This window comes from Polyodon spathula, chromosome 16 (genome assembly GCF_017654505.1).
Source record: "Polyodon spathula isolate WHYD16114869_AA chromosome 16, ASM1765450v1, whole genome shotgun sequence".
Lineage (NCBI taxonomy): Eukaryota > Metazoa > Chordata > Actinopteri > Acipenseriformes > Polyodontidae > Polyodon > Polyodon spathula.
In genome coordinates, this window is record NC_054549.1 from 8577506 (window position 1) to 8721684 (window position 144179).

At 40.8% G+C, this 144179-nt stretch overlaps 6 protein-coding genes across 10 annotated transcripts; 4 read left to right on the forward strand and 2 right to left on the reverse strand.

Annotated features, from left to right (window-relative positions):
- Positions 1 to 3085: 3085 nt before the first annotated feature.
- si:ch73-70k4.1 lies at positions 3086 to 11051 on the forward strand. Its single transcript, XM_041273179.1, has 4 exons — positions 3086 to 3419; positions 4308 to 4452; positions 5483 to 6165; positions 10138 to 11051. Exons 1-4 carry the CDS (start codon positions 3262 to 3264, stop codon positions 10208 to 10210), a joined length of 1059 nt encoding a protein of 352 aa, XP_041129113.1. The 5' UTR covers positions 3086 to 3261; the 3' UTR covers positions 10211 to 11051.
- Positions 11052 to 15172: 4121 nt separating this feature from the next.
- Positions 15173 to 92807, reverse strand: prkcz (protein kinase C, zeta). Of its 3 annotated transcripts, none has more exons than XM_041273519.1 (19): positions 92204 to 92807; positions 91727 to 91809; positions 84956 to 85077; positions 83632 to 83721; positions 83175 to 83225; positions 44081 to 44166; positions 41290 to 41421; positions 39390 to 39471; positions 38392 to 38444; positions 37657 to 37845; positions 32152 to 32249; positions 30793 to 30879; positions 30079 to 30214; positions 29554 to 29641; positions 28829 to 28948; positions 28029 to 28108; positions 27000 to 27089; positions 18864 to 18979; positions 15173 to 15673 (listed from the first exon to the last, which is right to left on the reverse strand). In XM_041273519.1, the coding sequence occupies exons 2-19, from the start codon at positions 91795 to 91797 to the stop codon at positions 15586 to 15588; spliced, it is 1779 nt and encodes a 592-aa protein (XP_041129453.1). In that variant the 5' UTR covers positions 91798 to 91809; positions 92204 to 92807; the 3' UTR covers positions 15173 to 15585. The 3 variants fall into 3 exon arrangements, with proteins under 3 accessions (XP_041129453.1, XP_041129452.1, XP_041129454.1); XM_041273518.1 differs by having other exon boundaries at positions 91727 to 91902; XM_041273520.1 differs by lacking the exons at positions 83175 to 83225; positions 83632 to 83721; positions 84956 to 85077; positions 91727 to 91809; positions 92204 to 92807 and adding an exon at positions 51290 to 51344.
- Positions 92808 to 93740: 933 nt separating this feature from the next.
- Positions 93741 to 99237, forward strand: LOC121329131 (protein RER1). The gene is made up of 7 exons (XM_041274509.1): positions 93741 to 93842; positions 95906 to 95987; positions 96425 to 96529; positions 96710 to 96809; positions 97145 to 97223; positions 97565 to 97700; positions 97924 to 99237. Exons 2-7 carry the CDS (start codon positions 95907 to 95909, stop codon positions 98011 to 98013), a joined length of 591 nt encoding a protein of 196 aa, XP_041130443.1. The 5' UTR covers positions 93741 to 93842; position 95906; the 3' UTR covers positions 98014 to 99237.
- A 2027-nt stretch (positions 99238 to 101264) lies between these two features.
- LOC121329130 (taste receptor type 1 member 1-like) lies at positions 101265 to 106772 on the forward strand. Its single transcript, XM_041274508.1, has 5 exons — positions 101265 to 101734; positions 102467 to 103219; positions 103632 to 103853; positions 104956 to 105073; positions 105738 to 106772. Exons 1-5 carry the CDS (start codon positions 101465 to 101467, stop codon positions 106670 to 106672), a joined length of 2298 nt encoding a protein of 765 aa, XP_041130442.1. The 5' UTR covers positions 101265 to 101464; the 3' UTR covers positions 106673 to 106772.
- LOC121328915 (hairy/enhancer-of-split related with YRPW motif protein 2-like) lies at positions 106709 to 122934 on the forward strand. The gene is made up of 5 exons (XM_041274060.1): positions 106709 to 106720; positions 108437 to 108529; positions 108695 to 108776; positions 108977 to 109165; positions 122420 to 122934. Exons 1-5 carry the CDS (start codon positions 106709 to 106711, stop codon positions 122932 to 122934), a joined length of 891 nt encoding a protein of 296 aa, XP_041129994.1.
- Positions 122935 to 128665: 5731 nt separating this feature from the next.
- On the reverse strand, positions 128666 to 143128 carry LOC121328303 (probable G-protein coupled receptor 153). 3 transcript variants are annotated; one of them, XR_005951669.1, is made up of 6 exons: positions 142579 to 143030; positions 138140 to 138569; positions 135381 to 135570; positions 134030 to 134217; positions 131051 to 132642; positions 128666 to 131014 (listed from the first exon to the last, which is right to left on the reverse strand). XR_005951669.1 is itself a non-coding variant. In XM_041272912.1 (5 exons), the coding sequence occupies exons 1-5, from the start codon at positions 142938 to 142940 to the stop codon at positions 131824 to 131826; spliced, it is 1983 nt and encodes a 660-aa protein (XP_041128846.1). In that variant the 5' UTR covers positions 142941 to 143128; the 3' UTR covers positions 128666 to 131823. The 3 variants fall into 3 exon arrangements, 2 of the variants coding, with proteins under 2 accessions (XP_041128846.1, XP_041128845.1); XM_041272912.1 differs by having other exon boundaries at positions 128666 to 132642; positions 142585 to 143128; XM_041272911.1 differs by having other exon boundaries at positions 128666 to 132642; positions 142579 to 143128.
- Positions 143129 to 144179: the final 1051 nt, after the last annotated feature.

Here is a 144179-nt window from a genome sequence, read left to right on the forward strand (position 1 = left end):
TGACGCAACTGAAGACTAGAAATGGAAATATCTAGGATTTTAGTCTGTGTCCATTGATATTGTGAATGCAGCAGCTTCATCATTTTGGCGCAGTGCCATTCTTAGCACTGTCACTGGGGTGGTTCTAGGGTTACGCACTGAAGTCATCCCATCACTTACTATACCCTATCTTACAATAGGTGGTGGTGTAGTGGAGCCATTCCTGTACTATTTTCTATAGGCAGCAGTGGTATAGTCGAGCCGGAACATGCATAAAGCTAAGTCACATGACTCATCTCTCCCTCACAACTCTTTGATTCAGTCACTAGTCCTGCAATGAGAAGAGCATTCTGAACGTCTTCTATAGCCAACTACTTCTTTAAGAAGGATAAAAATGAGTAGACAACGACTGCAGACCCAAACACAAACAAAGCTGGAGAAAGACACTTAGTGGAAATGAGATAGGTGCATTACCTATTATATGTGTTAGTAGAAGTTCAGTGTAAAAATCCAATGTGAATTTGTATAATAATTCTTGTGTTTTAGTGGAGTCCCGGCATCTTCAGATTTAGACCACACCACTGCCAATAAGAAGCCAAATCTGTTTTTGAATTCATAATGCATTCTTGTTGTATTTCTGTAATGGCCTTTAGATCATATATATTTCTTAGGTTTGTATACCATAGTTGCATAAAAAAAAAGGATTGTTGAACTATTCTCTCGAATCTGCTGAATGGGGCAAAAAAAAACCCAAAACAAATAAGAAACTTAAATTATGATTCATCAAACAAACAGTTTTCCCAGAATGGAATCATCTATTTTTCCTGAGCTCAGTGAGAAGTCCTGGATTCTGTGCCCTGCTAGTCCTGCTATTCTACCCTCCCTCTTCCTTCCTGTATCCATGGCAATTCTTCATAACATTGCATCACAATTCATAATGATATAACCTCTCTTTCCTGGACTCCTGTCTCCTGTTGATCCCCCCCCGTGCAGACCCAGACACCCATTGCTTTCTCATCTGTTATACTGATTTTCTGCACATCTGGGGCAATGGAGAATTGATGTCAGCATTCTGATATTCTCATTTATAGTGGTGTAACTTTTTAACTTAGTTTAACTCACACTGCATCTTTGGTTTCATTAGAACTTTAATCTGCCTTGTGGCTGTAGCTCCATTCTCCTTCCATTCTCGACATTGGTCTCTAACGAGCAGTTTTAAAAGAATCACATTTTATAGGAAGTGCAACACGATCTAAAAGCAAGGCTTGTAAACAGAGATTTCTCAAACCTAATGCAGTACCATATATTTAAAAGTAACATACATTAAACCTATGTAGTGAATGGTATGCAAAGGAAGGTAGGATTTATATAACACACGTTAGCTTCTGCTGTATAATGTATATGCCGTGTGGTGTAGTCAGTCGCCACTTTGAAAGGCCGTTCACAACAAAGATATTTGGATTGTGGCAGGTAGAGGATAGAAGACCAGATTAGGAGGCTGTGTGGTCCAGTGGTTAAAGACAGGGGTTTATTACCAGGAGAACATTGTGTGACCCCAAGCAAGTCACCTGACCTTCCTCTCTCAGGTGAGATGTTGTTGTAAGTGACTCTGCAGCTGATAAATACTTCACACACTCTAGGCTTGTATCTTGTATTAGCACTTTGTAATAATGGGTACACTATGAAAGGTGCTATATAAAGATTATTTATTTATCATTGAAAATTATTTCCAAAGCATCCGGAAGAGGCAGCTTTGTAAGTATGGTTTCCGAGTCCTCTTGTTTATGAAAAGACTTGCATGTATTGTTTGTGTTTGTGTCTGAAAATAGGTCTGTTTCCAAGAAGCTGAGCTTGTTTAAGCCTTGACACTAAGAAAAATAAATAAATAAATAAATCGCAAGCACTTACTCACCATGGAGACCATGTTGCCCCAGAAAAATAGCCAGTGTGGAAATATTATTTTGTCATATACTAACTGCTATAGAAAATAAAGAAAAATTATTGCACATCACTTTGGTGATTCAGTTGCTGGCTGCACCTGCGCTGGGGATTGTGGAGTCTCTAAGGCCACCATAGATTTACAATGGAAAGTCGGTTATCGTGAAAAAGTGAAGCAAGCTTGCATTGGCCAGTGTAGAGGGGAAGCAATTAGTGTGTTCTGTCATAGTGGGGTAATTTTTCTGTGCTTTCCTGGAGAATATTGAAAACTATGTAAAACATCATAAGGTCGATTTTCCAAATTTCCTGTAGAGTTCATTTCAGTAAAACACCTTTTTTTTTAATTATTTGTGCAGGCAGTATTTGAAAGAAAACAGAAACTTTGGTTCTTTTTTTTTTAAATCCCTCCCTCACCCCTTTCCAAATGCGTGCACACACAGACACACACATCGCTGACCCCATGAAAATGGGAGTGAAAATGTTATACAGTCTACGTTTTACCGTTAAACCTGTCTGGGAATGTAAGTCTGGGAATGTGTTAGCCGAGTGCCAAATTCCTGTTGAGAATTTCATATCGCACCTGGGCAATTATTCCTGCTCCTGTTTGTATTTAAATCAATTTTCTTGACCAGTAAATGAACCAAATGCAAAGGAACTGTTTTAATCCAAATCTGACAGTAATCTCAGATTTAAATACTCCCCCACTGGATTTTATTTTAGCCTATGCATTATATTATAAAGTAAAAAAAATGATTTTACAGATAATCTAATAATATCAAATTTGATATCCGTTACGTTATCCACCACAAAAACATATCCTTACATTTAAGTCTAGAAATTGGGGACAGGACAAAAAAAACTAAAAACAATTTTTAAATGAAATCATTCTGTTGCATTGAATCGAAATCTGAGAAGCAGCGACGCGCCTTCTCTAGTTAAATCTCAAAGAAACCTGCCAATCAATGAACTAGTTCCGTTTCCTCAGTTGTTTGCAGCGCCAAAAACAAAACACGCATGCACACAGCTGTAGCAGAGGCAGAAACCCTAAATAAATAAAGAAATTAACGAATAAGACACTGTACAGTCAGTGCATCCTCGTTACAATATGTATTTTATGCACAAGTTTATGTGGACGGATTTGCATTTATATTATTTGATGTGGCGGAGCTAGGAGTGATGGTCAGACAGTAACAGGGGGAATAAGAGTACATGGAACAAAAAAAAATAAGCCACAGGAATGTAAATACTTTAGGCAAATGATTGTATAGTAATACGTGAATGTATTTAGCTGCTTATAGAGTCTAAAACTGGAAACTTGAACTGGTTGCGGATCGATTGCGAGTCATGTCTCAAGAAAAGCACCCAAAACTAAAACTGAAAAGGAAGAAGACTGGTGTGCATCAACAGAAATCAGACTTATCAAAACACAGCAAAGAGGGGAGCAAAACCGGCCTCTGTGAAACAACACGGAAAGACACATTCGCAGAAGAGAGGACAGGAAGGTGAGTACTACTGTGTGTGTCTCTATCTAGCTATCTATCTATGACATATATATGTATATGTCAATAATTTCTTTTTAACTACCCTACACGCATCATTTGATCATTCGCACAGCATTACTACTGTCCTGATGTCCTGAAACACCGATTGCTAGTGAGGATCTATCTATCTATCTATCTATCTATCTATCTATCTATCTATATATATATATATATATATATATATATATATATATATATATATATATATATATATATATATTGTCATAAATTGCCCGCCATAGGTTTGCATCGTGTCGATTTGGTATTGGGCCCCAGCGTGGTATATTCTGGTTCGTGTCAGCTACACAACGGGACTGCTGTGTGAAAAGATTAATGCATTTTGACATTTCTTTCTCAGCGTTGATTGCTTTTAAGGAGACAAAACATATTGCAAAACATGGAAGCGTGTAAGCCCTAAAAAAAAATACCCTGTTAAACTAGACCATCAGTTATTTTCAGCCCTCCCTCTTATCTACAATGTAATGAAGCTTTGTGGGTTTTTATGCAAGTAACTATACAGCCCTCTCTCAATATTGCACTACCAAAATATTTCAGGGACGTTGAGAGTCAATTGTAGCCTATGTAATCAGGAGTGTCAACTCTCAGTCCTGGAGGGGAATTCCACTCCAGGTTTAACAGGTAAAATGAGACAATGAACTGAGTCAGGGTCTGGGTGGAGGTTTAATTGGTTCTATTTAAGGGTTTAGAATAGGGGTGGAACAAAGACCAGGACTGGAGAAACTACCTCTGGCCACCCCTGGATTGCTAAGGTAATCATAACAGCTATGAATGAAAAGGGGTTTACAGGACATTTAGAATTCATTGATTCACTTTATAATTTCATTTCAGCCCATTCAGCTGTGATGCTGGTGCGTGGTGGGATAAAAGTGACCTGACTGAGAATCTGTGGGCCTCCACGTTGAAGTCTGTCTATCCAGACCTGATGCCGAGTGCATGGGAACCAGTACCGGATTTACCTGCTTTTACACCCAAGGTGTGGCAACGATGTTTTTTTAAAAATTATTTTTTATTTACAAATGCCAACAACAATAATGTCCACCCACATATTGTGTAGCATGACGTCCTGCTTGTGTGGATTGCCTGCCCGCTGCAAGCATGGATAACCACACAGGTGGCTGTTCTGGGACGTGCACTCTGGATGAACCCATCATTCTGACAGGTGGCTGATGCAAACTGGTATTTGTGCAATTATTTATTTTGGGGCACAGCAAGACACAATCTGATGTAACCCTCCCACAGTGACTGGCGCATGCTGTTGGCTAAAATCCCTCAGTATGATGAAACAGTTACTGTAGCAACTGAAAATGTGTTTTTATTTATTTTTTCTTTTGAAATGCCATAGACCTAGAAGGGCCAGTGGACTTTTAAAGCCACGCTGTGTTTTTGTTAGTAAATAACATGCAATTGTTAGAAATGTATCAGTAAATGTGTCTTCAGGCAGTCAGTAGCACACATTAATAGTCACAATAAATATAAGATCCAATAAAGCTTTGGTTAACAAGGTGTGGAAATTCACTAGTTATTGGTATAACGAACATTCTTTCCCAGTGTCCCATGGCTGGAGCACTTAGTAATAGTCAGGTCGTGTTTGTTAAAATAGTTATACTCTCCTGCCCCTAATAGAAATGCAGACTCTAATAGAAACTCTGCACACGTGGGACAGTTTGAATTTGGATTAAATGGAGCTTTCATCATGGATCTATTCCAAATAAATAAATTACAGATGATAAGTGGTAGATCCATAACTTCCAAGCGCTCAGTCAAAATTCTGTTATACTGATGAAGGCACCAGTTGAAACGATTGACTTAGTTTTTACAATTTTTCTTAATTTTGAACAGTACAAATATATATTTTTTATTTTTTTTTTTTTTTTATAAAACATCTCTGAATGCAATTCAAGTGTGTCAACAAACAGGGGTAAAGGGCGGGGAATGTTGAATCCTGCTACATCACAAAATTGTTTATTTTTTATTTATTTATTTTATGTATTGTTCTGAAATAGGCTTGGTTAAAGCAAGACTATCCCAGGCTGGGTGCTTGCATTGGAGGCTGCAAAGCATGGACTCCATTCCCATCAATGTGTGAGCCAGTGATTTACCCTAGTGACCTAGGCACTGAGCTGAAGACTATGATTGAAGGAAAGGTTCCTGCGGAGCTTGCAAAACATGACATGAGCGAACCCAACCAGCCTGAAGATCCATCGTCTTCCAAAGGTGAAGCCACAGGAAAGACAGCTAAGTTGAGGAGTGATGAGACCTACAGACCTGATCACGGAAAGAAAATGGAGAATCGCCACCATTGTCACGAACCTTCTCGATTATCGGGGCTGACGCGAGGAAGATCAGAAAGTACGTTGACTGACAGAACTCCCAGTTCCAGAGAGGCTGGTCCTCAAAGACCTGCTGAGAACCTCACAGCAGCGTTTCACTCATCAGAAGAAGCCCAAAGTGTAAAGAAATCTGAAGATGCGGTCAAAAAGCAGCTGCCTGTGTTTGGGGAGAGAGATGTCGACAGCTGCATTACAATAGAAGACTCAAGCTCAGATGAATCCCCGATGAGGGCAGATCATTCTGTTTCAACTCCACGTAAGCACGGTAATGCTAATCATGAAAGAGTGGATGGGAATTCAGATGGAAGGTTATCCATTGAGAGCTGCCCCATGTGCCTACAACAGTTTCCTGCAGGGTAAGCAGTACAGTTTATCTGTTTTGCTCTCATGAGATACTTTTCATGTGAAATTTAAATGCTTTAAATACTACACAAAAAAAAAATAACAAAAATACCAAAATATCACAGACTGATCCCCTATGACACACAAAGTGGAACATGGTACTGTGCGCACGACCAGCTGTGCAGTAACTGGACGGTGATACGTTATTTAATGCCTAATTGTTAGGCTGCATGTTAATCCATTGCCTCAAACTCAGGCTCCACGTAGCTTCTGATGCTTGCAGAGGCATATTTTCCTGCGTCGATTAGTATCTGAAGACAGCTAGAAGGAAGGCAGTAATTTGTTTGGAATCACAAACAAACATCCTTGTGCTAAGGGTGTGGATGAGTCTGATTTGACTGCACTTAGCTGGTGGAATTCAGAATGCTGCATTGTGATAACCCCGTGCACAGCCAAGTTAATTCCCTGTCCAGGATATTGCAGATTTTTGGCAGGCTTTGTAAAAATCTGTTTCTTTAAGCCTGCAAATATGATCGAAAGGTTGAGTCATTAAGGAGAGAAGTATGTAGAAACTGACGAGTTTGCATTTTGCATTTTTTTTTTTTTTAAAGGGATCTTATCCTTTAGCTTTGGGGAGTTGAGGCTTGTCCTAAAACAAGCAGCACACACAGCATTTTAAAAAAATGACTGATTCTTGGGGAAGCTTAGGGAAAGTATTGAGGGGCGGGAGTAGGACACACAGCATACTGACTGCCCATACAGAACGCCCGTACAGAACTTTATGCTGCTTTGCACCCCCAAGAACCAGAAAGAGCGGTGCACCGTGTTAATAAAATAGGTCCACTTGTGTGTACAGTCTGTGATCCTTGGGCATGTGGGTGGGGTTGATGTCTAGCTCTGCATTACTGCAGCGTTTCATTCCTGACATGACTGACAATGTTGTGGCTGCCATATTTCTGCCACAGAGACCTTTGCATTAAAGTTGATGCCAGAAGCTGCTTCTGGAAACTGTGCATAATGATATCAGACTGACTGGTAATTATGGGATGCGGCAGTGCTGACGTGCATGTGTGCCAAAATACATCATTATATTTTTTTGTAGTTTTTATTTTTTTGATTTATTTTAAAAGAACTGAATTCACTTTATTTGATCAGAAATCATTCCCCAGGGTTGACTGATGATGGCATTGTAAATGCAAATTAGCATGATTACTTCTGCCTGCTGCTGCTGCAAAAAAGGATGAAACCACATTTGAAACCTTGAATCTCTAAGCCCTATTGCCTTTTCATTCCCAGCATGCTGCCTCCGCACTCCTGTACCTTTACAGTAATGACATGGCAAATCTATGGTTAATTCTGTGAGCAGGTCCTTATACACTGTTGAACGTTTTTCTTTAATTGTTTATTTAAAGTCGGTTTTGTAGACAGGTCATTGAGAGAGCCATTAAAAGTTATTGCATGCAAAGTTGCATATTTAATATGGATCTATAAAAGCGTTTTGTTGGTTGCAGACTGGAAGTGGCCACAGTTGAGACAGTTTAGTGCTTTGTGCTGTAAACTGCAGTGCCACCCAGTGGCCTGAGCTTGTAATTGAGTATTTATTTCTTATTTTTGTTGTAATGCGTTGTATAGTGCTCAATACAGCAAATTTGTATTTGTTTATTTAGCAGATGCCTTCATCCAAGGCGATTTACACACACTAGGGTGTATGAACTATGCATCAGCTGCAGAGTCACAAATCTTATGTCAATTGTAATTTCTGATGCAGGATCGTCATATTTATCGAAAGTTACGGTGCAAAAAAACAAAACAAAAAACACTTCTGTAATTTGCAGGGCAGGAAAATCCTCCCGCAATCCTCTTCTCCTTGATTTGATAAAACCGCAGTACCAGAGGGGACTTTTATTAATTCAGGCTTCCTTTTATAATACGGTTCAGTCATCGGCACAGCTACAGAACCACAGCAGTGTTAGTGAACAGTGTACTGCGCTGACCAGCCCTTTCTTACCGCTGTGTCTGTATTCCGGAACAGGCTGCTATATTTTCAAATGGACTTTATGATTGTTATTTGATAACTATTTGTATGTCTCACTAGAGCGCACGTCACGTTAGGGACTTTTAGATACAGACCACGGAGTAAACCTACGACAATCCATTCATGTGTTGAGTTTATTAAGTGTAGGTGGTGTGATAAATAGGACAGAGTTTGCTAATGATCTCTTCTTGCTGTAATTCTGGGGTCCGTGGCGTTCACCAATGGGCTGGAAAATTGAATATTTCTTTGGTGCCGTAGTGGCAGTACTGTGCTGTAGACCATTGCGTAGGGTTAGCGGCGAGTTACCATCTTTAAAGTGCCGGCAGTCCTGTTGTTTTAGGTTGTTGTAGCCTTTGAGCAATGAGTGAGCATTATTCCGAGGATACGTTGCACTTTGTGTGGAAAGAAATATGCCGTGATGACTATTTTATTGATTGAGGAATATATGAGGGAGGTGGGTGGGGAGTGCAGAGGTTACAAAAAGGCGGGACAAAAAGCAACATTTGTGGCCCGAACAAGAGTGACATTGTAAAACTGGCAGCCCTCCCTCTGGGTTTGAGCAGACCTAAGCAGTAAGTCAGGGTTCCAGTCTATGCTGTGTACTTTGGCTGGTGGAGAAGGAGCCACTCTCCACTTTCTAGCATTAACAGATGTGGACAAAGAGTGCCTTTGTCTGAAAAGGGAGTGAAAGTAAAAAAAAAAAAGTTAAAAAATCATTGAGCAGTCTGCGTGTAAAAGGTTCTTGGAAAGTTTATTATTAAAAATGTGTTCTAGTTCTACAGTAGATTACCTCTTTCAGCTTCTCTCAGTGTGGGCCCCCGGCCCAGATTTTGCCCTCTGGCTGGAAGACTGGGAGAAATCTCAGCAGGGCTTCAGGAAACAATTAGTACAGCCGTCCTCCATAAAACTGGAGAATGCAAGTGAAATTTAAAAAAAAAAAAAAAGATGAATATGAATATATATATATATATGCAAGTAGATGTGGTCATGGAGCCTGTGATCCACTAGACCTGTAGAAAAATGTGTGCAACTATTCAGCAACAATCACAGGAAAGCAGGAGGATCCCTATGACTTCACAAGGGGGCTGCATTGAATAGCCATGTTTGCAGAAACACGCAGGGAAAGTAGAACTCCTGACGCAAAACCGGTCATGACAGATCAAGCCTCAGACATGTACATCGTGTTGTGACAAGCAACAAACAGAACGAGAGTGAACCAGACATAGAAACCTTCAACACCAGTTTCCCCTCCAACAGTGCACTGCTAGCCTTGGTAAGAAGTCAGTGCGATAATCTTTAGAGGTTTGGCTGCAAGGACCAGCTGTGACAGTCGTGGGATTTACTGTAGTTGTCTCTCTCTACTAAGTAGCCAGGTGATTTCTTTGTTATTTTTATCTCATGGTGTAGCTTGCACCCCTGAGATTCTGGGGTGCTGCATTAAAAGGTAACAGTTAAGCATTCAAATGAAATGGTGCTGAATTATGTTACATTAACATATTGAATTGCATTTCAAATCTAGCCCTGTTACAGTTAGCTAATCGGAAATACATAAAAGAGTAGTTTTCTATATACTTAATTGAAAAATGCCGGCTGGTAGTTTTCTATATACTTAATGAAAAACTGACATTTTAAAAATTGTGACATTTCGAAATCGAATATGAAATGCTGTACTACTGCTATAGCTTCTGGCAGACTTGCGCTTTTACCATTTAGTATTTTCATTGATTACATGATATTAAATAAAATACCGATTATGTTCATTCTCTCTCTCTCTCTCTCATAATTGTTTTTAAAATGTCTTAATCCTAAAATTACAGGTGATGCAAAACTTTTGGCCATTGTTGTACATGTAGAATTAGTTTGTTATCCTAGCGCTGTAACAACAGTCCTAAAATGATCTCAACATGTTCTGGCTTTTCCATTTTTTTTTTTAATTTTCTTTTTATTATAGATTCACCCAGCTGGAAACTGACTGCCACCTTGCCAAGTGCCTGTCTGAAATGAATGAAGACATTGAATGGTGAACTCGTAAGAACAACATCTGATCCGTTTTAAATCCCTGTCCTCCTGTGGGATCGGTCTCTGTTTAGGTAGTGTTGTCCGTTTGCATTGCGTGCAGCTTGACGTACACATTCCCAAACTTGAATGCCTTAAATCGTGCTGCGCCATAAGGAGGTGCGAACGGTTTTCTGTAAAGCTCCTGTAAAGTTACATTAGATCATCGTTTAACTTGGACACCTGGAATGTTTTTTTTTTCTGTACTGTACATGCAATAGCATTTCTGTGAGATTCTGCACGTGATCAGATTATAGCAGCCCTTGTGTACTGTACTTGCATTACCAATGCTTGTGTACATAAATCTAAATAAATACATCTACAGAACAGATGTAATGAAGCGTGCTTGTTGTACATAATCAGTTTCAAGTGTCGTGTCAGAATGAATAAATGGGCAAACAAGTCGTTACGCATAAGGCAGCAGTTTGTGATAAAAAAAAACCTTGACGTTGGCTTCATGTGAAATAGTTGTTTTGCAGAATGCAAACCTCAGTTCTGATGCTGATAACATGAATCACTTTATTTAAAATTGCTGTACAAAATTAACAGGTAACACTTCAATTAAATCTTAAACCATTTTTTAAACCCATCCGCTCTAATAAAACCCCTGATCATCCTTTTAAGAGCCATCGTTGGACTATTTTAATCCACAGTTTTTTTCAGTTGTCTAGTAGAAGTGTGAAGCTATAATATAGCTCTGGCCAAAAGCTTAGCATCACCCCATTGAATAAACCCTTTTTGCTTTATAAAGTCGAATGAAATCCTGCTGAATGATGTTACATATTGAATTACACAGCGCTTCTGCAGTTTTCCCATATACTTCAAAACTTATTTATTATTATGGCTTCCGGTAGACTTTCATGATATCATTTGGTAGTTTCTTTGATTACATGATGTTAAATAAAAGATCTAAATTATGTTCATATAGTTTTTTTTTTTTTTTTTGTCTCAATCCTAAAATTGCAGGTGATGCTAAACTGTTGGCCATAGCTGTACATTGCTATAATCTGTTAATCTGACTTCACGTTTTCTTCTAAGAACACAGTCTGACAGGGAGCCAAGCGACTGTGCTCCAGAAAGCCCAAGAAGCTATAGCAGGATGTTTGTCTTATCACGATATGATTAAATGACACTACAGTTACTCAAATGACAGCACGACCTTCATTTTTAAGTATTTGTTCGTTAGTCCTTAATTTCGATGTGCAAGAATGTATCTCGTTATTATGTATTAATTTGACCATTTCTCTGCACAATAGAAAGTGGCCAGAGGCCTCCAGTTTAATTTGCTTAATTTTGAGAATAGGCAAAAAAAAAGTACAACTCATATCCATAAACCAACCAACATAATATACAAAATAACTACGCTGAACATATTTACTGTTTTACGATCGTCAAGGTACCTAGACTGTTTATTAAGACCAAATCCTGTAAGACCACAGTACACCAGAACCCATTCTCAAAGATTTTTCTTTTCATCATGTATTTAATTATATCATATAATTTATAAAATGAATACTTCTAAATATATAAAAATGTCCCACTATAGCACGTAGATAGAACATGATTTGCTTTGGACACAATTAGCAAAATGCAGAGAAAGCTCGCAACTGCAGAAATATTTGGCAATAGTTATTAACTAATAAAAATAAATTTGATGCCTTTTTAGATTTTTTTCATCCATTATCTCAAATTTATTGCAGAATAAAAGAAGGAAGGGCATTCAGTTTGTACCAAAGCACAATGCAACAATGTTCAATTAAACCATTTATTTTGAAAACGACCTCTCAAAAAGGTGTGGTGGATTTTGATTTGGTTTTCAAAAAGTAGAATTTTTTTTTTCCCCCATTCTCTGCTGCCATGCCGTAGAGCTTTCATACTGTAACGTCACAAACTCGTTTTCATTTTTTTTTTTTTTTTTGTCTCTGCACTGTCAAGAGCAGCAGGAAGCCTCAAATAACGTTTGGCAATCCTGGCCCGTGGAACACAAGAACCTGCATACACAGACATCAAGGGCACTAAACTGCTCCTAATTACTGAAGCCTATTCCCTGAGAGGGGTTGAGGGGGTGGACAAAAAACAAAAAAACTAATTTAAAAAAAAGCGGCTTGGCTTGTTTTGTGTTGTGCAGGGGTAAAGGACAAGGGTTTTCAAAATGGGGAATTATTGCCTGTGTCTTGTCTCATTCTCCCCCACGTGCATTGACGGCATCTTTTAATATTTGTCATATCTCATAATTCGTAATGCCTAACAGCACATTAAAGACAAAAGCTGTTTAACAATGTGGCAAGTTCATTTCTGCAAATATTCCCTTCTAAAAAAAATGCTGTAAGAATGCTTTCAAAACTATTGACATTTTAGTAATGTGTTACTTTAAATTATATTTATTCAATTAACTAATTATAAAGTGAGTGAACAGAAGAAAAATCTAAATCAAGAGATCAAAGTATTTGAAAGTGACCTACCCTTTGAACTTCAAAACACCCACATCAATTCTTCTAGGTACACTTGCACAAACAAACAGGGCATTTTGTAGGCAGGTGTAAAAAGGTGTATGATTAAACAATTATACCAAACAGGTGCTAATGATCATCAATTCAATATGTAGGTTGAAACACAATCATTAACTGAAACAGAAACAGCTGTGTAGGAGGAATAAAACTGGGTGAGGAACAGCCAAACTCAGCTAACAAGGTGAGGTTGCTGAAGACAGTTTACTGTCAAAAGTCATACACCATGGCAAGACTGAGCACAGCAACAAGACACAAGGTAGTTATACTGCATCAGCAAGGTCTCTCCCAGGCAGAAATTTCAAGGCAGACAGGGGTTTCCAGATGTGCTGTCCAAGCTCTTTTGAAGAAGCACAAAGAAACGGGCAACGTTGAGGACCATAGACGCAGTGGTCGGCCAAGGAAACTTACTGCAGCAGATGAAAGACACATCATGCTTACTTCCCTTCGCAATCAGAAGATGTCCAGCAATGCCATCAGCTCAGAATTGGCAGAAAACAGTGGGACCCTGGTACACCCATCTACTGTCCAGAGAAGTCTGGTCAGAAGTGGCCTTCATGGAAGACTTGCGGCCAAAAAGCCATACCTCCGATGTGGAAACAAGGCCAAGCGACTCAACTATGCACGAAAACACAGGAACTGGGGTGCAGAAAAATGGCAGCAGGTGCTCTGGACTGATGAGTCAAAATTTGAAATATTTGGCTGTAGCAGAAGGCAGTTTGTTCGCCGAAGGGCTGGAGAGCGGTACACGAATGAGTGTCTGCAGGCAACAGTGAAGCATGGTGGAGGTTCCTTGCAAGTTTGGGGCTGCATTTCTGCAAATGGAGTTGGGGATTTGGTCAGAATTAATGGTCTCCTCAATGCTGAGAAGTACAGGCAGATACTTATCCATCATGCAATACCATCAGGGAGGCATCTGATTGGCCCCAAATTTATTCTGCAGCATGACAACGACCCCAAACATACAGCGAAAGTCATTAAGAACTATCTTCAACGTAAAGAAGAACAAGGAGTCCTGGAAGTGATGGTATGGCCCCCACAGAGCCCTGATCTCAACATCATCGAGTCTGTCTGGGATTACATGAAGAGAGAGAAGCAACTGAGGCTGCCTAAATCCACAGAAGAACTGTGGTTAGTTCTCCAAGATGTTTGGGCCAACATACCTGCCGAGTTCCTTCAAAAACTGTGTGCAAGTGTACCTAGAAGAATTGATGCTGTTTTGAAGGCAAAGGGTGGTCACACCAAATATGGATTTGATGTAGATTTTTCTTCTGTTCACTCACTTTGCATTTAGTTAATTGATAAATATAATCTATTAACATGTCTATTTTTGAAAGCATTCTTACTTTACAGCATTTTTCACACCTGCCTAAAACTTTTGCACAGTATATATATATATATATATATATATATATATATATATATCAAGTTTTTTTCAATCGAAAAAAAACTCCTCAAACCCCAGTCAACTTTAGTTGTACTCGTCATTGTCGTTGTACAAAAATGGGCAGTAATAGCAGGTGTTTTTCCCAAAGGGGAAAATTGATTTAGTTTTATAAGTCACGGTATCAGTGATTATATCACTGTTTAGACGTACTCTAAAGATTTCATGACTGAGCAATGTAAAACCTTTGGAATATATATATATTATATATATATATATTAATTTATTTTTTAGATTTAATTTGTTTCGAATTTATTCAGACAGACTGCTACGTAGTAAATTTGTTCCTCAACACGTTAATGCATTTCAGGATTATTAATAATAATAGTATATTGAAGTATATACAAGTATATATCATTAGATTTGTTCTTTTTTTGCAATATAATTACAAGTTAGTTTTTATTTTTTTTTTTTTTTTAGTACCTTAAGTTTCTGTTTGAAAACAGGTATTTGAAAAAAATAAAATCTTTAGCTGATGTAACTAAAAAGAGTGTCAGTATCCAGTCTTCATTTTAATCTTTCTTCTCTAAGAAGACTGGAAGTTTCCATTCAGGGTGTTTGGAAGGACTAGAGACAGCAGAGTGTAAATGGAAGAGAACTGGGAGGGCTGCGGGTGTGAAAACGGTCCTTCAATTCGTAAGCCAGCCCTATTCTGCTGTACCACACAAGTAAACTCATTTAAGTGCAATCAAGAATATTGTGAGACAATGGGTCATGTTAGGCACTTCTAAAACTTTATCCTAAAACACCGATTGGTAGTTAAATGCAACTCCTTTGTTTGTTGCTAAAGTACAGGAATTGCCAGCAAAGTGGCAATAAATAACATGCCATTCATGTCAACAAAAGACATTATAAAAATTTGGGTTTCGCTACCTACACTTAATACAGTATATTGTGGTTTTCCTTCTTTTTTTATAGTACATTCTTGTATAGTTTGAAGGCCAGTCATCCTCGACGAGATCATCTAGCGTCGCAAAAAAAAAAGTGCACATAAATTCAAGAACAGCATGAACTCTCGTATTTTCCCAGGGACGAAATTAAGAATTTTAGGATCCTTCATGGAAGCAGGCACAGAATGAGCAGGCTTTCTTCATCAGGTAACAAAGCCAGGTAGCGTCGACACCCAAAAACAGAGAAACATAGTGGTTAGAGGAAGACTACCACTGACTGGCCTTGCTTGCTATATATATACATATATATATAAATATTTTATTTTTTTCTCTGCAGCAGTTTTCTATATAGTGTTCTTCTTGAAAGTCTTGCACCAGTTCCTGATCCTTGCATGCAAGTAGTTCCAGAGAATGATCCACCTCCATAAAGTCTGTTTTAACGATTCTGTTCATGGAGGTCTTTCAGTTTTGCGATACGCAGGTGAAACGAAGTGGCTCCTGCTTCATACCGTTTCCTCTGACGACAGCAGCATAGGATTAATATATTCGAATCCTTCAAACTCGGACTGGTCTATTCTTTTAATAACATCTCTGGGGGGAGGAAAAAAAAGATTAAGAAATTTGAATCAAAAAGTTTATGCAATAGAAGCAACGTAACATCCACGACTCCCCCCAAGGAGAACAGCAAAATAGTTTCCTACACCTTGATATTAACAAGCACAGTTGGAAACTAATGAAGTCATGTGTCTGTGACATTAAGAAAGGTCCTCCCTTTTTCCTAGCTATTGGGCTAGGGCACAGGGAATCTGTCTGTCTGTCTGTCCTCCTGACCCTAACAAGCAAGGGTTTGCTTCTCTGTATAAAATAAATGACTATTTTTGCATAAACTGGGCAATTTAGCACATTTTTCCCCCCTGCCACATTTCAGTGTTCAGTGTGCGGATCTAGTGTATGTCTATGATTATCATAAGAAGCAATGTATATTTAGATTAAATTGAGAATAAAAATATTGTACCTACAATTCAAGTGATTGAAGAAGAAAAAGCACTTTACTATGAACGGTATTCAGTAACATTATTATATTGTCTTTCATGTTATGCTCTAGGGGAATCACTGTAACATACTGTTCATACAAAAAACCCTTTGAATCCAACATTTCTTTACTGTAGAGTCTTTATACCTGAATGACAAATAAAATCTTCAGGATGCACGTTTAGTTTAGATACACCTCAATCTTGAAGGAATTTCAATTTATTTATTTTTTAATAGTGAAGATACAAGTTTTAATATCTTTACAAAATGATGCTTTTCTGACCTCATTTTCTATAGTGCATTTTTATAACCTAATATATGTGTATATATATATACTCACTTTGCCTTTGTAAGTCAGGTGTTGTTTTATATATAATTTCCTACTACTTGATGTCCTGCTTACCATAAAGAACAGTAAATCTGAATGAGGTGATGCCAGGTTTGTAGCCAAGCCTTTATTTTTTTAACATATGCTGTGGTATGATGTTAGTGTATTAAATCACAAACTGTCACAATGTCAGAAACGCCCAGCGGTTTGCATTGAGAGTATGTCTGCGTTTAGCAACAATGCCTGCAAGCTGATTTAAAAGCAAAATTATTCCAATATGCAAGGCTTTTCAAAACCTAATCTCAATAAGCAATTCATTTAGATTATTCAAACACAAGTGCAAACGTTACATATTAATAAGAACTGTCTGTGACCACTCTCCCCAGCTTTCTACAAAGGGAATCACAGACCTGCCGATTTCATTCAAATCGTATCAAACTGAAAGAGATTTCATTCAGGTTTGATAACTGAAGTACGCACAGGGTGTAAAGTTCAAGCAGCTGACAAGACATAATAAAGTTTTGAACACCTGAACGGCCAGCCGTACACAGAGACACAAAGCGTCATGATAAGACCGATATTCTGCAGCACTCTTCCAATGACCTGTTATTCAGGCTTCACGGATTGAACTGCAAGCTTACAACCAGTGCACAGGGTTATCAGAAATGGTTTTCATTTTCTTTAAAATAACAGATATCTACAGGGTTGACTACCATGTCATATACGTGACTTAACTAGGTCTGTTACACACGCAACAGAGTGACATGCAAGGCAGCCTTTGTTTTTGTGTTACATTTGAATGAACTCGCACAGTGCTTTGCAGAAAAGCCTCCATCATTCCTTCCAGTGGTCTACTAGCTGCTGTAACTCTTTTATAAACTAAATGCGCCTCGTAACATACTGCATGCACGCTTCTAGAAATCCAGTCTCCGACAGGACGATGTTTCTCAATGATGGATGCAATGCTAGTGCGCCGGGTCTCTTCTTTGTTATGGAACTATACAATGCACGTTGAGTTTATTTGTTGCAGAGAGATTGAGCTGTGTTGCAAAAGGCTGACACGTTAGGAGCTGACCGAGTAGCCTGTAGTGGAACTCTTGAATAAGGAGGAAGACATTACAATGTGAAGAGCCACAGGCAGAAGTGGTTTTTATGAATGTCTTCCTCACTAATGGGCTAACTCTTTGCACACACACACACACACACACACATTACCCTACAATACACAGTAAAGGTCTTGCAAAGTGCCATTGTGTGTGCGCAAAGAGGTACTCCAATCAAGAAATAAAGAATAAAATATAAACCAATGGTTAAGGCAATGACAGATTTTGCAATTACTCTGGATGAAAATTTGAGTGTGTCTGATACCTTTTAAAGCATTCCCTATTGGCTTCTCAGCAATACCAGAGTGGCATATAAAATGCCGCCGTAGGGATCCAGCTGAAATCTACAACTGCCATACATCTTAAACTAATAATGTAGGCTTTCTGCTTTTCTTGTAGGAATTTTATAATTGAGGCCCTGGATTTGCAGTGGAGGGATTTTGAGGGCTCTGGTTTTACAACTGTATTGTTTCATACTGTATATAAAATAAGCGTTCATTGCTTAAACAGCTGTGTTTAAATTTCTTGCAGCTGAGCCCCGTAATCTTGCTGCTTTTTATTGTTTTGTCAGTTTTTGTTTTCTCTGCCATGAGAAAATACAAAACTCGTTGCAGAGAGCGGAGTGTTATTTAGTGGTGTGCGAGCCTGCCAATTCCCAAGTTCCTAAAGGCAGAAAGGGTCTTTTAGGAACTTGCTGAGCTACAGTTATTGTTTTTATTGCTCCTGGAAAAATAAATGTGTCATTTTTAGTGTGGTTAAGGGTACCACATCCAAAATGGCATATGGTTATTTTTTTCTATGTATAACTTTTACAGATTTGAATACAGTCAAGACAAGCATTGTAAAATTATCTGACAGAAATAATAACAATAATAATAATAATATTTTTTTTTTTATATAGCACCTTTCATAGTGGACCACCATCACAAAGCGCTTTACAGAGGCAGGCTGTGAACTGTGCATTATATGCAGAGTCACTTACAATAGGACATTGATCTAACATCTCATCCGCGGGGCGGAGCACAGGGAGGTTAAGTGACTTGCTCAGGGTCACACAGAGAGTCAGCTGGTAGTAATGGTGGGATTTGAACCGTTGACCCTCTGGTTACAAACCCTGGACCAGTGTACCGCACTGCCTGAATCAAAGCAGTTTTATAGTCCTCTGTGGTATGCACTGATTGAAAACAGGTCTGTGAAATTAAACTGGATGTATTAGGATACTGAGTGTTGTGAGCAAGATGCATTGTTAATACCATGGTGATCCCTCCCTGAACGGTCTAAATTCTCCAAAAGACTCATTTTTTAAAAGTACACTTACTCGTCATCTGGGGTTAGCTGCACCGGTTCGTTGGTAAACTGAGTATCGAAATTATCTAAACCATAGTCATCTGTACTCTGCGGTTTGAATGGGGGAGTCACCTGCTTCTTCTCCAGCTGTGAAGAGAAGAGAAAAAGGGTTTTAATATCCATTCATACAATTACACACGCAGTGACTCAAGGGTTGCATAAAAGCTACAAATAACGTCAAGCCCTCATGCATGCAGTTTCAGTATGGACTGGCTTTGGCGAATTTCTATTACACTGGACTGCCTTTAAAAAAAAAATAATAATAAATTATAGAAACCATTAAAACTAAATTTACAACACTTGTTTTGCTAGCAAATACGTAAGCTATGTATACCTGATTTCCTCAGTACCTTCTGAACTATGCATCTTGTCCACTTGGGCTCAACTTGAAAAGATTACACAAGTGTTCCCATCCGCGTCCCCGTTCCCCGTCCCCAAGCGAGTGAACACAACAAATAAAAAAACAGCACAAGAAAACCTTGTGTTCCTAAAAACTGGTAGTAATTTAATAACATTCTCCTGCTTGCGTCACAGAGGGGGGGCGGGGTCGAGATGCATGAAGTGGTATTGCGGGAAATGCTGCTTATAAGTGGATCAAGTGGCGAGCAGCTTTGGAACACACTCACTGAAGCAAAACAACAACCAATTACAGAGAGAGAGAGAGAGAGAGAGAGAAAGAGAAACAACAACCAATTACAGAGAGACAGAGAGAGAGAGGAGAGAAAGAGAGAACCGATTCCTAATTACTAAAGGATTCGGTCGGAACTTCACAAAACAAAATTCACATGGGGTCTATTTATTTTTTTGCGAGGACAAGAAAATCCTTCTGATTTTTACACAACAGCAGCACCACAATAAAAAAAAAAGCAAAACAGCATCATTTCAAATTTAGATGGTTTATTTCAAGTAGTTTATGTACCCGAATGTATTTATTCCAAGCTGATCTGCTTTTTTGCTTGGTGAGACAAACATCCTGTTTGAATATTTCAAGTCAGATGTGGGATTATTGCCCTACGTGAGGCATTGTGAGTTTAATGAAATGATTTCTTGGCCTGCTTTGTGGAGTTATTTTTCCCCACGAGTTTTACATTCAAGTTTCTCCAACTCGTGAAATCTTTAGACAGGTTACTTTCTTCTTTTTCTTCATGACCACCCAGGTTGTTTTCCCAGACTGTGGCAGTGTGAGGCTCTTGATTTTCCAGTGTGGTTTATCCCTTGTACAGTATTTCCCAACACGCTACATTTATTACCATTGTGAGAAAGTTTGAAATATGTTTGTGGTTAACCCATCTACGAGTTTCGGTTCTCCATTGACACTCAAATAAGGGGATAACATTATATGCCAACTTGCAGAGAGGTATTAGTCACAGTCAAGTTTTCACACAATTACTACTTCCTGTAAAACAAACAACGCAAAAAAGCATGATTTACACACGTGACTTCCAAAGAGCACAACCCTACCCAAGCATGTGCTTTCTGCAGAGACCCCCCACCTCTGCTCTTCCAGGTTTTCAAAAGCTAAATCACCCTCTAGTATTGTTTCTAAACCTTCTCCCTAGTGGCGATGGCTGAAGGTCGAGGTTTCTTACAGTTTTTGAACTCCACCTCAATTAAGTATAATACTGTCAAATACATTTTTTTCTTCTCCGCATCTGCAAGAGCAACTCTTAATAGTAAACCAAGAGACTCAGGCAAGACTCACTCCTGCTGCGATCACTCGGATCACTTCTAAGTAGATTTAGCAGAGCACTGACGCTGGATTTCTGACACCAGGTTATTTCAATGAAAAAAAGTCCAAAAAGAAAAGGACAGGGGGGGTGTGGGGGAGGGGGGGATATATTTATATACATTTTAAAAATACGCTTAGCACAGTAAACAAATGTTAAATGACTCTGTGCCTTTGGAGTTCCTGTAATTTGGAGACAGCAGAATCCTGACGCAAATTTCCAACACATGTGCCGCAGATGCCAAAATAACAGGATAGCGCAGGCTGAAGCAAACACGATGCCAATTACAACACAGCAGTAAGATCCGTCCACTAAAACGTTGCAAAAACAGTAGGTTAAAAGATAGCATCACAGCAATCTGCACTGCGGAAGATGCATGACAGAGTCAAGCTCCAATTCATCACGCCCTCTCTGGACATTTGATCGCATTCACGGTAGCTATGTTGGGCATCTGGCATGGAAGCACGGTTTAAGATGGGCAAGATACAACACAATGTATTTCTATACAGCACATTTCAAAGTCTTAAGTCCTTCATTTGTAAAAACCCAGAAAGGCGTGTTTATACCAGATTAAAAGCACATACGACTGAAGAAACACCTCTGTTACTGAATCAATTCCCCACACTGCTTCACAGACACCTCGAAAACACCCCCGTCTCTTATTGATTTCTTTCAATAGATTTCAACAGGCAGGCAAAACTTTGACAAACAACAACATCTTGCATTTATGTAACACTTTTCATAAGGCATGATCTTCAGGCGCTTTATAGAGTCTTGTATCCTGAGGATTAGCACTGAAAAATAAAAATAGGAATACGAATGCTGTCTTGTTATCCGAATAGAATAATTTTACTCCAAGGAAAAGAGGAAATGGGCATTACTGAGAAAACAATTGGAATACTGTTCCAGGCCAGAAAGTGTATGCTAAGCTGAGCAGTCCCCAGCTATGTGTGGATTTACCAACGAGTTCCTGTATGAAATAACCTATATGCTAAATCCATTTGGGGAACTGAAGGCAAACACATAAAAAAAAAAAATAGGACGCAGCAGATGCTTGAGAAAGAGGAAAGTATGAAAGAACAGCCGACAAGAAGCTGGAGCTGGAGAAGTTCACTGGTCTAACTTCACTGTCCTCCAAATAGGACGCAGCAGTTTGTAGCAAAAACTACGGATTGAGATTCTTTGTGATTAAATATTGATTTAGAATGTACCAAAAATGACAGTGTGTTGCTTTGTGTGGGAAGTGTTACCCTGGTGAGTTTCCTTGACCATCATCAGCTTTTTATCAAAAGCACCGTCCACTGCCTCCTCCGGAACAGATGCAAGCGTTCCAAATGTGGGTTTGAAAGGACGACCACGAAAGAACAGTTCTCTTCATCGTGGATCTTACTGTGAAATCCTGCGATAAAAGGGCTGTTGTCAAGACTCTCCTGATCCCCGCTAAGGTGTAGGCTACAAGGAAATGCACTTTATGAACATCAGACTTGAAACGCAGGGAACATTAACCCCTTCTCTACCGATTCAAGCCCAAAACCAAAACAAAATTATGCAGACCGACATATTCACGGCATCACCAGTGGCCAACCGGAATTAATTTTAAAAAGGGTAGTAGAACTGAATTTTCTGCACAACCTTAGTGTCTCAGTACTGAAAACTCAAATGCACTTGAGAACTGTGAAGCAATGGAGCAGAGTGCATTTCCTTTAAAAAAAAAAAAAAAAACACAGTGCGGAGTGCATTTCCTGTTAGCTTCTACAGCTGGAGTGGCACCAAAGGAGCGCCTCATTCCACGCACTCTGACATTTCAGTGCAGGGCTGCAGGCCTCCTATTCTGTTGCAGTAATTGGAGTATGTTTGATAATAGCAAGAGCCCTAACCTCCCCCAGATCGTACCCTGGAGGAAGGAGGGGGCAATTTACAACAACTCTTAAAATGAACAAAAAAAAGAATTTGTTTTTCAAAGTCGACACGTGGGGGTTTGATTTTAAAAGATCGCACACAAGCCCTTTGACACTGCGTGGGTTTGCACTGCAGTTACTGTACGTTACAAATCAAGAAAAGCATTTGGCCTGTAAGACTCAGAGACACTGCTTTATTGTCTGGGTTTTTTTTATTTTTAAATCTTCCTAGTCTTCTATTAAAAGTACATGTTTGTTTGGGTGAGCCACAGTAACGGGTATGCCAACGAAAGCATTTAAAACTTTCATTTGAACACATATACTACGCAATTCTGCACTGTGTGTATGTTTTGGAGTAAACATACCAGCTAAAGACTATCTGTAGAGCACAGTTCCCAAGACTTTGCAGTATTTTTTTTTTTTTAGCTTTCAGCAGGATATGACAAAATGCTTGCCTGCTATATCAATGTATTTACATTCATTGCCTAGCTAAAGGTTTTGTACAGGAGTTTGCTGTCTGCATTTAAAATTAGGGGCTGAAACCCAGGCAGGTTAATTCAAGCTGCAACAGAAAGCTTTACCATCAACCAACGCATCTCTGCATCACCACGAGACACGCTGCAGCCTTGCAAAGTCATGTTATCACATTTCAGATTCAAATCCTCCCTGGCAGAAGGAAAAGTAGTAATCAGAGAAGAGATCGGAATTCAAAGCCGTGCAGTGCCTGTCGTGTGTCTGCTCAGTTGTTCTTGCAGGGATTCTCATTACAAGGAGTTTATGAAAGGCCTGATTACAGGTTAGACTGAATCTGTCAAAGGATCACCCCGCCGCTAGTCCCGGAATGACGGTGCTACTCCAAGTTAATGATCCGGAAGCCCCCTCCTGTGTCATCAGATAGGAGCCTGGTGGAGCGGACATGGCGGGTCAGAGGCTAATTTCCCTGGCTTGTCAGTCTCAGTGGTCTGCAGTCATCCCTAATGAGCAATACCTTTTCAATCCTCTTCCAATCACAGGGTGCATTTGTTCTTTCCTCTAGCCATCAGGTCTCAGAATGGAGAAACTAGGGCTGCACAATTGTTTTGTAATCCAGTTTATTTTATTATATAATCGAAATCTTCCATATTCCCCCCCCCCACCCCCACCCCCCACACAGCTGGACGGATGTCATTTTTCTTTTTGGGTTTAAATTGGGTTTCGCAAGCTACCAAAACCTACAGTAATTGCATCTCATCTTTTTCAAACTGGTCTCCAAGAAGGATACTGCAATCTTGCTGTTTGTTAGGAGCACTCAATTCAAAATAATATCAAAAGAAAATGTGAGAAAGGTCTGCATTTTGTCTTAGTTTTTCGTCAGCCTAGGTGCAACATAATACTGCGTTCTAATTAGTTCCCAGATATTGCATATAACTGCATTTTACATTAAGGCCAAACTGCTATGTATATATTGTACGGGCGAATATTATGTACAGTGTCTATGCATTAGTTTTAAAGTTACACAGTTAAATGGGAGCTGAATGTTATTCACAATTGTAAACTTTAATGTTTCATTACTGCACATTAAACCAAAATAATAGCTTTTAAAAAACTGATCTTGCGTTTATAATACCGCTGTCTTACTTTCTTTGCACGTGTACTACATCAAATATTCTGCCTACGTGACTAAGAAGAAAAAAAAAAAAAAAAACATCACTGCAGTTTTCCTAAAGTGTCCAGATCGGACTAAAGCTATCCGATGACCCAGCCCCCACCAGGCACAAGCAATTGGCATTACGCAGTATGGTCTGCAAGGGAGACCTGCAAGATGCACGGAAACAAATCCATTCACCTCGTCTCACTGCAATGCAAATATTAACATAGAACTAAATAATTATATGTGCCCACCCCGGCGCCTCTTATTTTACACAAAGCTGCTGTCTGCGCGGCGCCACACAGGTGGTGCAATGGGTTGGAACACAATCACAGCCTGGAGTTTTGTCTAAGAAGCAGGGAGGCATGAAGATGATGACATTAGTGCAGGCTCAGCGAGCTGGCTTCCTGTTCACAGCTTCTCATCCCTGCATGTTAACTATCCCCCTGTCTGACACAGGTGCAGGGACTGCGCAATGATGCAGCCAACGCTCCGAGACAGCTTCAATTAGCAATCGTCTTTACACAGGTCTTTAACTCTTTCCAGGATTACTGACTCGGCCTCGCCAAGGAGAGAGAATTCAAAAACAGCAAACTGCTCTATATCCCAGGAGAACCAGGCTCTGTGATACTCAATCTTTAGAAATACTTAATGAAGAATAAAAGTAACTGATTAACTGTAAACACACTATTTTAATAAACATTAATGATAACAAATAAATATATAATTCTTTTAAGGTGATATTATTTACCTTTAATCTTACTGGGATTTCTGCTGCCAGAACATTGCAATTGTGCAATTACTTTAAAAGAGAATTTCTTGTAAGACGCTTGTAAAAGTAGTTCCAGCAGGGGTGCCTTAAAGGGTTAAACGTACAGTAAAACAGTGTGTAGACAGCGCTGACTTCTTCTGAGAGAAAGAGGCCCGAAACCCTGCGTCTCTGCCTTGTGCTAGTCAGACTGGCTTTCATTAAAGACAATTTTCTTTACTATTTATGGCAGGAGTCCTGCAGGCAATGCGCTCAGCCTGCTGACATCTCCCAGCGCGCCGCTGGCCCAGGGGAGAGACTCCGCATTTCCACTGGCAAACACATCCAGGCTCGCCACTAAGTACAGGGAGCAGGGTATCGGCACGTCCAGGCTCCTCACTGAGCACAGCCAGCAGGGTATCAGCACGTCCAGGCTCCCCACTGAGCACAGCCAGCAGGGTATCAGCACGTAAAATATACGCCGATTTCACAGCTGGGCTACCCACACAACTCATTTTGCTTGCTTGAGAAAGCATTGCAATCGTGTCCAGCTGAGATTAACCCTTTCCTTCACACAGCGTTTAAAGGAACCGAATTCTCCGTTATAAGTCCTGCATGTTCAGGACTTGCTAAAATCCTGCTGACATCTCCCAGCGCGGTGCAATTCAAAGCTCTTTTTAATTTTTTTTTTTTTTTTTTTTTTTACATTTTTACATTACAATATCCATTTTTGTGATTTTATAATACATTGTGCAATAACAGCTTTGCTTTGAGATGTACAAAATGCACGAGATGACATGTCTTCTAGAAGAGGCACCCAACTTATCATATATATTTTTAAATCAAATGATAAATTAACCTCCAATTTAAACTGTATTTTTTTTTCCCCCCCAATGCAACAACTCCCTGACCATTGTTTCGCTTTAACATTTTAACTTTTTATATTAACAAAACACTCCATGATCATACATAGGTGTGCTGTGGTTCTAGCCATAAAAATCATATGCAGAACAACTACAGAACTCCGTTAACATTTAACATTGTATCATCTCTATATCCCCAAAGAGTTTTACTGGAACCTTAAAAAAAAATCTTATGAATCTGTTCTGTTTTTGAGTTTTATATACAATGACATGCTCGCGTGATACTTTTTGGTTCAACATTTTATATAAATTAAAACCAAGTAACCACAAACTCTCTTTGCATCATCTTTTAAAACTATTAAAGTAAACATTGACAGTGGACACACACACACACTGTATAGTGGAACTCTATTGTAAATGAAAAACATATCTGCTTCATCAGTGCAGTGATTGTCAGGAATACGTCATTTCCACGCACCACTCTATCCAGGTTGAAAATCCTGCTGCTGTGTTTCCATGTTCATTTAACTGACCCGCACTGGTTGCCAATCTGAGGTGCCCCTGATTTTTTTTCCCACACCCTTTCCCAAAGCGGGCTGGGTGGAAATACGTCACAACACTGACCACTCAAGTGACGAGTGGGCAACAACATTTAATCCACATCCGTTTATTTCTGTGTTTTTAATAATCTTGGTTTTGTAAACTAACGAATGCTACCTTATCCGCAAGGCATGCTGGGAAAGAACGCCCAACATCCGTCAAACTTGTGTTGCATGGAAACTTTTCCCACTGCATAGAAGTCTTTTCACTCAACTCTATCCATGAGGGGTCAGGAGGAACGTGGCAGACCCTGGATCAGCAGTCAATCCGTGCTCATGGAAACTACAGAAGTGTTGCTTCAACAAGGCTTTTGCAATTTTGACCCACAAAAAGGAAGAAAGTGTACAGGGATATCCATAGTGATCCATGTTTAAAACACTGTATCAAGGTCTTTACACCAAAATGCAATTAGACATCATGAAAGGAAAAATTATTAAAATGTCACAAAACAGCTTATAGTCATACCTTTGATTACCTAATTGAATCTTCTTAGTTGCTTGTTAATCTCCCAAAGCTGTTAACAGCATTGTCCCTTCATAAGCAAGAGAGCACATGGCATTGTGCTGTAAAGACCTTGCATCCAAACTCATGTGGCTTGCACCTCAGCGTCAGTTCCTTTCTCTCGGTGAGGCACAGTCTCTTACCTGGTCCCAGTCTATATTGCGGAAGAAGGTGTGCGACTTGATATCTGAAAATCCTGTTTGCACTTGGCACCCAAGTCTTTCTTTAGGGTCCTGTGGAACAAAAACAAGCTGGTTCGGTCCTACAGATCACATGGATTTCACTTTGCAACATCATCTTAATTTCCTCCGGTTTTAATTATGAAACTCTCGTAAACCCAACTGAAGGACGGATAACCCGAAACACTTTTTCATTGTATATACAGCAGTGCACACACAAGAATAAATGCTCCCACAGTGCGTACGAATGAGGAGTAAAATTTGGTCTAAAACATGTTGACACAGATGTGTTCATTATCTAAGCTAGGGAGGCTGATAAATTAAGGCAACGAGCTAAGATGACTGTATATACAAAAGGCAAAGTCTCCTGGTGTAAAATGTATAGATACTATTAAAAATGATCCATCATACATTTTTAAATAAACAATGTTGTGTGTTATATGTAGCCAAGTAGCATATCTGCTTTCACAATAACATAAAAAAAAAAAAAGAATTGTGGCAATGACTCACTCCTCCACTGACTCACAGAACTGAGGACAGTACAGTATATACAAAACAACAATTAAACTAATTGTCTGACTATGGACAGGAGATTTTTTAATTTTAGTTTTAATAAAATGCATGTTTTTGTTTCCATTAGTTTAGCCGCTCATTTCTTGCTACCCCCCAGCACTGGAACTCAAATGGCAGCTGTTTATATTTACATTGGTGCTACAGTAAATGGGAGTTTTCGGAATAAAAATTTTGTACAGAATACGCGACACCCAGTGGTTGACTGTTGGAACTGCAGTTTCTGCAAACCCCTGCTGTTTTCAGCCAACCAATACAGGCACGTGATTTGCGAGAGCGTGTCAGAGAAAGGATCTTCTTGCCAGTAAAATGAGACTATGTTAGGTAGAGCTGATGTGATAATGTCCCCAGCCCCTGCTTTGTGTGTCCTGCTCATGTGTGGGTGTACTCGAAAGGAGACGGCGTGTCAAACTCCTGACTTACCTTATTTAAAAAGCCCTTTAAAACGCTGGCGGCCTTGACAGAGAGAGATCTTGGAATGCGAATGGGCTTTTCAAGAATAACTGAAAAGGAAGAAAAAATAATAAAATAATAAAACACACATATAGGAAATATATCAGTATTGTAAAGCTTGTATTTATAAACAGGGATGGCAGTGTTATCCTTCAAGCATGTCTGCTGTTCACAATCGGCTGTTCTTGCACAAGAAAAAAAAACTTTTAAAACTTTTAAAACTAAAATAAAATTTCTATCAAAACCTCATCTACTGGAAAACCCTGGTCCTGGTTTGTATCGACCAAAATAGTGGGTAAGTAATTGAGAACTTGAGGAATGGAAACCAGAAGAGTCTGCAGCTCTGCAGAACCAGGGCTGGCCGCCCCCTGATCTACTGTCTACTGTGTAAGCAGGAAAGGCTCTGTTAGGAGTACAAGATAAATGTTTTAAAAGTAGGACCAGAGACAACAATGTGCCTCTGTAACTCGCCTCGAACCATAAATCTGCAGCAGCACTGGTCCTGGAACAGCTTCCACCACACTAACGCTTTAAAACGTAGCTGGACACCGCTAGGCAGCAACTGGACCTGCTCTTTAGCAAGATCCAGACAGAACCGTAATCCTTCGAGTTAAACCAACGCAGGCAACAAAAAAACAACACACCACTGCAGAGAATCAGTGCAGTGCATCATGGTGCCTGTATAATGCTGTTTTGTAGGCAATCTGAGTTACTTCTGACTCCCCCTCCCCCTCCATCATCAACCCAGAACGCCTCGGTGCATCACAAACCTTGGAACAGGTACTCCTCTGTGTTCATGTCAGGATTGTCTGTGATGATATCAAACGGGGATCTTCCGGCCGTCATCTCAAACATCAGGACCCCCAGAGCCCACCAGTCCACGCTGAAACCTGGCCACCCCCGGAACAAGCAGGATTACAGCAGCAACAATTAGTGTGCTTACTGCACAATGCAAGGTTATTACAGGGAGGCATGCGCTCATTAACACCAGAAACAGAGCAGCACACAACTGTGAGAAATGACTGTTTAATGCCCATCCTCATGGGAGTGGCATGTTTAGAGAATGCAGCATGCAACCCCTTGGGTGGGTATGAAATTCATGTATTACTCTCTATTTTATGACTCAGCACAAGACCCAGGACTGATTGATTTAGTTATCTTTCTGTACAGTTCCGAACGCATACAGATATTTCAAGCACACAACACAATCTCTTAGGAATACTTGGCGAGACTAATCTTGACGTGACGATGAACACAGTCTCCATTCTGGAGCTATTAAAAGAGATTGCAGTGTTCGTCAAGGTAACAGGGATAACGGATTTGAAGAAGGTTTTTTGGATAAACTGCGATGTAAAAATGCTGGCTTTCAGGACCTCGTGAGTCTCTTCAAGCTTAAGTGGAAATTTAAAGAAATGGGTGTCATTGTCACCTTGGCACATCTGAAGTCTGGTTTTATTTATTCTGCGTGTGTACAGGCAACCCATCAGCAACATACCATAGTCCTCTCCCCGGAGTATTTCAGGTGCTATGTAGTTCGGAGTCCCACAGAAGGTACTTGTAGTGTCACCAGGTCTTATACCCTCCTGTGGAGAGTAACACTGGAATGACAGGCTGTTTAACACATTTCCTTACCAAGATATAAGCAGCTGGACACACTTGAGCAGAGCCCTTGTCACAGCGCATGAAGGAAATTACATCAACAGCATTGACCCATGACAGCGGATTTATTCATATGAAATATTTCACCAGAATAGCTACTTGATGTTCAGTTCTGCTGGAAGGGATTCCAATATTGTGAAGCAGAATATACAAATGGCATTTTTATATTATATATATTTATATATATATATTAATCAAAAGTAGTGTTTTAAAAATCACATACGCAAAATTAAATCCAAAATCTTACACTTCGATAATGGACTGGCAATGTGGACATTTTACTTCTTGACCTGACTAGCCAGTCCTGCGGCTGTGTTTATCAAAAACACGGGGCTAATCCAGTCCCTGGTTTTGCTCTCACCTTGCACATCCCGTAGTCTGTTAATTTGATGTGTCCCTCGTAATCCAACAGAACATTGTCCAGTTTCAAGTCCCTGTAGATGATCCCTTTCTCATGGAGGAAGTTTAGAGCAATACAAATTTCAGCTGCATAAAACCTAGAGACAGAAAGCAGAGCTGCATACTCTAGCAAGATCACGCTCCCTGCTCCCATGCAGTTACACAGGAGCGAACGAATGCAAAGAACTGGGTTTTAACCCAAGTACATTAAACATATTTCACTTTCAACACCTTTTCACTTCTGAATTATGTTTCTACCATCTAATAACCTTGCCATAAACAAGTCAGGCATCATAGAGAATATCATATATTAATGCTGATTCTCTCCGTTAAACTGGGCGACTGCGTCCCACTGACTATCTGCTCTGCACAGACAATTTATATGCATTTGTTGCTCTTTGCTCAAATAGATTTCACTCCTGAAAGAAATAGTCAAGCAATATTTCCAGTTATGCCCAGGATGCCTGACAGCCTCAGATTGATTCGCACACTGCACAACAGATATCAGCATGCCAGGGGAACGGATTAAATTGGCCTTGGCTGAGCGTCCAAAAGGTGTGAAACTCAGCTTAAAAACGCTGAATCAACCGACCGTGAAGTGCAATGTGCTGGACTATGCGTTTGCCTGGAGGGAGAGCTTAAGAAACCATTGGAGATAGGAATGAAAGCACCCTACCGTGCATGCTCCTCCGGAAGCTTTCTCTGCCGTTGCATATGGAACATGAGATCACCGCCGTTCACATACTCGATAACCAGGAACAATCTGAAAGAACAAAGAAACATACTCAGCAAGCATCAGAGACTAGGAAAGGAAGGCTACAAAAAGATTACTAGAGTAAGAGGGCAGCAAATACCATTGTTCTTAATGTATAATGCATTGAAAACTCACTGCAGCGATCTGAATTTATATTATTATTACTCACTGGAACATGGGTACCGGGCCCATTCACTGCTATAAAATAAGTCAGAGAAATCAATTGCTTAGAAAATGAAAAACACAAATCGCGAGGGACATTACCACAACCTGTACTCTGCTTCGTTTTATTGCTAACTATTCCAGGGTCATGTTAAGCCTTCATATTTTACTGTTTACTGCCACGGGGAATTGGGACAAGGCGTTTGTGCGACTATGGAAAATGTAATTAAGTTAAAGCAGAGCATGTTGTGGGGAAATTGGTCTGGCAGCAGTAAACACTACGTCTTAACGGGAATCTCACTGTAATTTTCACTTACGCTTGGTTTAACCTTGCTGTATTGCTCTTAAATCAGGTGGCATGTCTTGGTTACTTTAAGACTGCAAACCCCCCCCCCCCCCCCCCCCCCCCCCCCCCAAAAAAATAGCATGCAATGCACTGAGCCAAATCGATCAATGTTTGTGCATTTAGACTTGTATACTGGTACAAGATGTAGCAACCTAAAAATATCCCTTCCAGTTCCTCAGTTATCCCGGAAGCCCATTCACTCCTCAATGTAATAAACACGGTGCATTGTTATTTCCACTTTGTTTCACCTCCCTGAACATGAATAAACTTGCTTGCCACTGACTATTAGGTGCCTAGTCCCAATCTCACCCCCTTGATGGAAGTCACACAACAAATGAAAGCAGAAATTGTTGCTATGAACAACACAATAGTGGGTTCTAAAAAAAAAAAAAAAAAAAAGCAGCAGAACCTGGGAGAGTTCTGACCCACACTGTAGCGATGCTGTTTATCATACAGTTTGACAAGTCAAAAACTTTAAAATGTCAATTTGATCAAGTTTCAGTGTTGTGAAAGCCTGCATTCAGCCCATTCCCCGCGCAAGCTGACCAGTCTCCCCATTAGTTCAGCATGCGTCACGCCCCGGCTCTGTGTAGCCCTAAGGCGCCCTCGTCTCGCCTCCCTGTCTCTTCAGCTCTCGCTAAAACAGAGCAGAGATTCAGCACAAAAATACTACATCTCTCTCACTCTCCTAGGGCTGGTTCCTAAACAGTCGTATGAGCGCCGCAGCTTTACATTCAGGACTCGGCGTGGGCTGTAAAGAAAGGACGTCTTACCGGCTCTCTGTCTGGAAACAGGAATGAAGGCCGACGAGGAAGGGGTTACTGGAGGCCTGCTCAAACACGTGCTTCTCTGTCTGGACCCAGTCGATGTCCTAGGAGAGAAATACGGAGACGATGAGCTTCCCAAAGTGTTTCCACGAGCACCACTGTGGCAGAGGCCACAGTTACACAGCACAATATAGCCGACTCAAAACCACACGCCCAGTTACAAAACAACCAAGACAGTGCAGCCAGGCTTCAACCAAGGGTTGTTATTCACTTCCAGGACAGTTAATTGGCTGGCTAGGACACACAAAATAAAAAAAAATGCATACAGCTCAACTATGCTTTCCCAACACACATTTAAAAGAAAATCAGAGACTGATATTTTGTCATTATGCAGATAGATAGACAGACACACACACTCTAGTCAAATTTTTTACACTCAATTTTAGTTGTTCTCCGTGGGTAAGAGAAGTTGCCCCTGCCAATGTACAGACAAATACAATAAAATATAATACATCCCAGAGCGATCTGTAAAGTTAAAAACAACACAAGAGCATTCATATGTACAACACTCCAGCTACAACCAATCACATGAAAGCACATTAAAAAAGTAAGTTTTCAATTTAGTTTTAATAGAATCCAATGTCTGAACCTGCCTAACGTCAGCCGGAATAGAGTTCCACAAACGAGGAGCCAGACAGCACAAAGCTCCGGCTCCAGCTGATTTAAGATCTTTTTTTTAACAAAGTGTTCTGTACTTTCTGATCTCAAAGAGAGAACAGGACTGGGCGGAGTTAGTAGTTCTTGGAGATAGGATGGACCTAATCCACGAAGGACCTTGTATTACGGCAACTTTCAAATCAATTGGGTAACACACTGTAACCAGTGCAAGATCCCCTGCAGTAATATGCCGACAGATGGAAACGTTACACACACAGCGAACCAAAGAAAATAAAAAAATGATAAAGCAGACACAGGGATGCGAAACGCATTAAAAACAGCGCGCATTCGAATTGCGTTCGTGCCCTCGGTCCGGCAGCACACACATTCCTCTTCATTGCTATCCTCTCACACACAAGCAGAAACCTCTCAGAGCTGTGCGCAATCATTGTTCGGGTGCAACTGCTTTCATTTTTTTCCCCCAGCTCCCTTCTGCAAACCTCTTCCATTCAGCCCCTTGTAGACTGCAGGACACGCTAGAGTGGCAAAGCCCTGAGTTCCAGGGATCGGGACCTTCCGACTCGCGGGAGCGGAGGAGACATTATCAACTTAACTGGCAAGAGCTTGAATAAGCCGTGGTTATGCTTTGTGTTCGTGCAGTAAAAATGTTTCCATATACATACACACACTCTAGAAGTCTAAGGCTGGCCTTGAGAGCTCACATGTTAGAAAATCAATTAGCTACTACAGAGCCGTAGTGATTTATATTACCAAAGGAGGTGTTTATATTACACATTCTATGATTTTCCGTTCATGGCCCATTTGGTAAAGAGCCGACATGGTCTGTGTATCCAACTGTACATCAGCACTATAACAAACCATCAGCTAGTTCTGCAGCTGATAGAGATATTTCTTTCTTACTTCACATGCACACAGATAAGGAGCACCAGCTGAAAATACCTAACCATGGTATTGCGGACCAATCAAACAGCACATCTGTATGAGCTGAAAAGCCACTTGAAAAATCAGTAGGTCGTGGGGCTGACAACCTGCTGGGGTTGTCTCGTCTAGACGCCAGCGTCTAATGAGAGCTCTGGGGTAAGAGGCTGTCTGTCTGCAGTGAACTGCACTGTAACTCTGTGGCTGGATCCTAAAAGCTTTCCCACTTTCTCAATTCAAACTTCAACCAGTGGTGTCGCCCCCCAAATCTGGGCCGTGGCGGGTGTGGGGGAGCTTAGGACGGCCAGGCTGTCCTCTGCTCACCGCGCACCAGCGAACCCTGTAGTCTGGCCGGGTGCCTGCGGGCTTGCCTGTAAGCTGCCCAGAGCTGCGCTGTCCTCCGACCCTGTAGCTCCGAGATGGCTGCATAGTGTGTCTGCGCGGGGGTGGTAGTGCTGAGCTGAGCTAAAAATAATTGGACATATCAAATTGGGAGAAAATAATAAAAATAAAATTGGCAACGACTACATTTTTTAGAAAAAAACAAAACTAATTTTTTCTTTTTTTTTTTTTTTTTTTAAAAAGGCACCGAGTTATAGGCTTTGAGAAATTGCTTACAATAGTACATCTATTTTTACCAGCGAAATGAGCCCTTTCCGCCTGCTGACATATAACAGAGGAGGAAACAGAGCTCTCCCTCCCTCTTTAATAACCCTGCTCAGGAACTCGTTTTAATGTGAACAAACAAACAAACAAAAGAACATGAAGTACAACAGCTTTTATTGAACACATTTAGTTTTGCCCGATACAGATTTGGTACTTAATTCGTCAGGCAATGCTCCCATACACAGCCTGGCTGATCCGCTGACCCCCCTTTGAGTGAGAAAGGCTAATTCTGTCCCTATTTTATGGGTTTATTGCATTTGCAGAAAAGGCTGTCATTGTGCTGAATCTGGAGCTGCAAGTGCAACCGGAAAACCAGTTTCCCTTCTGAAACGAGCTGAATATTATTAACCCTTCACTTCAACTCATCCACCTCCCATCCCAGCCTTGCAAACATTCAGAGAGCAGGACGGAGCCTGAACCCGCATTCTTCTACGGAACGCCTCATCTGAACGTTCTAGAACTCTGCATTTCGATTAGTTTGACCTCACTTCAGTAGCATTTATGTTGTATGTCGAAGCGTAAATCAGCCGCTATACCATCAGCCCTTCTGTCATACTAGAATTCAGAGCTACCCCTTATTGACACAACATTATTATAGGCAGAGTGTGAATTAATGCAAGGGACCTGTTTCAGGTAGCCCAAAATGTCATTTTTAAATAATGTGTTCACTCTGACCTCCGAGAAAGGGCACAGCTTCATTAGAGACAGACGTTTTTACCATGCACTGAGCTCCCTGGATCAACCACCCCCTTTTAACTGTGAATTAAACCCTGCGAGTTTGCAAAGGCTTGCAAAGGATTTCAGACTTACCTAGCTATATTTATCACTGTACAATAAAGATTATGAGCACTCCAGACATCTACCCTTCGTTAACACATGCACTCAGACAGTCTGAGGCATTATCAAATACATTACCATAAATTACAAGGGATTTTTGTGATAACGGTAAACCACCCTCAGCTTTATAGAAATTGATTAAGTACTGTTCTTACCAATCTTAAATAATTGCATTGGTGCTACAGCACACAGTTTTAATTACACGTACGGGAAAGCACTGAAACAGTTTAACACAGATAGACAAGACAAGGAATCTCATTTAGATTCTCCTGCAGTAAATCGCATCCTTACACACGCTCTGTTACAAAGTAGAAACACTGACGAAAAACAGCTGAATTAAATCTTTACAGCTTTAGCTCTCACTTGGTAAATGCAATTCGTCATTCTGACAGTTTGAAAACACACAGTGAGCGAACAATAGGAGATATCTTTGTGCTTCCTCAGCACCGAGTGTTCGTAGCTGCCAGAGTTTCACTGGAGCTGGTCTGGAAGTCATTACTTATTAAAAACACAAAAGGAAACGGAAGCTGGGTTTACAAAGATTTCTTTTTTTGGCTTTTCCAATTCCTTCAAAAGTCCCAGGACTGGAAAACAAGTTGACAAACAAAGTGTAAGTGAACATGAGAATCGCTTGCACTGAAGCACAGTTTATGCAGCTGCCATGTTAGGTGCTGTACAGAGAAGGAGGTGGTATTCCTACACCAGGCCGTGCGCTTGGCAAAGGGGTTTACAATCCGAGAGATATCCGGATGCTTGTGGTAGAGATGATCAATACATTTAGCAGGATTGGAGGTCTCTTTTCTCAGGTGGAATTGGAAATACAAAAAAAACAGGTAAGTGTTAGCAAAGCAGACCTGGCCTGCTTAAAGTCACAAATACCACTGCAGGGAAACAGGGTCGGGATTTCAAATACAGTACGTTACAGCATGCACACATGTATACACATCTATATGCACCATGTGTTTAGAAGGTACCTTTCAGATTAGCTGCAGTAACCCAACAGATTGATTTACTGCATTACAGAATTCCAAACTAAAGGGCAGTGTCGCACATGGCACCTGTCAATGCCCCCACCTGCCAGTCTTAAATCAGAGCAATTCACACTAGGAGCTTCCTTTTGTTCTCATGGTATCTGCAATGTTCACGTGCATGAATGAAGTGAGCTGAGGTGTATCAACTTGCTGCCTTGTCACAGCAGTGCTTGGAATTGACAAACAAAGGAAAAACAAACCCAAAGAGACCTGCAAGTAGAATAACTATTTCAAATAAATAGCTTCGAGTATCTAGCCAACTGCATTTAGCAAACAGATTTCATAATTATATATATATTTGCTTAAATACGTTCTTTGCATCCCGTTCAAACATATTAAGTGTTTCCGAAGCTTCATGGTACTTTTTATTGCATGCTGTGCTTAATTCAAAAGGTTTAACCCTTTCTGTTCTATATATTAACACATACACACATTCCCAAGCCCCTTTGTCAGTATTAGATGCTCCCCAATTCAGCACAAGGAAAGCACAAACACAGGAACGGCTTGCTCAATAAGAATGAACGAGCGCAAATAAAAGGGGGACCGCTTATGAGACATCACTAATGTAATGCTACCACCTAGTGGTCAAAAAAATCTGAACTACTGTATTTTAGGTCTTCATGGGACCAGACAGACCCGAGGACCAGAGACCCAACCCATACTCCAACGGGTTTCAGGTAAAAAAAAAAAAACGTGTTATGCAAATCAGGTTCAGGTCAGGTCTAGTCAATTAATGTTAACATCTTGCAGTGTATCCCACCCTGCACTGCAAAAAAACCTCTGCATTCCTATTAAACAAAGCCGAGTTTCAATAGGCTGAGACTCCAAGCCCTGTCTGTGTCTGTGCGCTCACCTCATCATCGTGCACCAGTTCCATGCCCTGTGTGTGTGTGCGCGCTCACCTCATCATCGTGCACCAGTTCCATGCCCTGTGTGTGTGTGCGCGCTCACCTCATCATCGTGCACCAGTTCCAAGCCCTGTGTGTGTGTGTCTGTGCTCACCTCATCATCGTGCACCAGTTCCATGCCCTGTGTGTGTGTGTCTGTGCTCACCTCATCATCGTGCACCAGTTCCATGCCCTGTGTGTGTGTGTCTGTGCTCACCTCATCATCGTGCACCAGTTCCATGCCCTGTGTGTGTGCGTCAGTGCTCACCTCATCATCGTGCACCAGTTCCATGCCCTGTGTGTGTGTGTATGTGCTCACCTCATCATCGTGCACCAGTTCCATGCCCTGTGTGTGTGTGTGTGTGTGTGTGTGTGTGTGTGCTCACCTCATCATCGTGCACCAGTTCCATGCCCTGTGTGTGTGTGTGTGTATGTGCTCACCTCATCATCGTGCACCAGTTCCAAGCCCTGTGTGTGTGTGTGTATGTGCTCACCTCATCATCGTGCACCAGTTCCTTCTTCACCACCTTCATGGCGTAGACCTGCTCGTTCTTCTTTAACCTCACCAGGAGGACCTTGGCGTAGCTGCCGCGGCCAATCACTCTGATCAGGTCGAAGTCCGACAGCCCCAGCCCCTGGGAGATCTGAATCCCATCGATCCCGTCCAGCACCGGCTTGAGATCCTGCACAGAGTGAGGAGACACACTGGCACAGGGTCTCCTTGATTTCACGAGAAAGCACCGCTTCGGTAGCAAGCAAGGCATGACAGATCAAGACTGAACGTACTGTGAAATGCAACAGATGTGCTACAGCGACTCAGTTGACAGAGCTATGACTTATTGGTAGCAGGTCAATGGAATTTTGGCTAGTCAGTCATGTGTGTGTATATAAATATATATATAAAATGATAACAAATTTAATTCTGAACGGCTTCTACCGATTGTTTCATAACCAGCGTGACAGATGATAACAGAAATGTTCCACCAAAAATATCAGCAGTCAATGTTTGAATGACTGTAAGGCATGAGCATGAAGCCAAGCAGTGAACACAGTGAGTAGACAGTAACCACAGCACGCCCGCAGCACAGCAAGGAAGTCATGCTTGACCCCTACTTCAGTGGATACAATTAAAGCTGCGTGGGTTTTTTTTTTTTTTTTTTTTGATGGCTTGACTGATGTTACTTTCATTTGCGTGGATGCGAGGACCTGGTTTTACTCCTCTCTCTCACCTCTGAATCATCTTCCCCTTTTTCCAGTGTCCGATTGTGTGGTATGAATTGAACTAAGAGAAGAAAAAAATACACAGCAGCGAGCGAGAAAGAGAGACACAGAATCAGCAAATTGCTATAAAGTACTATAACATAGTGCTACAATAGTACTTTTTTGATGGGTGATATTCTTTTACGATTTGCATTCACATATAATAATGTGCTAGCAGATACTGGTGTGTGATCACAACTTGAGTTTAATAATTAAACTCACTACTGCAGAAGTGCCCTGTGATATAAGCTAGCAGCCACTAGAGGGCACCACAGCACACTCACATTTACAAACTGCAGAGGTCAACCGTTGACTTTTTGGATTAAAGTTGACCATGCAAAAGGATTCTGGTCAGGTCTGCAGTGGAATTAACACTAAACAGCTAGATTAACAGTCCCTGTTCTTTTGAAGTACAAGGATTACAGTTTCTTGTCTCAGCCAAAGGACAGCCCTTTCATTTAACAACTACATCTTGTGAATCTACAATGGGTCACGTACCTACATACAGTCATGTGCACATTTATTAAAACACCTCAATATGTGTCATTGATATCCTTTATATACCTACCTGCATGAAAACTTCGGGGGGTGAGGATTTCAATTTTCAGTCAATAATCAGTGATACAGAAATATAGGCACTTCTGTGTGAAAATGTCAGACCGCTTTGTGCTTTTATTAGGCATCTTAAAACAACAACTAAAGTCTCATGCATTTTAGCATTTGCAGCTATGTATTCCTTTTCTCTTACTATTTTAAATGTGTGGCCTATTAAAGCCATCAATTAAAATTAGACAGTCACTAATTTGCCTGTTTTTTCAATTTTGCAAAATTTTCGTTTCCAGTGGTTTGACTTCACACACACACAACAAATCACCAAACTACAGCAGCACCCGCTCCGATACATCTCCACACGGCTGTACCTGCATACATACACTTGACATTACAAAACCTCTCTTAGAAAACCTACTTCCGTCTGTTTCTTCAGAAGGGAGTTCGACTTCATCGTGTTCCTCATTCACTGGCGGCTCTTGGGATGGCATGACCGGATCCTAGGGAAATACAGAAGGACAATTAACTCCTTTCCATACAAATTTTACCTATACCTGCACCATTAAATAGGATACCGTTAACCCACTGAGGATCAAATTCATGGTTCTTTTGGGGAAAAAAAAAACAAAAACAAAAAAAGTACAAGCAGTATTTATGTAATTTGATATGTTCCAAATCAATATTTCTTTACAGAATAAAATGTAAATCCTTGTTCTGGCTACAAACTGCTGCATCCTATTTTGAGGTCAGTATCACCCAGCTAGTCAGACCAGGGAAATGTCACACCAGCTATGATGCTCAACACAGAAAATGAAGGCTAGGTGGAGGAAAACACCAAGAAATTGATCATTTTTAAGCTTTTTTATTATATATTAAGGTGTCACAAAAGCATCTGAAGGGCTGCATTTGCAGAATTAAGAGTTACATTTAGACTTCACTTGTGCAGTTAACAAAATTTGAGTAAGTTACCATAACATAGTTAATGAAAAGAACAGGTCGATACCAGTTAAAAATGCTCCAAAAACAATACAAAATTAGCCCGTCCTCAAACGAGAACAACGAGTTAGACAAAAAACAAGCTCTAGCCTCGTCTAACCCGGTTTCGCTTTTGAGATCAGAGGAGAGCGATAACATGAATGGGGGGGGGGGGTGATAAACGTACACGGATGCATTTGGAAAAATAAACTGAAGAGTGAAGAATGAAAAAAGAATGCAGCCGAATCCACCACAGTGTATAAAACAGAATCATGTGCTTTCCACAGTGTCTCCTCCTTTGGTTAGTATCACGCGTTACTGTGTTCATTTTTTTGCCAGAAGCTGCATCGTTTGATACGGGGAGGTCTCAGTGGCACCAGCCCTGTTCTTTAGTTTAATATCTCAGACAGTGTTGATACTCTAACAAGCCAGAGGGGGCAGGTAATGCATATTGGAAAGAAAATACAGCAATAAGTGAGTCAAGACATGCACAAGGAGCCTGGGATTTCCATGCAGTGAAACCGGATCTCCAGAAACTCTTCTGTGCAAGATACACAGGTGCAGTAAGCCAGGGCACTCTCAAAACATAAAATAAAAGGTGCTGGGCGTTTGTAGGTCTTGCAGTGGACACCCAGACTAACATGGCCCTGACCTCTCCCAAAATGCTACGTTCCAATTCAGACATTAGGAAAAGCTATTTTGAATGCTTTTCAACATCCAAACCAAGGGCACACAGAGTTCTTGCCACCAAGCCCTAGATTCTAAATCTGGTATTCTACATTTGTACAGTTTACTAATTGGCCCTAATCTGAAGCCTCAGCTACTGTGACTATCTACTTTGAGCGTTTTTTTTTTTTTTTTTAGTGCCTGCCAGACAGCAATATATATCTAAGATCCTGCAGGTACAAACACCCAAGTGCTGTTGTGTCAAAATACATCATAAAAATGCCGGCGCTTTGTTGACATGATGCAGTCAGGTGCTTCTATAACAGGAGTCGTTCAAGGTGGTCGTGCTAGATATGACTTTAAAACTCACTGATTTCCATGAGTTCCAGGCACACACAGTGAATGTTCCAAGTTTTGTAAGGTACTGGGGGTCAAAACTGTCACTACTGTTTTTTTCATTAGGGCAGTATGTAGTGTATATATATATATATATATATATATATATATATATATATATATATATATATATATATATATATAGTTTATGACTAGTCAGAAAGCCTGGGGCCATGTATGCATCTGGATCTTGTTGTGATCATGTACCGAGCACGCAGTGTGTCAGAGTGGGAGGTGATTAATGATCATTTGGTAGACAAACAGAAGCTATCTGAACTCACCATATGCCTTTGGCAGGTCAGAGGAACGAGTTTGTGACAGCGCTTATGGACCAGCAGTTTGCAGTTGATACACTTGTAGCCCTGCCTTCCGAGACCCCATATCCTTTCACTGCAGTGGCCACAGTAAGCTTTCTGTGGGAGGCAAGACAGACAGACAGAGAAGAAATCAGAGCAAGCACATTGTATCAGACTGGACAGTGACATCACCAGCTGTGCAGAACAGAATCACACATTCCAGAACGTGTGAATGCTTTGATGCAGCAGCAGTTTGAGCCAGCTACAGCAATCCTGTCTATACTGTAGATGACACAGAGAATCCCTTGAATAAATAAATAGCATTCAGCACTAAAGTGGGCGCATTAATAGCAGACCAGTCAGAGTTCACATTTATAAGAACAGCTAACAGGGTGCATTAACTTTATTACTTCCAACTTGTACAACAGCAGTTTTCAAAACAGCCACAGTGGATTTAACTGGAATACACCCTCTGAAATGATTACTGGAGCAACAGAACTCCTAACGACTCCGATCACTGTAAAAGGTTAACCCTGGTGTGAAGGACCAACACAGTTTCATGCATGACCAACATCTGTGACAGGCTTAGTAACACAGACAGGCATTTCTGCTGCTCTTAACGCATCCATGTTCTCTCACAGTTCATTCAAAGAGAGCTGCACAGTCAGCTATGCACACGCACCAGCACGTACGGTAAGGCGAATACAGGTCTACTGTATGGGATAGATCAATCTATTACTGGCAATGCCCTGCCATCCTGTGGATGTTTAATCTTCTAGGGCGGCTGGCAAAAAACGCCCACTGCTGCTTTTCACATTGCAATGGGGAAGTTCTACCAACTGTGCACTGAGACTCTGTCCTTGAAAGCTGCATAGGACATGTGTAAAAAGGAACGGCTGCATACACATTAGCAGCAGACAAACATGATCATCAATTAAAGAGACAGCCAAAGACATTTGCTTTACAATAAGTACAGTTTAAGATTCTTTATTCCTCCAGATTGGTTCGCACCATTAGCTTGCTTGTCGCGTGCAACAAAACAAATGGCTCTCGCATCCTTGTCGGAAAAAATGATATCGAATAAAGCTAGAAGAGTTTTTGCAAGGTTAATGGATGTCCTCCTTATCTGCAATCTGGAAAGCAGTAACAGTTTTCTGTGAGATTGAGTGTTGCGGCTATATTTCAACGCACTGCATTTTAACAAAATGCTAAACCAAAGTGTAACAGCCTGATCTCAGCCGGCTATGAAGCTCAACACATTGGAAATGCAGCTTTATCATCACTGCAGGTAGGCAAACACCAAGAAAATGTATAATTTTTAGGCGTCAGTTTCTTATTTTATACCGAGCCATCATAAAAGCACCTGAAGGGCTTTATTTGCAGAGTTACATTTTGACTTAACTTTCGCGGTTAACAAAATTAAAGTTACCATAACAATATTGTTTAAAAAAAAAAAAAAAAGGCAGACGCCAGTTAGATGCTCCAAAAAATGACAAAGCGGCCTGTCCTCAAGTGAGGACAATTGCACTTAATGAGCTAAGGGAATAAACTGTCCCACCAGCTTGACCATTCGCACACCTCTCGGAAGGCTAACACTGTGTTTCCTCTCCTCGGCTCTCTGTACTGTAATCCTGTAAATACAGCCCTTGAGATGCTTTCGTGACACCTCTGTGTAAAATAACAAACTGAAGCCTGTGTCTGTGGGTATGGGAGGGGAGGGGCTGTCTTTGTGTAGGACACTCCAATTATAGCACAAAAGAGAGCAGCTAGCACAAAATGAATGACCTATTTTCCACGGGCAGTGTGAAATACCTGGCTACTAGCCATCTAGTCACGCCAAGACAAAAAAGCAAAAGAGGTCCCAAGCTGAGCTGTGTGACACTGTTCCTGTTTGACTGGGGCAGGCTATTGTTAGATGATGGTACTATCTCAAGCATGGGTCTGCTTGCCTTACTCGAAGTTGAATTTTTTGACTTTCTAATTCCACTTAATTGAGTTCAAAGGTCATGGTCCAGAATTAAGTGTATAATTGTCGGTCAGGTTCTTACAGTATGGTTTTTAATGACGTTTTCCTGAGCACTTGGCTGCAGATGCAGGCTATATAAAAAGCAAAAATCGAGAAATCAAACCTTACCCTTTCTGTAGAAGCATGGCTTCTGTCGACAATCCAGCATGTATAAAGAAAAGCAGAACCTTCAGAAAGTGCTTACAGCACAACCCCTACAGCCCAGCAGGTTAAAGAAATATCACAGGTTTCTTTTAATGGATTTGCTTACACTGGAGGCAAATAATAGCAGCTTGTGCTCCTTTGACTCAAAAAAAAAAGTGCATTTCGAAGGAGATCAACAACAAGGAAGCACAATAAAGCAGGAGTCAGGTGCATCAAACAGTGGGGGCAGCACGACCATTACACTCAGGGGGGAAACATGAAAAGGCAAGCGATTACTATCCCAGTTTAAAAAATAAATAAATCAGCAGCAATACAGAAACCGGTCCCCTGGAGTATTGCAGAAGCTAATAAAACAGGCTAAAGCGAAAGCGCTGAGAAATAAAATAGGCCAACCAGTTTTAAATAATGCATCAAATGCCTCTGCTGCTGCTGCTACAGTGTGCAGAATTATTTTGTATTCATTACTGAACCAGTCAGGCAGCATGCATACCAAAACACCAGAAGACAACAGCAGCAGCTGCAGATAAAAGGCAATGAGAACGGACAGATCAATACCTGCTAGCCAGCGAGGACCTTCCCTTAATCCCTTCACAGAGCCGCACTCACCCTGTTAAAGCGCTTGGCCTGAAAGAGATGCCCGTTCACGCGGTACAGCTTCCTCCATCTTCTGGCTCCGCGACGGTAAATTGATTCTAAAACAGAAATGAAAAAGGTGTAAAGGAGCAGCATAGTGAGACCGGGGAGGTGAAGAAGAGAGGGGTGGCTCTCATTTACAGCAGGCAGGGAGCGTGTGGTCCAGCCTAGCCTAGCTGCTAAACCCTTCGCTAAGCAGTCAGTCTGATCAGAGAGGAGGAGACAGGAATTTAAGATGTCAGGCTCCTGAGATACAAACACACTCTCTCTCTCTCTCTCACACACACACACACACACACTCACTCACTCACTCCACTGCCTCTCCCTACTCTCTCCTACTCTTCGCTTGTCCCACGTGATTCTAATCTCTCTACTATATCACTACCCAGGTAAGGGAATTATTGTACAGTGCAGTTATAAGCCTCTGTAGTATCTGTTATGGTAAATAAGGGGATGAAGAACGCTCTAGGAATAAGGTGTGAAACAAAGGCCACCTTAAGAGTCCCCATATCAAAGCCATTCTTTAAGTCAAATAAAGCTAGTACAACTTACAAACCAATCAACCCACACAACTCAAAATGGGAATGTGTGTTGTTAACACAATGGCAGCTAAGCAATTAGATTGCAGTTGAGAAATGCATACTCAGATTAAAAGAATTGTCTAGAACTTAAATTATAAATCACACTTCACACTGCATCCAGCATCACCAGACGCACAAGTAGCACAGCATGCCAAGGGAGGGGACGAGGGTTAAAACAGTCTGCTTTCTTCATGCACCATTTCAGGCATCATTATAGTTGCAAGCAGACCTGCGATTTTCTGCCAAAGCACAAATTCAACAACCCACAGCATCTCTTGCTAACTGAATCCACACTCAGGGCTCTGATTTGCAATAGGCAGCACGCTGGGGTTCTTGACTGGCACCTCAGCTGTACTATAGTTAGTGTGACCCTTCATTGCACTTTTTATTATTTATCATTAAAGTGCTTGGGAAGGGTCTGTGCAGCGTAACCAAGCATGGAGCACTGAGGGGGGCTAAGAATTCACCAAACGCATCCATCAAAGGGTTTGAGCTCAGAAATGATTCCCCTCGTTCTGCGTTCTCTCTTTCGAGCACAGCACTGCCCTGGAGACACGGACCTCTCTCAATGCAGACCATCTATAAGAACTGATTGGCTAGCCAGTGACGGAACTGCAAAGCTTCAAGCCACAGAAGACACACACAGCTCGCTCTGAAAACAAAAGGGAAAAGCAAGCACCATAGCAAGTACTGTTTGGGGAGCGTGCCAAGCAGTGTGAAAAAAAAAAAAAAAAAAAAAATACACAGGGAGCGCCACTACATTATCAGCAGGTTCTTCTCCTGAGACAGCAGTGACATTAACTCCTAACATAGCTCTCTACACACTACTCGTATCCCAGTCACTGCACGCTCTCTAGATTTATTTTTTCTTCTGCTGCTTTCAACAGAGTTGGCTTTTCAGCGCTTGTGAAGCAGCGTATTGGATTGATGGAGCTGCAGACTGAAATCTTCAGGGTATCCAGAGAGCAGGTAGCGTTGCATTACAGCGCAGTCGTTCTCCTCTCTCATACCCGCTGCAACATCGCTGTGTCTCAACCCTGCCCCTGCGATCTAAAGCTTTGTTTTGCTAATAGTATTAAGGCACAATACCAGTGTGAAAAGTATTGTAAGAGACTGTATCTCCCATTTACCTGCAATTTCACTTCACTGCAGGTCCACAGGGAATGACAGGGCCCCACCTCATTAGCACTGTTTCTATGGTAACCCACAGCAGCCCCATACCCCATGGAAACAGCGGAATTCTGTGCCAACACTGCTAAACAGCTTTACAAATACAAATACATTCTAGCCTTTGACAGCAACTACGTTGACCTATGATTTGGTCAAATAATGTTTTAAAAAAAGGTTAAGACATGCATCTGCATCCCTAGTGGGGCTGCTTTACAATTGTCTGGCTTATCTACTTATGGAAGTTTCTTTTGTATTATTTAAATTTACAGTTGTAAGGCGTAGATCTAAATATTCAACGATTGCTTGCGCACAAAAGCAGGGATAGAAGGATTACAGGTCAAAGCACACAACGAATCGGCCTTCACAAAACCTCAAATTTGGAAGCAAGGTAATTTACTTGGAATAAAACGAAGTAATGCCAGTTTCCTATGTATGGGTCTCTCTTCATTACCGCTCGCTTCTTCACTGTGGTTTAGGTGCTGCAGTTTCTGTCAGTAAACACTTGTTCGGAAGCCAACAGTCGCCTCCCTACAAACCATTAAACCAGTGAGATTGCTCCACTTTAGCATGCTGTGCATTAGCAATGAGACAGATGGTTTACAGGCAGATATTTCACTTGAATATTGCTCAGACCTCCTCACTCCACACAGAATTGAGACGACCCAGTTAAAACAGCCATGTCTTTTACAGCAGCCAGCACCACTTCACAGACTAATCCTGTACACTTCCAGTGCCCGAAGGGAATAGCAGCTCCGTTTCCATAGCTACCCAAATTTCTCAATGTTTCACTATCATTTTATAATGCTACTGCGACTTAGGGATTAGCCTTTCCTGTACCTGCATGATCAATAAAACTGTCTGGATTTAAAGTGCAAACGGAGGGCTGCAGTATGCATTACTCTTCATATGTGAAGCATTAGAATCGCTCATTGGATGTCTAATGAAGCACTGTTCAGACAGAGACACAGCTCGCTACATTACATAACATGGTTACGTTTGGCTTCATTCATTGCAGGCATACATTGGTACAGCGCTGAACTACTGCAGTGCTTAATAAAAGCATTGTGATTCGCGTGTACACACTGGGACCAGCTTTTATGAATGTCAATGCCCCTTCCCCCTACACCCAAAACTATAAAAAAAATTCACGCAAGAATGTGTGGACTTCAGCTGACTCCGAGCTTCCTTCAGCGCAGCTAATCTTGTGTTTTGAGACGGTACATGCATTCTGAAAGCAAGTGACTTGCGTCATCAGAGGCAGATGATGGATATCAGCAAGAGAAACGACTTCACTTTATTTCTGTCCCAGTCCGGTGAGAGGCTGCCTACTCACGTGGGGATGCACTGGAATACAGCACTGTCTGCAGCCAGCCCTTTCAAACGAACCGCACCTGTTCTTGCAGTACAAGACAGAAAGCGGTTTGAAACCCCCTTGGTTTCATCATCATCATCATCACACACAGTATACAGCAGTGTGCACATTTATTAGAACACCTCAAGGTTTGTCATTTGTATTCGTTATATACCTGCCTGTATGGTAGGGTGTGAAGATTTCAATTTTTGCTCAGTAATCAGGAGATATAGAAACAACAAGCAGACCACTTTGTGTTTAAATTAGGCATCTTAAAAAAAATAAATAAAACAGCTTCTAAAAAGCCTCATGCATTTGACCATTTGTGGCTAGGTGTTCTTTTTCTCTTCCTATTTTAAATGAAGTGCATGTGTGGCCTATCTAAGTCATCGATTACAACGGACAATCGTTTCCCTTTAACAATTTTCCAAGATTTTCAGTTCCAGTGGGTTTGATTTCATAAGCACAACAAAATCAAAACCACCGAAGCAATAGGGTGTTCTAATACATCTGCACACTGCTTATTACTGTAAAAGATAAATGACTACCAAATATACAGCCTTAAAATTTTAACACTTCTAGTAGGATTTTGGCATAGCATGTAGTGCCACCGGTGGTAAGAAAGTGTAACTGCGAATTCTTATAGCGCATTCATGGTAGCTCAGTGTGGGGCAGAGATATTAAAGGGAAGGTTGTGTCAGACTTGTTTGCAATCTGTTTTCATAAAGCCATTTTAGATATTCTCCCCCCCCCCCCCCCCCCCACACTGTTTTCCAATGAAAGAAAACTAAAGCAACCAGGCAAGCCATAATAAACAATATGCAGCAGAGTAATCCACAGACTACCAGCCAAGAAATGCTTTATAAAACGCTCTATAAATTAAATGAACTAACTGAAGAACTTCAAGCAGAACCACACAGTAAGCATTTCAGCACATCCATTAGTAACACAACACAACGGATTTTAACCATTATGTGTGTGAATTTTAACAACCAACAAGACAATAAATGACATTATTTCACTCTAACTACGGATCAATCCGATTTTCACCCTTCAGGGCTTGGTGGACTGAATTACCTTTGCCTTGAGTTAAAGCAGAACATTTGAAAAAGAGCGACCTCTGGTGGCAGTCAGTGATACGGGGCTTCTTGTCGGTATCATGAACTACGAAGCAATTTGGAAGTGTCAATATTTATATCTGATTTATATAACCATCACAGTCAGGGTAGATAGTGTACAGTAAATGCAGCACTGCTTATTTATATCACCAATGCTTCTGAAAACACTGACTTGAAAGTGTACATAAATAAGAAAGCTGTTGTAAATGTATCTGCAGAGTTGTATTTATCCTTCATGTTCACAATTCTGCCTTTATTACAATATTCCCCTTTGAGAAATGGCTGCGTTTTAAAAGACAGTTAAGAGCAAAGAAACTGTCACAAGAAATTGTCTTTGCACACTGCTTTCCGAAGCTATCGTTAATAACAGGTAAGCACACGATTATCTGTTGCTATCGTTTGGAAATCATTGGGGATATCGTTTTGCTAAATTCAGTTTCAAGTTTTCACAGAGGAACATTAAACACAGTGCTCAGCACTAAGATTTTTGAACCATAAAATCAAAAGAAATAACTGAATAAACAAAACTACACAGCAATAAATATTTGTACCAGCTTGTCGCTGTTCTCATACTACTAACAGAATTACAAATTACACAGAGGATTAGCGCCAGAGAACAAAAATGCATGAATTACTAAACCGCTTGGAACACTACATTTGAAATCATAATTACTGTTAATTATTTCCCAATTAAAATGCATGGCTAGCCACCTTCCTTTACAATTCAACTGCAAACATTCAGAAAGGACTACGAAAGTGCAAAAGGGGGCGCAAAACAGTTCTAAAACATGGACACATGCCACACAACGGCAACCTATTTACAGCAACAACATACCACCATGCTGCTGGCTTCTCAAAGCATTCCCTCCGATCCACTGGCAAAGCCATCGGCCCATATCAATAGAAAACAAACACTCATAATCCTTTTGGCAAGACAGGAGAACACTTTGAAAACAGATGCAGAAACAGAGCACCGCTTGGGAACCCAGGATGTGAATCCAAAATTTAAAAAATATAGCAGTGTTTTATTCAACAGAGGGCTGTGAAAGTTTGCAGTTTGACGAGACGAGTTTTTACTGAAAAGCTCAGGGAGGGCAGAGTGGAGAAGAGAGTTGCCCTTGTTACTTCTGACTGTCGGCTATTCTACAAACCTCTGTTTCTATTTCCAGTCGTGTGCGCCCTGCTGCGCTCGCTCACTGCTGTCAGGTGAACGACACTTACCCCAAGGTTTTGAGCTGTGGGAACATGGGATTGCGATGTATGGGAAACTACAGGAAGACACGGAAACTGGGAAAATGTCAAAGTGACTGTACCAAGTTACAGTACATTTACCATAAGCTTTTAAAAGGCTGGACGTGGTTAGAACGGGGGGGTTGATTTATTTGAGTAGTTAAAAAAAAAAAGCATTAGCATTAGTTTTATGAAGACTCCTTCGTGTATTATGAATTCTTGCCCTACCTAGAATCTACAGCAGCTCTTAGTGTAATAGAATGCATTCCTGCGATTGCAGTGTAATATGGCTACTCACCACCATGTGGCATATAGAAATACAGAACCAAAGCTTTTATTTTCTAAATGTGTCAAGGAGTATTAGAATATGAGGCAATGCGCTGTTAAAATGAGTGTAACTACCCTTCTGTATTGAACACGGTCACGGAACACACAGTGCTACCTTACTGTTTCTTACAAAATCTAGCAAACTCATTCCCTCCTTAAAAGAACGGCATCTAACACTGCGAGATCAAACGCCACAAAGTGCTGGAGCAGTTTGCGCAGATTTAGCTAAGCTGCTGTTCTGGAGTAGAGCGATTCTTATTATCCCAGGGGTATGTTCAGCCCTGCTTTCTCCTTTCTCTCGGCACTGACTCCCATCTTTTATTCTGTAGCGCTTGATGTTACATAACGAATAATGGACAATAAGGATTTTTTCTGGATCAAATTGCATAACTAGTTTTGAGTTCTGAAAGGATAATTTGCTGCTATATGTCAAATAGGCTAAAAGAAACACAAGGTTACAGTGCCATCAAGTGAAGGTCCCTTGCTGTTGATTGGCAGAACTTCCCCTAGCAGGCGACATTTGAAAGATGCTGAATAAAAAGATTTATTTTATTTACAAAAAATAAAAGTAACAAAATGTTTGTTGCCAAAACCGAATGTTCCAAGTGCATGCGTGAATGCAGAACACACTTTGAAATGTAAAGGTTAGCAGGACTGAGAGCACTTCAAATCAACAACAAAACCAATGCTTGGAAATCAGACAAGTCTTTACAGCTACCAGAATTCAGACATACTTACCTGTTCAAATGAACTGCAAAACAACACTGACAGAGGCTGAGAAGTTAAGATGGCAGGAGAAGCAATGACTGCTTACTGAATTTAAATGAGAAAACACACACTGGACTTCCCTTTAAAAGAGACACATCAAACAAAACCATTTAAATAAAAAATATCCACTGTCGCCTTAAAGGGTAAGTGGTTTTGGCCGTAACTGTTACCACACTGGCTCATCCAGAGTCGGGTATTTAGTTCATGGTCTGCACTCAAGTATAAAATAAATTTCCAACGCATCGCCTTGATGCTAAATGCTCACTGAATAATACCAGTTCTGAATCGATAGAAAACAGCTGTAACCATAACACACACACACAATCTCCCTGTTAAAAAAACAAAAAGATTGTCTATACCAGTTACAAGACAACTGATGCAATATAAAGCCATGAGGCTTTCTGAACATTCTGATTCCTAGGCGTCTAAAGCAATCAATGTGGACTGATGCTGTGCCTGGGTGCAGTGTTACAACAGGCGGCTACTGGAACCAAATGCTGCTGAAACAAGGCATTGTTAAAAGCACATTAACATTAGGTATCTGGATCAGTTGCTAACTGGCATCAATTAGCCTCGCGTGCACGGTGCACGAGCCTCGTTTCCCACCCTGCACAGAAAATAAAAATGAAAAGAGTACCTTTTATACGCAGATATAACAACAGCGTCAGAAGCATCGCTGCCAGATTTGGAAGCCAGATCCTTGAATTAGAGCCCTCCTGTCATTTTAAATGTCTCCCCCTCAGGTACTTCTTATTTTCTCACCCTGCAGAGCGCAAAGGCTCTCGAGCAAATCAGACGTTCTTCTCACTTACATCCGACACAATTCGTTGCATGCACAGTCAGCTCCTGAAATCTGGTGGAATATCATCTCTGGGTATGCAGCGTACTAAGAGGAAGGAAACAGCTCCCTCTGTTTAACTGATTTATTTAACCATGGTTACATACATCACTGGGTTTGCTAATAATGCACAACGCATGTCCCAGCCAGCTCGGTACGGTGTGGGTCAGAATTGAGCTGATGTAATAACACAAGGCCTCCAGGAGATGGTGCTCTTTGTTAAAGTTTTGTTAAAGTATTAGTTCTAACTCTGCATGTCTGCTTCTAAAACACAAACACTGCTCCTAGGAGATCTTCCATCCTCACCCTGACCCTGTTGTCAGTGTTAGGGCTGACCCAAGACAAACCTCTTCTAAATGGAACTGCATAACTATAAAATCGTACAGTTTACCTAGCACATTTATCCTTGAACTGATCCCTCACGGTCCTATAGAGTAACAGGACCGGCCACTCTGTTTTAAACAGAACAAGCAATATTACATTTGGGATTGAGCTCAGCTCAGACACAGAGGGAACCATTTCCTTCCTGCATTGGAAGATAGCAAGCTATTTCAAAAGGGAGCAGGAGGGGTCTGTGTAATGTTCTTGTTATTTGTTGACAGCACATTTTTTAGCAGGGAGGGAAAACAAAACTGCTGTGTCACAATCATTCTGAATCAAATGAAAGGCGGAGAGCATAAATCTCAAAGAAACAGACAGAGGGTTTCAAAACGAACAGTAGGGCCATTCCACCAGTCCAGCATTACAGCTGAATACGAAGAAAATCTCAGCTGTAGGTGCTGTTGGGAAGATGGGATACACCGTGCATTTACATTCATGCAAGAGCACGATTTAATGAGCCAAACTCACAAACACAAGTCTCCTTCAAGATGAGAACCCCACAGATGTCAAGTCACAATTCATGGCTCTGGTGACATCAGTCTGCAGGTCATAACTTTGTCACGTGACAGCCCATTAGTTCCAGGAGATGCCCCACTAAGACCCTGCCCCCAACGGCACCTGTATTAGATTTCAAGGAGTTTGTACTTTTACAGAATACACGTTAGTCCTCTAGGTTTTAATGGCGTCTGGACTTCCTCACATTTTGCATCTGTCTGGTATTAAAATACACATTGGTCGGGGTTTTAGAAAGATGGAAGGAAGTTGTACCAAGAAGGAAGCAAATACCTTAAATCCAACAAAGCATTCTCTCTATAGCAAAGTAACTCAATCCAGAGATGAATGGAAGTTATATAATGGGGTGAATCATGCTTGTTTAACAGCTGTGAGCCCACCAGGCTAGGGAGAGGGGTACCGCCTTGGTAATTTACAGATTCATCTCCAGGAGAGAACGCATAACAAAACATGAATTCATTCCTGAACTGTGTAGACAGCTTGCTGGAAAACGAAGGCTGCCTTTTATTTATGGGTTCCATGGAGGAGTGCAGGGTGTTTACACTGGCTGGTACAGATAAGTCTACAACACGGGGGACGGGACGGGTGGGCAAGCAGCTGCACTTTCCATTCTTCATCCAGCCAAAGAAAGACTGAGGCAACATTAGAAGCTCTTCATACCGCTGACACAGTAAGGAGGGCATTGGGTCAGGGTTCATTCAGTAAGGCTGTAGTTAGTTCAGTGGGAGACAGGATGCTTGTAATAGGGACATTTACTCTTAAAACTACAAATTTTACTTGACTAATGGAACAGCTTCTGCAGAAGGAATAATAACTCCACTACTCCCAGTTTACACCACAACCGCCGTTCTATCTAGCATGGGATACACTTGTTATGCCACTTGAGGGATAACATACGAGGGAAAACTGCAGCTCATGTGACACCACCAGCAATGTCAGCGCACAGAGTGCATACATGGAAATGTGCGTAAACAAAAATCAAACGCCGTACAAAAAGCGAGAAAATAAAAAAGGTGCCGTGAAAACAGCGTGCGCTACTCCTAACGGAGGACCTGCTTGCACAGCTCTGCCATCCCCGGACTGATCTTTACTCTTCTAAACAAACCCGACTCCAGCTACTGGCCCACCCGTCGCGGTTCCGGTTTCTTTTGTTGGCTCCCATCCCGGGTTACCCTCACAGCGATCGGAGGCTTTCAGCAAGATGTGTCGTTCTCCGTGTCCGGGTGGCGGGGACCACGTTCATCCCATTGGCTTTGCAGCAACCCTGAATAAGCTTATATACCCAATGTCCCTTTGGAACACACCAACCTGCTGATTAGATTCCACAGCTGTCAATCACAGGAGCGTCAGGTACTTCATTAATTACAACAACTCCAATAAACACAAACTATTTACAATATACGTTTACACAAAAAAAAAAAACACACCCCCTCTTCTCCTGCCCTGCCCCAATCTGAAATACATTTAAGATTACAGATTGAGTTGGACACAGGATTTCCTTGGGAAGTTCACACTGCATCTGCATGAAAACGCAGTTTCTGCATATTTGCCATTGGAGTGTTTCACATGTAGCCGAATCTCAGCTAGAATGTTGCATCAAGTGTCTTTTCATTGCAATAGGAACCCTACCCGTAAGATCACAATTAGAATTACCGAGGCGTTCTAAAAGCATACCTTGCTGTTCTGTACCTGTGAAGAGCCAGTAAAGATCCCAACCCTCTACAATGTATGTCTGTTTCCAACAATTACTGCTAATTTCCCAAAGATTTAATAAGATCGTACTTCATTTAGTGCAGTGAAGCGCTGTGCCTTCTAGTGTCTAAAACCATCAGCAGCACAAAATGGCAGGTGCTGTGCTGTGGTACCTGCAGTCTGAGTGAAGTGTACAGTTTTTTTTGTCCTCAGGCTGGTTTTTCAAACACTTCAAAAAAACAAACACAAATTGCTTTTCTATTATTAAACTGGGTTATGGCCACTGGCACAAGGGGAGAGAGAGAGAGAGAGAGAGAGAGACAACTATAAAAATAATGCGTGAAATTAAAATCATCCGGACGCAAATCAATTCAGCACACCTTCTGCATCGCAGTCACACAACACCTCATCAAGAACCGTTCACGCAGATCTAAAAATAAGCAGTGCTGAAAATCAAACCAAGAGAGCTAGATCCACAAATACTAAGAATTAAAAAACAAACAGACTTAACGTTTCTAAATGATGTTAACCCATTAAGTGCCAAATTCACGCACAAGCTGTATTTATGTAATTTGATACTATATTTAGATTTAACATTGTGCGGTTATCATAACACTATGGATAGAGAAGATTAAAATAACAGCTTAAAAATACAAAGTAACCCTTCCTCAAATGAGGACAATGGCACTTAATGGGTTAAACCCTTTAGAAACTTACTTTGATGCCTTTAGAGCTCGATGTCAGAACTAGAATTTTCTATGCAGGATTTCATTAATTAAATACAAGAGCCAGGCTTGGGTGGCATGAAGAGGGAACTTGTTCCCTTATTCCAGAGCAGGACTGCGGACACAAACATGCTACACACTGCATCACACCAGGACTCCCAAGAGGCAGGTTTGCAATCAAAGGTCTTTGCTTTTACTCCATCAGGGAGTATCAGTGCAGCTGGCAAGGAGAGTCAGAGACCAATAACCCAAAAGCAAGCTTCTTTCATGCCAGCACTCCTAGCGTTGGAGTAGACAAGCCGGGGGCAGGGCCTGGTGAAGATGTCTCACGACGAATAGCAGTACTCTCGTTTCTAGAGAGAAAAAACAGTATGCGCCCAACCAAGCTGTGACCTGCCCTGCTGGAAAAACATGTGCTCGGCTTACCAGGTATAGAGACTAGTCTACCAGGAAGCTTTACAGGTACTGCGCAGCATTAAATTGCTTCCCCCCACATCTGTGTTAAGCTGCACTTGTTGGTTCCACACAGTTGTTCATGCAGCTCATAAAATATTCCTTGTTGCTGCTTTGTAGCAGCATGAAAGCAATTTATAGTGGCCCCCATTACCTGTGAGTCTTCACGACTGTGTTTAGACCATTTGAATGATGGTAAACACACCCACAGACACAACGCAAACTTTATGAAACGAATGCCAATAAATCAGAACACTGGCAACATATAAAAAGAACTAAGCCGCAGCACGGAATAATAAAATATCAAAAGGAATAAACAAGGAGAAATAAATCAACAGGAAGCAATCCTTTAAAGCGGTACAAACACCGAGATCATTTCAACTTCAATTTGACAAGAGCGGAGAGCAAGAGGAAAAGGCAAAACTGTAGGAGGTCCTTTCCCTAGGCATCGGTCTAGGCCACGTTGTGAGTCTGCAACAAGGGTGAATCAAAAGACATGGGGTGTACACTGCTTCAGGACATACAAGGCTGTCTGGGAATGTGTATGTTTGTTTTGAAAGCTAAACAGCTTGCTAGAGTCGAACAGCAAGCGAAATTACTCCACAGGCAGTTCTGGATTGACAGTGTGTGGCCCTGACTGACAGCTACATCTCTCTCACTACATCCAGAGCCAATTCATCTTCAATAGAAAAAAAAAAAAGCTTTACCAAGGCTTATATTGCTAAGAATTACCAGCAATTTCTAAAATAATGGCAAGTGAAAAGCTGGGCCAACCTGTCGAAGGGAATACAATTGAGAGATTTACATTTTTAAAATCTTTTTTTCCCCCCACCCCCTGATCAACACTAGAGCAGCTCTCTCCTCCATAGTGGCCCGCATGCATTAGAGTCCCATCCACCCCAGTGTGTGCTTCATCGGAGGGAATATTCAATTCCATTGCCACCCACCTGTCCGCAGCTTCAGTATAGCATGAGGTCCAGCAAAACTAAAAAAAAACGCAGGAGGGACCATAAATGTATGTGGCCCAACATGGATCTTTACAGTGCCGTACCTTCCTTCAAAAGAACTTCAACCCTGTTCATCTTCGGATTGGGATGTTGACGCGGTAAATGGGTACAGGATAGAACAGAAGTTATTTATTCCCAATGGGAAATACTGCAGGCTACTGAAAAAATCAAAACGAAATCACCAGTTGCAGACTCAAGACTTGGATTTCGTTCTTGTTTAATGACAGGATGACGTTGTTTTGGATTGCTCAAGCTACCAGTGTCCGTGACTATATATATACACAAGACCGTCAGAGTCAGAAACACGCCACGGATAACACATTGACTCACAGAACAGAATTCACAGAGGTGCCAGAATACTGACAGCAAGTATACATGAGTTATGGCAGACATCAGATCACTGACTGGAATTAACCTATTGGGAAGCAATGCTCTAATTGGAAACGCTCAAGGAGATGACCCATCTCTGGATGGATCGGACATAAAACACTGTTTAGCAGTCATCATTTTCAGAACCGCAAGTGCAGTCTATTCTGTGTAAATAACCTTAAAAAAGGGTAATTATCTTCAAGTCCCATCTCCAACCCCTTCGGGGATGCCTGTAGGATCCTAGCTGCCAGCTCCTTTTGAGTACTTCCTGATTCCAAGGAAATCACATGGGGGTAGCCGGTCAGCAGAGTTCAACGGTCATCATAAAAGGGTACAAAAGAAAATAAATCAACTAAATGACATTAAGAGTTACTTAGCCTTAAAAACACACACAGTTGCACCAGATCAGATCCAGAATATCTTCAAAATACAACTGAAAAACCAAACCTTCCACTTATCACGCCAGTCTCATCTACTCGTACGCAGTCTTTCAAATAAAAGGAGAAAATGACTGGTTTGTATCAAGTACAGTAACGCTAATAACTAGCAGAATGACTCGGACGGATTTAATCAAACCAATTCATACTATTGGTCCTGTCCAGCCAGAATACACTGAGGACGAAGACACGTTGCCTGTCTATCTGACTGCTTATGTCCCCATTGCATTCTAAGAACACGCAGAGATTCCATGGACGTCTGGATACCCCCTGCGGAGTGTAGCCATGCACAGGCATGAAGCCGTCCATCACGCCAAGTAGATGAGACAGTTTTCAGCAATGGCTCAGCAGGCTTTCAATTTGAAACCACTGCTCCCCCCCCCCCCCGGTTTGTTTTGTTTCATACTTAAGAACTGGCAACTGAATCAAATTAAAAGGATTAACAGGCATGCTGCCAATAGATACACTGGTTATCAGATTTATCAAAAGAGCAGATTAGCTTGCAGGTGTATAAGTAGAGCACGTACTGTACAAGTGATCAATATAGACGGCATGCCTAAGGAACCCAAAACTCAACACTATGTAATACACCCCACACTTCCCAGCAGGGCTGGGGTCAATTCCAATTCCAGTTTCTTTGAAGCCAATTGAATTGACTAGCAGGCGACTTCAATTGAAGTAATTTATTGCCTCTGTGAGAAGATCATGCTAAGAGAATACCGCTAATGGCAATTGTCATCAATGATGTGTCAGAATTGACTGAAAGGGAAAGGGAATAGCTTGCTCAGTAGACAACCCTTGGAAGTATTGATCGTGATCCGTCACGTGAAATCCAATGCATAGACACAGAAACACTTTCTGGACCAAATTGTTTTTTAAAAAAATTAGAAGTAAAAAGAAAAAGTAAAAGGATAACCCTGATGCAGTTTTGCGCTGCAAGTTGAAACTGTTTACCTGCAACACAAGACTGCTCTTGGTCTCTGATCACCACAGAGTTCGAGTACAGCAGCAACTGGATTTATAAACTGCACAAATATTAAAACTTATATATAAAGTACACACGTACATGCAACATTCACATGCAACTCAAATACACATGCAACATTCCTGAAGCAGGCTAGCAAATCAATTCACAGGAAATCAACTAGATTACTTCAAGTAAACACAACACATGGAATCATCTTACCAGCCATTTTGTATACAGATATAGAAACTAGTAGGATGTGAAGGCAATAGGACTATGAAGAGCAGCACAGCTGGACTCCACTGTGAACCTTAAATGAAAAGTGACGCACCCAACATGAGCCACTGGGTGAAGTGTGAAACACACAAGCTGTGCCAATCTGCAAGACACCTTGGCATAACGAAGGAACATGTGTGAACTGGTCCAGCACCAATCACAAGACATCCAAAATGATTACATGCCACTTGTCTGGGGAGAGGGCAGTGTACAGCAAGTTCAATCTTAAAACCACATTTACAGCTGCCATGAATGTTTACTTTTATTGACAGACTCTCAAAAAGATCAAACGCGCAGGGTGAATACGTGCCTGTTTGATCCTTTGCAGAGTTCTCTCCAGGCCAGGATTGAGGCTTGTTATTGAACCAGATATTAGACAGGCCAGCGGCAGGAGTCACCTGTGCTCCGTCTACAAAGCTTCAATCTCCAATGCTCAAAACGATGGAATCCATGAGTAAAAAACGTTCCCACATAAAGCAAATACATTTTACAGGGCCCTGTTTAAATGTACACAGCTCTTGAATTATTCAAGACCACTAAGGCACTATTTATATCAAACTGATTTCAAAATATCCTGAAAGATATTTTAGATCTCTCCCAAGTGACAATTTGGGTTTATGAGAATTTCTTTTTTTAATATTCCGACGCAGTGGGTGAGATTGCCAGGGTGCAGATTTAATAATAGTAAAAGCGTGTGTTGAGTTCAGGAGCCTGGGAGGGGGGTTGGGAAATGAAGACAGATGAAGCAACATCACCACAAGAGTTCCTCTCATCGATTTGCAGTCCGATATTGCAGTTTGTGTTAAGAAGTGACTTCACATACACGGTGGGCATTAACCGCTATGAACATTGCTGGATGCTGTCCACTTACTCAGCCCTTCACATTATCAGCATAAAGATACACGCCTTCAACATGCTGGCAGACGACATATGAAAGAATGTATTGACAATGTTAAACCAGTTTGCTGGAGGTGACTTTGGCATAAGTTGAGTTGCTTCGGTTTAGAATGACTGTAGTGATAGAGAATGTGCAAGAGAAGTATGAGGAAGGAGTAAATGTGGTAAACAATGAATCCAGTGAAAGAGTAGTGGTTGGTTGCACCTGAGTGGAGTAACTGCTGAGTAACTCATTTCTATTACAATTAGAAACAAGCTGCAATCACGTAGTCTCTGAGCTACCAGAGTAGAAATAGCAGGCATAGAGGAGACACAGACAGAGAAGCTCCCAATACCTCCAGATCATCAGTATAAACAGCAGGCATAGAGGAGACACAGACAGAGAAGCTCCCAATACCTCCAGATCATCAGTATAAACAGCAGGCATAGAGGAGACACAGACAGAGAAGCTCCCAATACCTCCAGATCATCAGGATCATCGGGGTAGTGCCTGAGGCTCTCTCTCCAGGGGCGGTAATCTAATCAACTGTCTTTCTCTGCTCATCCTACTGCCACGTACTGAATGAGACTGCAACAAACCCCAATGCATACCTGTACAAGCTACCCGGCTACCCAAACAAGTCCCAACACAGCTGCGATACGTACAGAAATCTAATCACATCAGCAAACAGCAGTGAAGCTTTGAGTGTGCCCCAGTTCTATTACCCTGTGCCTCGGCAACATGTGCACACATACCCCCTGAGCCTTTCTACACAGGGATTTACATTAACCATTTGAGAAAGAATAAAACCTGCCAGCTACTTTCTAAATAAGCTTTTAAATCAGGTTTTATCAGTTTGCAGTTGTCAAAGTGTTTCAGGGGAGGTTATATATGTTTTATTAAAGATGATAAAGGTTTCCGATGGAATAAACTCTATGCTACTCACGCTGTCACAGTGCATGCTGGAAACAACAGCGAAAATGTCAAACACTTCTAAAGTGCTTCTGCATCTGCAGTGAAAATCCTGACCTGAATTAATCTGAAATATCGCGCAAAAAGAAGCGAAGTCACTAGCCGAAGTCTACTTGACTTTGTTTTAACTTCGATTTTAATTATGAAGTGATGGGTGGTTAACTTGAAATATCAAAATAACTAATGTAGTCCTAATTGATCCCAGACGATATGCAAATCGAGGGACGGCTAGCTACAAGAACACTCATCTATGTGATCCGATGGCATTTGTTTCAGTACTTCCCTGTGGCAAGTAGGAGAAAAGCAATCCAGAATCCGCTTTGTACGTTAAAAGGAACTGGACTTGGGTCACGGATTGTGACAGTCAGGATTTGCGGTTGTTAGTTCTGCAAATTCAATTCTCTGGAGGTGTGCCAACATGTCAAGAAAGGACACATGCAAATCTCGTGCTATTACTAGAAGCTGCTTGTAAACAAGAAAAGACTCGCTAGGTCGCATGCAACCTAAAAGAGCATTTAAAAATGAATAAATAATAAAATGTCTAGCTGGTATTTCAATCGAATGTTACTGGGAAAATTAAGTCCATTTGGGCTAGGGTTAGAAACTTCCAGTACGTTTATACCTTACATCTATATCCACATCGAGGGACTCAAACAGTACTTGATGCCTGTTTTGTCCAAATCAGACTGCTTCCTTCCCAATTATCTTTGTATCCCTGAATGTATAAAGTACGGTTATCTTCACGCATGTGTGAATTAGTTTTAGAAACATGCCTCAGTGTATGGAACCCCTGAACGCTATCCATATTACAGGGATGACAATGCCTGTAACAAAACCCCTTTAAAAAGATGCTACAGTAATCCTTTTTTTACAAGTAAAGGGTTAAATAAAGATTCAGTTTTCAGTTCTCTTTTTTTTGTAGGTAATGTATCATATGATGGCTGAAGGTGTCATTTTGTTTAACAAGATTAATGCACAAGTACAAACTGGGAGACAAATTTAGAACGTCCTACATACAGTGGAACAGAGAGGATAGGGCTTGTCACTTCTGTTAACATGTTTAGAGGCCACTTTTACATGAGAAAATAAATCTCTGTATGAGATTAATGCAAATTAGTGTTTAATAGAAGCTAGGGTCAGAAAATACACTGAAGATAATAATGCATGCAGCAGACTGAAAAAAAAAAGTTTGCAAATATTACACTAACTTCTACAACCAGCAAACAATTCTCTAAAGATATAAACAGACAACAATCAATGCATTGCGAAACGCTCTACTATTCAAAAACAAAAAAGCAACATTTCATTCAAAATCGGGTGACAAAATGGCCTTGTCAACTTGGCTGGTCCCACCAGCAGGCTGGGCCAGAAGAGCTGAAAGGCTGAAATTGTCATCACATGATCTGCACAAGCAGCAAGGCAGTCTGCTCAGTGCCAGCCACCTACAGGTCTGCCTCGTAATGACAGCTTTCGGCCTCGTCAAGAAGGAAACCTTCAAAACATGCCTGCAATTCCAGCCAGTCCTACAACGCGAGCCGTGTGCAAAGATAGCGTCCGACGGCTCTTTTGTGTTGAACAACTTAAAACATCTGCCGCTGAGGGTGACCTTTTAGTTTCAGCACTTCCCCAAGGATAGAAACAGGTATCCTGCAATCACGTTCAGAGTGGGGCCATTTTATTAGGAACAAAGCAGTAAAGAAAGCCTTTCAAAAAGGCTATTTTGTGCCGTTTGTGTATGTATATAGCTGTCAGCAGAGCTTAAACACAAACTGGACCATGTATTACATACAGACAGAAAAAACAAATGTTTAGTGCACAAGTAGCACCTACAACTGACCATTTTAGAATCAGCTTTGCTGCACATTATTTGACTGGAGCACAGAGGAAGCGCACTGTAACTAGAGATGCAACCCGAGATAGAATTAAAAGGCTTAAAACATGGCAGGTTTTGCAGGAAACTAGCAGTAAAATGTTTGCCGCTGTGAAGGCTGTGTCTGCGTTCGCTCTAATATAGCGCAGAGCACCTGCGGGGGAAAACGGCAGGCACTGAATCTCTCTGCTAATGAAGCAGCTCCTTTAATAGCCAAGGCTCTGCAAAGGCTACTGAAGCCGTGTGGGTTTGAGGATGTTAAAAACAATAAATAAAACACACAGCCACAACAAAAATTAGACTTTGATGAAGAAAGCAAATCGAGGCTGGAACCTCCAAGCTATGATCAAGATGACATGCTACACCCTGAGTGAGTCAGCAGTGTTTAAGCAATCCATTGGCCACACAGTGAATTAAGTTAATTTTGCAAGTAATGATCCCTTTCCTTGAGCTCTTTGGCAGGTTGAGTCATCGTTCCCTCTCCCCCAAAGATGTCACCTTTGCAATCATTCCCAGTGCTTCAGGGTTCTGTTGCTTGAAAAGAGTGCTTACCATTGCCTCTAAATCTGACTTTGCCTGTTAGTTTCCTGGCATCTAGGATTCTCCAAACAAGCTCAAACCAACCCTAAAACAGGTACAGTAAAGGCAGATTTAGATACTTCGGTATCTTCTTTACTCGCACATAGTCTTCACGAGGATTAAGAACTGCTGTGTTGAGACCCTGAAGAAGTGCTAAAGGTACACACAAGAGCGAATCCATCAACGAATAGCTGCTGCAGATAAAGCAAGACATGCAGTGCCTTCATGCCAGGGAATATTTCAGGCATTGGTTTGCACAACTTTATCCTTCACCAGCATTTCCCATCATGCAAAACCTCCTGCCGGGAAGACGGCTTAAACCTCAGTGGCTCTACAGGGCCGCAGCATTCACAATTCAGTTTTTAAAGGTTTTCGATGTCCCTGTATCTGTGGCTATCTGAACGGAACAGGGTTTAAACGAACATTAGGTAGCCAACTGAAAACATACCCATGCAAATCCACTAAGGAAACTTGCACTGACTTTAATTCTTTTTTTGTTGTTGTTCTGCTCGTAATTTCACGTTTGTTCTTACAAGTGGATACACGACTCATTTAATCTAAACCTTTTGAAAGCTGTACACTCAGTAACCAACATTTTAGAAATCTCTTTGCAACCTAGTTCTTCTTTCGCACCTTTTGAAAATCATGCTGAACACGTTTTCACCTGCACAGTCAAACTGGCACTGGCATGCGAAAATGACACAAAGACACGACAGTATGGGTCTGCGAAGACTACAAGACTGGAAGGTGTCCCATTACCGATTCATCACTTCGCAGCTTCCTTCCAGTATTCTCAGTGTGAGAGAAAGCCTGTCATTCAGAGAGATGTGGCTTCTTCAGAGCTTGACCCTGTTAGGCACACGGGACATGTGTGTCCCACAGATAAAATCATGAAGATGTTCATATTTTTGCGCTGAGGTGCACGAAACAGGGTTTAAAATGCACTGCCAGGTTGGATCTAGTCAATTTCCTCCTCGCGATACTTGAGTCGCTCTCAAGTGTACTGTAAGAGGAAACTGTTTGAACAACAATCGCCCAATTCCTTGCATACCTTAAAAGGTTAATAACTCCAAGAAAGTTGTGTGCTGTGCATTCGTAGTTAATTGCACAAGCTGATAACTGAGCTCCACTGCAAGTTCTTCCTGACATTTCTTGCTTCTCATTTAGAAGTAACTGATAAGAAGAAACTTATTTTTTTCATCCTGCAATAAAAACTTTTTTTTAAAACCCCCAAGCCACTTCAAGATCTATCTGCTGTACACCTCTCTCATCAGACAAGAGCTTCATTATCTGACCAAGTCAGCAACACAGAAACTGTTCAAGCCTACAGGGGCTGGAAGCAATTTGTAGATGTATTAGTGCCTCAGGCTTCATTTACATGCAAAGGCAAATTAAGAAGTGTCTTGAGCCCTAGCAGATAATTATAATATAATTCTGATGCAGCCGGCAAACTGAGCTTAGCGACAAAGCCTATCGATTTACACCTGATAAGGAGGTGATGGCGCCGCTGCTATTCCGGTGAATAAATCTGTCAGCTTCTTCAGCAAGTGTCAGGGAGTCTTTCAGGGTTAAGGGAATCTTTCTTTGAGTCCAAACGTTGGTCAATGAATTTAACTGTATAGGTAAACTATCTATTTACAGCAATTTTGTTAAAATGCATCTGAGCTACCTTTGCACAGCAAGCTGCATGCTTTGTTTCCAGGCATCTTACATAAAGCGCTTCCCACCAGACCAGACCTTGGCTTTGCCTCTGCTTTTCAATTTCCTATTAAACAGCAGCTATATAACATTTCTATACAAAGCACAACTCCCACTCCCAAACCTTGTCGGTATTCGTTGCCTAAGATCCCCCTCTCATGTAAAATAGCAGGGAGATGTATTCAGTGCCTGTGGCTTCACAACAAAAACGATAAAGTAGAAGTTCTCTTCAGGAGGTACGAGACTAATTTGTTTTCTTTCCAAAACACGCTCAGTGACTAGTGCTTAAAATCAAAAACAGAAATGGCAGGATACATTTTTCACCCTTGTGTATGATGTACTGTGCCTGTTTAAAACTAGATATGCCACGTAAAGAACTTCAATAAGAAATGACTTTCTTCTTTATTGGGGTGATGTCAACAATCCTGCAATATAAGTCCCTATGGACCTCCAGCATTTTGTTGTAAAAAAATGCCTGCACCAAGTTTCAACACAAGTTGAACGATCAGGTCTGGAATTGCGCATTCCTTCGTGGTACCTGTCATTGCAAAATGACATCCCAGAAAAAAAAAAATAAAATTTAAACAGTTGCATTTTATTTAAAAATGTACAGCAAGAGGCCAAAAGTCTGAACTTCTTAATTTTGTAATTAAACTAACGTGTCCAATTCTGGAAGACCTCAGGGAGTACCAAAGACATGCAGGGCTGCTGAGCAGAAACGAGAAGGGACACCCAACGATGAATCGGAAGAGAAACTAAACCACACCACGACACAGAACCCTGCTACAGTTCTAATGTTCCAGCGTTCAGACGAGCCAAACTAGCTGAGGTGGAGACATCCAGGACATTTCCCCCCCCCCCAAAAAAAACACCCCACCACACACCTTTTAGGGTGGTCATCACTTTATTAAAACGTGTGGATGAGACTTTCTCTAATCTTCACAGTGCGTTTTAAACAGCTGCTGAAAGTCTGTGCATTACAGCTATTTAACAACTCGGTGATTTTACATCTCCATCGATTTACATTTAGATTGATCAGAAACAAATAGCAAACCGACTAGACTGAGCACTTTACAGGCTGACCAACGAATGCTTGGCACTGCCACTGTTAAAAATAAAGTCGGCAATGTAACTACGGCAGCCATTTCAGCCATCGGGTTAATGTTTTCCAATGTAAAAACACACACACTGCTCCATGGTAACCGGATAACACTCTCAATGCAATACAAACGCATTCAGCACATGGGGTTTTCAATGAGACTATGATAGATCAGTTTGGCTATCTAGCATTTAATTACAGCTTTGTAATGTAATCTGTCCCAAATGGAAAATGGATTTCATACCGAGAGCCCCTATCTGTTGTATGACAGTAAATCAGATCGATGAACTATGAACAGACTTATTCAGGAGGACAAATGGGACACAACCAGAGTTCTGTTTAAAAAGAGGCACACACACAAGAGAGAAACACATTATTATTCAGCCAGGATTGGAAAGCAATCATTGCATTTGTTAAAGCGAAGCATCTCATTACAACACAGTCCCAGTCTCCACTTTGCACCAAGTCATTCTCTTGCGGCCCTTGAAGAAGTCACATGATCACGGTGTGCCTCAGTCCCAGTTGCAAAACCGCACAGCAACAGACAGCACACAGGAAAAGAGGGTGCTGCACTCGAGAGCTTTGCAAAGAGAATCCTTTTCTATACATCGTTCCAATGCGGTTGGGAAGGCCTGCTGTCTTAATCAAACACAACAAGACTGCATTGTGCAGTCCAACAATGATCCAACACTGAACCAGACTTTCATTACGCTCCATCTGCAACCCCCCCCCCCCCCAGAGAGGCCTCTTCTCCAAATGTCATCCGTTTGCCTTTCTCACTGTGGTCACGGTCAACACCCTGAGGCAGCCCGACTCCATTAGCTGCACTGTTGAGCCACTCTGCCAATCTTCAACCATTAACGGAAAAAGAAACAGGCTAGTCATGGAATCAGCTCTTGCTAATGAAACAATCAGATGGGGAAAATGCATGCATTATTCAGGTCAATTGCTGCATAATGAGTTTCTAAATATATCTATTGTTTAATGTAGATTAATGTTGACAAAACCCAACCCTTTTACACAGAACAGCATTTGCACATGTACATCCTGAATATTTGTGTTGGGTGAGGGTACACACAATAGGTATGAAAGATCTATGCTATAGATTAACACTGCAAACACTACATTTAAATTCGTATACAATGCTTTTTAAAAAGGTGGGTTTTTTTCCCCCTCTTTCAGTGCAAATTAATAGGACCGCAGCTCAAATAAATAAGTGGCGGATGCTGAGAAATCAATTTAGAAAAAACTGCTTTTGTTTAGTTTTACTGTGTGGAGTAATTTTGCTGCAGAACAGCAGTCTGCAGTTTCAATCATCTTCCTCTGTCAAAAGAATTATCAGTGGTTTCAGTCTGATTCACAATAAGCCTTTTAAATTTTACAAATTCTTTGGTATTGATAAACCCCTCACCAGTGTGTTGGCACAACGCAATGCAGCTTTTACAGCCCTGGCACTGTACTACTCTGCCAGTCAAACACCACATCCTCTAGAAGCACATTGCCAGCTATCTCAGAGCAGTTTAACATTAAGCACGGGTCCTGACACATTCCAAGATCCTACCAAAGCTGCTGCATGAAGATGATCAGAGTTAAACACAAGCCATTCTCACCCAGGGATCTCTCTCCTCTCTGTTCTGCATTAGAACTGAACCCGAATAACTTGATGTGATTTCCGCTTGGATCACTCTGCTTACTTGACTCCTCACTAAACTACTCCTTAAAATGACAGCTGATCCACCCAATACAAATCTAAACCAAAACTAGGCGCTAAAAACATGGAAATCAAGAGCCCCTCTATTAAACAGAGCTCACAATAAGAGAAATGCAATTGTCACAGGGAAGATTTAATACGCAAGATACTTTTAGCACAGCAGTTTCATTTTTGCATTAAAACCCGCACAGCAGCACAGTGCTTACGAAGAAGTCACCTTAAGCAGGGAAGCGAGAGTTATGATCAGAAGCTCTGTCAGGAACATGCGGATCAGCTGGCAAGTACCACCAGGGCGAGGGAGGCTTTTCAAAGCTGGTCGTTGTCAGTGTGTCAGTAAAACCTTGCAAGTCCTTTAATGTGAGGGAACAAGGGCATCAATGTCTAGCACTGGACAGAAGACCACATGGGCAATCTAGGTGACATGCATCCATCATGCTGCAGACTCTGGAGAAAAGAACTATTAAAGATCATTCCTACAAAAATCTAAAGCAGTATTTGGGCTTCTGGGGATTCTAAAATTAAGAGTCTGCTGAGCATCAAAACATCTGTTTAAAATCGTATCTGCTAGCGAACTCTCAATGGAACAGCAAAACAGAGCATGTCATTGCGAAACAAAATCTTGCTTGATCTCAGGACCAAACGTTTTTAATTAATGCTGCAAGTTAAAAGAATACAAACCTGGAAAACTGCGTTACTTCTCACAAACGATGGATGTAAGCTGCTCTGTATGTAGCAGTACCTCTAGAACAGAAGAACGTTGATATAACGGACAGCTTTAGTCAACAGAAAAAGGTTTCAACTTTTCATCAGCTGCAAACATATGGCTTGTGAAGAAGTGTGTGACTAAAGAAAGAGAGCATCTTGAATTGGCATTTCATGTAGCTTTTTTTTTTTAAATCAGTTTCCTTGAAATTCCTCTCTCTTCTTGAACACTACCTGTATAAACTATTAGTTACAGGCTGCGTTATCTGGATGCTGTGAAGGTGAGAGCGAGAGAGCGCAGAAAAAGGAAATCCCTCTCCTTTTCCGGCACAGGTCTTCCTGTTTTCATGCAGATTAGCTTTCGCGACACAAAAGCATCGCTACAGCCCCGGGGTTCGTTACAAAGTCAAAAAGACTTGCCAAAGTAAAGCTAGCTAGCGTTGCATCATTACACCTAATATCTCAAGGTCTGGACGACATTCAGCAAAAGTCCAATTTAAAACCTCACGTATTTGATGCTTTCATTGCTTTACAAGTGTTGCATGTCTGTCTAAAATGCTATTAATAAACGCAGCTGCCTTGCTGAGATGTAAGGCTGTATTTGTTTCAAGTCCTGGTTAAATACATACATCTGATATTTGATTCGAGTAATAAAAGGGTTCTCAAACTTATCTGTCTGTTGATTATTATTGCCAGTCCGATATCCGAATCTGGTTGCTCTAGTATATTTCAGCATTGCCTTTTCATATGGGGTGTTAGCCTACCTTCAGTACACTTACCTTTTAAAAATCGAGCTCTGCAACGCTTAAATAAACGTGCATGAAATTATGCCATTATAAGCTAGGACAAGAATAGAACACAGTGTAGATTTCACATGTGAAAAGGCCATTGATCTTTGATTGACGTATCTACACAGCGTTATTAAACCCCAATGTCAAGATTACTTCTTGATTTAAAAAAATAAATAAAACACGCGTGTTCAAAACTGGCTGCGGATTCTTACATTAGTAGAGAGCCAGAGAGATTCACCCCCACCCCTCTCCCATTACAGAGTGATTGATTTGAGTAGACGCTAATTCAAAACTCCCCTAGAGCCCTTCTCACCTCTCCCAATCCCCCAGATTAACAATCTGATTATAGCTAGTCCTAAAAAAAAAAAAAAGCAAAACGCATACAAATAAAAAATAAAAAAACACAAGAGAAAATATTCTTGCATCTGCATTCTGTTAGCTAAGGAAACATATAGAAGGACAAATGGAAGACCACGGACTTTGCTAGGCAGTGCAAATGAAACACGTTCAGATATATCTTTATGCCTTAAACTAAACGCAATAGGACAGACACAGTGCAGTTTAACAGCCATTCATTCTTCAGATAACAGGAGGGCTTCAGGATCTCCGAGCTGCTTATTTACTCTTTTCTGTCTCACTGGCTAGGTACGGTTAATTTAATAACCCCTCTTTCTCCCTTCTTTCTCCTCTCTCCCTCCCCCGCACCTCAGCTTTAGGGACTCAGTGGGTAGTTGTTAATGTAGTAAGGAACACCTGCTCCCACAATCTCCTGCACCACTGGCAAGAAACACACAGCGTTCCCTATTCTCCATTCTGAATTCATTACGAGAGCCATAGAGCAAGGTCTGAAAATGGGCATCAACAAACAGCAAAACGCTTCTGAAAAAAAACGAGCCCCCGACAAAATCTTTATTAAAAACAAGCAGGAGGTGTAAGAGGCACACCGGTTTAACATATAAAAACTCTCAAACAGACTCCACAAACACCGAATAAACAAACGATGCATGCAGACTGGCCTGTGCACAGACATGCTGTGCGCTGAACACTCACAATACACTATAACCCTCTCTAAAATTACTACCATACCTAGAGTGAAGTATTGCGAATTTTACTGCTCCTGAATCATGAGAATGTGCAAAATTAATAGCTGCCTAGGCATTTGGTCACATTTGAGCAGTTACAAAATGAATCCTGCGTATAATCGTAAAATATATTTGCAGCAGGTAAATGAGCGTTTTATGCTAATGGGATCGTTTGCTGGATGCTGGGAATTTCCCTTAAGTTCTGCACACTCCATACACAGGCAGCCTTCAGTGCAGTACATCATCACCAGAACCCGACCTGCAGGCATTCCGATAGGCTGCAGTGCTTGACACGCCTCCAGAACAATCAACTGCATTCTGTATTGGACTTAGAAGCTTATTAATTCTGTTTTTGCTGCTTCTGGACTCAAGGAGTATTGCCCCTCCCACACCCAGCTTTCTAGACCTCACGTCTTTGGCAGACAGCATCGTGACTTCAGCTGAGAAGCCAGCTCAAACCCAGCGTGCGACAGAGCCATCTCCAAGCGCCGCTCCTTGGAGCGAGAGCAGAGGCCTGTCAATGTGAAACGAGGTCAGAGGCTGATCTGCTGCCACAGTGGAGAGGTTGAGACAGCGTTCATAACGGGGTACTGATGACAGGACCCTAGTAAGGCTCAATGCTCCAAGCAACCCCACTTCATTAAACAATTACAGACACTGGTGCTATCAGCAACTACGAAACACTCAATAGTGCCAAATAAACCCCCCCAAAAGATACAAGATTAATGATGTCATGAAGTGCACTAATAACAGTAATCCAATACCTGATCATTTTTCTTGGAACAAAAAAAATCTGAACACAAGCTGTACTTTAACACATTCTAAATTAAGACTTCTTCCCAGAATAAAAATGTAAACCTTCGTTTTGGCTACAAACTGCTGCAATCTATTTTGAGGACAGTCAAGTTAGACGCGTGCCAGCAATCAGACCAGTGACATTTCACGCCGACTATGAAGCTCAACATAGAAAACGGAGCTTTTTCATCACTGTGGGGAGGAAAACACCATTTTAAGGCTTTGGTTTCTTATTTTATATTGAGGTGTCACAAAAGGATCTGAAGGGCTGCATTTGCAGAATTGCCAGTTCCATCAATACTTTTTTTTTTTTTTTTTTTTTTTTTTTTTTTATGGTTAACAAAATTCAAGTAAGTTATCATAACAATATAGTTAGAGAAAAATTAAAACAGGTAGATGCCAGTTAAGAATACTGCATCAAATTACAAAGTAGCCTCGCCTCAATTGAGGAGAACAGCACTTACTAGGTACTACACATTTCTGAATCTCTACTCTCCTACTGTAGATATAGGACTTGTGTGCTAATACTTTTTTTTTTTTTTTTTTTTTTTTACACTGGAGAAGGTACAACCACGACGGGTAGAACAAATCTATCCTTTTGCAAGCCAATTTCAGTGTGTGCAATATCTAAAACATTCTGATCGCAGCTTTAGGGGCCGCTAAGGAGAACCAGCTGGTGGTAGAGATTTGCAGATTTGGCAGCAAAGGGCAGGTACAGTCACTTCCACGCCCCACCTGCGTTTCCATTCCACAAGGCCGACTTAAACAAAACCCTTTAAATGATCAGGCATAATAAGGGAAACCTGTAGAGAGCCCACAAAGGTCAATTACAATAAACTGAGTCAGCCTTTTATGTTCCCTGTAGTACATCTACCAGCCTGACTGCATTCTTGAGCATCCCTCTCCGTATGGTTTAAATTGGGGTTGAGCCCGTCTAGACCTGGTTATGCTAGGCAGGCTGACTCTGTGCCTGTACGGCCACCAATTCCCGCTTGAGCAGGAGACACTGCCATGGGGCTCTGACTGTGCCGCTGTGTCCTCAAAAATCCCATTGGAGGAGAGGGTGGTGCAGAACAAGGAACCTTTAACATGTAAGTAAATGGAATCCTTCTCGTGTGTCCAGTGCGATTCTGAGCCTGATAAGGGAGCGTGCGGTGTAGATAATACAGAGACATATACAATTTGCATTGTTATCCTTCTCTTATTGGTGTTTTCACAGTTTACTGAAAGCAATAAAATGCACCCGCTGCGGCAAAGAAAATCTGATGGAAAGCAATCTTCTTCTCACACTGCCTGCTTCACTAGCAAAAGCGACGGCAGAATCAATGTATTACAGCAGCTGCTGCAGGACAGTTCCAGATTTGAAAAAAAAAAAAAATTAAAAAAAAAGGAAAAGAAGAAGCCTCTACTCAAGCAGGCTAATCGTCTATCAGCAATCCGAACACTTTTCTAAATTGGGACTGGTAGGAACTGCCTGTTATCTGTCAACCTCCTCCTTGCAATGCACGAGTCTCAGCCTGCTGCTAGACTTCCAGTCCTCAGTGTTGCTACACTGCAGACATCGTCACGAAAGCATGCTAAAAAACGAATGCATGACGTTTCTATCGGCGCTGGCTGCTTCCGCCTTCTTTATTTCACAAAACCTTAAGGAACCAAAACCGACCTCCTCATTAAGAATTACCGGTTCGTGTTGCCAACTCAAAAACACAACCATATTTTTCTTTGAAGAGCCATATTATGAGAGTATCGATTTTCTGAATTCCCCTAATTTCTCTGCTGATTGTACTCAAAACGGCCAAAAGCTCATACAAGAGCAAGTCTATTTGATGCAAAAAAAAAAAAAAATCAATACAGCTGTTATTTTGATGCTGCTAAATGAACCTTAAACAAATGGTAGTTTGCATCAATAAAAGGTTTTCGTTTTTCAGTTTTAGAACCTGCTCCTGATTGGCTGACAAAAGAACACGCTCTTGTTGTGTTCTCTGTTGGGCAAACTCCCTGTGCAAAGAACAGCCATCTCTAATTGCAGCTGGCAGAAGAATAAAAAGAAAACAATACAGAACACATTTGGTAATCCGGAAACTGGTAAAAGGACTATTTGCATCTAATTTCAAACCGGGCGTCAATAATGTAAAAGCACATCAGGGCAGTTAACAGCCAGCATTCGCAGTAACAGGGTTTACAAAGCCTCTAAAATCAAAAAGGCATTTCAAGGTTATCTGAGCAGGTGTCTGAAACGTAGCTCGTCTGAAATCCTCTCATTTCACGCGGTTGTACTCCTGCACCTACACGCCTTCTACCTCCATTGCAGTGCGAAGAATTCCACAGCGATACCTACAGTACAGGTGCTATCTTCTTCATTCACACCTGTCCACGTGAACAACTCCTCTCTCCTGTTCAAGCTCAGTAAACGTAAAGGCAAAACACGGGAGAGCACTTCCTTTCCAGTTTAACATTAACACACAGGCAGCTGAGGCCCAGGATTAGGGTTTAGCTGAAGATAGTTTGGTAAGAAGATCGAAAAGAAAATCGGATAGTTAGCTTCATTGTGCCAAGCAACTTTCGTGCAAAACGCAGTGGTTTACGGTCACAAGTTGCACACTGTAGGAAACAGGATTCGCTAGCTCTTTGTTGTTCCATGTGTGCCTCACCCAGGGTGTCCTTGAAAGCCTGTCAATCATTTTACTTCAATCCTTTCAAAAACCACCATTATGCAAGAGAGATGAGGTCTACAACCACACTCTGACTGGACAGCCATGCACAGCCATCGAGGTCTGTGGTTAAAACGGTAAGGGAGCCAGTTAGCTTCGCTCGTACTTAGATCCATCTTAATCTGTCACAGGCACGGCACACGTGCAAAAAAAATAAATAAATAAGGAGATGGATTACAGAACTGGCAGCAACTGCACAAACAAGTTACTTTTTCATTTAATGCAAACCTTAAAATACATCACTGTTTAGATGCTGTATGCAAAATAACCACTGTAAAATTATCAAGAAAGCAAAGGACGGCACATAAAATTGCTATGGAAGAAGTCATCTAATGTACTCATCGTTGTAAGACATGGTAAGCCCTGCAGGTCAGACAGTGTTAGTTTTAATGTACTGCTAGAGGCTCGTAAACATTAGCTGATAACATCACTGACTTAACGGTAAGCCCATGCCTAAAATGTTTGTTTATCCCCTTAAAAAATACGATACACTGCCTATATAAGCATGTTCTCTGACCACACAATCCGTCACAAATCCTAGAATATCGGTTTGCTTTAAATCTGGACAGATGACTGCCACGAGCCACACTGTGTATGCTCGCAGCGAGCGACACTCTGAAGGTTACATGCAAGCTTGGTGTGACTGTAGAGTAGAATGTATGCATCAATTAGTGGAAAGGCATTCTCCTGCCTGCTGGATATTTAACCAAATGACATTAGGATAAACTGGGATCAGGAAATCTAATACAACAGCTGTGCACTTTTCACAACAAAACCAAAAGGAGTCCTTTCTCGTTACTTGTAAGCCTTCAAAATTAAAAGAAGAAGAATATATTCCTCAGACAGATAAGCCTTAAAATTAACAAAACAGCTTTATTAACTGCACCCTCCTCAAAAAAAACTATAATTATTGTTATTATTTTTAATTATTTTGTTCCAGACTAATAAATCAAAATTATAGTCTGGAAATTGATCTATTAATTATTTCTTAGAATATGCATGCAGATGCTATTTCAACATTTTTACCATAATAAAGTGATTAATTCTACATCATTTAATAAACAAACATTCACCATTGGCTACAATGTCAAAATGAAATAGTTAAAAACAACCCTTTTGTTTTTACCGCTGTATGTAAAATTATCCCATAATAATGGATGCAGCGACTCATGTAAAAACAAACAAACATCCACACCTGTCAATTCACCCGTAATACTAAAACACTGCTTATATTTCCAACCTGGGAAAGACCACAAAGCATAAGAAATACCCATATCGTCATTCTTTTTAGGATGCATTTTTCCCCTTGATGAAGCAGCCACGCAACACACCAGTGCAACAAAAATTGTCCTTTGTCCCTTCGATTCAAAGCCTAGCCTTTTTTTTTTTTTTTTTTTTCTAAAGAACAGGCAACTGAGGCAATATATTTTGCTACTTTGTAAAATGTCTCCTTACAGAGACCTCACTGTACTCACAAAAGGTTTAGCCCTCGGAAGATAACAAAAGCATGCCGAGCAGTGGATTCAGAGCAGCTTGCACACAGACAGCAAAAACCAGACTGTATCCTTGTACCAAAAAACTGCATTCTACTGTTTTCAATGGCCACACACACAGTATACATACAAGCAAGCACTGATGCACACATTACATTTCACCTAGATCCTGCTAACGACACGTGCACAGAATCTACAGCGGTAGGGAGATATATTGCTTACCAGTTTTGGTCCCCCTTTTTATTTATTTATTTTTTGCTCTTTCAGCACATTATTCTGGCTGCCTCGCGCTGCACCCCGCTGGCATGCCCAATCCCACCTTCCTTGCTTCCTTTTCTTATTTCACTGCTGCTGCTGCTTTTCGAATACTGATAGGCAGCAAGGACAAAGGCAGAAACCGGCCTGAACATTAAGAGCAAATATTTAATGGTAGAGCGGATCCCCTCTCTTGTTCTGTCACATCCCTGCCTCATGCGTCCAGGCACGGCTAGTGCGTTATCCCTCGAGAGCCAGTGGTGAACAGCTGAGGCACCATCAAAAACATGGCACGGATGAGGCAAAGGGATCGAAAAAAATCACAGCTAGACAGATTCAGCTAGAAAGCAGCACAGCAGAGAGGGAGCGTGGGAGAGAGGGAGGGAGGGTGGACAACCACTATCCCAGTCACCCAGGGATGCCATGGCAGCAAGATTTTAGAAACCATCTCTCGTTCACTGTAACGAATGCGAAAGAAAGTCGACTGTTAAAAGCGATCTGCTGATATTCTGCAGGACGTACCACACTGGCAGAAAAGCTACCTGAGATGGGCGATCGTGTTTGATTCTAGCTGAAATACATGTGCTGGATTTTTAATTCCCTCATTTGAATTTGCTCTTACTGCTGATTTTACCGTATTGTATAACTGCTCTCATCTGTAATGTTATATTTTGTAATGAGATACTTTGTAACAACGACGTCACCCTGGACAAGGACATCTGCAAATAAATAAATAATAACAACAAGTTTCAGCTCCGTTTCTGTACAGTGCACTGTTAGATTAGTAGATTTGTATTAGGGTGGAAGGTTAATATTTCTGTTCATTCTGGTGGCTGTGATGGATAATTATAAATGCTAATGTAACCCGATCAATTATTTTTGTGTACAATGAAAACCAAAACACACAGCTCTGCGGTGAATGATAAATGTCATTTTTGCAGGCGGTCACACTTGGTGACTGTATTTCTGATACTGTGCTGTAGAGCTAACAACACTAGGCTATGCAGATGGTGAGATACAGACCCTACCCATGCTGAATGCTTCGTTTGTAAATGTACACAAACACTGTAGATGGACACGGTTCTAAATGCCTGCAGAACATTCATCAGCTGCAGGCCTGGTTTTGAATGCAAGGTTGGGCCTCTCAATCTACCATAGAACCCACAACACAACCCCCCCACCCTCTCTAAATTCATCCCAGGTGTCAATGTCCCTTTGAGAGAGGCGCAGAATGGTCAGCAGGGGGTGTCCAGGTCAGGACTGCAGTCTTCTTGCAAATCTCCATGTTGCTTCTGATTGATGACAATGGTTAGAAAGCCATGGCTGGCTCTAGGTTTGAGATTTCTACATTGTATCGGTTTTGTGCAATGCTGACATTGCACGAGCTGTAATTCATCTGCATTGTACGAAGAACAGCGTCAAACCACGTCCAGATTGGTTTGAAACGTTTACAGGTTTAGACTCTTTTCGGCAAATTGTTAAGTACAAGAGAAAACTTACAGGAAATCCACAATTCAGAATGGCACAGCTCGAGGTTCATTTGCAGAGATTCCTAATAAACCACAACCTGAAAAATAGCACAGGTAGAGTGCATCAGTTCATAATCTGCTTTGAAAATGCCATCAACAATCAGAGTTGCTTGTCCAAACCCTTTCCCCATAAACTACAACATGTCATTTTTAAAGGTTGTTTAAAAGGGTGCTGTGGGGTAATAAAACGAAACGAATCAATCGAAACACTTCGACAAACCCCTCGAGATCATAACTCCAGCCTGCACCCAGGAGATGCACCAGCAGGGCATTCAAATTGATAGAAACTAACAGATACAGCAACAACAACAACTAGCGGACATTAAAACGACATTCATTTTGGAGTCAATCAAAACTTGAAATCGCTCCAAAAAGGACACCTACACAAAACTATTGTGATGGGTATGAATCCATCGTGAACAGGAGAGAAGGGAGTGTTGTTAAAAAGGGTGTCAGTCTAAGACGCGGCTACAGCCTTAGAGTGCAGCCGGGCCATGCTGGGCTGCAGGCCAGAGGAATATCCATATTTTGATAAAACAAGTCCCACAGCCCAGAACTTGTAACAACCTTCATTTTCCTTCCCCTAAACTGCGACCAACAAAGACCCCAACACCTGTTCAATACAAATCCAAGAAAGGATGTCAAATCTAGTATTACAAACAGCTGTTTTGTTACTAGTCTGCATCTGTATACCAAAAGGATTAGAATCAAAATGCAAACACTGACCACTGAAAATCAGTGTACATAGACAAATATGCATTCAGGACAGTCTGCAAAGCCAAGTCGATCTTGGAAAAAACAAACCACCAATTAACATTTTACAAACGGTGCAGTCTGTCTGCCACAGCACTGCAGCATTCCAGCCATGATAAACAGGGCATCTGCTCTCCACACAGTGAGGCACATTCAAAACCTACCTACTGTATGACAGGCCGAGCTCTGCAATTTAAAATTTCTGATGTAACACAGCGGCACCCCTTCAGCACACAACACTGACATCATTCACCTACAGTGTAGCAATCACGGGAGAAGAGGAGGAGAGGAGTGGAGGCAGAAAGACAATACTGCATAGCGCAGGTTCAATGAAATGAATCCTCCGGGCTCACTCCCACTATCCCCCACCCCCAGCAAACTACCTTCCAAGTTGAAAACACAACACACTTCATTAGCACCTCACACAGAATACAATCAGCGGCTGCAGCAACAGCTTACTGTACCAGGTTTCCACGCAGGTCCCATAGCCAGCAGAGCGCAAATAGAAAATGCATTATACCTAGAGGAGAAAGCACTGCCTGAGAGAGAGTCGCTTACAAAGCACATCCTGCCAGCCAGGCCTTTTAAACGATCAGAGCACGATTTACCAGACTGACATTTAACTCTGAGCACAAGCAAGGCAAAACAAACAGAGCTTGTACTTGTTCCAACATATAAAACCAATTGGAGAATAAAAAACTAAAAAAGAAAAAAGTTAGAATGAGGGTACCTTCACATTTGACTACTTAGACAAGCAAGTGCTGTGTGTGTGGACCCTAACTTGGTTTACAGAGCAAATTATTTGCAGAGGAATTGTACCAAAAACATTCTAGTTTATTTGCAGCAATAAGAAAAGTGAGAATTAGCTCGAACAGAATGACACGCAAACACACCTTACACCAAACCCAGCAAGCGTCACAAAACTAATACAGGTTTTCTAAGGAACTGCTGTATGAGGAAATGTTCTGCATAGTTACTTGACCAATGCAACATTTAATGTGCAGTATATAAGGCCTAGAGGGGTTAGCTGTAAGCCAGATGCCCTGATAATGGGTACAACTAAGATGTATTTCTTTGAAAGGGGTAGGGTGGAAGATTGACAAGAGTCACGGCACCTGTACCCAACAGATGAGATTGTGTTCCCCCCGCCAATTAGCATTTACTTAAGTGTCTTTTCCTTGCAGCCCATTACAACAAAAAAGATCTTTGCGCAATGCTTTGTACAGCTGTCCGGGATTTTAAATACAGTCGACACTAGGTGTGAAATGATGAGGGAGGGAAATACCTTCATTCTTTTTGTATTGTTTGAATCAGTGCGAAGGGTGTCTTTTGAACGGACGCCTTCAGCTTCATCAACATGCTAATGATACATTATAATTTACAATAATCTGCATTTCAAAGAAGCAGACACTTGTTTCAAGAGAGGAAGCAGCCGCCGTAAACCAGGCAGAATCAACGTTTAACTGGGATCGCGTGCTTTATAGAAGAGGGCTGGGAAGGGTGGCCACCAAGCCACCACTGCTTAACTGTGTGCCATCGTTCCTGTAAAAAAAAAGCCTCGACAGAGCTTTAAAAGAAATGTTTTGTAGCATTAATGCACCCTCTGTAAACAGACATTCAACTCCTTTTAAAAGAAATGTACTGTGGAAATCCAATCTGATTACATCATGCAGGCCAGGTGCTGGTAGCTTGTGTCCTTTAAATAAAACCCTAATTCTGGAATATTCCTAATTTTCCTGACAGATCAGATGCAGGCAACCCTTAAGAACACTGCAATATGAATGGAAATCCTCTCATAATAATCTTCTATCCCGGACACTGAACTGGGACACACACTTACCTAGCTGGCATTGGGGTGGCGTCAAACTGGGGCTAACAAGAGCACCGCTGAGATTGCACCAGTTGGCCACCTGATGGCACTGTGTGCTATGATGAAATCCCATTCAAAAGAAACTACAGCTACAAATCCCACTCAAATGGCATGGCAAAAATGTGGCTATAATAATAATAGGATTTTTTAATCTTATTCAGACAGTAGAGTGGAGAGCACAAGTTATTTCTTCCATACATAAAATAAAATACAATAGAAATTCTGCTATAACAAAGGTAGCCTGCAGCGATGAACGCTAATGGGAAAAGTGCTGCTCTAATGGTAAAAGATCTCGTTCTTGATGAACACCGATTCAGCGTTCATCCTTTAACCGAGTAGCAAGGTAGCTTAACTGCAAAAGCACAGCACAGCATGGAGAGTTCATGTTTTAGGTATGTGGTTTGCAAAGATTATGAAACAGGTCTAAACCAATTAAAAGGTATCAGAAGTACTTCTCAATTAGGTTCGGGTTATCTTAAGCTCCACTGTACATTACAGCAAATGAATAATATTAATATGCATGCAAATTTTTTTTTTTTGAAGAAAATGCTCAAATAAGCCTTTTAAAATGGATAGGATTCACAAGATTATGCCCCATTGTAAAAGATGTCCTGTCTGTAATCTCTAGTAACCGAGGGTATTACTGCAGCAATCACACTGGATAGGCAGACAGCTTGTCCTATTTCCTGTCATTCCTTTCTCTAGCAGAGTTATTAGACTTGCTTTTTAAGAAGGTGTGACCAATTCCATTCGTCCCCTTCCGACACAGACTCAACAGCTCCATTACTCACTCATAAGGTTGCTTAGCAACACATCCATGGGTGGCAAAATGCTTTTTTTTCCCAGTATTTAATCTCACGTCTATAAACGGAAACCTGCAAAGGAAAAAAATGACCGCTGTACTGTTTAATTTATTTCTGCGAAATATTCCGGCTTGCACTTTGACCGCTCATCTCTGACATTTCATTTTAACAGAGTTATGAGCGAGATTAATGCAACCAACGCACAATCAAGAATGCCTGCCTGGATGTCACGGCGTCACTGTCACAAAAGAGATGCCGTTCATACATTCAGTCAAAATGCATTTGTACTGGTTTAAATGTTCCGATGACAACCCTTGCATTGCTTGTTCTGATGCTTCAAAGGCAATCCAGCTAAAATGCCTGCACTAATATTAAATACTTGATACCACCTATCACGTCGTACACTATATTCCCCGAATATAGAAATCACACACCTCGGCTATAGGGGGTTTTAACATTCGGTCGAATTTAAATCCCATACATGCAGTTGTGTTGCCCTAAGCATATACACAGGAATTGCAGTAAGCGACAGGAATACAACTAAACTGTGCTGCAGCACAAGTAACTGAAAATCACACTACCACCAAATTGCTGTCAGGAGTTAGCAGACCGTTGTATGTATTTCTGTAGGACACAAATCCTGCTACATAAAAACACGCCGTGCTAATCGAAAGGTACAAATTGCCTGATCATTGCTTCAAAACTGGATGATTCATATTCGCACTGAGGTGCTTCAAACCTAGAAGAACACAACAGCAAGCACGCAGTGAATGGATACTTTTTGCTGTACAAAGACAGACGTCAAAAGGCAATTTTCGACCCGTGCTCTTTGAATAAAACAGAGAGCTTGACCAATTAACTTCAATAGTACTTCAAGATGTTCAGCTGCAAAATTAAAAAAAAAGAGAGAGAAACTGGGGGGGGGGGGAGCACCGCAGGGGTGAAACCAGAATCTCTAGGTTAAATGAGGTTCCTTTCGACTGCAAAACCAGTACAGCAGTGTAAAAGAGAACAGATTAACACGAAAAAGAGAATCAAAGACGACGGACACCTCTGATCTGAAAGTGCTTTGTGGCACCGTGGTGCAGCCCTGTCACAATCCTCATTAAACTGACACACCCAATGTATCCAATCAGGTTCGGATCGGAGCGTTTAAGAAAGCTTGCAGACGCTGCTGTGATTCGGATTGTAAACACTGCCATTAGCAATGAGCCAGCCCTGCGCAGAGGAATCAGGATACTTGCTGTTGAAACTACTGCAGCTGCATCGCGCTTGCATGATGCTACTCAGCCTTCCTGACCTACACGGTAACTGAAGCATCCCGTCACTGGCAATAAAGAAATCTGGGGCGAGTTTAAACAAGTATATTCTTACAAATGAGGATTCCATCAAGAGGCGGCCCTAGAGTCAACACACAGGCAGACAGCAACGCTCCATAAACAGAGACCAGGCCTGCCGACACTGGAAAAACAACTCCACTCCTCTTAAAAAAATACTTTGACTTATAGAACGTAGGGTTTACTGTTGTGCGACATACCTCAGGATGGTCAGATTGACAGGCAGAGGGGTACCTTGGCTAGTTTAATCAAAACTAGGTAGGCCGCTCTCTTATTAAATGTAAAGCATACTTGGAGGAGCCGACACTACAGTATACCCTCATCATTACTCATCAAAACTGCCCGCATTTATCAAGTTATGAAGCGCTTGTCAATTACTTCAAAATGCCTAACAGCCCTGCCATCTGAATAGGGTACGTGCTTTCGAATTTTACACCTACTGAACTGCAGACAATGAACCTGAACCAGCATGGCAAGGCTAATACACCATTCCCAATGTGTTTGTAAAACAAATATTGCCACCTGCTAGTGAAAGAATACTGATGAAGGTTCAAAACGTACCACAAAATGAATAGGATTTAACCTTTCAATAAAGACAATGGAGTAAACAACACACCGCATTACAAATACACTATAGAGACATATGCAACTTCTGTACACGCTTGCAAGCTTACTTTAAAACCTTTACCGATGACCAATCACGCAGCAGGCGTCAAACTTTGATACAATCCAGCACAACAGGAAACTCACTGAAGAGCGGTTTTTAAACTCTAGCACATTCCATCTGGAGAGGCTGCAGGGTGCAAAGCAGGTTGAGAATGGGACTCTAGTCCCTCGACGGCCCTGTAAATGAATCTGTTGTTCGGTGTTCTGCTGCCTGATGAAGACACTACAATAAAGCAGCCTTTTTATATATGCTGACAGACTCGCCTCAAAAGCTTTTTCATTTCCTTATTTGCAATTGCAACTAAAAAGGCGTAGCAGTGCGATCCTGGAGAAGCGGCTCTCCAAAGTGACGGTTGACAGCTAATCAATATGCTAACCCTCCACCTACTGAAGATACAAACTGGACCCAAAGCAGACAGACCGATGCCTAATCTATGCCTCTTTAATCAGTTGTATGGGGGTCTTTCCACCAAAGAGATTATGCAGACAAGTAAAACAGCTGAAACAGTTGCTATCAAAAATGTATCTGTTAATATGCATCAGAATTATTATTAATCACAAGAAGCTAAACCTCAGATCTTCCTTAGAGGAGACTGAAAGCGGTGCAGTTATGATTAATCTGTCAGACACACATCAGATAATACAGGACAAGCTCTGTGTCAAACCTGTCACATTGTAAGTATAATTAAATGAAAAGTGAATCGGTGTTTGAAAAAACGAAACTGCTGATTAAAAAAGAAAAGTTCATTTGAAAGCAGAGGACGCTGCTTTTCTGTACACGTCCTGGCAGAAGGCTGCGACACCGGCACGAGAGCGATCGTGTAACACGAGGTATTGAATGGGGTGCAGTTACAATAGCACAGCTTTGATTTCTTTGCACACGAAATACGATTTCTCAGACAGAGCTGCTTCCACAGCAGGTGTTAAAATACAGTAACAGCTCTGCAGGAGCTTCGACTCATTCCAAGACTTCACATTCAGGTCATTATTGACTTTAAAAAGGCACAGTTGGGGAACATTTCTTCTCCTTTACACCGACACAGAGCGAGACACACAAATGTGCAATCACCAGGCCCCTCTCAGCCCAAGGTGCGACTCCTATACGCGGAACTACTGCTGCAAAACTTGAATGAAATCTTCCCCTGAAAACCTGTTCTGTGCCTTAGAGCAAAGCACTCTCCCCTCTGAAACACCCTATAATTTAAAACGGCACTTTCGAGGAGAGCGGCCCACAGCGCTTCACAATGATTGGTGATTGGAAACAAAGTACTCACTGTCTTCCCCGGGACACGGCATGCCTGGCTTCTCTGGAATGCTGGGGAACACTGAAGAGAGGGCAAGTCAAATTATTAAACCATTACATTGCGTACAACTCAAAACTAAGCTCCAATGCAGAATTTCCCACCATGGGCAAATTGCCCAAGTCTTATGGATAATTATGTAGAGTAAAATGCATTGGTAATCAATCACATGAAAAAAGAATGTGTTGGTAATGCTAAAGCAGTTTGCTGGAGGTGACTTTGGCGTAAGTAGAGATGCTAATATGAGCTCCAATGGGAGTCCAATGATAGACACACACATGCATGGGCTTTATTAACACGGAACTAAACTTCAGTGAGTGGTTAACTGCCTATTCATTAAACACTTATTCAGGACACTCAAAATAAAGCATCTTCAAGAAAAGATATGGATCCCACAGAGGGGTCAGTCTCAGAACTGGAAAAAGAGTACCGTGCATGTGGAGGCCCTCGTTTCTGTTCCGGCTGTACAGACGGAAGGCTTCTTCCAGCTCGATCTGGGAGGAGATGGTGCAAGGATCTCCTGCAAAAACACAGAGAAGAAAGAGGAAAAAAGATATTCAGTCTTCAGAGAATGTAGAAGCTGCAGCAGGTACCGCACCATGCAGGGTTACTGTCAGCCCAGGATGCGGAGCGGAAACACACACATTAAACCATACTGCAGTGCATTTACTAAGAGAGTCATTGGGGAGCCTGGAACAGACCATTTACAATAAATACATTACACCTGGGAAATGCAATAAACTAATATGAATGACAGACAGCTCATAGCACATGCCCACATCTGATTTTAGGTTTCACTGAACATACAGAATACATTTCCATGCAAGCTGTCGTGCAACGTAACTAAGTGAATTAACAATCTTATTTTCTGTAAATATTTTACTGAAAAGCAAACATTTTATTTGCTCAACATACTGCAGGGAGGAAAATATAAGTTGCTAGCAATTTTTAAGAATGTGTATTATCTTCTGTTTCCCCACCAAGAGCAGTGTGTGTTTTTTCAGGACACTTATTCTTAGTAGGACAGGAATTAATCTCAACTGAACTTCCACACATCCATCATCCTTGAAACCAAAAACATAACCTGCTCTCATGCAAGAATGAAATAAAACACAAAACCAACTGAAAAGACACTGCCAGGTCAAGAATGAAGTACCTTTTTGTTCTTAGTTCAGTCAGGAAACTCATGGGATAGATTATTTATTAAAGCTTGGACCAGACAGCACTAATACATTATACACACTTACACTACATTCTTTGGCCTCTCCTTTCAAGGTACCCCTGTCTATACATTAGCTTGCAGATAGGCAGAGAGGCAGATCTTAGGGAAGCCTATTTTTTTTTCATTGATTTTTATGTCAAACTGCGTTTAACAGGTAAAAGGAAATCAAGTTGTTATGAAAACGCCAGCTCAAGTTGGAAACGGACATGGGAGGAAAGTTAATACTCAGGACCTAGTTTCCTAGCCTCCTCTTTTTTATAAACTGATACGGGAAAGCAGATGAATCTAGCGAGCAAAAAAAAAAAAAAAAAATTTCCTTGACACTCAGAGCTGTCCTCACTCAAAGAGCCCCTTCCACCTCTGTGGCTTCAGAGAAAAACTGCTTTCTTTCACAGAGGGAGCCCAAAGGCACAGAACAAACGTTCAGATTTCCGAGCCCTCCAAACAGCAGTGCTGCGTGCATAGCTAAGAAGAAGTGAAAGACCAGCATGCACAAACCGAGCATGTTAAAAAAAAAGGCTGAAGTCTGCACCTTCATTGTCAATCCATTTGAGTGTGATGGGCTGGGTCTGTAGTAGACTGCACATGTCCCGAACCTCATCACACAGCGCACTGTACGTCATGGAGGAATCCAGAGCGGTGATCAGCATGTCCCTTCAGAGAGAGCACAAACAAGAACAGCATGAGAAGTTTGGGAGACAGAAGTGGACACTTGGCCCATTGAGGCTCGTGCCTTAGTGGCACATCATTTGCACCTAGTCCTTCTTTAGTAGAACAGAAATCGTGAATTTTTTTGGAAGCCACTACTATACCTGGTACTTTTCCATGCATTTATAACTCTGTGGAGAAAGGTGCTTCCAACCTGTTCTATACTTTTTCTGAGCTTAGATTGATGGCATCTCTTCTAGTTGTAAGCTAAATACCAAGTGGTGACATGAACGGTAACATTTAGGATTTCACAGTACATGCATTTCAGAATAAGCACAAATGGTCGGAAACGCCAGAGTTTGGTCCACTTGTACTGGAATAGCCCAACTGTAAGCTTACGTTTACCAGGAAAGGTTTGGTTAACTGTTGATAAGGCAGTAAGGTGCCGTAGAAATTAAAAAATGTTATATCTCGCTCTAAAAATAGGAGTCTGGAGCCACCAATCTCTATGTGAAGATTGATTTAGTTGGGGAACGGTTGACAAATTAGGATGCATTAAACATCCAAAGACTTGGTGCATGAAAAAGGATTAGCAAGAGGTAATGAGACTGCTTCTCTCGTAGTATTCAGACACATCAATCCAGGTCTCTCTGATTTAAACAGGGAGAGAACTGCCCTTCCTTACATCATCAGAAAATTGAATAGAGAAAACCACGGTGGCATCTACACTACAGACGTAGAGCGGCTTGTGTACACTTTTTATATAGCAAGGTTAAACTAGATGAAAAGAACACAATGATCATCAGATGGTGGACCTAAAGAACAAGGAAACAGTAACGGTTTCAGAGAGGGCTAGGTGGCCTACTTCTCCATACTGACTAGTACAGTATTAGATGAACTGCCACTACAAAGTCAAGGGACTGGTTTTTCAGCGGTCTGCTTTTCCAACCAAAGCAGACGTACCAGCAACGTGCATTTGGGCACAGTAGAGAGACGGTTCGGCTAGTGCGAGGGGCAAAGTCAGGGTGCAGTTCCCTTATCATTATTACTGATCGACTCAGAACAGCACAGTACATTTCAATCAATAGGTGGGGCTGTTGTCCTACAGGTCAGCAAACACAAAGCCTACGAGAAATAAGATCAGTTTAAGATTGATGAGACTAAAACACTGTAGCAACAGACTGCACTTACAGTAAGGTACAGTAATAGAATTAGCGTCCTGAATTGCTTTGTTAAATAATCAGACATCAAGTCATATTAAAATTAGAGTTATTGAAACAGACTTCAAGCTGCATGAACGCTCTGAGTTAATAAATAAAACAACAGGAGCAGGCTGTTGATTTAATCAGAACAGGCAGTTCATTGAATTAGCTAAAGCTGCTACTGTACATCACCAGTATTTTACTTTTCTATTTCCTAGACCAAGTTAATTCTTATATTTAGGATACATTTTTTTCTGCTAAACCGACATATCAGGCTAAATGAATTGCTTCCGGTTACAAATCACGTTTCTTGAAAAGAGCGCAACAAAAGGCGATTTCTCCTCTCAAGCAAAAGGATTTTTGCAGGAAGAGGGGCAGCTTTCCTGTGTGGAAACCAGGCTACCTATTCAACCTAAAAACCCCATCAGATAGATGTCAAGCACAGGCAAAATCTCCTTCTGGCGAGTCACTGTCTAATTTGAAAACACAGCACCTAGCCAAGTCCTCTTTCCGAGTCAGCGAGCAATGAAAACAAGAACCATCTTTCACAGCCAAAGCAATATCACAACCAAAGTGAGACTCCACCTGTATATTTTGCTAATGTATTTTGGAGGAGAACACGTCATTTTTAGAAGGAGGAACAAGACTGACAGCACCTGCTGGAGATAGAGCTCAGAAACATCACACACCATACATACATGTGTAAAATATATAATTTTCCTACTCAACAGGTATTTCTGTCGAGATCTTTACAAATCTAACAGGTAAGCAATGTCTGTCTGGCCAGGTACCTGCAAATAAAGAGCACCTGAAGAGATTGCACTGAGGGAAGGGAATAAGGGAACGTGCACACATGCCTATTTTTGTAGCTAGATTTTATTGAGGTTTGTGTGTGTGTGCATGTTGTACATTCATGCCCTCTAGTGGGCTAATTGGTAAGTGCAACACAGAAAGGTTATTTTACAAATGCAGTGTTGTTGAAGCACCAGTTGCACTGTATCACTGCCCAGCTTTTAAATTCCATTGTGGTTTCTTTCATTACGCTCAATAAAAAAGACCTTGCACTAAAAGGTCAGATTTTACCTGAGTTTATTTTCCATTTAATCACCTGTCCTCTCAGCAGTACGCTGGTAGCCATGGAAACCTCAATAACCGTGTTGTTATCCCACTGCAATCTGCAGTAAACGGCAGTGCGTGTGTGGTATCTTTTTCCAAAATATACACCTAATTGGGGAAGAACATTCATCACTGTACAGGGACTTCAAATCTGAACCTCCTGTTGCATTGTAGATTAGCTCCCTGCCTTTGACAAGCCACTGCGTTGGCAACTGTTCCTAAGGTGTTTTTTTTTTTTTTAAACAGAGTTCTTGTTAGGACTATTGGCAAATGCTTTAAACACCTAACATGTTTGCATAACTTACCTTAAACAATACAAGTGCACTTGGTGTCCATGACAACATTCACCTTGCATCGCACTCAAGATTATCTTGCAGGTCTGTTTGGTTAATATCCCATAAGAAAGCATTAGGCTGCACTATCAACAGGTGATCCAAGGTGGCACAGTAATGCTACTGTATAAGATTCAAACAGCACAGTAATTACACCAACTGCACACACCCCTATATAAAACAACTAGCTGACAACTACCATTTTATTAGTGGAGGTGACAATCAGACAGGAGGACACATATCTAGTGACACAACCTCAAACAAACTCGAGATTTTGTTTTAATAAGGAAAGACTCCTAGTTAAACATTAAAACCACTGCCGCACATCAGTGCCTGGAAACTGAAGACTGTGCAGGTGAAAAAGCACCTCCTCCCAAAACAAACTGTCTTCCAGCTTCCTTGCTACCATCAGTTAAACATCCTTAAATAATAATAATAATAATAATAATAAAATAATAATAAATAAATAATAATGCCTTCAGTCGTTTAGTAATAATTAGTCTCAGACTGAACAAACCCCCCCCCAGAGGCAATTATTGTTATTATTATTTTACAGGAAAAAAAAAACACTTTTTAAAAGACCCTTTAGTGCTGAGATTCCCAGCTGCTTGTCTGTAAATAGACCTGCTCTTGATGTCTAAGCGCCTGTCTTTCCAATCAAAGCAGCCAGCCACCCGTGAAACAAAGGCTGGCTCGCTGTCAGGCTTTGTGCTAATTAAAACTAAAGCCATTCCTTGGCAGCTTCCTCTCTCTTGTGTTTATTTATTCAGATCACCACCTTAAAAGCCCTTCAATGTATCAACCAAAAGTTAACCTTTAAGGTACAAGGAACATATGTCTCCCACAAATACAAATGCTCACTTTCTTATATTTTTGCAATGAGTTTTTTTAAAAATGTACTGCCTGGTTAGATCTAGTTATCCACATTAACTGTTTCCTCCTTGTCATACTGGAGTCGCTCTCAAATGTCTTAAGAAGAAAGCATTTGAACAAGCGCTCAATTTCTGGTCTACCTTCAGGGGTTAAAGAAAAAAAGCTTTTTCCAAAGAAACACTTGAGACATTACTCAGAAAGGCAGCTTAAGTAAAACCAAGCTGATGGAACGCATTCATTTTCCAGGGATATTAAAAACCCTAATCAGACAGGCCAATGACGAGGCAGACTAATGGTTGCTCAATGGGAAAAACCCTTCTCTAATTAGGATGCAACCTCTCCTTTTGAACTCTGCTTCTCCAGAATAAAGAATGCCTGGAACTGTGCCTTCTACACCATAAACATGAAGAGCATTCCGAGATTAGAAGGAGGCGTGGTCTGCTTTGGACTGAAACCCCCGGCAACTGGTAATTAAACAGAAAAGCAATTCCGCTTTCCAATAACCCCGCGGTACTGGAGACGAGTAAACAAAGAACTACAGTATCATCACCACAAACAATTTTACACTCAAATACGATCAAGGGGTGTCTGCTGAAGACATTTTACTGTGGTTTGTAGCCTTTTACTTTAGAAGTACTTTTTAAGCTTTCTCTGCGTCCTTAGGGAAGCACACTTGGAAGAGTAACACTTGCAGCAGAAGGAGGTTAATAAATGTTAAGCTTTCACAGTAGGTCAGGTAAACCTACTGGGATGTCCAATCGCAGTCCTTGAGGACCACTCCAGGTTTAACAGGTAAAATCAGATCATGAATTACTTCAGGGTCTGGATGGAGGTTTAACTTGATTTAGCGCAGGGTTTAAACAAAGACCAGGACTGGAATAGCTAACTGGCCACCTCTGTTATAGACTTTGATATCGTCACTAATGAACCTGCATAGAAGGTCATTTTTATAGTGTCAGATATATTTACAAGTGTGTGTTGCACTACACTGCCTTGCTATCTTATCTTTCAACCCGGCCTTTTCCTCATTCAAATCCACCCTTGAACCCTCCGTGCCACTCTCTCAGCCCTGCTATTCCACACTCTGACTCGTCAGCTGGTTAGATTAATTGCAGGGTTGATACCAAACAAACAACGCCCCCCATGTGAACCTCAGTATGAAATCAACTGCTGTCCAAGATCAGCAATACCTGCTTTGAATTTGATGCACGGGGAGATATATGTAGTATGTGCTGCTAAGGTTTTAATGCTTGATCATTCCCATTCCTTAACAAAATTCAAAATGGGCCAATTGTTCCAGGGATCCGAAGGAGTGTGTGTGTGTGTGTGTTGTGTTTTAGACCAAGTTTGTTACCTACACAATCGTGATGTTATTATTACCGTTAGAACAACATGTGAAGACTAAGCTGGTTTTATATTCAACTGTGGTATTTTTTTTTTCTTCATACTGTCAAGCACCATTTGCAGGAACAGTGAGTGCACGTTTGCTTTGATAAACAAAGTTATCTCAATGCAAAACAAAAGGGGAAAGTCAAACTTCTGTGTGTCTTCTCGTAACTAAGGCAAAACTTGACATACAGGTTTCTGTACGTGGAGAGATAGTCAATGGAATTCATGCTATGTGTGGTACAGTATTTAGAGGCTACCTCACAGTACAGGTGTCTTCCTGGAGAGAGAATTGGCAATAGCAGACAGGGCGTTGATTCTGGCTCTCGCTGTCTGCTGACTTTCTTGTTGTGATGTGGATCAATGGGGGTTGAGAGCTGGGGTCACACAGGGGTGCTATTTTAATCTGAGGTAGTGCAGACGCATGTCAATCAGCACTGATGTTTCTGCAGCTGCATCACAATTAAGCCAGCGAGTCACTCTTAAAATGTACTTTAAGAAGAACCTGTTTGATCAGAAGCTCAGTGCCTTGTGTAGCTCCAGAGGTTAAGGGCAGTTTAACACCATGCAATTCTGGCTTAGCCTTTAGTTTCACTTTGTTCTCATGGGGAATTGCAATGCCCTACACAGTATGCAAAACAAACCACCTGTTGTTCTGGAAAACAATGTTTAAGTTGGCTCAACCGATTGCCCCACGGGTCCCCTGCTCTTCAGAACACACATTTCACAGACTGCACAGTGCAGTCTGAGAGACTTAATAGCGGGTACTTAAAAAGCAGCTTCCTGCAAAGCGCCACACCCTGAGGAGTAACAGAGGAGATAAAGTGCAACTCATTCTAACATTGTGAAGCCTCTACACTCACAATAGGACACATTCACAAGGCTTCAAGTTTCACCACTAACACTGGTTTCCTGAAAGGTTATTTTTAAATTGGTTGATCCTTGTTTAAGAGCATTGTTCTCTTAAACACACATTCCTTATTCCACAGGAGTAAAAGTCTTCATCCAGATAGACTTAGATAAATTGAGCTATTAAAAAAAAAAAAAAAACTCAGTGGTGCCTTGGTTTATCTGCTTCCCTCAAATATGGAAAATACACATAATCATGAAAATAAGGTAATGTTTTGTATACACACTGTAGATATTAGGTTGCTCCACAGTGAACGATGTCCCTTTAAAAGCCATATCTTGTTTTCTCGTCATCAAAAGAAGATTGCAATGAGAGTGCAGTAAAAGATTGAGGATTATATATATGACACTAGCATTTGGTTTTACTAAAAAAGGTAACCTTGAACAACTATAACCCGGTGAATACATACACAATGCAGAAGCAGGCTGGCTAACTCGAATCAGTTATTGCTTTAAAAATAAATCACAGCTCCAGTGCTGAGTTTGCCTGCAACATATATGAATGGAGAAACGCTATTAGAATCTGTAACGTGTAACTGGCTGGCCAGAGCTACAGTCCACAGAAGCGTCCCCCCTTGGGTGGCAAACGATTAACAATCAGCACGATGCACAAGCGGCGCTGTGAGTGTGTGTGTTTTTAACGGAGTATGCATTTCGGAGTATGTATATTAAATTTGAACTTGCTTAATCACAGTTTCAACAAAAAAAAAAAACGTCATTCGTGTTGACAAGGCAACGACAAAATAAACAGCTGTAGAAGTTGTTATGTAATACCATTCTGGTTGTTATTTAAAAATAACAGCAATTAAAAAAAAAAAAAAAAAAAAAACCACTTACCCTTTGTAATGTGTTTTAATTTTCACATAATCCTGATTCAGATCCATCGTGGGTGCTTGTCTGGTGGGCATGATTCTCCTAAACTATCAGCAGGAAACGAAGAAATCAGCTGGCGATTACAAACACATGCTGCAATCCAGCTGGGAGGGTGTTAATGATCTTTAGGAATTCAAATCCTGTTGAGAGATATATATATATATATACACACACAGGTATATCAAATAAGTTTTGTTCACGAGTTCAAAGTCTGGATTTTATTTTCGGTCCTCTCTCGATAGTCATCGAGGGTGCCACAGGTTGCACATTCCAAAGAAAAAGGCTGAACTATTATTATTATTAATTTCAGATCATAAAATCTGTCCTGCAACCTGGCGGTAAACAAACACGATCATTCAGCGATTTACCAGATATACTAAATGTACATCACTTTCCTGCTGTACGTAAATATATTGCAAAACGACGATGTATAATCGTTACCTTTGACTATTATGGGAACAAGCAAGAAAGTTTTCGAGGTTCACCTCTCCTTGCGACACCCTCGCCGTCACAATATTTAGGAAAATGTAGTTTTAAAAGTTCCAGCATTATTTCGCTAGCTTTGTTTTGAAATCAGCAATGTTTAAAATATGTATTTCATTAAATAAAATCATATTTTTAAAAAAAAATAAAAAGGCACAACGTATCAATGTGTACTAGTCAGAAAAGTCCAACTAACTCAAATGTGCAGTCAAAGACTTTCTTTTTTTTTTTTTTTTTTTGTTATTAAAAACAGCTAACTTGCAAATATTTTGAAAACTAATTTAAGGCTCCAGAAACAACCGTTCCTTTTTCCAAATGATGCAAAAAAAAAAAAAAAAAAAAAAGTGGGATTCTCTTCAAATATTTTGTAAAGATGTTATTTCTAATCATGCAAAACTGGAAATACGGTAGAGACAGGAAACTTTAAAAAAAAAGTTAACTATATAAACAATTGTTAAGATGTCCTGCCAAACATGGAAGTACAATCTATCTTAATAACTGCTTTGTTTATTGTCTGTATTAAATTATAAATGAAATAAATCCTCAACTCCAGACGTTTCCGCTGTTTCAAGAGAGCCTTTGCTTAACATGGCGGAGACAAGCCAGCGCAAAAGCCAATCAGACTGCAGCATGAATACCTGTCTACCAATTAGAGCGGAGCGAGACACACCTGCAGCCAATCCAGTGAAACGTGGGATTACCTTCAACCAATAAACGGTCGCGAAGTGATTTATCTGAAATCAAGATAAGCGGATCGATTCCCATCCAATCAAAAGAGAGTTCGTGTTACCTGCGCCCAATCAGAAGCCATTGCGAAGGAGCAAAAACACCTTGTTAACAGATATGAATGATAAACATTCAGTCTTAAATAACCTGTCATGCAAAACTAGCTATATATAATATATACAGCAACGTGTTATGGATTCGCAACCACAGAGCACACTTTACTTCCAGTCACAGGAATTAGAAATAAATAACGATAAGGCACAGATATATGTAATTTCTGAGCCCTGTGATTTGCAGTGTAAACGCCATTCTAGTTTTTTTGTTCCTTTTAAGAAAACTTACACGTTACCAACTGAGAAAATATACATGTTCAATAGTTTGTTTCAATTTACAATACTAATGTGAACTGGATACAGGTATTTCTATGCGGTTTGTGTATTTCAACGTTTAAAATATTTCGCGAAATAGACTCGTAATTAAAACAACGTGTATGGCTGTTTTAACCCCTGAATGGCCGCGCTGTCCTGCGGTGACGTTACATGAACCCCCCAAATAGCAAAGAAGGCATTTATTTCATTACATATGTTCATGAGTGCTAATTCGAAACGGATATACGGGCTTCCACTATTAAAATTGATATATGCCAAAGTCAATAAATGTAATTTTCTAAACTATATATATATATATATAATGAATTGTCGTGCAGCAGCTCAGCTGCAGGGTAGGCAGCCGATGGCAGAGCCGCAGATGTGCGAATGGCTGCGTTCTGAGCGCGGCTGCTCTCCCCTGGCAGCTCTCGCGGAGGCGGTGACGTGTTCGCATTCCGGGGTCTCGAGCGGAGAGCGACGCCGCAGCCAGGGCCGTTTCTCAGGTACGAAATGCCGACATGGTGTCGCTGCTTGAGGATTACGAGGAATGTATGTCGTGTTTTCGCGTGTGGTGTGTTTGGATATTGAGCCGTTTCTTGCTGTGGGTTCTGTTTTTACTCCCAAGTTGTACCACGGCAGTGAGAATCCGTTTCACAGTCGGCTTCGGGCATCGGGTTGGCCGGATGTGAGTTGGTCAGTTTTACGAAGTCACTGCCGGTGTTTGTAGTTCTAATTCGACTCGGTTGCATTTGTATTCGTGTCAGGGTTCGGGAAATGAACTACAACATCCAGTACGCAATGCTTTGCGGTTGACAACAAAATTGCAACGCATTGCATTTCGGGCATAGTAGTCAAAATGCAAGTGATTTAATGTTTAGGTGAATAAGGAATTGTACAAATGAAAACTACAACCTCCAGAATGCGCTAGGTTTGTGTCCGAAACCGAAAGACGGAATCGACCTTAGGAATAGCTTTTTAAGCAGTCCACTGTTTTATTCATTTTTATTTTTGTAGATTATGTTAATAACTATAACATTACAATTCAGAATTAGAGTTGATATCAAATGCTTCTAGTATGAGGGTGATGTCATTCATCTTTGAAGGTGTGTGTTTGTAAACTCACCAGGTAGAACAGTAACACAGATGTTCATTATAATATATTGTTAAAATACCTGTATAATGATTTACAGAATTTACAGTCGAGTATCGGTGGTGTAAGTCCACGCTTGGTTAAATGACTGTGGATCACCTTAAAGTGCGCTCCAGTACACATTGTTAGAAAATAAAATCGCCCAGATTCACGGAGGTGTGTATTGCTGTACTGCAACAACACAGCGTTCAATTCAGTCACTCCGTTTAATGCTGAGAGGCCTGAAATGGAGACACGTTTTTGGGGGGCAAAAATTGCCAACCGAAATTAAGCCGTTTTTGCCTACTTCCAATTTATTTATCTGTTTTACTAGTGTCATGTACAGTTGCACACACACTATATATATATATAAAACATCTTAACCTTGAGGATAAGCATGGCTACAATTGGGAATATCAAGTAGACTACAATATTCAGTGAGAAAATGACCTAACTCACTAAACCTGATGGGTGTATCTGAAAGGAAAGGAAAGGTCGAAGGAAGATATACTGAGTCAACCCTATACAGAACAGACCCAACCCACTGCGTCGTACAGTCATGCTTACCTTACCAATAAAACTGTCAGTGCAGAGTCAAGTATTGACACTGTTAAATGTTTTACCTATCCTTTCTTTTTTCCTCAAGTGTAATTTTTTAGTTTTTGTTGTTTTTCTTTCTGACGTTCAGAGAATATTCTTCTATCTGACATGACTTTTATTTGGTACTTGTATCTATCATTGTTTGCTGTGTGTGGTGCTGTGCTATAATTGGCCCAAGGTTCTTTGTAAATGATCTAAAATCTTGCTTTAGATTAAATTGTTCCAGCCTTGGACACCTTGAAACACTGTCCTTTGCTTCATGTAAATGATAGAACAGTAAGGACAGTGTTAGGAGATTATATTGTCCATGAGATGCACGGTTTGGTCTTTGCCTTGCATGTCAGGGAAACAGTCAGCTGCCCTTGCATTATATGTGCAGTGGGCAAATACCTTGGGACTACTGCCTCACTGTATAATTACCAGTAGGCTACCTAGCAACACTAGCACAGTGGCATGTTCAGTTCAGTTACTGAAGTAATTTTGAATTACTTTAATTCAAAACCTTTTGCATTTGAATGTACCATCAGCTGTTATTTCTTTATATGCCCTTCAGTCACTATGTGCACAATTGTACCATGTTATGTTTCCTATCTGTGTGTCTTATTTTATAATGCATATATGTTTTTTGTTTTTTTTACTCCCAAAGTTAGGGCAGGGCAATTTCGCAAACTCTGTAAAGTTCACACAAAAACCTTTTTAAAATGTCTAAAAATGTAATTGCAGATTTGTGACAGATGGTGACGGGATATATTTTATCACAAGTTGCTAACAATAATGAAATACAATTAAATACTTGAGTATATTAGTTATATATAATAATGTTTGTTCTGTCTACAGAATGTCTGAAGGGGACAGTGCAGGTGACTCCATTCATGGCAAACCATCATCAATCGCTAGCTTTTTCACAAGGCTTGGGCAGGTGGGTTATTGTGTTGGTTTTTTTTGTTTTGTTTTTTTTAAAGCAAACTCTGTGATCTGGTATTGTCTTTCCTTGATCAGTAACGCTTTAAAAGGCTAAGGCGTGTTCCATGCAATTTATGACATACTTATTTTGATAAGCTTTTTTTTTTTTTTTTTTTTAGTATGATGATACAGTGGTCTATAATTAGTCCACTTCCATTTCTTTAAATACATATTTCTTACAGTATTTATTTTTTTTGGAAGTCTGTGTTATTGCTTGCAGTTTCTTTTTTTTTTTTTTTTTTTTTTTTTAACATGCGTTGTAAAGTCATTCAAAACCACCTTTTACTTCTGTATTTAAAAAAATGTAAAGTCCAGATCACTGGGAAACGGAATTAACTGTCTGCTTGACATTAGAGGAATTGCCGCTGACAAATTGATTCATTTCTTTTTCAGATTTACCAGTCGTGGTTAGACAAGTCCACACCATTTGCAGTGGTCCGGTGGGTTGTCGCTCTAATTCTAACTGTCATCTATTTGATAAGAGTATATATACTGCAGGTAAGTCTTCTTTCAGAATATGTGAATTACATTTGAAACACTGGCAACTTTATGTGACTTCTGTCCCTTGCAATAAGTTAACTTACTCATGCTTTCTATGCATTCCCCACTCTTGTGTAGAGTTTTTTCCCCGCTAGCTGCTTAGTATAATTTTGTTCTCTTGTTGTTGTGTTGTTTTAGGGATGGTATATTGTTACGTACGCTCTTGGAATCTACCATCTCAATCTCTTCATTGCTTTTCTGTCTCCAAAAGTGGATCCGTCACTACTGGACGACGCAGGTAAACCCTTCCGCTGACGAGCGTTGATTCTTGAGAAATTATTTTTTTGTGTCCGTGTAATCGGTTTGGATTTTACCGCGAGTGAAAAATGTAAACCACATAACTTTTACAGAGGGATTGTGTATCCACTGAACATGCGTCCAGATGTTCTGGAAAACAAGTTGAATTTGGGTTTGTTTTTATTTTTAAAGTGGGTTTAAACATGCTTTCTAGGAGTGGTTTAGAAAAGCTTCTCGCTTGGTGCTCGGTCTAAAAACAGTATGACCGGCTTCACGATCATTTGTGGTTTCAGTGAATCCTTTTTTTTTTTTTTACCTTTTTTCTTTTATTTTCAGATGAAGGTCCTGCATTACCTACAAAGCAGAATGAAGAATTCCGACCCTTTATAAGAAGGCTACCAGAGTTTAAATTCTGGTGAGTATTAATATGTATGAGAGGATGCTGCACCAGTGGTTTTCATTATATTGTGAGTGCCTGTATACTGACAACATTACTGCTATAACCTGAGTACATTTCCAGTAAGAGGAAAAAAAAAGTTAGAAAGGTCTTGAACCCTGAAGACCCTGGAAGTAACTCAGAATTAGATGCCATTTAAGTTGCTGAGTGGCAGTGTAACATTCAAGCAACTTGTGACCATGCCTAGCAAATAGGGTTTTTTTTTTTTGTCTCCGCAGGTCAAATACAGTTAAAGGTTTTGTTTTGTATTGGTTTTCCCATTACAAAGTACTTTAATGTGAATGTGTTGCTATTTTCAGGCACTCTGCAACGAAAGGCATTGTGGTTGCAATGATTTGCACGTTCTTTGATGCCTTCAACGTGCCAGTGTTCTGGCCTATTCTCGTCATGTATTTCATCATGCTTTTCTGTATCACAATGAAGAGGCAGATTAAGGTATGAACACTTTTTTTCTTTCCCTGATGCTCCTGACGATTACTTGCAAACAGTAGTCAAGGAGATCAGACTTTATTTTGTACTAGTGGCACCAAATGATTTACAAAAGGAGTATTATTAACGTAATAAGGTTATAACCTTGCCGTGCAATCTTTAAAAACTGAAAGCGAATCCTAAACCACCAGCACTAAAGTGATTTCTCTTTATTTATTTTTCTTTACAGCACATGATCAAGTACAGATATCTACCATTTACACACGGGAAGGCGAAATACAAAGGCAAGGAAGACACAGGGAAGTCCTTTTCCAGTTAGAATAAATGTTACCACCTGAAAAAAAAAAAGAAAATCCTTAACTTGGGGTGGGAAGGGACAAAAAAAAAAAAAAAAAAAAAAGTGGAAAAGAGTTTTGATCTGTTGTGACGGTGTTGGACAGCAGACCGGTAAAAGATTTACATAAACAGATTACGCTCCCCTTGATACGAAAAGGTTCTCGCTTGTAGACAGTATTTCAGTGGACATTTCGGAACAGGTTTTTATTGGAATTATGCAGTGTTTGCCTTCTGCCCTCCCCGTGGGGGATGGTTCAAGCTGCTGTTGAGTGAGGTACAGAAATGTATTACCGGAATTCTGCTCCTGCGTCTCTTGTCACTGTCTCATTGGGGTCATTCATCTTCCAGCTACTTTCAGGGGAAAAAACCCAATAAAACAAAAATCAGCATTGTATCCACCCTTCTGGTCAGGTCATGTGCATCGTACCTGCCCAGTTGTTCATTCTGTTAAATTCTAGCACAGTGCACATAGATCTGTTTTGCCAATTATCTTGTTCTGACTTTTAAAAGCCTCACTTTTTATTAGGAAGTAGTTCAATTATGGAATCCTATCATTCCTAAGGAGATTTATTTTTTAGTGTTTGTTGCTCTTGTTCCAGGGGTCTGAGGGATGGAAGGGGCATTTCTCTTTTTGTTTTTATCCTCTCCATATATATAATATGATGTGATTTTGCTGGCGTGCCAGAGGTGCAGTCGTGCTGTGAACGATAGAGAGGGTTTGGGACGCTGCTCTTGTTGTGGAAGGGAAGAGAAACATGGAACAAGAAAAGCATGTGTCCGAATCACCATTTCACTAAAGGATCAGAACTTTTTTTCCTGGTGAAAGTGCATCATGTTTTCTTAGGGGTTTTGTTCAGGGTTTATATATATTAAAAAAGGGTAAATAGTTTTGAGATTATTTTGAATGCATCATATTTTGCTTTACAAACATTACAGTTTTCAGGTGTGTTTTTTTTTTTTAATTTAATGTATCGATTTTATTTCTTGTAAACAATCTCATAAATGAAAAAGTAGCCCTTGAGCAGTAGCTTTATAATCCAGTTTCTTAAAAAAAAAAACAAAGAAAAGAAATATGTAAAAATGCATGTGTGATGATTTTTCATGTCGTGCTCCAGGTAAAAAAAAAAAAAAAACCCAAACATGATTTTATTAACTTTATTAAGTGTAATTTTTCACTTCAGATGTTATTAAAGAGACGGTGTCCCTTTTTTTTTGCCTTGTGTGGTTAATCACTCTTTGTATGTTTTTGTGTTTCCTTTTATGCTTTAACCAAAAACACCCTGAAGGTGAAAATAAGCTAAAGTAATAGTGTTTCTGTAAGTATTACGTGTTTTTAGACGGTGTGTTTGTATAATTCATGCTTCTCACTGCACAAATTTAGCCACAGCCTTCATATAAGTAATTGGGATCCTTTAAGACCCGACTTGTAAAGTTTTGGTATTCAGTTTCTTCCGAAATGCTAAAGGGCATAAACAACTTGTATATACCTGACTAACTAACTTCAAAGTGTTGAATTGTTTGCTGAAAAAAAACACGTTTCCCGTACTTAACAGCACCCCCAACAGTGGAGCTTTGCACTGACTGGCATCGCTGTGTCTGTCTGGCATTGCTCCTGTTTTTGTGTCCACAGCAACCAAATAAGTTCAACAGTGTATTTGCTGACACCGCTGTACTCTGTATTCCTAATATCAATTATTTATCATACAAAACGATATCATTAAATACATCTGCTGAGCATTTTTTATGTCGTTTTCTAAACGGGCAACTATGGAATTTCTTGTCAGGTTCATTGGCAATTATTTAAGGAGGTATTACAGAGAAACAGCAGTGTGCTTGCAGGAAATGCATTGCCTGGTGTATGCTTTGTTGAATATATCTGAAATCCTTTACCTAAACACATTTCTTTCTTTTCACTGGATGCAAGAGCTCAAGCAAGCCAAAATTAAGCAGTGGGAGTTCAGAAACACCACATGAACGAATGAATGAAGGAATAAATAAATAAAGTTTTTCTGCTTTTCATTACACAAATCATGCCTGCCCTGAAACTTTGTCTAAATGCTTTGAGACACAAACTAAGCCGTTTACTTGCTTCCTATTTGCAGGAGCAGATGCATGCATCCCCTGTGTCCTGCAAAAACACTTACAAGTGTCGTCAGTTTACTACTCTACTACTATAAAAATTATTCCATGGAGAATATTATGTGATACTAATAGAATAATAATTGTAAAAAAGCTTGTTCGTTTTGAGTTTTCCCTTTTTAAAACAAAGCAAACATGCCCCAAACTGCATGCAAATTCACGCTAAGTTATGTAAACCCATGGATATTAGCATTATAACTTTAGGATTTAAGACTTCAACACAGAAGCGCTGGACTCAAGCAGGGTGATTTCGGAAGAGAGATTCTGTGCAGCGCCAGCCAGCCAGAAAGAAAGGAGCATCAAGCAGAAGGCTGTCATGCAGCGGCCCGTGTTATTAGCAGTTAAACTTTGTGTGTACTTTTGGTACACAGGGATAAATGCAGTAAATGTCAAATCTAATTCAGAGTTTAGTTTACCAGGGGATTATCTTTTAGGAGGACTGTTCCCGGTCCATAAAACCGTACAAACTGACCTGCAAAGGAAGCCAGAAGTATTGCAGTGCTCAAAGTAAGTACCATTTGGTTGTTGTACATCATTTTCTCAAATAATGTTGCTGAAGTTATGTTTTGCCTTCTAAAACACAGTTTAAACAATGTAGCTTGTTTATTTATGTGTAAAATGTTTTGATGGTTGTGAAAAAATATTCTGGGAACAGTAGTCTTATATAAATGATTTATTATCATTATTAGTATTTAATGGAGGAACATTGCAGTAGTGTGAATAGTATACATTTTTTAATGTACTAATGTACGACACACCAATATACAGGTGTAGGATTGTTTAGTGGTACGTGTTAAAAAGTGGTACACCGTGTACTGTGCTTGTCCAAGCATGCGCAAATGATTTTAGCTCAGAAAACAAAGAAATGCCCGTCTGAACGGGGTAAGATGTACTGAGTTTGACAGTTAAACATTCTTTTTAATATTTATTTATTTTTTCACAATTTAGAAAACGTATGTGACTTTAACCGATAAGCAGCAAATTGTGTTATCTAAAATTGTAAACATATACAATTTTGTGGGTGAACTACAGTTTGTCTTGTTCGTATTGATTTGTGCACTAGTCAATCACAGCATTGACCATTTTCTGACGTTACATGGTAAGTCGGGTTTTGGTACGTGTGTCACATTGTGACGACGTACCACATTCTGCCCTACACCGGTACACTATATATACTGCACATATCTGGCACTCTGTGGTCACAGATCTGATGCATACACAACTCATGGAATATACTGTTTCTGTTTTTTCATAGATACGATTTTTTCCCGAAGGGCTATAATCAATTACAAGTCATGAGGTTTGCTGTGGAGGAGATCAACAACTCGACCTACCTCCTGCCCGGCGTCACCTTGGGCTATGAGATCTATGATCACTGTTTGAATTCTGTGAACATTGGGGCAGTTCTAGACTTCCTCTCTGACAGTTCAACTCGGTCCGTCCCATTTGGAGAGGGATACAGACAGGACCGGCACCTACCCAAGGTCTTGGCAGTGATTGGTCCTTCCTCCAGTACAGATGCATTTTTAACTGCACCTGTGTTGATGTCCTATCTCGTACCACTGGTAACTTTTTGTATTTGTTCATGTTCTGTATATTTCACTCTGTGGGTGTGTGTATAAAATTATCATGAAAGTTACAGGATAATGGCACTGCATCACCTTAATGTTAAAAAAAAAAAAAAAAAATACACAAAACAAATTGAACATATAATTGCAATTATATGTTCACTGACATTTTATGTTTGGATGAGGCAAAGATAACCATTAGAATTGGCATGGTTTGAATTTAGAGGGAAATAAAATGTAGGTATGCTTGAAATTCTTCCTCATCCTTGCATAGTGTTTGCTTTAAACTTGCATTTTATGGGCTGTCAAAGATCCTTGTGTTGAGTAGTGCAATGGAGCACCTCGTCATAAAGTAGATAGCATTAATAGTACAGTATTCATGATTGAGCAGTGGCTTGAAAACTGCTTCCAGGACGGGAGACCTAGGCTGTGTCAAACTCCAAGTCTCTGGTGTGCCAGGCAGTGGCCTGAAACCTAGTCTCCTGAAACCAAGTTCCAAGCCATAAAATGGCTCCGTGTTCCCTCGACTTTACCTGTGAGAATGGAGAGAGTGATAGAAGTAAAAGCCTGATGTGGAAGAGAAGTAGAAGAGAGGACGCTGGGACTGTAGCACAGCCAGCATGTAATAATCTCCACAGCATCTAGAGCTAACACAGCAATGCAGTTTCCAAACCTCCTCTGTTCACTTTGGTTACTGTTGGTTAATTACCATACTTTGTTTTCAAACAGATCAGTCACTCAGCATCAAGCATGCAGTTAAGTGACAAAGGCAGATTTCCCTTGTTTGTCCGTACGTTCCCAAGCGACAAAAAACAAGTGGATGGCATTGTTCTCCTCTTGCTCAAATTCAACTGGCGCTGGATCGCGCTCCTTGGGACAGACGACGATTACAGCCAGGACGGCATAAAGGCATTGAATGAGCAGACAAGGGAGCACAACATCTGTGTGGCCTATGAGAGCACAATCCCACAGAGCAGCAGCGACGTGGGACACATGTTGAGAAACATTGTCTATCTCAACGTCAAGGTCGTGGTGGTGTTTGCAACGGGGCAACCCGTCACCGACCTCATGAGACAGGCCATTGCCAGCAATGTGGGGGGCATTGTGTGGGTCGCCAGCGAAGCCTGGTCACTGAGTCAGAGCATAGCCACGATGCCCGGAATCGGCAGCGTCGGCACTATTTTAGGAATGGCAGTGAAAGGAATGGCTCTGTCCGGCTTTGACCAGTTTCTCCAGAGTACGAGGAATTCCTGGAACGGGAGCTTTCAAAAGAAGTCTTCAGCGTTCTTGGGAGCAGCCCGCAATCAGGAGTCCTGCAACCAGCAGTGCAGCGGGATCTCTGCGTCTGCTATCCAGGACTTTGACTCAACATCAAGTTTTAGCGTTTACTCCGCAGTTTATGCTGTCGCCCATGCATTGCATCGGGTACTGAAGTGCAACAAGAAAATCTGCAAAAGACCTGAGCCAGTTTTCCCTTATCAGGTGAGAATAACACATCAGTGTCTGCAAAGCTGGTTATGCAACTTAAATACAATGGAAGGCATTCCACCAAGACGTTGGGACAAATGCATACATGCAGAATGCTTTGATGGTGGGATCATTTGTTTGACTGCTAAGCCTGGCACTCCATTATAATTTTGTACTAGTCGCCACTGGCAATTGCTAACAAATTAGAAAGTTTCTAAACAAGTTTGGGTCTATTCAATTAATATATGCTCTGTAGTTTAAACCAATAAAATATTGCCCTCCCTGGTTCTTAACATTTACAGACAGAAATGCATGAAAGTGTATTAAAAACCGCTGCTGTTTTGTTTTGTTTTTTTAAACTAGTTTTTAAAACATTGTTGTTTTACTCTGCGTATTGCAAAACGTTGCACCTTGGATCTGATTTCAGATCCTGCAGAAAATGAAAGAGGAGAGCTTCACACTTAACGGACGAACCATCAGCTTTGACAAAAACGGAGACCCGCCCCCCCAGTACGAGATCGTGTTCTGGGATACGACCTCGCAGCCAGTCAGCTTCAAGAGAGTTGGATCGTATGCCTCAGATTCGGCAGGTTCAGGGATCCGGTTTGTTGTTCAAGAAGAGGCTATCAAGTGGCACGTTAGTGGCCAGGTAACTCTTGTGATATTTATACCTGATTATCACACAGTGAAGTGACCATATAGGGGGGAGGCTTGTAAATGCCTTCTACAGCCAGAACTAATCAGAAGCTTGTCAGCCACAGTGTTACTCTGTTTGCTTCTGTAACCAAATTCAAGCACAGCGAACCCAGGTGATGTTTTTTGAGGTGACGATTTGTATAAAGACTTCTGAATAATGAGTGATCCTACTGACATGTTTAAAATGCTAGTAACATTTTAAAAGAGGACAACATTCAATATGGTGTTGTTTCTACAGACTAACAGCACGTAGGGACTGACATGACCAGCCGAGCGAGGTTAAAGGAACAGCTAAAGCAATGCATCTAAAGCAACATGCATTCGTTGTTCAGGGATACCTTTGTGGCCTCTAATGTACTATGCACTCATTTGCATCCATGTTCTTCTTGTATTTGTCTATTTAAACGAGGCACCCTGAAATGTGAGACCAGGTTTGCATTATGATGTTCAGTTTTCAGATCTCAGAAGCAAGGTAGCTTCTGAAAAATATTTTCTATGGTAGACCTTTTCAGTAATGCTGCAGTTCACCACGCTGAAGCAATGCTTGCCTGTGCTTGATCTTTCACCGTGATGAAGCGCAGTCAGGTTAAGACAGGTATTGCATAGTTTCAGAGGCTCTTAAACACTCGCCAGTCACCCAGTGTGGTGTTAGGGTGGACTGTGTGGGGTTTCATTTTCCTTTTTACTGAAAAGAAGTTTGACCCAAGTTCTACACCCTTGCAAAAGAAATAGCCTCACTGATTTCCCTCAGCCATACAAAACTCAATTCCTAGATTTGCCCAACTGCATTTGCAATATTGGGTCACCAGGTGGCACTGTTTAAATTAGCACCACATTTGTAAAATGTTAAGTAGACCCAAAAGGTATGAAGATTCTTTATTCTGATTTGCTTGACAGGACAATCCTACCGTAACTACTTGAATTAAATTATTTCAGCCCATAATATTTCAGTCAGCCATACAAATATTATACAGGGGCATAGCGGAGACCAGCTTTGCAATACCATGTCAGTAAATGAATAAGAATGATTTTTTTTTCTTCTGTTTCCCTTGTAGATTCCTGTAGCGCTGGGTTCCCAGGATTGTATCCCAGGTTTTAAAAAGACGCTATTTGGAATTCACACCTGTTGCTTTAACTGTGAGCCTTGCGCTGCTGGAACTTTTGTTAATCAAAGTACGTCTAGCTTCTCATGATTGTCATCCCTGATCCTGGGTTTCCTTTTCTCCTCCTCCTTCTGTTACAGGTTTTGTGTGTCTTGATCAGTCTGTCCCTTCTCCGTTTCACTTCCCTAGGTCTGAAGCATCGTAGCTTTTGTATATTCAGGAACCTATTCAAAACTGAAAACTATCCCTATTCTAAGAACATAATGAATGCATGCTAACATGGATGAGTATAGTTAGCCTGGAAGCAGTGCCCTAACCCTATCTTGATGCACAAACAACAGAATTTGCTAAAGCTGTCTGTATCTAATGCCATTTGCAAATGCTAATGAACAACAACAAAAAGTTTTGAAACACAAACACTACCAGCCCATCCGGGCAGTCCAGCTGGTTGTTAACACCATACTAAGCACTAAATTAAAACCACACCAGACTCTCAATGATATGATATGGCATAAGCATTTCCATACAATTTCCATAGGAGTAACACCTGAATAACTTGTGCTCTGTTGTGATTTTTTTTTTCTAGTCCAAAAGATATTCTAAAATAGCCACAAATTCTTAGTGAACTCAAGTGGAATGGCACAGGAACAGCAGCCAATGCAGGAGAATTTGAAGGAATCTTTCTGTGCAACCTTCTTAACCTTGCCTCCCCCCACCCCACCCCTCTTAAACAGGTGACCCCTATAACTGCCAGCCGTGTCCAGAGGACGAGTGGTCAGATGATGAAAGTGCATTTTGCCAAAAACGCACCATAGAATACCTCGACTACAATGATCGTTTCTCCATCGGGCTGCTGGTGTCCGCGGGTCTGATATGTACTCTCTCGGTGGCTACAGCCGTCGTCTTCGCAGTGCACCACGACACCCCAGTAGTGAAGTCTGCCGGGGGCAAGATGTGCTTCTTCATGCTGGGCTGCTTGGGCATCTGTTGCCTGAGCATCTGTTGTTTTTTCGGGGTGCCCACCACCTGGAAATGCATACTGAGAAACCCAGTCTTTGCTGTTTTTTTCACCGCTTGTCTCTGCTGTCTCTTAGTCCGCACCTTCCAGGTAATCTGCGTTTTCAAAATAGCTGCCAAGATGCCCAAAGTTTATGAGTTCTGGGTCAAGAAAAACGGTCAATGGATGTTTGTGACAGTAGCCGTGGGCCTCCAGATCTTCCTGTGTGGTCTCTGGGTGGGCATAGAGGGACCTCACCCCTTCAACAACACCCAAGCTGTCAGAGGACAGATTATCTATGACTGCGGCATGGGGAACATGTTTGCTTTCACAGCGGTGATCGCTTTCGTCGGCTTGCTCAGCGTGCTCTGTTTCGCTTGCTCCTACTTCGGGAAGGACCTCCCTAAAGACTACAACGATGCAAAGTACGTGACCTACAGCTTGCTGGTCTTCTTTTTCACCTGGGTTGCGTACTTGACTGCTTACATTGTCTACAGCGGGAAATACATTCCCGTGATAAACGCCATCTCAGTGCTGGCTAGCCTGGCCAGCATCCTGGTGGGTTACTTCATCCCCAAATGTTACATCATCCTTTTTAAACCACAGTACAACACCACTGCACACTTTCAGACATGCATTCAGGACTACACTAAGACCATTAGTAGTAAATGATGACCACTACTGCATTAGATAACGAGAGATATAGAGATGATTAAGCAGGTATGTAGCAGTTTCAATTGTATTCTTGTTTTTAAAATTCTAATTAAAGTATATTTTAAACCGAAACGTGTTTTATTTGATTTATACCTGTGTGTTTACTTTTGCCCTTGTGTGAATAACATGTTAAACCCTGGTGTGATCCAAATCCCTAGCAAGGTATTAAAAAAAAATCATCCAAAGAGTCTCAACGCTTTTCTCACTATCCACAATGCCACGGTCCACGCATGCAAGATGCAGGGTTGGTTAGAGTGCCACTTCCCACGTTTCACCAATAGATGGTGATGTCGCGCACAGAGTTCAACGTTGAAACACGATTCTCCATTGTAAAACGTCTTGCTTTAGGTTACATGCTTATTACACGAGTTTCCAATGAGACTTGTGTGAAGGTACTTCTCAACAGAGACTTATCAGCAGAACCCGGCAGTGACAATATATTTGGATGGAGAAAGGGGGCGGCTACTGTATTTTGATACGTATCCAGTTATCAAAACTGCATATGATAAACTAATTATAAGAAATTGCTTTGCTCGCTCGTCGGATACATTATTCCATAATGAAAAACGTTTTTCGTTTCCATTACGCACGACAGCAATGGGCCGTGAATCTATTCAGCCCAGAGTGGACTTTATTGAAAGAACTAATTGTGTCTAAAAGTAAACTTCTACGGGCTTAAACAACTTTGACCAGAGTCTATCAAAAGTATTTTCTACCGGGACAACATTCGGTCTGTGGCCACGCCAGGCTGTGTATTGGCATTATTAGTGTTATCAGTACTAATCGTAGCAGTGCAGCATGTACAGAACACCATTTACAGAAATCCACACTGAAGTACTGAAACACGTCACTTAAAAAGTCACTTTATGACAGAAACCCACTTGACTTACACGCGTCTGTTTCCAAAAGAGTTGACCATTGGAGAAAAAACAAGCCCTCGATAGCAGAACATTGACAATTTGTAATGGCATGGGGGCCGCTTGCACGGTGCTGTTATTCTGCCCGAGGCGTGAAAGCCTTGCCTATTGAGGCGACTCGCCACACCTAGTAATGCATTAGCCACCGTTGCGACACCCCACACACCAATTTCATAGCAATTTTGCGGTGAATTTGTCAAGAGAAAAGTACCACTTCTCCCACACAAGTCGAGCACTGTTGTATTCGGAAAACGTACAGACGCAGGATTTTACATAGACCGCAAGAATGATATGCAGTATTGCTTAGCTAATGGGACATGTTGCATTACAACAACATGTAGTATATACCATTGGATTAGGGAGAAATGCATCAAGCTGCTGTCTCACACACTTACCAACTTCAACTAACGATCTGGGATAAATAAATAACGCGTAAATACAGCCTGCACCCCTGTCTGCAGCTCTGATAAGCGTCAGGAAGAACACCTTCTCTCATTTAAACTGGTCAAGACGTAGTATTGTTGTCACAATAAGACAAGCGCCCGCATTCATATGCAAAGCGCGCCCCGCATATAAACCCTGGAGGCTGGTCCTTCATTCTGCACTGATCAAGAACTCGTGAACAATGCACACAGACTCGAGATCCAGCGCTAGACAGCAAGCCAGCATGGAAAGAAAGGTACCTATAGAATCCATACAGTGTATTGAGAGCTGGGGTTTATTTGAGACATATAAACCAAAGCAAATCTGTTCATGTAAAATTAAACGGACTGTTAATTAATTCGTTTATTATTTTCATCCCCAGATTTCCAAACCACTGATGGAAAAGAAAAGGAGAGCAAGAATCAACAACAGCCTGGAGCAGCTGCAAAGTCTTCTTGAAAGCCAATATCCCAGAGTAAGTGTATTTGACTTGCTCGAATATACAGTATCATTGAATTGAATGTGGAAGAATTGTGTGATTCAGGCTAATGAAAAGATTCCGCTCCTAATACTTTTCCATCGGACCTGAAGTGACCTGCGGATTATATTCAATGCTAATCATCGTGTTTCTCTGTTTTAGATTTCCAAACGAAAACTCGAGAAAGCAGACATTCTGGAATTAACAGTCAAATGCCTCGAGCGTCTGCAAAACTCGCACCAAGGTAAAGAATCAGCATATTTCTCATATTTCTCATATAACCGATCATTTAAACATGTTTACCGATTCAGTGAACACAAGTCCCTAGAAGACCATACGTGAAAGACATTTGAGCTAAGGCATCTGAAATAACCTTTGAGCGACCAGGCTTTGAGTTTACTGGGATATTCCATTGATCGGATTTGTTTTGTTGTTTCCTTCCAGATGCCGCAGTCACAAAGCATCAGAACGTTCACTTGTTCCACGCTGGATTCCAGTGCTGCGCAGACAGAATGGACCAGTTTCTGCTGAGAAGCAGACCTGCAAGCCAGGAGCTGCGTTTAGAATTACGCAGCCAGCTCGCCAGACCCCTCCAGCCCAAGGAACCTCGCCGCTGTACGCTGGACAGCGCCAGTAACACAACAGGACGAGAAGCCAGCTTTTCTCCGTCCCCTTATCCTCAGCCACAAAACCACCGCCCAGCAGTGAAACGCAATATCATTTCTTCGGACTTTTTAGAAAGCAAACAGACAAGCCGCGTTTCAGCTCCAGCCAAGCACCAGATCACTCCTGCAAACATAAATGGAAACGCTGACAACATCGTGCGACCATCTGTGAATCAGATGAGCGATGCGTCAAAGTGGAGAGAGGGTGCCGATCTGCTAGTGGCTAGAGACGCTATATATGCTGAATCGGAATGCTGGCGCCCCTGGTGAACCCAGCTCCGAGGACGATGTTGTGCTACAGTATAGTACTTAAGGCAGCAGGGTCCATTATTTAATGGGGGATTGCTGCCACTTGTGTTTTTTTGCAAGTAAATAACGTGCATTTTAGAGGACTGCTTGGCACCTCAATCATTATAGATTCTTTGTAAGAAGGCACGCTGTACATCATTTTGATGATATTATTGAACTGTAAAACTGAAACGAAATAAAATACATTTTCCAAACATGTTTTTTTTTTTTTTTTTTTGTATTGTTGTTGTTAATTATTTAGTAATAGGAGGTCGGAGCATATTATATATATATATATATATATATATATATATATATATATATATATATATATATATATATATGTGTGTGTGTGTGTGTGTGTCCTAATGTGTCATGTGTAACTCCAGTATAAATGACTCCTAATCTTTTTTACTCCTTTTAAAATGCATCATGTTTACCAAAGACCTCGTTTAAAAGTTATCAATGAAAAAATGAAATACCGAAATTAGATACGTTGTAATACACTATAAATAAATACATTAAAAAAAAACAACAACAATGTGTGCTCCGTTACTGACACGCTATAGTAGAATACAATATTTTATGTAATATACATTTCACCATTTCAAACAGTTATAAAAATGAATATGAAAGAGAGTTTAGTTTAAGAGCTTTAAATAATGCATTAGTTAACTATAACTGATATTATTTAAAAAGATGCATCTTATGCGTCAGATTCTAAGCATGTTTTAGCATCTATATACTTTTACACTGTAATGTTTAATTTGGAGACATTTGTTTTTTGTGCTTCTCATACAGGCCTGTAGTCTTAAAATGTATATAATGTGTCCTATAACACTTATAATGTTCTTTTTTTAAGAGAGTATGGGACAGATTTATTAGGGGTTAGTTCTAGTGCAAAGTGTGCTCCGCAATTGAAATAAAACAAGTCATAATAAATAAGCATTTCCCATTGTGACACAGTTTGCACCATTTCATTGTAAAACGAAATAGGAACGGCTAAAGTTACAGAAAAGGAAAAACTAAGGTGTGTTAAATTAGCCTCAAGAGTTATTTATTTAAAGCAATTAAAGTGGCAAATGATTCGGGAATACCGCCCCTAATGTTTCAACCTGTGTTGGTGCCAATTTAATAACATTCTGCATAGTTTGTCTTGATAAAAGGATAGGGTTTTATTTTTTATTTCTTTTTTAATTTGCACTAGAGCAAAAGCATGGGAAATGCATCACTATTTATGTTAGTGAAAATCAATTAATTTAAAACAATCAATGAATTAATTTTAATTTTAACACAAGTTGCGTTAATCTTCCCCATACCATTATCTAATGAAACACTGTGTTGTCCTCAATTAAATATATGGGAAGAATGGCCTTTTCTGCTTCCCAAACTTACCTTATGTTCTGGAGTTGAGTTTTTTGTAGATTTTGGATTGTATTTCTCCTTGAGAAATAAGAGTGTATAGACGTTGAGTGGAATAAATGTTATTAGTTTTATCGAGTTCTTGCTGGGATAATAATTCTGGTTTCTTTGGGTGTGGTTCTAAATTCAATATAATAAGCTTCATATGATATTGCAGGTGTTCCAGAAAGAACTATAGCCTTACATTGCGTCTAAGCTGGCGGTGCAGGTTACACGGATTGTCCTCCAGTGGAAATGAAGGTGCGTGGGACTGTTGGAAGGGTCTCTCTTTAATGTCATCTTGACAAGGTGCGTTTCTTATTGTAGCGTACCGAACAGCTGTCACTTTAATACACTTTATGAGCCGAGACAAATACTTTACAAATACCTTGGCAATTTTAAATCATTTGCCCCCCATTCTGAGCATCCTGACGCGAGGAGAATCGACAGGACGCCTCCATTCTTTCAACCATACTCTGCGATTCTCCACACTCGAAGAGACAAAGGAGCTGTCCTTGGGAAAGGGTCAGGTCTAGCAAACAATTTCACTGGAATTGGCTTGATTTAAAGAACATGCACAAATGCTAACGACAAATTGCATCGATTTTGAAAAATACATATACATAAATACATAATATCAGCATGCTATGCCATTGGTTTACTGGCCTGTAGTTTTACAATGGATAGAGCGCAGCGGGAAACAGACAGCTTGTTCCTTGAGGGTATGCGAAAATGTGAAACAGTAAATTGCCATTTTGTTAGGACACTGAGGCAACTGGCATGGTGCTTCCCGTAGAGGCTGTACCGTGAAACAAGGAAATAATCCATTTGAATGATGCGGTCTAGTCTGACATATGGATTCCTCCCAGTACCACACACTGGTTGCAACAAATAGCGATTTCATACCAATTTTGCGGTAAATTTCTATGCGTAAAATTCTAGAAGCCACACACTTTGTGTATTCCAGCGTATTCGAAAGCTCCAAGGTGGCTCTCGTTATTGACTAGTAACTCACTAGCACAGCAAAAATAATTACATTGTATTATGTAAAGCGACGTTATGGAAGTACGCGTTTAAGTATAATCTTAACTGTTGGCTATGTATTTACAATACAGCCGATAGTGCTGTTTCTGATATACTTTGAGACCCTAGGAGTTGACTGGGTGTGTTTCTGTGCATCACTCTCACATACTCAGAAGATGGTTGAAAATCTAAACCACGCTCTTATCTCGCCAAGGAAGTAATCGCCGTGTTTTTGTATAATTATTTAGCTGTGTGGATCACACCTGTTAATCTTAACAAACAAGAACCAAACGACGAAGCAATATAACCAAAGGGGCAATTATCCACTATGGGCAAATTATTCAATCCACTTTGTTCACTTTGTTTATGTTGAAAGGTCCCTCGACTCCAATCAAGGTGTCAAGTCACTTGTAACGTCACCAGTATGGAGCGACCATGCAGATTAATAATACCTGTCCATAACAATCACTTTTAAACATGGCGGCCTTAAATTATCCGACTGTCCTGGAATTGATGATAACGGGTAAAAACTGTTTCTCTGTTCATGAACAGATGCCAGGAGGATTCAAGACCAAGATAACAAATTGTTCCTTGGAGCGTTGAGAAAGGAACGGAAAAAACCTTTGGAAATTGTTGAGCTGTTGATGGGTGTGTTTGTGTCTTTGTGCTCCTACAGGCACCAGCAGCCGCATTCACGCCGACACATCCAGCATATTTTCTTTTGCTGCAAAATATGAAGCGAGGAAAATCGGAGGAACGCCTCCCGGCTTTTGAATCCTACACTCCGATTTTCCACTTTAGGAAAATAAAGGAAAACACCCTGGGAAGCCTGCTTCCCACGTCGGAACATATTAAAAAGTCTATCCCGTAAACGACGCGGAATAAAATACGGATACAGCAACTTTTTATAAAGACATATTTTTTAAATAGCTTGTAGTTGGGTGGAGGGCTATATCAGAAATTAAATCTGATATAACAGCCGTGTAGACAATAGCTGACAATGTACTTTGACTAGCTGGAGCACTTTTATGAACCCCAAAAAGACTTTGCAGATGTTAGTACTGAAGCTGCTATTAAGGTTACGAGTTAATACAACAGATCTGCAGACCTGATCATAGCCTTATAGACTCCAGCAGTTATAATGGAGAGGGATTATTACCTTTTATGGTTATGCAAGAAACCACGCAGTTGTCTAGCGAAGTATATGTCTTTTGGATCTGATACATATATTCAGATAGATTGCAATAATCTCATCAGCATGGGTACAAATCATAAACACATTAAATAGAAGGTGACTAAGTGGCGTCTTTGGTATCAGATTGGAATCTACAGGGTCACTTTTCACGATCTTGTATAAAGATGTTTGTATTGCCAACTTGAAGTCGAGTGAATTGCACGGCCGTTTCCTTTTGCTATCAGGAAATAGGAATTGGCGCTCTTTGCCTGTTTCAAAGCAGAACATTGAAATGTTGTTAAAGCATGGGGGTCCTTGGCTCCGGGCTGCATCCGCTTCAGCAGCGTGACGCCGGGATAGAAAGAACTGAATAGCCCTGCCCTGTCGACCAGCCCCTGGGCATAGCTCTCAACCACACACTGTGAGAATCTGATGCCAATTTCATACTAATTTACCGCCGCATTTTCCACTGCATATGGTCTTTAACTGCGCGCGTTAGGGACCAGCGCGCACAAACAGCCAATGCAATTGCCCAATAAAGAAGAAATCATCGACGTGTTAATGCAGACACCATAAAACATAATATATACACGTAATTCTGACGTGTGTGTGTGTGTGTGTGTGTGTGTGTGTGTGTGTGTGTGTGTGTGTGTGTGTCGTTTTCAAAACAGACCAACACAAAAATGAATGTTCTTGCATTTTAAAGGACATTCCTGGTTTTCATATCTTACAGCATAAAGAAAACTAACCAGAGCATTATTAGACCAAATAAATGTAGTTTTTCAAGAAAATATCTGAACTCAAATGCAGACATTTTGTAAGGAATGCTGCAAATGAAGTGTAATAGCGTTTTAAATGTACCTGTGGTCTTAATACAAACATTAAAACTTCTCATGAAATGCAAAACAAACTACAAAACTCAATGTTGATATTAAACGCCTTTATGTTGTTTGTATTTATCGTTGAGATTAATGCATTGGATAAATATTTGTGACGTTAATAGACCATTAAAACAAAGCTTAAAGATCAATAGGTCGTCCCCCCCCCCCCCCCCCCCCCCCCCCCCCCCCCCCCCCCCATTTATTTTCATTCCCGGCTTTCTTATGCTAAGGCTTTGACGAGCCTGGTAGCTTCGTGTACAGATGTTTTCTCGCCAAATGTAAAGGTCTCATGTTTAAGAAAGAAGCATAGGTCACTTTGTTAGGCAAGCTTACTGCATTTAGCAGAACAAATCACAATCCGGGCCCTGTTACTCAAATGGCATTTTACACTTATAGATAACACGAGCGGTTTTATTTTTTATCCATTGATGTAACACAATGGGACTTGGGTGCCATTCAGTCCTAAATGCAGTCCCCTTTGTGCCTTTCGCTAAACTGCCCTGTACAGCTTTACAGAGGCATAGTCCATGCAGCAGCTAACTCCAGTATCATTAGTCTACACATTTGTTGTTGATGCTGTTGTTTTAATTACAAAGTTTAAAAAAAAAAAACATGCATATTGCAATTCTCAAGTATAAAGGTCTAAAGAAGATTTTAAAAAAGCAATGCTTTAGATACAATGAATCTTGGAGCTGAAATGATTTGATGGTGCCCTTCATGAATAGGCATTATATCAATAAAGAGCACAGTCCCATTGGATTTTACAATTTGCTCGGTGGTGTGTGGGTATCGCGCTGGTGCAATAGTCGCTCCTGTTACACGCTGTCACAATAAGCATCCCTTGATTTGAACCCTCCACAGTGGAGGTGAGACACGGGGCGGCGGAAATGGCTTCATCAACAACTCAAGTGATCCCCTTGGGAGAGCAAGGACTAGAAATTAATAGCACTCGATGCCAATTTAAAAGCCACGTTTCGGTTTTGGGCTTTAAAGACATAGGAATGGCAACAGGTCTTTCTTGGAGTGTTATAAAGCTGCGTTATATTATTCAGCATGGAATCTAACCGCAAAGTAATTTCATTAACTTCTACAGCACGGTTGCTACTATCGCCAGTGTGAGTGCGATTCATTGGGTGCAGTTGTGCATAATTTGGCAACAATTCTCCTGCAATAGAATACAAAAAAATAAAGATGTATATTGTAAATACAGGGTGGTGTAGGCAAATATTTCCACAAGAAACACTCTTTTCCAAGTGTGCTAGTTTTGTCTTTTTATTTCACAGCCTCGACAGTCATTGCATGTTCCAACCAGGGTAATATATTTAACCCTTTTAGCGGGTCCCAGTTTATTGCGCGCAGCCTGTGACACAGTATATATCCTCTGTACCATGCAGTGGCCGACTTGATTGCAAATAGTTTGCAAGAAGAGATAAAGTAAAGCAACTATATAGCAGGCCAACGGCTACAGTATTACACACACCGGTATAGAAATGCGTGTTACATTTACAATCACACAGTTTGTGGTAAATGTCTGATTAAGGACAAATTATGTTTTAGATGTATTCAATTGCTCGGATTACTCTCTGGCGTCATATTTCTAAAACAGAAATACAACCAAGTGTCATGCAGTCAAAATGTTCGATTTACATTTATTTTTTTATTTTTTGCCTGATCAGAATAACCTAAAAAGCAATCGATTACCTATTTTGTGTTACATTTAGCCCACGCTCTGCTGTTTTTAATCACAGCTTGTGTTAATCAAACGAATACGTTAATTTAATATTGCGGGTTCTTTTTTAGCGGGGTGTTTCTTATGCTGTGCCAGTGCGTCGACAAAAGAACATACTTTACAATGGGCGAGTTTATTAGAAAAGTCGAAAATCCACTCCTATAGGCCCTACTACAAAATAACGTGGGGAGACTTCCCTTTGATCCACCTCTCCGTGTATAAGGCCCTCTGAAATGTTAATTACACTCCTGTCGAAAGGGTAACCGAGCCCGTTTAAAAACGTTGATGGCTGGGAAATGAATCATTAACGTAACAAATTACCCTTAAGAGGACAACAGATGTGCTAATTAAGACAATCAAGATGCCCCTGGAACCTTTGTTTGGCACGTTTTATTTTTTTATTACAATTGTCATTCGAGAAGAAGACAACCATCCGAAGGAAAAGAAGGCAGAGACGTTTAGCCTATTAAGCGGTTTTGAATAAACTGATGTCGTATATACTGTGTTAACAGATGAGCATACCTTTATAAGCAATCTTCTCTGATGACATATTGGTAACATACCTAATATTACACTTCCCAAAGCATGGCTTTAGAAGTGATCTATTTTTTTTAAATACAGATTTTGTTCTCATTCTGTTTAATGTCATATGTTCATATTTAAGGTTTTCATTTGAATCCCTTTTCTATGCGCGCCGCTGTAAAGGCATGCGAGGACAGAAGGGTCCACTCATCTTTCTAATGCAAATCTTTCTCAAGTGGTTTGCGGTGTTTATGGCAGATGTTTAGCGATTCGAGGCGCAGGAATCAACCCTCTCCTCCCCCAGCACCGTGTTTAACAATGAAAGCAGAGCTGCTTTTGTTTGTCCCCGGCTTGGCTCATAGTGGATGAGGGAAGCCACAACAAAGGGACTCAGCCTCCGCAAAGTTAGAAAGTTACTTTTCCTCTAGTTCATTTCGGCTCTTCACAAAACACAATGCGATGTTAATGCGCAGCGCTCCCCTTTGAGGCATTCAGATCGACGGCAGTCTCTAAAAACACCCCTTTGTGTTCCATACCCAAGCTAAGCGCTCTTATACAACCGCAAGCGCAGTCTATAGAAATTCATGGGATTGAATGTTTGAGCAGAGGTGCGTCAACAAAGCCGTCGCGTGGCAATCGCCTTTTATCCTTTATATATATATATATATATATATATATATATATATATATATATATATATATATATATATATATATATATATATATATATATATATACTAGTATAGGACAGGACATGGCCCGACTCTGGGCGCAGACCCGCGTTCAATCCATCCCGTGGCACACACAGATTTTGTCTAAAATCTGAATAGTACCGATGGCTACACTCGACAAGCGTCGCAATCAGTTAGTAATAATTCAAAGATGAATGATTTATTAATAATATATATTATTATTATTATTATTAAATAATAATAATAAATAATAATAATAATAATCAACCCCCACACCGCAATGGGTTTTTTTTCTGATAATATAGTATTACACTTTGATAACCCTTCACTTTCACTGTTTCTTTTCAACACATTTACATTGTAATTGTCCACAGCAAAACGGCATCACTTCAAACGTGTCAAGAGCCCCAATAAAACCAGCGCGGTCCCATCGCTTGCACCTTGTAGCCCGTTGTCTATAACCCGCTGCCCCTTGAAAAGCCTTTCAATTGCTAATTACAGCAACAGCGAGAGCCGTGGGAGCGGTTTACTGCAGGTAATTGTGTAATTGGTTAATTAATGTTAACACGATCGATAATACTCCAATTATTACAATACTTGACTTGGGTGTCCCGCTGATTTTGCGCGCTTAACAAAAATACAGCAGTAGATCATTCATGAAACAAGCTACAAAGCCGGCGTTACTGTTTCGCGCTTTAAAACAAATGCTTGAGAATGAAAACAAGTCAATGTTGGGAAGCAGATTATAGAGCATTTTAGCAATGCGGTGTTTATTCTGTTAACGCTGGTGTTGGTGCGTCTGGAGTATAGCAATTCAAGTCAGCTCAAGTAACGCATTCGACAATCTGTTCCATATGTTTATTCTTCAACATTGAAACCATAATCAGTAGAGTTAGCCAAATAAAACATATTTACGAAATATGTGCTCGCTATTTCTGAACAGCAAACAACAACAAAAAAAAAAAAACTCACTGTCAAAATGTTCTTAAAAAAAAAACCCTGCGGATTGTTTGGCGCAGTCTGAGTGTTCTGAGTTATATTCAGAAGCGAAGCGAGGAGAATCGCCGGAACGCCTCAGTCCTCTCTAACTGCGCTCTATGGTCGTATTGTTCCACAGTATCAGCACAAAGCGAGAAGAAGCTTAACAAAAATTGTATTCATATTATCTTTTAAGAATGATAGTTCAAAAATCAGTAACATACGCCGTGAACGAACAGACTAACGCGTTTTGGGTCAAACATTAATAGCGGTTATACTTGAGCACGTTTAGCATTGATACACGCATATAACCAGCCTGTCTGAAAAGCATGGATAATTCCTCCACTAACAAAACATGAAAATTATCACGGTTCTGCCTGTTCAACTTGAGTGAGAATAAGGGAGCCAAGCCACATAAAAGAACGGGCACCACCCAACCGCCCCGAACAACCACATGCCAATTTCATAGTGATTTTGCGGTGCTTTTTAAAACTAAGCCCAACTGTGCTGTTCCAATTTCCCGTTACATTTTACGGACATTAACGAAGCCACACAAGCTGAAGGAATCGAACCCATGATATACCTACAATGCAAGGTCATTTTAATCCAGCGCAAAGTCCCAACCAAGGTATCTCAAATGAAGTCACAAAGCGTTTAATGCTGCACAACAAATACAGAATACAGAACGTTCACAAAACTATTCCAGTCAATCTACAGGATCCTATTCATGCCTGGAGTTTGAACTTCGCAGCTCAATATAACCCGCTGGGGACTGTACAAGGAAACTCTTTCAGTCTGGTGCAGAGATACAGCCAGAGATTTTATTGCTGGATGAAATTAGGATACAAATTGCTCTGAAATCGACGTGCTGTGCATGCTGAAAGCTTCCAAACGAAGCGTTTGAAATTGATTCCATTGGAATGGGGAGACTACGTTACAAATGATGGTATAGCTGGGGGGCAGTGGGAGGGAAACGAGACTCAAACTCAAGTCAGGTTTGGCAACATTAATAGACTTTTCAAATATTGAATCAAGGATTTCAATTTCTTAGATACCTTTACATATCTTTACATTAGCCCAAGCTTATGTTTAGTAAGACTGTAAGATCGTTATTAATATATTAATATATTTTATTGCAACTTTATATATTCATTTGTTTTTTGTGTAGACTGGTACAAAAAATAAGACAGGCTGTCATCAATCTAAACCGATATTAAGATTAACAAAAACATACATCTGTAGCATATGTATTTATTTATTTTAGACAGATCAGGTGTCGTGTTTGTACCCGCTCAAGATCTATTCATGCTCTGCCTTTCTTAAGATAAACTTTTCCAGTGGAGCCCGCGATACTTCAACGATCCCGTCTGTAACGAAGTATTCTGTCTTGTGTCTGAGGTGCAAAGAATGCTTTCATTCTCTTTTAGCTCTTTTTGTGTACGGAACAGAGAATAACACAAAGCCACAGAGACGCGATAAAAGGATCCGTGCCCATTCAAGTCATAAATTTACTGCAGCCTTTTCACCGGCGCTTTCAGCTCGGGGTTGAACACAGTGAAATGTTAATGCGCACTGCCTTCCCTTTCTAGGCTATTCAGCTCCAATGCACATTTCCAAGCAAGCCTTTGTTTGTTAAACCAAACTTAGGAGTCTTAAGCAACTCTCCAAATAGTCTATAGAAATTCTTCCAAACCTCTCTTTGCCTTGAGGTGCGCCTATATGTGGGGGTCGCGTGTCCTTCCACGTATACCTCTACACCTGGAGCTCGTTTCTCCCATATCATTTTAGATTTTGCAGATTAACTGGTACACTATTAAAGCTTTTGGTACCTGCTGCTGGCATCACACAAGTGGTAGGCGAGTTGAATGGCAGAGGGGCGTGTCCTCGATTCTCCTCGCCGCGAGGTGCCGCTTCTCATAAGGCTGTTGCAGAAATCTCAACGTTCTCTTTATTGTCGTGACCCGATTTCCAACGCAAATAAAGCGAAAGCTTGACACCAAAGTCGGCGGAAAGGCGATTGCATATAAACAGTCTTCTTCTTCTTCTTCTTCTTCTTCTTCTTCTTCTTCTTCTTCTTCTTCTTCTTCTTCTTCTTCTTCTTCTTCTTCTTCTTCTTCTTCTTCTTCTAGTAATAGTTACTACTAGTAACTTTCCTCCATATGAGCATCTAAAAACACGAACCCTCGGAAAATGCAAGACTTTCAATGCAGTTGTAACTAAGCAACGTGTCTTTGCTTAGTTTATTGTTCTTATCTTTTTTTGCAGTTTAGACACGTAAGAAAAACATCTTTATTGCATACATATTTTTTTTTTTTTTTTTTTTGAAATCGAGGAGAATCGGCTGAACGCCTCCTGCCTCTTCATGCTCCGGGATTCTTACAAAGCCAGTGAGAAATGATCATATACAAAGTTAACTACTTGATCGCTCATGTTTTATATCAACCCCTTATCCCTATAACAACATAAATAGGGTAATAACAAGAATATGTGCAAAGTATGCATTTCAATTCGCTGGAAGCAATACCGTAAAATATATATTTATTTATTTGTATTAATTTTTATTGCCAAACTCTACACCTGCTGCATACAACACAGGGAGCTTAGTTCATGGTAACTGTGTTGTCAACCTATACCCATCATGTCCACGCCAATAAGAAGCAGGTGTCACCTCTATCCTGTTTCTAACAGTGGCGGAACATTTTAGTTTTGTGAGAACATGGTTACACGGTGCTGCCTCCGAGGACGGAGCGTGAAACTCAGTGAGAAAGAGCTGAATAGAGCTGCCTAGTACGGCACTGGCCTCCAGCCCCAAACCCCACACCGAGAATGCTTCATTATTTCAGACAGATTCTGCGGTACATTTTACGCTTTTTAAAATGTATCCAACCTCACAGGTTGGTGGTTAAAATCAGAACACGCATGCTAAATGTTAGATGTATTCTATTTACAAGTTATTAAAATGAACACATTCAAATAAATGATACGCCACACGCATACATATCAATAAAACCCCAATTAGATGAATATGATGCATATAAAGCGTTTTCATTTTTCAAATATTTTTTTTGTGCGCTAAGATTTGTTGTATCCTGTAATCATTCATATCAATTCGCACACATCGATTTATAAAAGGGGTTCTACTATATGCAGTGTTATTAAATTGATTTTAGTGTCACTTTTTTTTTTCTCTTTATTAAAAAAAAAAAAAAAAAAAAAGGTTTTTATTTTTAACTTTACAGTATTTTAAAGCCGCTCAAAACAAGCATTGTGTTTAGCTGTCAGCCTGCAGTGGAATCGCTCGCTGCTCGTGTTGTTAATTTGTGCGCTCCCGCGCGTGCGCAGCGTGCTATTCTTTGTGTGCAGACTCGAAATAGGGCAGCGGTATAAATAACGCGCGGGGCTGAATTCCAATACTCTCAGTCTGAAAATATCAGAGACACGACACTCGCTTCTCAAACTCACACTGCAGCATGGCAGCAGTAGCCCAATCTCCAGAAAAGACCCAAGTGTTAAACGATAAAAAGGTTTGTATTTTAGTTATTATATCATTGTTAAAATGGTGCTTTCACATGTGTATATACAACGAAACTGTTTTGTATGTTTAATAATAATAATAATAATAATAATAATAATAATAATAATAATAATAATATAATATATAATATAATATATATATAATAATATATATATATATAGATATAATAATATATATATAATAGATAAATGTTTATTTTTTTGTAGGGCAAAAGGTTTATATATATATATATATATATATATATATATATATATATATATATATATATATATATATATATATATATATATATATCAAACTAATATTGAAATTGTTTGCTTTCCTTTTCAGGTTTCCAAACCGATAATGGAAAAGAAGAGACGAGCCCGAATTAACGAATGTCTGGAACAACTGAAACACCTCCTGGAAAACTATTATACTAATAATGTAAGCTGATATTGCTTGAAGCTCTTGCATAAACGTGCTCGTCTTCTTTGGTCGATGAATAAAAGACCCGGTATTAACACCCCAGCCTCATGCAATACAACCCCGTTTGTTTATGACAAGCCCATGCAGTTGATGGTACACGAGCATTCATGTTTATCCAGGTTCAGAATCCAATCAAGATAAATACTGTATGCAATATGCAAACTAACATGCAAGTTATCAAGATTCTATACTTTACATAATGCTCATGATAACTCATTCTCTTTTCTTTATAAATATTACTTTACAGATCCGTAAACGTAAACTCGAGAAAGCGGATATTCTGGAATTAGCAGTGAAACATCTAAGTGATCTCCAGAACTCCCAACAAGGTACATTTACAAGTGCAAAAGGAATGGCGTGTTTACCCCCAAATAATGAAATCATCTAACAGCACAATTCCACAAGAACAGCCTCATTGCATTACAAAGGTGAAGCTGTTAAATAAAATGTATTTTACTATTCTAATGTTCTAGAATAACTGGGATATCAGAAAAGAACGAGACCTTTATATCGCCTTGTTTATTTGTGCAGGTTCCACGGGGAACAATGGGAAATTTACCGAGTACCAGGCCGGGTTCAGAAATTGCTTGAATGGCGTAAATCAGTACCTTTTGACGTCAGACAATTCCAGCAGGAGCGTCCGATTACTGAAGCACCTGACAAACGTCGTCCCGGGCGCTTGCGGAATCCCTCGCAGCTTCAGCACCCTGGACAGCAGCGCCGCGCCGCATGTCCGCGCACTACCCTCAGCATCGAACTTCCTGCAGCAACAGCACTCCGAGCCAGCTGCAATGCCGTTCGCTACGCTTTGCAAACCTCACGCTGTCGAAGTGCCCTCTACCTCCGACAAAGCTCTCTCCAGCACAAGTGTATCAAACGAAACCATATTCCTAGCACAGAATACCAAGCAAAGGGGTACCGGGAATTTCACCGTGAACGCCCGGGAACAAGCCGGGAACTTGCCTTGCGTTTCAGGACAGTCTAAGCAAAACAATGCCCAGTATAATGTTTGCTCTGCCCCTCTGAATTTCTGGCGACCCTGGTGAAAATATACACTTACTATATTTCTTGTATGTTCATTATCTGTAGCGTGCCTCGTGTAATGTTTAAAGGTGGTGATTTTTGCATTGAATATTTTTTGTATATTTTGTATGATAGCTTATTGTTTTGCATATAACAAAAAATGAATTGAATAATAAAAATGCAGTAATTGTGGTTCCATCAGTCTTTCTTTCTATCAGTTTTTGTTTCTTAAACATATATAGATAGATAGATAGATAGAGAGAGAGATAGATAGATAGATAGAGCGATAGATAGATGCACTCCTCTTATTAGGCAGTGAAGTTAATACACTAAATGACAAGGTGCTTAAATAAATGGGATAATTGACAAAAAATTGTGTATAAAACAAGACATCAATTATCGTGTAAGATGTGAATCTCACATGTAATATAAACGATGGTGTGTTAGATTTATAAAACTCTCAGAAGAAGGTCCGTTTTTTATTCTAGTCAGCATCATGGGACGACCACCCCACGGAGGGCTTAACTATATTGACACTTTTTTAAAATAATGAGCTTTCTTTGAGTCAACTCGTTCCCGCCAGATTAGTCAGCTCCCTTTAATTAAATGTGCGTGTGTGTGTGTGTGTGTGTGTGTGTGTGTGTGTGTGTGTGTGTGTGTGTGTGTGTGTCTTTACGCATTTAAAATCGTTTAAAAAGTGGGGTACTCAAGGAAAGCAAAAGGACCCCCGGCCTGTTAATATATTAATCCGGTCTTTGTCGCATTGAACAAAAACAAATTAGAAAGCCCGTAGAGATCTGTTTACAGACTACAGCATCGGGACCTTTCGCTTTCACTTTCTCACTGCCTGGGCAATTAAAGAAGGCCTGATGTGTCTAATAGCAATTACATGTGGCACGATGAACACCTTGCACCAAGCATGCCTATCTTTGCGCAAATGCGAAGGCATTTAGTAAAACAACTTTGAGCAGCATTCTATTAACTCCCTCCCCCAAAAAACCCACGTAAAACATGAAAAGAAAAATAGTAATACAAAACAAAACTGCACACAAAAACAAATACATAATAATAATAATAATAATAATAATAATAATAATAATAATAATAATAATAATAATAATAATAATAATAATAATCTAAAGGTATACTTTTCATTGATCTTGTTGGATAGTCCGGTGGCATGTACATAATAAAAAATTGCACCCATCTATTGATACGGAATATAGACAGTAAACATATGTACACATACTCAGTGCGGAAATGAAAAGCACACGATCATGTAGAATACATTCATGTCTAAGTTAGCAATGCTCCTTTGTTACACACGTGTGATTATTTCCAGTCGTATAAAGATGTTCTGGACACCATTGCTGAACCGTGCACACGCTGCTCAGTGTTTAGTCTGTTGAAAATCCTAATATTGTGTCCACCTTTTGGAGAGTGTTCTGCTGGTGGGCGAGCGTGTAAATAATTAGTAGCAGAAAATTGCTGCTCTGTTTGACACGGAGTTCATTGGCGCGGTGCTGTTTGGGGCTAATGCGTTAAAACCATGGAAGAATGGGCTGAATGCTATCACCTAGCATGAACAGTAGCGGCCAGCTACCACACACTGGGCTCCTCAGATACCAATGTCATAGTAATTTTATGGTACATTTTTAGACCATAGCCAGAGGCTACATCCTGGCAGGGTGAGTATAGCAGACTGAAGCCTTCAATTCAAAGACAGCTGAGAACGCCTGTTCACTGGGGAAACGTTTGCATACCGGCAAAGTAGGGGCCAGCCACAATGCTATTATAGTTACTAAAATACTCCCAGTTTGATTATAAACTACGCTACCATAATATTACGGTAAATTTACCTTATATATATATATATATATATATATATATATATATATATATATATATATATATATATATATATATATATATATATATAAATATATATCAATATTATAGCGCAAAATACATTTAAAAAATGATGAACCTTTAATAATAAGGAACATACACTTGAGTGGATCTACAAATACAGTTTTATTAAGTCAATATTTTTACAGTGTACCGTATATACCCACCCTAAATAATATGAATTCAGCTCCTTTCTCATTTTAAGAATGACTGTTTTCTCCAAGTGAATATAATAAACATGTAATATCCAGGGATAATGAGTGCTTGTATCAAGTTAATATTCCAATGCTCTTAAATTCGTGCAAGAGTTTATACTAATAGACATTAACTTGTGATTTAATTGCGTAGCCAACATATGTAGTCTTCTTCAGTAATCTGACAGATAAACAGGAGCGCCACGCCGTGCAGTCTATATCTGGTTATTCTTTGAATCTAGTCAGACGCTCACGTTTATTTTTGTATTGTAAACTAGGTCGCGGGGGTTGGGAGTCTGTAGCGTTTCCTGGCCCCTGCGATAAATAGAATCTTCTCATGCAATGGGGTTCTTAGAAAGGGTGGCACCTCGCAGCGAGGCAAATTGCAGAAACGCCTTCCAGCCAATGCATTCAATTCGCTTTCACACAGTTTAGTGCCAACAACAGAAAACACAGTACAACAGACGCAAGCGACGCACAATGCAACCATACCCGGGTACTGAAGGGGATCGATACATGAAAAATAAAAACATAAATAAAATAAAATAATAATAATCACATTTGCTTTGCCATATTAGGCCATTGCACTGGAAAGCGCGTGGGCACGCGACAGACTCACTGAACTTAACTTAAAAGAATTTCTATGAACTCTTCCCAGTGTTGTTTAAGGAACCTCGTTTAGTTTAGAACACAAAGGGCCTGCACCGGAGCCCTATAAGCTTGAGAAAGGGAAGAGAAGATATAATTTGCATAATACTGTGTCCAGCAGAGCGCTCTTAAAACCCAGAAGTGTATTTATGCTATCGCAAAGAGTCCGCTGCCCATTGTACCCTGTTTGAAAGCGGTCAGGACAATAGACCCTGCCTCAGTTTAACAATGCCCGCACTGAGGCCGTTTTGTCTAGTGAACATCATTCATACAACAAAGGGGGGGGGGGGGGTTAATGCAACAGCACAACTATCAAGACGACAGCCATGGAAATCGTTTGGTTATTCGCAAAGGTGTCTCAACACTTGGCGGAGTGCAGGAAATACTGAATATAGGCTACAGGTAACCTGGAAACAAGTGCTAGGTAGCCTCTACAATAGATTCACTAGCCGTCTTTTTTTTCCCGTATTCCTGTTGGATATGTTTCCACGTTTTTTATTACTGTACATTACAGAAGATATGATGTACCGCCTCTGCACTGTTAGGATGCGTTTCACTTTAATTAAACGCCTGCGTGCACCGACTTCGCTAACAAAATGTTACTTGTTATGTTGTCCTCTTGCATGGCCGTGGCGTTTCAAGTGTCATTACCATTCTAGCGCCTCGTCAGTCCATGTTATTAGCAAGAAAGCAAAGAGGGGCAGACGAAATGCATCGATCATTCTCTCGGTGAAGCGTTTTATTAAAGCCAATGTCTGATTAATGATTAACGAGTTTAGCAGGCTAATGTATTCATTCCTGTATACAGTGTGGATTTACAGAATAATGCGCATGGCAACAACAAAAAAAGGCGCCAAATGAAAAGAATTATCAGTATCCTTCTACGAGAATGTGGTAGATATACTAAGTTTAATTCCTTCTCCAGATTCTTGATGCTTTCATAGTACACGAATTCCGTATAACTGTTGTATTAGATTCCATCTAAATTAGCCGTGACACATTCATTATGCATCCATCAAGGCTTCCCTGACGGATTATTATTATTATTATTATTATTATTATTATTATTATTATTATTATTATTATTATTATTATTATTAGCAGTAGCAGTAGTGGTATTGGAGGCAGTGTTAAACTCCGGCATGCCACTGTTTTTAATCTCCCTTATTATTGAATCCGTATAGTTGCACGATTGCTATGCAATTGACAGTTCTGTTACTTTTAGAATTTTAAGGGGTGAAAATAATATTTGTCACGGGCCAGTTGCACGGAGATCTTTGTTTTCCCGACGTTCTGAAGGCTGGTCTTGCAAAACAACCGCATGCAGAGCTTTCGACGCGAATCAAGGCAGACCTTTAAAGCTTAATGCAAAGGGTCAAAGGGATGAACCTCGGCAAAAAGATTTACTGACAAGCAGCTTCTTTTCCTCAGGTTTGCGCGTCATTGTACTCCGAGGCAAGCCGCTTTGTGAATAGCACAAAACAAAGCGAACTTCTTTATTGTCGGGGGGAGGAAACAATAGCCCAAAGCTTGACTCTTCAAGAGCTTCTTGGAATTGTTTCCAGATAATCACGCACGAAGCAGGGTGTGAAATGGATTTTATTATATATTATTAAAACAACGAATTTTGCAAACACGAATGTAAAGCCCGGTATTTAATATATCTGGTGTGGGTTTCTTTTTGTAATTATCCAGCCATGAGCTCGAAAATGAGATTGTAATGATATTGTTCGAGTGCGTTCTTCCGTGACGGTTTTACAGTATCCTTCACCTTTGCCCCTGTGGGATTTGTAATTCAAACAACATTACACATCAGACAATGGATCACATTAATTGGCGCATTATGCGAGCCGAACGGAGCAATCTGTTGTCCAATTACACAGTGCGCGCCTTCCACGTTTAATTGCCTCGCTTGGATCGCCTTAATTAGATGCAATTTAGTAAATTGAACTCATCAAGCGAAAATTAGTCTGTGGAACAATACAGCCGACCTTTAAACCCTTGTATTTTGCAAATCTTTTGTGAACAAAACACCACTTCAAGAAAAAAATCTGATTTGCTTGGGTGGCGGCTTGTTTTCAATGTTTTGCAAGAATGGCTGTTCTTGTATTCATGAGATTGTATTTATTTATTTATTTATTTGTATATTCATTTTAGAAATCATACACCGATTGTACAATTGTAATAGCTATTAAATTAACGTTTAGTAATCTGGGTTATGATGGGCATCAACATTCAAACCGCATAATCCTATGATAAGATTTCTGAAATGTGTATACTGTACTGTATATACCCATACAGAGTCTAATGCTGGGATTTTAAAATGGATGAAACCAGCTGTGACGCTGCTTCTTTAACCCTTTCAGTTCTGAATTAGGGTTTGTCGATCTGAAGAATGCGAAATTAAGTTGCATAATAATAATAATAATAATAATAATAATAATAATAATAATAATAATAATAATAATAATAATAATAATAATAATATTTGCACTCACTTATATAACAATACAGCTGATATAAAATTTTTCTTACTGGTCTTTTATCACTACAGCCTTTAGTCACCGTTTCTTTCCTGCTCACCGGGCATGGTAGTCTTTGAAACCGGTAAGATAAAGCAAGACCTTGAGGTGCCTCCTGCACTGAAAGGGTTAATCCTAAGAGGGATTTCAAACGCATTCTGTAATATATCAAACCTGCAGATCGGACAGGCTTTGATAGAAGGCAGCTGGGCTGTGCTCAGTTGGCAGCTGCTTCTGTATTCAAGACTCTGCACATTTCCACCCTCAACTTCGCTGAAGGAAACAGACGCGGCAAACAACATTGACCAGCATCTTCGTATCAGATAACGAGTGTTGTACTGACTGTAGGCGCACACCTTATTGACAGTGGTGCTGCAGGATTGTGACCTGAATGAAAAAAAAAAAGAATCTGACCAAAAAAAAAAAAAAGCCTGGCATTTATATTTAAACATTTTCTTTATTTTTTTGTTCCTACAGAAGAGAATCTTAAAGGTTCTTAAAAAAATGTAAACCACCAATAAAGTTGTGAGTAAAACCCTTTAAATATTATCAATTTAAGACAAACGCAAATGGACCAAGAGATGCCCATCACCGCTAGGAATAGAAACATCACCAAGAAGAGATTGACATCAAGATGCTACGAACGTAAAATACACACAGAACAATTGAAACAGGGGCTCTTTTGCTTTTCTTCAAAACATTTTTTTTTTCTTTTGCAACAAAATTATCATTGAAACAAAACTGTGACCAACAAAAACAGCAAACATTATTGTGCATTAAACAGACAGTCGACTATGTACCGTTCAAGAATGGGCTATTTTACAGTTTTGTTGGCGTAATACTGTAAAAAAATTAATAAATAAACGTTCTTTTGGCACCAAACACACTCACTCTAAAAGTACTGCCATTTCATCATTTTGATGTAAAACACAACAGGGCCTATACAATTAAACAAAAAAAAAAATCATTGCACTTTTGCTAGTCTTCAATTTAAAATAATAATAGAAAAAACAGTCTGTATGTTACTCAAAATAGTCTTTTTTTTTTTGCGTGTGTTTAATTTCAAACCTTCATATAGTTTCTATCACGTTTACAAACAGAAAATTCCCACGGGAAATATTAAGTAACCGAAGCACAACCAGAACATCACAGAAACACTTCAGTGTTTCCTTTACAACTAAAAAAAAAAGAAAGAAAATTAAAAAATTAAAAAAATAACTTTGCAGCTAAAGTTAACTTTGCAAGTTAAAAAAAAAAATGTCTTCAAAATATTGAGCTTATGAGTCGCAACAATTAAAAGCAGTTTCTCTGTAACCCAATTCTCAATTGAAAACATGCCCAGAAACACAGTGAGTTGGGTTAAGGAACAGCAAACGCAATATGCAGTATAAAGATGGTTTGCCATGGGCAATAGACTGAGGAGCAGCAGCATTCCAATGCTGGCTCTAGACGTGGGGGTCAACTTTGGAAACAAATTTCTTTTAGGGTTGGTGTTACATAAGAGCAGGAAGATTCCAATGATCCAATGATTAATTCCAGGAATTCCCTGGGTAATCACCTTGCAGAAATTCCCCCCTGGATCAGCTTCCAGGTCGTAAAACATGCAGATTTTCTAAATAGACGAGCTGTCCTGTCTGTCGGCCCTGAAACAGAATGACCCACAGAAGCAGATCTATCAGAAAATCAGCATTTTATAACAAGACAGATATTGTGGGTATGGCTGTCCTAACAGTGGCCATGTGGAGTAAGGTGTCAGGACACTACTGAGGGACAAAAAAGAGTTAATGGCTCAAGTGAAATGTAGAGCCATACTGGAATCAACCAATGACATTTTAATCCAAACCAATACTGCTCCACTATTCATCATCTATTACATGAAATCATTTTTAAAAACGTTTTATCCCAGCTAATGCGGCCTCCCTCTTTTACTACCTAGTTTAATTCACTTGCTGCAGCAAAAGTCAGAGCCTTATAATCACAGCAGAGCTACTTACTGTTTCCACCTGTGACCCTTGCAAAGACTGGTAATCAGTTCTTTATATGAAGCCGTATGTGAGAGATGGTTCATTTACATGATGCAGTGTAACCCCATGAGTGCTAATTACTTGAGCCTAAATGCCAACCTGAATCAACTAATTAGCTTGACCTGGATTCGCTGGGGTGATGCCACCTCCATTATTGTAGTAAGGTGAATGCAAACTGTGGAATGGAATCAGTGCCGCACAACAAGGAGATTTGCATGTAGAAATGGTTTGAAATATCTCAAAGTCTCTAGCTGGTTTATTAAGTTCAATTAGCTTCTCATATAATAGCAACTCTGTTTCTGCATGATTAGGGACCTGCTTTGGTACTGTGTTCACTCTTCTATCAGGAGGTTTGAAGTCACACTCCCCATGTCCTGTGCTGGTACTCTGTGGAGATAGAACTAGTCCATACAAGACAGGACCTTGTGCTAACAGGGTGGAGGCTCCTTAACCGCCATGCAAAAGAGACATGAAGCTTTGAACCTCATCCCACAGACTGAATCCCTAACTGTGGTGCATCACCCCACACTGCACCGCTACACCAGGAAGCAAACTACAGAAAGTAACCTCAACCAGACACCCGGAAACACAATGACAACTTCAAACCCATCATGATCAGAAGAGGAGTGAAAACCGTCCCAAAGCCAGCTGCAAGTAATACACCAAGGAGTCCCTTTTCAGGGCAGCCAGCAGTAGGTAAAGCTGCAAGCTATTTCAGAACACCTTTCATTTGAACCACCAAAGACTGTGGCTTTTCAATCTGGAACTGTGCATTGAGCAGGGATCTTTATTATGAAACGAGCACAGCTCCAAGCTCTGCTATACAGATAGCTGTTAGAACACCTTTTGCATCTCTGTTCCCGTCCAAATGTAACGTCCCTTCATCAGTGGCAAGCCAAGTCATCAAACACAATGTGACATGGGTTGCTACTCTCTCTCACCGGGGGTAACCGATGCAATGCTTAGCTGTATTAAAACTAAAGGGATTTAGCTGTGGTGCTGTGCTTCACTTAGGCAATGGGATTCTTCTCAAGATCTCTCATAGCAGTGAACCAATAGGTTAATCTGACAAATACTGCGACATTATTGTGAACAAAACGCTCTTGGGTAGAATCTTCTAAAAAAAAAAAAGAGAGATATTTACATGGGTATTATTTTAAGACTCTAAGAAAGGGATAAAAATCTAGAGGAATGTGGCTTTGACCTTTTCGAATCGATTTCTGTTTGGCTGCACTGAATTTGCTTTCTATGTACAGCAAGTAGCTTTGCTCAGATCACATAGACCACTGTACTATTGCTTGCTGTCTTCTGACAGATTTCAAAAGCAGGAACGTAGAAGAATATGCGCTGGATGATGCCATAGGGCTAGAGGCCTCAGCTATCTGAGCTGGAGGGGATAAACACATAAATAGCTGAGCACAAACATTACACCCTGTTTCCAAAAACTGCCTCTTGTGTTATTCGGTATCATTCACAAAATCACATGTGTTTCTTCTTTGGTGCTTTTCTAAGAAGCTCCATTTTGATAAACTGATCCCATGACGCAAAACAGAAAAGGCTACAATCCACAGGCTGAGGAACAAGCCAACACAATCCAATAAAAAATCCTTTGTTCCTTAAGATGCTGACCCAATGGAATCGGAGTGAAACGTTACATATCCTGAGGAAGCAGAGGGAGAGCTTAAAAAACTGTTTGTGCTTCCTTTTCTCTCCATTTTAGTCAGTTTTTCCTGGCTGTTACTGCCCTCCAGGCCTGTCCTAAACCTTCTGGAGGAACGGTCGCCCGTCCGGTGGGCGTGGCTGAGCAGTGGCAGCTCCGAATGGAGGCCACTCCCTGGTTCCCGAGAGCCACGGATGTCCTTGGCACTCCCAAAAGCCCCGAAGCGTTGCCGCCCGCCTTTGCCATCGCAGGTAACAGCGTTCCCAGAGTGCTGGTGGGGTTCCGCTGCCCCCCTGGCCAGCGGACAGCCCTTCCCGTGCTCCGAGAGTCTCCGTAAGACTTGGGGCTCCCTCTCGAAGTCAGTGATGGGGAAGTGGGGGTACAGGATGATCTGCTGCTCATAGATGTCGGGGATCAGGGAGATGGCGGAGGCACGGCGGGGTGTGTGCTTGGGGCTGGGCAGGGGAGTCTCATCGATGAAGTTGATCACTTCATCCCGGCTGAAGCAGTTAGCACCCTCCTCCTCCTCCTCCTCCCGGGGCAGCTGCTTCAGAGACGAGATGCTCTCCTCGGATTTCCTCCGCTTGTGGTACAGCAGGCTTTCCTCGTGGTAGGAGACCAGGCTGCCTCTCCGCCTCTCGTGCCGCGGAGAGCTGTAGTGCGGGACCCCGATCATGTCCTCCGTGGAGCCCCAACGATGGAGGTAGGATGGGACCTGCACTGCCGTCCACATGCTGTCGGTCTCGTCGTGGGAGAATCTTCTTGTAGGGGGGACCTGGTACAACAGAAGGGGGAGGTATGAGATGCAGGCATTGCAGGGTCTAGAAGCCTGATAAACATGTGCAGTGGGGGTGTACCCTAGAAGTGCCACTGAATAATCCAAACACCATAGACTAATTCTTTTTATTTTTTATTAGAATTGATGTTTGCCCAGTAAAAACCTCCTAATTGTTGAATGATGTATCTAGACACTGCTAGGGCTTCCCAAATAATAATAATAATAAATAATAATAATAATAATAATAATAATAAAGCAATTGCCCAGAGATTGATTGATGCTAATTTATTACTGGAACATGTACTCACATCTCATACCGTACATACTGCTCTGATAACTATACAAGAAAAGAATTAAGTGACACTTTGATTTAAACTTCGTACTTGTAAAACAATCTATACGGTATGATAGCGCTATACTGTGCAATCTAATTTAAGAATAGGCTGTGGGAGAGATACAGTAGCTGCAGTATCAAATGAGAGCAGCAGGGGGCAGTAGATTGTGGGCTTGAGATGACAGCAGGTGATGGTGAAGTAAATTATTATTATTATTATTTTTTTTTACCATGAAGAAAAATCTACAGAGCTGTGAACAGCAGGGCTACGTGCATTTTCCAATACATGCTATGCCTGTGCATGACTGTAATAGGGAAAGGGGGGAGAAGAAGTCAGCAGTGATCAATATAAAGGCGCTTGAGCAATCTCAGGAGCTGCAGTGGAAATAAACGCTGGGCTCGAACCCTGACGGGTGGCGAGGCCAGGTGGCTCACCGCTCTGTGCGTTATTGCATTAAGTGGGGTTAAGAAGAAGGGTTTGTAAAAATGCAGCTTTGTCACAGACCAGTCTATACCTCTTAAAGGCCACCTTCGATCCAGGCTTTCTCCCTCAGCAGCAGTGCAATGCGACAAAGGGACTGCCTACCCGTACTGTGCATCCTGTATGTAGAGCGGATGATCTACAGTGCCGCCTGGTTATTCCGCTCTCTGACGTGAGATACTGAGGTCAGTGAGTCGATTAGCTGCCTGTGCACAGCAAAGTACCTCACGGTCATAACCGTGAATTTAAAATGTGGCAATTATCGAGAACTTGAAAACGACGAGGCAGCACTGTAGCCCATAAACTAGCTCCCCCACCCCCAGCCAAAAATAAAAAGGCACAGCAAAACCCCAAAACTGCACACAATATTCACAAAGCATTAGCAAACACAGTACCGTAATGCTTTCAAAATATGAGCCCTATTCGAAGCAATATGTGTGGGCGCTACCTCACGCAAGACGCGGGCTTTGATTTCCACAGGGAACGGTCATTTTCCACACTGTCTCGTTACACCTTTGCAATTCTACAGTGGTTTAAATTGATCACAGAAAAGATAAATGGGAATATACCTGCAGATACTGCATTTTATCTTCCTGCAGTTCCCTCATTGGGAAAGCCTGGGAGACGACCCCCCTTTCTATTGTTGAGAATTCATACTTGGCCATGCGGTCTACCGTCATGATTTCAGCGGTGCAGCTATAGTCATACGGTCTGTCATATATTAAGTCCGGATGAATTCCTCCATCCTGGCTGTTTTCTGCAAAATGCAGAAAGCATGTAGAATTAAAGAATTGCGCAAAATACACAGACAGACAACAAACAGACATACAGAGAGAAAAACAATTCATGTTTTTTTCTTTTTTTTTCTTTTTTTGTCCTCAAACCTTTTTTGAGTAACACCATGATGCAAACTCAGACACTTACAGGGTATCATTTTGTAAATACGTAATGTACTGTATTGTTCTGGTATTGTTGGCGGGACTGTTTGATTTTTGTCTGTCTTGTCTTGTCTTTTGAAAATCATGAGTTTGCAGGCCTACCAAGCTAATATAATTAAAAAAATGAATCTAGATATTTAAACTGGAGAAACTTCTGAAACCACACTGAAGTAAAAATTGACAAAGCATGCATGCACATATGATGTTAAAGATATTAAAGAAGAAAAGAAACCCTTACTCCTGGAGCAGAACTAAAAGCTGATGCAGGACCAATTGAAAGATGGAAGAATGGTATTTGTCATCACACAAGCAAGCATCAAGCCGTGCATGCAAGAAAAACGGACCTGTGCAAAAAGCGATTAACCCTTCATCTACCAAACCATTTCTTTGGTTAACCCATATCTAAAACTCCTAAACAAAACTGCAATTTTTCTTAGTTACATTAGCATATTCCTACTAAAATGAAGACATTTGGAATAGTTTAGTTTAGCGGGTGCCGCTCAGGCTTAACAAATGCGTCATTAAGAACCATTATTTAATGATGCTGAATAATACATGAACATGGTCTATAGTGTCTACTGTAAACTGCAAAGTGCTTTGTAATCTTGTAATTATGCGTGCACAAAGAGGCACACTGCAATATTCTCCCTCATAATAGACTTCATCCACTAAGCTTTAACTAACTGTTTGATATTCATCAAAGGGTTCTGTTGTTGGTTTATTTAGCCTTGCACAGTCCGAGACAGTTTCGCAGATATCAAACTTGATTTTATTCATTAAAACAGACTTTACATGATCCTGGTGAATAGGACTGAACAATGCTTTGTTGCCTAACAAACGACACACACGACTTCAGCTCTCCTTTTAGTGTTAATTGAATCAATACGCAGCCCCTAACTGAAGCCTAATACTGTATCCAACTTGGGTCCCTTCAGATGCTTTGGTAGCTTGAGGGTTAATCGCCATTCAGCCGTCGATTCACCTTCCTCGACTTCGTCGTTGGACATAATGGCCACGCACTTCTCCCAGACCATCTTCACGTCCGCTCTGTAGCGATCGCAGGCCCACAGGAACATGGGCAGCAGGATAGACTGGGCAATGGAACACCAGAGAACACACAGCACCATCCAGCTGTACGAACGGTCATACTTGAGACTGGCGAAGCTCACCACCTGTGGAAGAGAGACAGAGACGGGGCGGGGGAGAGTTAGGGAAAGAAGTGCGGACGTGCAAGTCTGGTTCAAGAGTCATCAAGGGGTTGTTAGTGTAACCGGGCAGAGGCTGGGGGTGGACCGGTGACCCCACACACCGCAAATGAGCGTCTTAACCGCTATGCAAAAGAGCCAGGGTCGTCTACATTTGTGGTGTTAGAACTTTCAACCTCATTTCACCGACAGGGGACAAGATGCGTATGGGCAGTGGATCACATTTAGTACATTGTAACTATGCATAATAACAATTTAAATACACATGTATTTATGAACTACTATGTAAACACACAGTAATTAGCAACACTTCATGTAAAGTGTTAGCACTTGTATTTTTTGTTACCTCAGCGTGTTGTAATTGAGTGTTGTATTTATTTAAAATGCAACTAAAAACTGATTATTTAAACTGATCAAGTCCAGTAAGGATGATTAACACACGCATCACCGATCCTTCCTAGGAATCTATCCTGCCTCCTGTGCATGCTACGGGCTGGGTCTGCAGAGGGTCGTGTCCGTGTCAAGTCAGTGCACCTCAGCCACCACTCTCTACACGGTTCTGAATGGGGAATGTGACTGGCTTGGCAGGCGACACATATTCACTCAGCAACTCCACAAGGGCACAAACACAAAACCCATTAAAATGTAAGAGTGTGCTGCTCAAGCCAGTTGCAGTTAGTGCTGAATGTACAGTGTGCTAGGTTACCAGAGAGAGTCTAGCTTGCCACTCTGCACAGATAGATAGGGTATGAATCCTGTACTGTGGTACAGTGTACACTGTGAGCCAGGAGGTCACAGAGCATCCTGAAGTGTCTGTGTTGTGTCATCAAGCAATCTAGACCTGGGTTGTTTCAGTAAAGGGAGTGGGAATCTAAAGCCATTTCTATGTAAGTCAGTCAGCACTGAATCATCACTTTTTGTCAAACCAGAACTAAATGAGCCAAGTGGACTTGCAAACTGCACTGTGAACACTATCAAACTCAGTCCTGAAACAAAAATGGAAAAGCACCACAAAAAAGTTCTTTAGCTCCCATATAGAATACTCATTTAATTATGCATTACACACCTAATAGAAGGTTAGCACCATACAAACCCAGGAGCCAATGAAACCGTGCGTGCTGCTGTATTCATTGTGATGAGCGCTAACCAGTTTTATATTGAACTAATTGAAATTCCCTGGCTCTTATCTGTCTAAGAGGTGGAGGGTTTGCACAAAACGCTTTAAAAAGGAATTCCGAAAACCAACAGAAGTCCATATAGAAATGTAACCCCTAGCACTCCGAATACTAAGAATAATTTGAAAAGAAAACTCCTCTCCTGTCTCAAGTGGATTTAATTTAAAGTCCAGGCTTTCAGGTCAGCATGAAAATGAATCAGGGCACCAGGGGACCAATTAAACTGCATTTGTTATTTATTCTGTTCTTGTGTCCCCAGTAACATCGGTGAAGGAAATATCCTGTAGGTTTCTTAATCAAATCATTCCTCCTGAACCCTTCTTCAGCAGGTATGAAGACACAAGCTTCTATAGAACAGCTAGTCACTGCTCCAAGCCATTGAGGGGTATTCAGGGCTGTGTATAATAAGCACTATAACCCTCCAAATCCTGTATTATAAATATCACCCACTTAACAATGCTAAATATATCTCGGAATAGCCCAGATAGTTCCTATTAGCGCCCCTTATTTTCAGATGGAAGCACATTTCACACACTCGTTCCTGACAAGGCTTTTAATAAATGGTGCTTATGAATAATTGCACAAGGCATAATATGATACGTAAAACTCATATTGATTTTCGTTTGCTATATCAGATAACTCAACAACACCAAAAATATATATATATAAACCTCCTTGCATGTCAAGCCTCCCAAAGTCCTTTCTATTTCTGAACTCTGAGAGCTCTGAAGAGCCACTCGCATTGATGGCAGTAGAGGAAAAAAAAACCCTCTCTCACAGTACAAGTAATCGATCTTGATTTCCATGACAGCCCACCTTAGATCACATTTTTATTTTTAAAACCCCACACTCTAATGGATCTGAAGAAGTGGTGTGTTGTGCCGAGGCTCTGTCATCAGAAGAAGGGCTTTAGAGTCAGCAGAGCTACAGCAGACCAGGTGATCTCCTGGATCAGCACTTGGACTGGCTTTTGCAACAACCTCTCAATCCTCATTCGTCATCACAGGTCTGACCAGCTAGAATGTCAGCATCAATAAGCTAGCACTTATTAACAACACCTCCCTACTGAAGATTCCTGCAAATGCTGGGGAGCTGTTTGTAGATGGGAATACTAGTAGGCATATACAGTGCAAATAAGCTTTACAACAAATAGTTTATTTAATAACATTACAGTAAAGAGATTTTTTAAAGAACCGCTTTAAGCACCTCCTTAACCAGTCTCCCGAACCAACAAGACCAGCTGAATAAAACTGCCAGCTCTGAGCAGCATTCCTCAGTGCTGGTCACTGCTGGAGTTTCCCTCAGTGCTCTCCACACACACACACACACGTGATTCAAAGACACAATTCCACAGCCCTTACCAGTATGGGGAATCCAGTTAGAAAATCGTAGATGAATACGATGCCGCTGATCAAGTAGGTGATTTGGAGAGAAGTCTTTAGGGGCTCCGAGCCGTCGATGGAGGACCTCCGCTTGCCCTGCGCATCCTCCACCACTATGGTGGGCACGTTGAACTTGTTCTTATCGGCGTTGTGTCCCGCGTGGATGAAAAACGTTTGGAAGAGGGCGATGCCAATGCAGATCACCCCCATGACCACACTCCCGCTGATCAGGAGCAGGAAGCACACCCCGAAGCCCAGGCCGATCTCCGTGACGATGAAGCGGCAGTCCCGCGAGTAGAAGCGCTCCGTAGTGTCGTGCCAACCCACCGCTGGCAGCGTGGAGAGAATGAAGGACACCATCCAGATCCCCATGACCGTGTGGACGGCTTGTTTCTTCGAGTTGCTTAACCTGCGAGTGGAAAAGAAAGGGAGAGACGAGTATGACGAGAAGAAACTCTAAAACTCTAAACACCAAAAACTGAGATGAATGTACTTCAGATCTGTTTCCATATAACCTGCTGCGGTTTAGACATTTGGAATGCTTTGCCATTGATGTTCTGAGTGCTAGATCTACATTCTCAGCAAAAACAATAGCTGTAGTTGCTTCTAAGAGGGATGTGTTTTAGAATAACCGTTAAAAGGGTTTGTTTTTCTAAAAAAAAAGGAATGAATTCTAAATGTGTAATAACTAACCTATACAATTTAACAAATTAATAAATAGTGCAAAATATAATATCCAAAATGCTAATCTGCAATAAACTACAGGAGTTTACTGCATGTATATCTATTTTTTATCATGAAATCTTCATTTTAGTTTTGTTTAACAATCCCTGAGACTAAATGCATTGCCTATTTTACGCTGTAGAAGAACGAGTTTTGAATTATTCATGGCCCCCGGGCCGAGACTTTATCCAACCAACTGAAGAATATCTCCTATTGGCAACAGATCTGATTACCTGGTTAGAATTGTGAGTGTTTTACAACATCATCTGCAGAAGCAGAAAGCGGAAAGTGTGCTTTTGCTGTTCTTTCAGTGTTTGGAGAATGCTATGCCCAGGTCCTGAAGCATCTCATTGAAACTCGGGTTTGTTTGTTATTCTGCTGAGATCATTTGGGATTCAGACTGGAATGCTTGTACGCTTTTAATGTTGCTGGTGGCTTGTCTTGACAGCAATGGGGTAAACTGAGCAACTAACCCAGGGGACCTCTCCTTGCTTTCTCTGCCACAAAAGGTCAGCCATGCCAGATGTTCAGAGCTCTCTGTGTAGATGCGCCTGACACTGAGATCTTAGTGCAAGCATGACTGACTCAGCAGGGGTATTCATATTAAAGCAGATGAAAGAATCTGATGATATTTTTTAATCTACTTGAATACAGATAACTGTGCAAAGCCTCATGATTCGTGTGCAATTATCTATGTTCAATAAAATTGGAGTGCAACGCAATGCACAAAGCCAGGAGCACAAGGCAGAATGGGTTAATGAACACTAGTCTTTCATCTCTGAATATCATGTATGAGATCGGCCTGAGTGTCTTTAGAGAAGTAAGAGCCAGCACCCTCTATTGATCTTTGATGGAGTGGCTTTTCGTTTTGCAGACAATGGACTACTACAGCAGACTACTGAGACCTGTGCTGGCCCTGCGGCCACGAAGTGAATAAACTAAACTAGACAGTACACTAGATGATGCTGTCGCTTACTAATCTAAAGACACCGTGGCTGATCCAGCCTGCATTAGACACGAATACAGCAGGTGATTAGCAAGGCTTAACGACTTAAACTCGAAGCATCTTAACACAGAACACAGCGGTATTTGATAAAGGCAATAAGAAGGGGTCAGGATGGTGTCAAACGTCATTAAGAGATAACTGTCTCTCAATGTAACTCATAACCAAAGACAAGAGGAAATGGACCGGAACAACCACAAATAACAGTACAGCAGGAAAACAAGGGCACATAATCCACAGCAAACACATGAACAAGCTGATCCCCGTGCCCTCCAGTAAATTGACAGCCATTGAAATGTTACGAAAGGGATTAACATTGTGCAAGACACCTGATGAATGGCTCACACCTGGCGACAGGACTGCCATTCAAACAACAATGACAGGCTTACTAAAAACAGCGCGCAGCTCAGAGACAGCGAGGTCCAGCAAGCCTGTCCCCTCTCTTTCTTTTACTCACTGGAGAGCACAACAAGAGAAGCAAAGTGCAGCATCAAACCAACCAAGCGATGCAGGCGAATATGTAAGCCAGTCCTGACTTGTTTAAAACCAGTAAGTGCCATTACTAGAGACGCTACCGCTAATCAATCAATCGATTATTGGTTGCCATGGCTTTTATTTAATTCGTTCATCGATGGATTGCTACCCAATGACACATGGTTTCCTTGGAGTTGCTAGACTGAAGCTCTTCCATTTAGATTTGACTTGTCATGATGAAATTCAATGTCTCATTGTTTTTTTTAACAATAAAGACTTCTCAATGTACTATATAATGCAGAAAATGTGCCACATCTGCCACGTCACATGGCACGCTTTCATTTCCTCAAGAGCAGCGGCTGACATTCCTTCAGTCAAGTCAGGAAACACGCACAGGTGCCTCAGTACTTGTTACTATATAGACCTGGAATTAAAATCAACTGTATAAAGTTGCACATTTTGCATGTGAACAGTTCTGTATAATAATATGCACATGCACGCATTCAGTTGTATTTATTAATACTAAAGTATTCTCAATGTTAGATTATTGTTGACTGTTGAAACTGCTGATTAAATCTCCAGCTGTTCCTGGGGATCCTGTCTCCCTTACATAAAGCAATGAAACAATCTACAATCTGGATGGAAGAAAACGAGACCTACCATATGCACCACAAGCGTTATGTCATTCTGGATCGTCTCCAGGCTGGTTTTCTCAAAACATATTAATGATTCGATATGACGATGCTGCTAGGGGGCAGTACAAAGAACTATGCAGTGCTGTGCCTGATATTTCTCGAGGTACTGCTTCCACGTGTTTGTTTTTTGTTATTCCTGGAATTGTTCCAAACTAAAGTGTATAATAACCTACATACTGAATGTGTTTCCAGTGTTATAAACACAGACAAGGTGAGGCAAGCCCCATGCAAAAGCCTGCCTAATCTGGACAAGCAGTTACACACCTGAAGCATTGCTGTTTGTCAGGGCTGTAGTCCCAAATCTGAAGGTACCAGAACGCCACTAAAATCTAGATTTTTCTAAAACAAGAATTATTAGAAGCCTACAAATTCACATTTTATTAGTAGACGGAACTTCTAGTAACACATATGAACAGGTCATGCATTTATCAAATTTCTACAAGGATTTCCACAAAGTGTTTTCAGAATGCTTTACTGTACGTGTCTGTGTGTCAGTGTCTAAGCTATCTATAGATGTCTGAGCTGCCTGTAGAACTTTGTTCTGATGTATTCCGGCTCTACTGGACCACTGCTGTTTGTGTATTACTTTGCTGTGTCTCTTTCCCTGGACCAATTAAAGCTTGCACAGAATATGCAATGTTCCTGCAAAATGCAAAACAGCATTTGGAGAATTTTACCTTTTAATCCTGGGACAGGACTGGGGGAGACCCAAACAAGTGACAGGCTGCTTAACAGCAAGGGAAGGAGTGAAGGTGGTAGTGGAAGGAAAAGTGAATACAAAGAGCCAGTAAAACGATAATCAGATACTGGGCCTGATTCACAAAACTCATTAAGAGTGAACGATATGAAAGTTTAGAATGCGTTTTGAACCACTTTAGAGATTGGTTCCCTGAATACACTGAATCCAATTTGTCCAAAAAGGATAAAAAAAGTTTTATGAATATCGCCCGGACATACAAAGCAAAAATAAAATAAAAATAACAACTCCACAGAAGCTATTTGCAGCACATACTTACACAATGTGCTTCAAAAAAACACAGTGCAGAAAAGCATAGACCCCCTGTAATGAATCCGAATCTCAGCCCATTGAATTGAATGGAAAGGCATGGGCTGGATGTGAACCACAAACCAAATGGTTCAAAGACAGATGCCTTTCCATTCAACTAAAGAGCAAGGTCTGTAGTCGAGAGACCAGTACGTGTCATAAGCTGATGCCAGTATTATTAACTCAGGAGTCCCCAACCCAGGTCCTGGAGAGCCCCAATCCCACAGGTTGTATGGGTGTCTTTACATCATCAGTGGATAGATCTGGAACTCATGGTAATCTTAACTAATTAAGCCAATCAATTAAGTTACTGAGAGCTCGATTGAACCGAAAACCAGAAGACCCCGTAGCTCTCCGGGACCAGGGTTGGAGACCCTTGTATCAACTCATCAGTCTTTAGGAGTAGATTCATTACAGTCCGACAAGACAGGAACAGCACAGATATAAAACAGGTAGTAGTAGTGACACACGTTCTTACCCATACCTGTAGTTGACAGGCCATCGGACCATCCACATGCGGTGGTAGGACAGGGAGGTGACGGAAAAGCAGGTAACCAGAGTCAGGGTGTAAAAGGTGGAGACAAAGACCTTACAGAGCCCCTCATTCCACTGGTAGTCCGAGTGCTGCCGGCGCAGCTGGATCACGGAGTACATGGTGATGGGGATGACCATGTTAAGGATGTGCGTGCCGGCCAGGGTGCAGATGAGGAACTCCAGGGGCTTCCATTTCTTCTGCTTGGCGCTGACGCTCAGTATCCCCCAGGTGTTGGCCAGGATGGAGATGCCTGAGCAGACCAGCCAGGCCACAGCGTTGCTGTTAAGGATCTCCTCATCATTCATGGTGGAGCGTGGAGGCGCAGACGGATGAGAGGATGATGAGGTGTACAGGCAGGTGAGACCAGACGAGAGCCAGCATCCTACTGGGCAGCGGGATCCTTCTGCAGGGGCCAGACGGAGGGGGCTGCTGACATAGTGATCCTGGAGCTGCGAAGAATGCCTCTGCCAGCCCCGATATGCAGAGGAGGAGCTGTCCTGCAATGAGAGTCAAGCAGAGGAATCCAGTTACAACATTGCAAGAGCTTCATCAGGTAGAAAGTACATACGCAAAGGAGCTGAACCTCTTGCCAAAGGATCCTGGAGTTAAGCGTTTAGCTGTGAAATAAAACTGGTTGGGACTATATATATACTTTTTATATATTACACTTCGATTGGGCTTAACTTCATTAAATTTTACAATTTAATTTTTTTTTTCGTTTTTTTTTTTTTTTTTTTTTTTTTTGCAAAATGCAAATTCAATATCCAGATTTCTCCTGCTGGATTTTAACAAAGATGCAAATAGATGATATTCCTGTGGTGTTCAGTCCAAATTCATTATGAATGTGCAGCCATTCTTTTAATGTGGTACAGGGAGCTGTAATGGGTATAGACCAGTGCAGTAGTTTTGACTCTTTCATTTTTAAAAGGAACACAGTGTATAAACAAGGAGAAGTTTGACTACTGAAGATAATTCAGGGTACTGTCCCTTTTTTAGATCTGCAATAAATAGCATTCAATATCACCACGGGTTTCCACTCTGTGTAATGCAAAGAATACAGCCAAAGAGAGCGCCTTTCAGTGTCACTAAAAGAAAGCGCTAAAGGGGAAGCCATATTATTCTGAAGGGAACAGGTTATACATGTCAAGCCTTTGTAATCAAGAGCAGCAGAGTCTGAGCTGATTCTCCGAAGAGTAACAATTAGATTACTTTGATTCCTGGAACACATGGTACCTTTAGTTAATTACATGCTTCATACACATTTATATTAGATGGGAAATGAGGCTTATGTAGTGAGGGTACAAACAGAATGCCAAGTGGACCAGAGGCAAGGTGGTTTGCATGTCCTTACTTTACAAGAGGTGTCTCCTAGCTAGAATGTAAAAAAAACATATTTTTTGTTATGTCAGCTTATCCGTTTGGTGATTGTTTTATAGCAATGAGTGATATGAATCCTCTACTTTAATGAAGCAGAGCACTGACAGGTGCCTGAAGGTTTATGTGAAGCATTAACTACAGTACCTCCTTCCCTCTATACCCATGCA

Bases quoted from the DNA above. Each gene is read 5' to 3' on its own strand.
- LOC121328915 (XM_041274060.1), top strand. The intron at 108,777-108,976 runs GTAAAGAATCAG...GTTTCCTTCCAG, and splicing joins TCTGCAAAACTCGCACCAAG to ATGCCGCAGTCACAAAGCAT. The intron at 109,166-122,419 runs GTAACACAACAG...TTATTTGTGCAG, and splicing joins CTGTACGCTGGACAGCGCCA to GTTCCACGGGGAACAATGGG.
- prkcz (XM_041273519.1), bottom strand. From the start codon at position 91,797: ATGCCCACCAGACAAGCACCCACGATGGATCTGAATCAGGATTATGTG. The intron at 27,090-28,028 runs GTAAGTCAGGAG...TTTGTTCCACAG, and splicing joins TAAAGGGCTTTTTAAATAAG to GACCCTAAAGAAAGACTTGG. The intron at 18,980-26,999 runs GTAAGAGACTGT...TTCTCTTCACAG, and splicing joins GCAATATAGACTGGGACCAG to CTGGAGAAGAAGCAGGTGAC.
- LOC121329130 (XM_041274508.1), top strand. From the start codon at position 101,465: ATGAGGTTTGCTGTGGAGGAGATCAACAACTCGACCTACCTCCTGCCC. The intron at 101,735-102,466 runs GTAACTTTTTGT...GTTTTCAAACAG, and splicing joins TGTCCTATCTCGTACCACTG to ATCAGTCACTCAGCATCAAG. The intron at 105,074-105,737 runs GTACGTCTAGCT...CCTCTTAAACAG, and splicing joins TGGAACTTTTGTTAATCAAA to GTGACCCCTATAACTGCCAG.
- si:ch73-70k4.1 (XM_041273179.1), top strand. From the start codon at position 3,262: ATGTCTCAAGAAAAGCACCCAAAACTAAAACTGAAAAGGAAGAAGACT. The intron at 3,420-4,307 runs GTGAGTACTACT...ATTTCATTTCAG, and splicing joins GCAGAAGAGAGGACAGGAAG to CCCATTCAGCTGTGATGCTG. The intron at 4,453-5,482 runs GTGTGGCAACGA...GTTCTGAAATAG, and splicing joins TACCTGCTTTTACACCCAAG to GCTTGGTTAAAGCAAGACTA.
- LOC121328303 (XM_041272911.1), bottom strand. From the start codon at position 142,940: ATGAATGATGAGGAGATCCTTAACAGCAACGCTGTGGCCTGGCTGGTC. The intron at 138,570-142,578 runs GTAAGAACGTGT...TTCCACTCGCAG, and splicing joins CCTGTCAACTACAGGTATGG to GTTAAGCAACTCGAAGAAAC. The intron at 135,571-138,139 runs GTAAGGGCTGTG...TCTCTTCCACAG, and splicing joins TAACTGGATTCCCCATACTG to GTGGTGAGCTTCGCCAGTCT.
- LOC121329131 (XM_041274509.1), top strand. From the start codon at position 95,907: ATGTCTGAAGGGGACAGTGCAGGTGACTCCATTCATGGCAAACCATCA. The intron at 95,988-96,424 runs GTGGGTTATTGT...TTTCTTTTTCAG, and splicing joins TTTTCACAAGGCTTGGGCAG to ATTTACCAGTCGTGGTTAGA. The intron at 97,701-97,923 runs GTATGAACACTT...TTTTCTTTACAG, and splicing joins CAATGAAGAGGCAGATTAAG to CACATGATCAAGTACAGATA.